Raw genomic sequence first — 104,337 nt, forward strand, 5'->3', positions numbered from 1 at the left:
GCCGCGTTTGTTTTCCTCGTTTAAGTTGAAATCGGACACCACCGATGTTTCTGTGTCCATGTCCTCCCCCGGGCTGCCGCTGCGGAGGAATACTTCTTTGGAACCGACAATGTGGAGGCTGTTAAGATGTCTACTCGGGGAATGAAATGGTTACAATTTCAACAATATTGCAGACGCGTAGCGACGCTGGAGTTATGATTCGTGTGAGAGACGAATTCACAGTTTCGTGACGAAGACAACGAACGCTACGAGGCGGCAGGCTGGGCAACACAGCCTTTCCTCATCTTCACCAACCCACGGTCCGGACCACGGGGGGGGGGAAAGGACCCTGTCCCCAACTTTGTTTTTCCCTCTTCTCTCTTTACCCGTTTATTCCCCCGTTGGATGCCACATTGCTATTCCCAGGTAAATGTCTGCTTAAACGCACCGCCGTGACAAAGCCGTGCACATTGGACGTCGGTCGCCTGTCAACCCCGTCACCGGAGTCATTTTCAAGTTTTAAGCGCATTCGCCCCCTCCTTCACCCCCCCCCCAAGTTCTATTAGAGTTTCCCCCCGCCGGGAAAAGCAGGGGTCTTGGATTTTAGTTCCCCTTTGGCCTGTGCGGACACGCAGTGTTACCACGGGCTGTTAGGAGCCGAAGTGTGGTGGAAAAGTCGTCTTTGTTCACTTCAATAGGCTATAACGTTACGGTACATTAGCATATTATCAGACCGAGGTAGCCCTCCTCCGGATTCTGATGTCTGCGGTCCTTGGATGAAGGTTTTTTGGAAACAAACATTGACATTAGCCGAGAATCTGGTGCGTGGTTGTTTATTTGTTTTTTGTTGTTATCAAGATAACCGCATTAAAATGAGATTACAAATCCACCTGTTGTCCGAATGCCCAACGATGTTTTTAACCCATTCATATGAGCCATAAATGTGCGCACTTGAAATTTGGAAGTTACGTGTTTAAATGCGGTTATTATTTGTTATAACCCTCCGCCCCGGTCAAGAAGCACCTCGTATGTACAACAACAAACAGCAAGAAAAGCAGTCAGAATTTGGATTTTTTTCCTTCAGAGCCCAGTGAGGAAAACTCGGTATTTTACTTTTGTTTTGGAAAGACTACTTTTTATTCAACATTCACCGCGTTTTCACTACTCAGCAGAAACTTGCTGCCCGAGTCTTTGTGTTCATCCGAAGTCCTGTTCGACGTGAAAGCAGGCAACAGGTTTTTTTTTTTTGGTCCTTTTAAACATCTCGCCGGATGTTAAGCTGTAGATGAGCCATGGGAACACCGAACGTAGATAATACACTAGGTTTTCCCATTTTACAAGCGTTATATTGGATTCCCCTCCACCCCCCATTCACTTTTTTCCCGATGGAAAGATAAAATGTGGGGGTAGCTCAAGACAGGCTAGTGCAACTTCCATTTGTTAGGAGGGGCTAAACACTTCGACCCCCATTTTGACCTCAGTCCATTAAAACTTACAATTTAGTCTTTACAGGACATTTTTTATCTAAACAAATTGATCATTTAGAGTTAATTATATATTTTTGTCACAAATTTGTTTTTATTCATCTTTGGTGAGGTGGTGGGTACTTTTGTCTATTTTTATGTCTTTCTATCTGAAGTTAATGTAATATTCATATGAATAGCATCGACAAGTGTAACTACTCATGCAGGCCACACTGAATTCAAAATTACAAACGTAGTCAGAAAGACTGCTGCCAAGACTTAATGTACAAATGTCTATGAAATGCAAATCTTCAACTGAAATCATATCTCTATGGATGTATTTTTCATGGAATATGTTGATTACATTTCGGGGGACATAAATTTAAATCAGCAAGGTATCTTTGACAAAAATATCAAACTGTATCAATTTTAAAGTCATCACTGTCGTCCTCATATCCATGTTAATCTGAGATTGTAATGGGCTAAGATATAGTAGTTTTTTTTTTTGAAAACCCATGTGTAGAATTTTGCCAACATAAGGATAGACAAAGCAAATCAATGGCATAGCCTGCTTTTTGTGGTAAATAATGTTGTGGATATTGCATTTTTAAAGAGTATGATTGTCCAGACAGCCACTGAAAGTCTTTGGCTTTAGTAGTTGTTTTTTGGTAATTAATTTTAGAGTAGAACTAAATGTAGATCCCAGTTCTGAATTGCTTGATTTCTTTTTTTCTGTGTGACACATGTCACCTTTCCTTTTCATTAACTTGCAACAAAATAATTGGTACAAAGTTACAAGAATTCAGTATCTCATAGAATCTTGTTCATATTAGGCAGCTTCATTTTAGACTGTCCAAGTGAAAGGAATAAATTGATCTTGATTATAATTTAGTTGTTAATAGGGTGTAATGCTACTAATTATCCCCTTAAATGGCCTCTGAGTGGTCGTGACAGGTCCATCCACCCACCAGTTCCTTTTGTGCATTATTCATGACTGATGCATAAGAAATTCAGACGGTTATTCTCATTCAATAATTTTATGTCGCAAATCTGCTGTCATTGATGGATGGGATTTTTTTTAGATGTTACCAATCCTCAACTTGAAATACTAAAGATGCGTATTTTCTACCATTCAGATTTGGGGACCTTCTTACCCAGTTGGTGATAATAGGAATGTGCCCCCATTTTGTCAGACTGTTTGCATTATTGGGTATAATGAAACAAATTACCATCTAAAATGACTATGAGTATTTGTATTGTGCAGCCAATCACAAATATATGGGTAATTGAATTTGACAATAGTTTATTTCTAAAGAATTGTAAAAATTTCTGGTTTGGTATAATTATATCTGTAGTTTTTTTAACACTTTGTGTTTAATTCAATAAGTAATTCACTACCACATTTACATGTGCCCAGACAATTATAACTCTGTAGGATTCATTGATAAAGATCATTTGTTTGTTTTGGAGGTAGGAGAAGCGGCCTGACCTCAGTGGCTACAAGAGTGCAGATGGCCTGTGGCTGAACCACAGTTGCCCCTGTTTGATGTGGTGTTCCAGGGAAAGACAGGTTACAAATGTAACTCCAGATTGTAGGAGTATAGGCGTAGCCTGCTTAAGTGCTTAAACAGGGGGTTCATCTTTCGCATGCATGTGCAATAGGGAATATTTTCTTTTGCTCCCTTGTGTTGAGCACAGGATTTCTTAGGTCCACATCTGTAGTATCTAACTATTGTGCGATCTTTTTGGCGACATCAGAATTCTACATAAGCTGAAAAAATGTGACAGTGACTTCAGGAACTCAGGACTATATTTTTTTCCACGCTAGGTTATTGATTAGAAAATATGATATAAGGGATGCATGTGCTATATATGATGTTATTTGGTCGAAACAGTGCAGCGAGTGGAGCAGACAGTTTACGAATAGCACAGTTTGTTGGAGAGGAGTGCATAAATGACATTGAACATTAAGAGCCCATATAAGCGATCTCTTCTCAAATAGTGCTTGTATCTCTTGTAGTTTGTACTTTTAAAAAAAACATACTATTGAAATCCTTTTAAAATAGTGCTTCATGAGCTTGCACATTCATAGCCTCTGTGTGCCATTGCCTATCAGAATAGTGAACTATCACACAAATGGTGAAAATACTTATATTTTCCTTACCTCTGCCTGTAGCTGAGACTGAAAGGGCCAAAGGAACAGCAGCAGAGAATGGCTGCAGTGGGAACAGACAAGGAGCTCAGCGACTTGCTGGATTTTAGTGCGGTAAGATTTCATTGAGGATTACTTGAATTTGTCAGAAATGCATCCTTTACAAAATTTGAATGAATGTCAGGGCAACCAGGGGTTGGTCAGTTGCTTAGAGTTTGAAGGACTGTTGTCTTTACTTGCTGAAATGGTAGCTAAATGGCTAACAAAAGGCAGATATAGAATCATCTCATCACCTGTTGGGTTATTAAGACATACTGTAACTCAACAAGTAGTTAGATAGACTTAAGGTGATTTTGCTCATGATTTCCTCCCTATCCTTTTAGATGTTTGAGCTTCCAGTTTCAAATGGCAAGAATCGCCCTACTACTCTCGCCAGCAGTCAGTTTGGAGGTTCAGGTAAGTCAAAAACAATCCCCTTTGTTTTTATATCCTTGAAGACCTCAGTTTAAGTGAGATATCATTTTAAATTTTCTTTTGAGTCTCTTCATAATTTGGATACAAAATATTAAACATGAACTCAACTGTCATTTTAAAAGGGGAAGTAAAATTCTGTTACTAAAATAACATTCATTTCTTTCACCTGTAGCAAAAAGGCAGTGCTCTGCTTCAATGTAGTAATGCATTTCAGAATTTCTTCCAGTCTCACCACTCTATCCCCACTGCCGTTAGTAGACTTTTAAATGGTAATGAAAAAGTTATCGTCCTGGTTCAGCAAATATTGTGTTGCATTGCTTTTCTAGAGTACCAATTACTAGACAGAGCTTCAGAGAGTTTTTGTACTGTATTATATGTGAAGCAATAGATAAAGGGTCATGTCCTTCCTCATCCACGCCTTGTAAGTGTCCCATCCCTCACCTTCTCAGCTGTTGCCATTCAATCACAAATGACAAAAGCAGTGACAAGGAGATTGATGGGGATAAGATAATTAACCTCCTTTGCTTCCTCTGTGAAAAAGGGATCCCAGTACTCCTGCACTCCCTGTATTAATCTTAGTAACTATCTAGTGTTGTCATGAACATGTCCAATGAAAAACCAGTGTCAGTTTTAAGATATCCATGAAGCTTAACGTAAACTCACACTATCATATAAAAGACTACATTTTGTCTATTCAATTAGCTAGTCCATATTTATCTAAAATGGCTGGTGCTGATGCATTGCTATTAATTTGCAGTAAAGCAATATCCGTAATTAAAGTCAAGAGAGGGATACACCAGAACCAACCAAGTTCTAAACCAAATAGTCCAGGATATTTTTTAGGTTGTTAGGTTTTTAAAAAAATCAGCAAATGTAGTTAAATAATCATAATTCAATTGATCTTTCCCAGTGGCCATCAATAAAGTATTGTCTTTTAAAGTTTCTTGCGTCACAATTCATACATGTTTGTACTCATATAGACAACAGAAGTTGATTTTTTTGTTTGTTTTTTAAATTTAATGTGGCCTTGGTTACATTTTTGGTCACAATGATTAAAGTATGTGGCAAAGTGTGGACAACCCCTTGAAAATATGTGAACAATGTGAAAGTTTGTTCTCAGAGCATATTAGTTAATGTATTTCCTGATTAAGATAAAACCTTACTAATCTTTACATTTGTCCTTTTAATGACAAAGTTACTGAAAAGTTAATGCAGATTGAGCACCACATTTGATCTGGACCTGTTACTGCTGATTTATTGGTGATGTTCGCCTTGAATGTACCATTGTGATGGATGAACAACATTGTTGGGGATTGGCTGTATTAACAGTTTTTATACATTTCTTGGTGAATTTTTTCATCTTTTCAGAATTCATGTCATAGCACAGTAGCATGCACTTAGCATGGTAAAAAGGCTTGATTTTAAAGGCCATCAAAAATTAGCATTGATTTCATTACAATTTTATATTGCTTTAATTTGACAATAGAGATAGCTTACTGAAATGCCTCAAATGAGTCACATGCAAAGCATAGACCAGTACAGCATTTTTCACTAGCCCCCACACATCTGAAACAGTGGTGGGTGATGGTTACCATCTGCAGCTCTAAATGTCCAGGCATCGCAGCAAAGGGCCATTGTCATCCCAGAATTTAAGGATAAAGGTTCTTACAGAAAAATCATAGCAGAAGACCCGGGTTTTTACACAGTGCATGCACAGAGCTTAATTGTAACTCTGAAGAAAAGAGATTGGATGAATTACATATATTTTGTATCTGCCAAATTTTTATTTGCTGCAGGCTGCAAAACATCCATGTGGTATCTAGTCAAGTGACTACAAAGATGGTCTCAAGTCAGAGTCCGTCAGTGGCTTTGAGACTACCACCCTTTTACAAGGCTATGTGGTGTTACTGTTCTTGAATAAATTTAATCTGGTCAAGTGGCGGTGTCTGTAAACTGTGAAATGTTCCTATGGTGGCTCTGACAGAAGCACCATAATTGGTAAATCTTTAATTAAATCATGTCTATTCAAGGCTTATAAAGTACTGCGGTTACTGATTACTGCGGGTGTTTGTAAATAGATGTTAAAGTTAGGAAAACAACATTTCATTGTAATGATTTAAAAAGAAATGTTGAATTTTATCAATTTCTGACAGAGTAGAATTATTGAATACATCTTTTAATAAATACCCTCACACTCAAAAGTTGAAAATCTTCTTGACTTATCTGAGGCTCCTCAGCTCTCTCTTGAAGCACATCTTTTGGCTAGCAATACAAATTAAACAGGATATTGAAACTGAGATGAAAGGTAAGGCAAGCTGAGATTGGGTGGGGTATAAGGGGCTCTTATTCAGTCACAGCTAAGAGCATGTCCTTTTGTGACAGCAAGATACATGCTTACAAATGCGATAAATAGATGCTATCAATTTAACGGCTGCCTATGGTATTATCCTAAAATCTTAAAACCATTACTGACCCTGAAATATCTCTTATGTGTTCATCAGTCAATCTCTGTAGACTCAGAGGTTCACTTTCAAAATGTTTTTGTCAGCTTCTTTAAAGGTTAAGACATTATTTCAAATTGTTTCCAAATATATTTATGTCACTGGAGCTTTCTCATCATTATTAGAAATTTGACTCAGAGATACGGTTATAATAATAACATGATTGTAAAAAAAACTTTTATGGAATATTTAATGATAATTTTCTGTGCTGATGCTATTGAAACTGTTTTCCTGAGTTTGACTACCTGTTGTATTGTCTGTACCGATGTACTAATCTGTTGAAACCGTGGACAATGCTATTTTCTTTTTCTTTTGTTCAAGCATATTTGGTTGAGGTTTAATTGTTGAACCAGTGTTTTACCACATTTTACCCACAAGCTGCTTTTCTTTGAAAAAGTTGACAAGTGTTAGTTGGAAAAGATAAAGGCACAAGTCTGTGAACATGAAATTGCATTAGCAATATAAAGTGGTTCAAGATATCGAGATTCTAAATCTATGTTTTAAGGTTTATTCTACAACACTTTTTAGAAGCACTGTTTCCTCATGAACATAAACATATCTATCCATTTTCATTCTTGTTGTATTCCATTGTGTTTAGTCATTCTTTTGTCAGACAGTGACAATTTAGAACACCAAGCATATGGACCAACAGTTGAGATTTGTAATGTGATACAGAGTCAGAGAAGGCATTTGTTTGGACTTTTCTTTCTTCTATTGTCAAAATGAATCACGATCAGAAGCCATTGTAACTTTCAGGACTAAACATTAACCTCACTGGTCATCTATGTAAAATAAGCTGATCTGACGCTGCTTTTTCACTACATGGTTTCGACTTGACTGTTTAGGTAGTTTTCCATTACTTTATATTACCTCCCCAATTGGTTGGGGTCATCATTGCATGGCGGTGCAAAATTACCATTATGCTGTTTTGTGAGTAACCCCAAACACGCAAACAATAGAGTACACGGAGACAATAGTGTATTTGCTGCTCGGTTTGTGGCTTTTTGTCACACGTAAAGCAAGAGAAGAGAGACAGAAGACTTTTGGTGGCAAGATGAAGCAGCTGTGCTAAGATGCAGCGCTCTTACATGTTTTAAAAAAAGTGGAAGGCTTGATTCTTGTGTCAACTGCTGCGCTCAGTGAGAACATTCTCTGACCAATCAGTGGCTGGCAGTCTGTTGATGTCACGTTTGATTATCAACTTGGCTTACTGGGAATCTCACTAGATCAGGTACAAAGGAAAGCACTGGGTGCCAGGTACTATCCCTAATGGAAATGCAAAAACAACTGAGTTGACTCATGCTTGAGCTGTATCGTGGAATACTGTTGTGCCACAAGACAACCATTCTTTTATATACACAGGTTGGATCTGTCATCTTTTTAATGTACAACCAGCACTCATTATCTCAGTGTCTCAACACTGAATGTAAAAAACTATCATCTAGTTTGACTGTCTAAATGAAATATTCCCAACCAATATATAACTCATTAGAATATACTGTTCTTGCTATATTTCATCTGAAAACGTTAAGGCAGTCTAGACCTTAGTTATTGTATATTTTAACTATGATAAACACAGGTCACTGCCAAGCCTGCTGTTTCTGGGGACCTTTTCTAAAAGCTCAGCCCACCAGTAAAACGAGAAATTTTTCAACATATAAGAGATTTCATGGCCATGGATTTGTTCAAGCCTTAATTCCCCTCTTAAACAACAGGGCTATTTGTTTACAGAAATCATTGAAGTTTTTGAAAGAAAGGAAAACAAATAGTCAAAATGATCAACCATATCTCTCAGCATATACTTCTGCAGAGAGAAATACTTAGGCAGAGAAATAAGTAAGAGCAAGAATCAGCTAGTACCTGAATACAATTGGCTACTATTTCACTCTCTAACTAATTATACTGTAGTCCTTCTCTGGTAGAATCAAACTATATTGTTGTAATCGTGGCCTGTTTCCTTTTGGGATCAAATGTTGCTTTTTTTCCCAAATATGGTTAAGGTTTATGGTTTATGGTGATTCAAATTGAGGAAACCTCCCTCATAGAGGCTTCCTCTTAGATGTAGGGTCTTGTCTCTTTTTCCTTGTAAGTATTGTCAAATTCTTCAAATTACTCAGTAAGTTCATGTTCACTTTCAATTTTTTGACACTGGAAAGTGAGAATTCTGAAGTTTATATTTAACAGTGGATGCAGAAGAAAAGGAGATTCAGATTTGCATAAAAGGTTCCAGTTTTCAGTTGTGTAAGTGAAACAAAGAAAAGACGATACAAGTCACAAGTAGGTTTTGTTACCTACCATAACATTATATCTTAAGTATATGTCAATACCAGCATATAAAAACATACAACTTTTTCATGCATTTAGTATTTAGAGAATACTGCATTATGTTTGTGTAATCATCAGTAACTCACAGGTTAAAAAAGCCAAGTTCATGTCATTGTATTTCGTTCACTTTTTCATTAACAGCGTTCAGTCTCTTGAGATCTCCCATGACATCAGGCTTTGTGTCTGTGTGACTCATTTTGCCATGGAAGGAAGAAGGTGTATGTAGACTAAACGACACATTTAGTGTTCGATGCCGTGGGCAGTGTTCCTATAAAAACTAAGACATGTCTGCAAGTCTGGTCAATGTATGTCCTGTAGTTTTAACCATGAAGCTTATGACTCAGGCTGAATGTCTGTTTCCAGTATCTCTTCCTGTGTAATTATCGACTAGCCGTGCTTAAAGGGGCGTTGCATGCTGAGAGAAGAAGCGTGTCTGGGTAGAGAATATGTCTGGTGTGCTCACCATTTTCTCCTTTTTCGCAGTACTAATAGTCTGAGTGGTGCATTACATGGGCATCTCATGAATCTGGAATGAATCAAGACTGTAATTTATGACAAAAAACAAATATAATTTTTTTCAGAAGCTGAATTGATCTAAATCATCATAAGACTGGTAATATTTTGTATCTAGGCTAATCCCAATTTAAGTCTGAATGGAACTTAAGTATGAATGGATTTTTTTTTTTCATAATTGAGGAAAAATATTCATTTGTATCACAGTGTGATTTTTGGACCATCTTTTATAAGAAAACATTCTCAAATTAAGAAAAACAAATGCACTGTTTTGAGACAAGACAGTTGTATGTATTAGACCTACCATCTGCAATCTGCAACCTACAATCTGCATTCATTGATGGGATTGTGGATATTTTTCACTTCTTTCGATGTGACTGCTATCTCCCCACCCAATTATTCTCTTAGAAGCGGAATTATAAGCACTGACATCAGTGGACAGCTTTGTAAAATCACTGCTTCTGGGGAACTTCCAGTTGTCTGTGGCACTGCTGGAAAACTCTTGAACACCACTAACTCAATGTAATTGTTCCAATCCTCGTGCTAGTCTTTTAGCAGTCCAGCTTAAATCCTAAATGCTGTCCCTCCCTCCAAGGTAAGTGTATGCCTGTGCAACAGAGAGATGCAGTAATTGTCTTTTCTACACCAAAGTGCACTGCAGAGGCTCCCTTGATGGCTCAACCTTTTCTTTGGGACAAGCTTTCCAGTGTCATTATGATGTGCACTCAGAGCCCCCGGTCTGTAGTCACTGAATATGGCTACTTTCCATTGTGAACAGGAACAAGGCAGAATGTCTTTCCAGGCTCAACTTGAAGATGAACATGTATTAAATCCATGTATAGTTATAGTCAAAATATGTCAAGGTTCCACAATTTTAGCAAACCAAGCGAAACCATTCTAATGTGAGTAAACCTTGGGTAATTTCAAAGATGTCCTTTTTCAAATATGTGGATTTCAACTATGTATGTCTGTGGAAAACAATAAATGGATAGATATCAAGGCCTTTCTTATTAAATTTTTAGAACATATGGATGTGCATGACAAGTTGGTCATGCACAAAGATTTACCTTTTCTAAACTCATTCATATTTTCCTTATGGACCACTCTGTCCTTGATTTCAGGATTCACCGTATAAAGTCTAAAATACAGTCAGACTAATAATAGAATCTATAGTCTCTTAGTTATTTTGCCTTTTGACTATTAATTTGTCTGTGAGTAAAAAAAGAGTGGAGTTTAATGTGCATTCAAGTTATCAACTGTTTTTGTGAGCTGAATACGTTTTTTTTTTTTTTTTTACCCGTAATACACATTGTTTTGTAACAACTGCTTAACCACATTGTCTGAATAAGAAGCTCCATTATAAGAGTAATTATTGAAACACTATCATTATACATTGAAGTAATATGATGTGAACGCATGGTGACAGTTAGCTGTTTTTTTTTGTACTGTTACTGAGTATTAGTCTTGAATGCAATGCATATTTCTGCCAAGGCCTGTGTGTAGGCATCTGTGGAAAATATCTGCAGTTTCTATTGCAGGGAATGAGTGTCAGTTTTAGAGTTACCCATCAAATTGTTACCCTTGCAACAGGTCTTGAGTGCATTAAATCTATTTGAATTATACAGCTGTAAAACCTACCATCATGTATAGGATATACATTCTAAATTGGATTTTTTTAACAGTAATATATGCCCACTTGAAGTAATTGTTACTTGCTTGCAAGTTACAGAAAACTTTACATTTGTCAAGTTGTCAGAAATTAAATCATCTTTGTTTACAACTTTCTCCCAACTGTTGATGCCATGTCATTATGTTATCAGTGACACACTTTTAGTCTTTGCACTTATCTAAATGACAGTGAGATGTTCAGTATTTCTAATCTCTCTGTATGGATAAATTCAAAATGACTTTTTCAGAGAGGCTTTGGAGTGTCTGCTTGATTTCTGTAACTGTCTTAGCTATGAATTGAAAAGTACAAATATTTTACTTTGTGTCTTTTGTTGACAACTCTGTCTCATGTTGTTAACGTAAAAGCTGTAGTACAAGATAAAGTAGCGCCCTCAAGGTTAGGTTACACATGAAATACAGCTCTTGTGGCACTTGATATTAATGTCAAGGATGGGGTTACAAATTCCCTGATACTGACCTTATTCTTCAAGAAGCACAAGTTTTGACTGAATACCTTTTTATATCTTAGTGTACCGGGGTGGGGGTTGGGGTAGAATCAGTGCCAATAACATAAAATTATACAAATGTTATTGGCATTTAAAGTTTTAATGGCTGACTGGGCAATAGTCAAAGTATTCAGCTTTAAAAGGGGGTATGTTTAAAGTGTACTGCAATAGAGTTTGGTTTATTTTGAGATGTAATTGATACCTAATGTATAGCAACATTTAATTGAAAGGATTAAGAGTTTTTGTTATCTTTCACTTGTCTACTTGCAGAAAAATTGAGGGGCTTGTCTTTGCCATCTTTGATTGACATGGAGACTAACTGTCAGAAAAGGGACAAACAATTGTCTCCTTCATCTCTTATTCTGCTGGTGTCGTGTGTATAGATCACAGTTGTCACGGCAATCTAGCAGATCTCGGTGCTGTGGACCCATCATTCTGTTAAACTGCTGATCCTGTCAGGATTCTAGCCTGTTTCAGCCCCCCATCTTCTCCCCGCTCAGCTTTTTAATTAGACAACAAAACAAAAAATATGAATATTCATAGAGCTTAGCTTCATTAATATGCACAAGTATGTAAATCAGGATGCAATTAAGCTTCAGCTTTCCCCTAGAGATGCTTTGTTGCAGTAGTAGAGGAGATTGAGAGAAAAGCGATGGCAAGAATTTCTGCTTCACCAATCTTTGGAATCACAGCTTTCCAACACATTTAACTTTCTGAGAGCTGAAGTCTTCTGGCCAGGGATAACGTGTCAGTTATGTTAGATTGAGACCTTGCGTTTGTATTTAGGCAAAGGTGTTGTCGAATGTGGGAGATTACATGGGCTATGAATGACTGTTGCCATGGAAAATGTAAAGGACTAGAGTGGGAGAATGGAAAAATGTCGAGAATGGCTCTGGGAGTCTCATATGAGGTGTTAATTATTCAAACTTCCCACAGCTCATATCTACAGTATGTGACAGTGCTGTCACTATCCTGTCTGTGGTAATGTTCAAGCTGTGAAGTGTAGCCTTCACTGGATGTTATTTTCCGGGGCCTGAACAACCTGTACATATTCAAGTCAAATTCTAAGTCCATCAAAATAAGACATAATTTTTCAAAGCTAAGATGCTGACTCCTCTAATTCATTCTACCATTTAGTGTGTAACACATTTCTTTGTATTTCAGGTGTGGATGAGAGGAGTGGGTCCAGTCCTTGGGGGCCAGGTGAACAGAACAGCCCATCTTTCAGCCAGGGGAGGGTACAGTAAAATTTTATTCAACGCATTGATATAGAGCTCGTATATACTGTTCGCTTTCAAGACTGCAGTGAAACATTGAGTGGAGTTGATATACTTAAAATATTTCTTATGCTTGCACACAAACAACCATTTAAACAGTTATTCACTTGTCATACCATGATTTCACTGTTCGCACAAATTAAAGCTCTGAGCATACACTTTGAGGAACCTGCCCCAGATATGAGTTATTTGAAAAATTTGCTTGCATCAAATATGAGGTGGCATTTCTGAGATCATCAAATCCAGTGGCTCTGAAGGTTAAAGAAAATGTCTTTTCAGAAGACTATTCACAATTGCTAAATTAGGCACACAATTCTCTTCCTCTCTATGGCTCATTGGATTTTTAGCAATGTTCTTTGTTCGATTAAAGTACCTAGTATTCATACAGGTCTGCAATAATTCTAAGCAGCCCAGACTAATTTCCATCACAATTTAAAAGGATTACAATTTTATCAGTTCTGTAGTTAAACTATCATACTGTATATTCACAGTTGAACCCGTGAGCCCACAGAGGCAAACTGTTCCCTAGTTTATCACAAAAGAAGATATACTGGTGATTAAATGAGTAGAAAAGGCACTGTCAATCATGCAGCTTAGAAAAATTCTCCAGAAACATTCTCTTACACCCAAGGGGAAATACATTATAGAAAATACACCATTTAATAAGATGCAAGACAATTTTTATCAAACTAAAGTAGAAATCTGATATAATCTAGTAATAATAGTCTATAAAAAAAAACACTCTGTAGCAAAATAGCTATTACATGAGTTAATATGGTAATGCCATTCAAGCTAGCTCTTGAATGCCATAATATGCCACTTAAAACAGTACCTCCTGAAAGACCTTTGAAAGCAAAATATCAAGTCCTCGAAAAAGGTAATATCGAGTCCATCTTAAATATTAGGGCTGTTAAAATGATCTAAGTGTCCTGTGTTGTGCTCTAATGTCTCATCGTATCATATCATATTTTTGGATTTTTAACAATACTGCTTTTATAGATTTCTTTATATACCTCAAGTCTTATCCTGTTCTCTCCAGGGTTATGGTGAAGATGTTATATACAGTGAGCAAGAACGCATTGCTTCTGGCCCTTTGTTTGGACCAGGGATCGTCGGTAAGAGGGTTAAAATTGAATTTAACTGTCAAACTACAGTTGCTGTTTTTTAAGTCCTCGTTTGGTTATGGGTCATTGAAATACATATCAGCACACTTATATTTATGGTAGGCATTTTGATTTTTTTTTTTTTTTTGGAAAGTTGACAGGCAGGTAAGATACTAATGTTCTATTTTAGTCCCCCACAGATTAAGCCTTGGAGAGCAAACACAGCAGAGTAATCAGGAAGGATGTGGAGAAGGAGTTTGTTTGTGTGTTTTATTCTGTGTGTTCAAAGTGGGGGTGGGGATGGGTGTTGTAAAGAGCACCCATGCACAAACAGGGCTCTCCCTTGGGATTTTGTTGGCCTACAGCTCTCCTCTGTTAAACTGTCAGGGGAGGGATGCAAGAATGGGCACAATTGCCCCTCAACCATTTATAATGGGGCAATTTGTTGTTGTTTTGTTGTCCAGAGCCATAAATAAACCACATCATATATACATACACAGCAGATGGGAGGCACCCAAATTATGAGAAGGGAATTGCTGGATTGGGATTTAAACACCCTAAATTTCACGATCACGGCTTAATTTCATTTTCTCTTTTTCCTAACAGGCAAGGCTGAGCGGGGACCATACTCATCATTTGCATCACAAGTAATTTGTAACACCCCTTCTCATGCTATTTTTGTGAAATTCTTGTCCAGCATATTTTTTTCTATATCCGTCACCATACTGAATTGAATTCCTTTATTATCACAATTCATTTATTCTTCTATCAAACCATCTGTAGCCCGGCTTTATGCCCAGTGAGATACCCATGCCTAGCCCTGATGGCCTTTCTCCGTCTGGCCTGAAATCCAACACTCAGTTTTATTCCTCCTATGAAGGCAGCAACCCACGCAGGCGACCCTCACAAGACCGCATTGGTAAGATTTTAGGGACTTTGTGTAGGATGCAAGATTGTACTTTGACTTCATTGACATTATTATTGGCATCACCATGGCCCTATTGAATTTAATTATGTATTTAAAATTATGTGTTTGAAATCCTGACCTGCATAAGAATAGTTTTGGATTTTTAGCATAACAATAAGCAGTCTTTGACTTGAATCAAACAAAAAATTATAAAAAAAAAATCCTCATGTCTCGTCCTCAACTGATCTTGTATTTGCTTTCCATCAACCCAGTTGCTATGTTGGTGACTGCCTACAACTTCTGTAAAATCCTTTGAAAGTTAAACATTCTGCCATGTTGGTCCAAATGTACATGGTTTCTTTTTTTATTCTCAATATTTGAAGGTCAGTACATGTCAGCACATTTTTTGAAAAATCTTACTTCTGTTTTTGGGAAGTCACTGAATAACACTCGATTAGAATGCCTTTTGATCATGCATTAATGACTAGTCAGGAGTCACAAGTGGAAATGTGTTTTAGTGATCAAGAACATGCTGTTTCACTCTAAATGTGACTTTCATTCTTTACCATCAGAACCACAGCCTAAAAAGATAAGGAAGGTTCCCCCTGGACTACCCTCCTCTGTAAGTACTTATATCCAGAAATACTGCAACTTAAAACTGTTTCTAAGGCCTCAGTCCGTCCACAGAAGCCAGTGTTCTCAGAATACATCCCTTTTTACATTTCATGTGGCATCTCCTCATGGTTTGCTGGGGAATAGCTGCATTACAGGACATTCAGCTCATACAGCTGTGTAGCTGCTGCACGAGTATAAAAAAAGGAAAACAGGGAAAAAAGCCACTCATTCATCCAGTCACTCATTTGTAGTGTATTTATAGTGTGTTGTATTTGAAGGCCCTTTGCTTCATGGCCACATTTCTTCCCTTCTGCCAAGTATACTCGTTAGCTCACTGAAGGGAATTCATACTGGGGTTTGATGGTTCCTACGCCACCTCATTTTTTCCTTCTCAGCCTCACTCTCTAAGCACCCTGTTTCCTTCTCTTCTGGTTTCTTCCTTTCTCCCCCTCCCATCTAACCCCACAACCCCTCCCGTACGCCACCACAAACAACAGCTCTCCCCTTTCTCTCTCCCTCCCCCATCCCTCTATCCCAGCTGCCAGTGGAGTTGGCAGCCATCCAGGATTCGGCAGATGGTTCAGTAATTAGGAGTGCATCTCTCCATTCCCTCCTCTCTTCTCCCCTCTTGCTTCTCTCCCTTTTCTTTCTATTTAATCAAATTACAGAAGAAAACTTAAGTCTGTTTGGATTTGAGTTTTCGAGGCATAGTTTGATACTAGATTTTTGTCTACAATAGTCTTGATTTAGAAGGATATGGTGGCTAAGAACACTAGACCCCTTATAACCAGCATAATGTGCATTCAGTCCAACTGCATCCCCCATTCTTTGTCACATTGTGTGTGATTTTAACTATTCAAACTATTCAGAGTTTATAGGATATTTAATGCACAGTGCCCAGTTCACCAGTTTGCAGAAATACTGAAACTTTTTAACAAATCAAACACAAAAGAAGTATTAGATTAAATTAGAAAAAAGAACACATTATACAAGATTTTTTTAACTGTTAAAAGTACTGTAAAGATTTTTTTGGTTTTTGTTTCTTCAGCTAAACAAAACATTATTTTTAAATAAAAATCATGCCTTTTAATCAATCCACTTGAAATTCAAAGTACAGTTGTAACAATGCCTTTAACAAACAATGCATTATGAGTTACACAAATTACACAAGTTATGTGTAACACTTGTTCATATTTATTACAGAAAGAATGAGAGCAACTATTCTTAGAAATGTAACTATTATTACGTGTATCAACATCTTTAAAAAGTTTCCTTTGTTTCTTTTGTTGGTTTTTCTTTGTACTAAATTCTTGTGGAAAATAAAAAAAAATCTGGGCCAGCAGTTTGCCCATTGATACAGACCAGTGGACCTTAGTCAACAATTTAATTATCTTTGAACTAGGAACTATTTTTAATGGCTGCACTATAGATTTTTTTTAAATGTAGTGCTTTGCTATATGCCTATATGCCTAGAATACAATGCCACACAAATGCAAGATAAAACAAGTTGAGTGTATCATATTGCTACTTTATAATTATATACTGCAATGTGTTTTAAAGGATTGAGCTCCAAAGTCTTTTTTTTGTTCACTTTTATGTAGGTATATGCATCAGCCTCAGGCGAAGATTTTAACAGGGACAATGCTGGCTACCCGGCTTCTAAGGCAGGAAACGTCTATCCACCTCCATTCTACATGCAAGGTCAGTTGACAAAAGAGTTGGAGACGTTCACATTTTGTACTGAAATTTTTAATCTCTCTCTGGTTATGTTTATTGCTCAGTGTATTTCACATCTACATGCATAAAGCCCTGTAAATCTCTACTTCTGGCAATTTGACTGTGGACATTTTTATGGAAGTCGGGGTGAACTGTGATGTGAGCTGCATGCAAGTGAACACCCTGTGGTGCCTTGGTGTTGAATGGTGTATCACGGTTGAATGAAGTCATCACAGTAATGTGACATGTCTCATATGTGGCCTTCATTGTCTTTTCATCTCCTGTGGCTGGTTATCCCTCAACCCTATTGCTCCTCCCTCCTTCTGGATTCCCCCTGACAGAAGGCCTCCACCCGCCCTCTGATCCATGGGGTTCTGCTGGGTCGATGGTTCAGCCTAGTTATCCTGCTATGCTTGGCAACCCACCTCATCTGAACCAGCATGGTCCCTTCACTGCCATAAACCCACAAGATAGACTGGTAAGCGCTGTCTTCATATATGGTCATCTTTTTTTTTTTCTTTCTTCAAGCCTTTACAAATAAATTTGGGGGGAATATTGTCTTTGATTGTGCATTAAATTATTGGGCCTCCTTGCATTCAAGAAACGGCAGCCACTACCCCTCTCTCCGCAAAATTATCCCCTGCCTGGCAGTGAAGTAAACGGGGCTCATCCTGCCAGCTTCCACTCTGGCTCTAACAGCTTCGGACCCTCTAGCCACACACCCCCTATGGCTGGCACTGACACAGTTATGGGTATGCCCTCTGAACCTTTGAAGTGTTTAGTTTCCGTCTTATGTTTTGTTGCAATACTATCACATAGCAAAATTATCAATAAGAACTGGTTGCAGTTAAATCTTTACTATCATTCTTTTAAGCCAATCGGGGAGCAGTACCTGGAAGTTCGGGTGATGAAATTGGAAAAGCTCTGGCGTCTGTAAGTTTAACTAAAATCCAAAACAATAATCCTCACATGTTTTATTGAAGTTTCTTGAGTGTACACATTTATTTGAAGCTTGTTTTAAAAATACTCCTTCCATTCAGTTAAAAAACAGTCACCTCTGTCCGCTCAGATCTATCCTTCAGATCCAAACAGTAATGGCTACTCCTCATCACCTTCAACCCCCTCTGGTTCTCCTCAGGCTGCATCAGGTCAGTAAAAAACTTTTTCTCACATCTATAGCCAGGTTTCATGTCTCCAGCAACACACTAGAAAGCCTGTCTTGAAGTAATCAACCCTTTGAAAAGTGTTGTGATCAAAATTGATGTCTACAATTTAGTTTAATTTATTTAGGAAAAGCGGGGTGACAGACTTTGGATAAGTAGAAGTTAATGAATGAATGAATGAATCAATCTTCTTTATCAACATTATCAACATTTGCCTTCAATACATCAATCAACCCATTCATTATCTATCGCTTGTTCTGCACTTTGGGTTGAAGGAATGCTGGAGCCTATCCCAACTGTCATTGGGCAAGAGGCAGGGTACAACCGAGACCAGTCGTCAGTTGATCAGTCTATCCATCTATCCATTTGTCTTAAATTTGTAATTTTTGATTCAAAGTTAAAACAACATCAAAATGTATGCTGTTTAAGACAAATGACTTAACAGAAAATGAAAGTTGATTTGCTTCCAATGTATTTATTAAAAATGAATTTCATTTCAAACAAAAAATTCGAAAAACGTATCTAAACAAATGCTATACTCTGGACTTCCTCCAGGCTCTGCATCTCAGTGGACTCGCTCTTCTAGCCAGGGAACACCTTCCCCTAACTTTCAAGGTGGAATTCAGTCCATGGTATGACAGTCTATAATAATTTGTTTTTGTCAATGAAATGAAAGCCACTGAGATTACACTCTATTTCAACATCTTCCTTGATGTAATTGTGTTTCCCACTTCATAAGGCAAATAAACTGGAGGACCGTCTTGATGAAGCCATCAATGTTCTTCAACGCCATGCCAGTGGACAGGGTGGAGCAGGATTGGCTGAAATGCACAGTCTGCTCTCATCTGGCTTAGGGTTACCGCAAACCTTCAGTAGTTCAGCCATTGGGCTAACAAGTCGTCTGCCTGGACTGGTGAGATTTATTTATTCATAGTAGCACAGGGTAGCACTCCCTGTCTTTTTTTACCTTAACATTCACATTTTGGTTCACTTCAATATACATCACCTTGAAGCACTGTTGAAAATATTTTCTTGAAGGTCTCAAGTCACCATGAGGACTCTGTTGGTATGCCCTCTAGTGGAGTACTTGGGCACAGTCACCATGGTTCCACATCTGTGCTACCCAGTTCTCAGCCAGAAAGTTTCACAGGTGAGACTTGTCACTCTTTTCATCAGTGAAGTTTAATGTTAGAATTAGACTGTGTATTAAAATGTAATCTACAAATCACTGATTATTCATGGTCAGTGACTTAATGTTTTCATTTCTTGTCAGGCCCAGCTGGTGGCTTAACTCGTTGCAGTGGTGTCGATATCAAACGAGAGAAAAAAGAGGAGGATGAAAACTGCTCTGTCACTGATAAGTCAGAGGATGAGAACAAAGACATGAAGAACCACCTTCGAACAAGGTGTCTTTACTGTCAGCCGTTGTAATGCAATGCCTACTGTCATTTACTCTATTGGCTACTATTTCAACATGTGCAATACAGTAATGGTTCAAGTATGACATCAGATTTCACGATACAAAATGTGACAGAGATTGATCATGTTTTTTTTATTCAAACAAATTACTTAATGTTTCATTTTGCACTTTATTGAAAAGCTAGATTTTCCTGCATTATTTTTAAATCAAGATTACTGGACGAGTTTGAAAACACTGCCCGCATTATTCTAATGCTTAGATTTACCCCATTGCTTTCCTAATATCCTTAATTTTTCTGTTTTCTCAGAGGTAAAACAAATGTTTTAGAACTATGCTGTCTTTTTGTGCTTCTGGCCTAAGTTGCCATGGATCTATTGTGGTATTACTTTAAAAAGGGGTGCTTTTAAAATTATTTGAGTTCCCCTTACTCTCCAGTTGTAGCACCTTTGAAGTGTAGACATTTTCAAGGGCATTTAGTGCACATCACAATCAGTACAAGTAAAAGAATTGCATACATACTGTTGTGTCCCTCCCTCCTCATCTGCCATTGGTTTTCCACTAGTCTGAATGATGATGATGATGACGATGACGATCTACCAGTGGAGATTAAGGCTGGGCGAGAGAAAGTGCGCAGGTTGGCAAACAACGCCCGCGAACGTCTACGTGTGCGGGACATCAACGAGGCTTTTAAGGAGCTGGGCCGCATGTGTCAGCTCCATCTGAACTATGAGAAACCACAGACCAAATTGAACGTACTACAACAGGCTGTTAACGTAATACTCAACCTGGAGCAGCAAGTCCGAGGTCAGTGGGTGTCCAGGGAGGAAGGAAGAGGAGGGGATAGTTCGCTTGAAAAGCTCAAACTCTCACATGGCTTCACTTCACAGATTCTAACACATCCTGCTAGTCCTAATCATCCATTTCTTGTGATGGAATTCATTTTAGTTTAACTACCTCAAATAATGCCCAGTACATGCCTGATGGTATATTGTGTTTTGATAAGCTTCTAAAATATAATCTGAAGAGAGTAGTGGGAATGAGGAAATGAAGCTGTGTGGTTGTTTTTAAAAATCCCCAGTCATTGCTTTGTCTTTTAATATTTTAGTTTTCTGCTAACACATACTGGATAAACATTCTTTGGGATTTGTTGAATTGCAGTATGTGTGACCTTGTCTTCCAATTCTCACCTAAAATACTTATACCTATCTTTGCTTCACCATTTGACTGGATTAACAAATCTATTGTTGACTTGTCCGTGAAGGTTCTAGATCATCCAGGTCATTATCAATTGTTGTCAAATCATATTATGGTAAATGGACTTAGTTTCTCACAAAGCAGCTAAGTCCAGTTACCATGATAAGATTTGACAGCTATTGTGGACTTGCATTTTTCACCTTTGAGTTTTCTTTTTTCAAGAGACATTTCAGCTTATTGCTTCCCCGATACATTATTGTCTTCATTCTTTTCTAACCCTCTGCTCATGTTTGCTCACCAACATGCACACCACCTTTCCTTACTACCTAAACTCACCATTTAGTGATTAAAAAACAAGCAGGCATGAAACCAATTAGTCAATTTCATGTGTTGACAGAGACTGTGCAGCATGTCTCAGTCTTCTCAGTCTTTAAATGTTAACACATTCATAATGCTGTTTTGTTTCTGCAGTATATCCATGTTTCTATTCACTCCCCTGCCATTATTAATTTTTCTTTTCACAGATGACAACAGTGAACTACTCTTCCTCATGTGAAAATAAATACATCTGCTGCTGATGTATTTAACATGATACCTCCAGTCTCTGTCCTTGCCTCTATCTCTGTGGCCTTTTCTATGTGCTCCACTTGGCAGAGGATGTTGCTTCCTCTCTCCCTTTCTTTCTCTCTTTGCACAACTTTTGTCATTGTGCTGGACAGTCACCATAGCCCCTTAGATTCCATCCTGGACCCCAGCGACCAATTATATCTGTTTATTAATTATGATGACAGGTGATTCAGCCCTTTTCACAGCAGTTAACTTCTTTGATACAACCTTTGCTTGAATTATGTGTCTTAGCTTTATGAACTTGAAACCTTTCATATTTGAGTGAAGAATCTATAATCTTTGTAATGTATAAACTTTAGATCCACCTCTGCTCACTTGCCTGCAACACAGCCCAACTCCACTGGGAAGAATCTTCACCAATTTCATTAATCTTATCCTGGCTGCAGAACTCTAAGCTTACGTCATACTTAGTTATTTGGCTGTAACAGGGCAAAAATATCCTGAGGAAAAAGATATCGCTCAAGAGTTGTAGCAGCTTTAACAAGAACACCACTATTGGCAGAGTGAGGTTTGGGATTTGGGGTTTTAAACATACCCTCCAACTCCACCCACCTTTTCCTACTGGCTGCAGTGTTGTCACGGTGACCGATGAGAACCTAACTGCTGAGGAGAAGGAGCAGAGGGAGCGTGAGCGCCGCCTAGCTAACAACGCAAGGGAGAGAGTGCGTGTCCGTGACATAAACGAAGCCTTCAGAGAGCTGGGCAGAATGTGTCAGGTTCATCTGCAGAGCGACAAAGCCCAGACGAAACTTGTCATCCTGCAGCAGGCCGTTCAGGTCATATTGGGCTTGGAGAAACAGGTCAGAGGTAGGTTGGCCAAAACTACAAGTGTTGCCAGCCATCTTTTATCATGGCTGGAAAAGCCACCTGATCATAAGGAACCTGGTTCTCTGGAAGCGTGCTCTCACTTCACATAAAGTGTCTTTTTTTTTTTTTTTTTTTTTTTTGCTTTCTCGTTGCTTTTAGTCTGTTTAAACTGGACAATCAAACTACGAGGAGAAAGGGAGAAAATGGGAGAGATATCTCTGCTTTTCTGTCAAACACTTAAACTCATCTCTTTTCATTTTTCTATCTCACCTTTCCCTTTTCTTCTTACGCCCTTCTTGGTTTCTCAATGTGCTGTATGTTCAAAATGGTAATTTCAGGCTATGAAGAATTTCGTAATGAAAAAAATGCTTTTTTTTTCCCCATGCGTTTTAATATTTATATATGTATATGTCTTGTGTCTATTTTCAAAGAACGCAATTTGAACCCAAAAGCTGCCTGCCTGAAGAGAAGAGAGGAAGAGAAAGGTGTAGACACCCAGATGCAGCTTGGAGGGGGCCACACTGGTCTTGGAGGAGATGGACACAACTCTGTAAGCCATATGTAATTCCCAGGTGAGTCATGCTTTTTTAAATTTGGTAATGTTTACCTGTTTATGTATATGAAAGGTAGTTGATGAATTTTTCATCTCTTTTTCCCCTCTAGTACCTGGTGATTGTACAGCCGTTTGAACACGTGGCCTTAATCTATCACTGTCATATTTCTCGGTGTGTGTTAATCAACTTGTAAAGCACACACTTCATTGCTGACTGAGGAGGTGGCCACATTCCTGACAATGGACACACAAATAACAAACATACTCACTCAGAAAAAGACAAGCGGATCTTTACTTTGCATCCCTTTGACCCGAGGACACCATTGCGGAGACAGATTTGGACATGAGGATGTTCTTCTGACCGTTTCTATACAAAATTCTGAAAAGTTGCTTTGCAAGTTGGGAGCAAACCTTCCGGCTCAAATGAACCTTCCGGCTCATTTGCTCACGGAGCAAAGCCAGGATTTTTATTATTGGATAATAATTTGGCATTCCCATCAGAAAATGTAGTCTTACATTCATGAATAAGAACGCCTAGATTTGTACTCTTCTAGTTGCTGTTAAACATGTGCCTGAAACAGGCCTAACGCATAGTGTTGGATAATATAAATCTCTTATATGATGACTGAAAGCCTTCCAGCCATGTTTGCGTTTGAAAGACTCAACAGTCAGAGAGCTCACTCCTCTTTCTGGTATGGCAGTAATTCTGACTTGTATCATAATCGTCTCGCTTTTGCTGAAAAGGTAACACTGACTCACACTTGGCCGGTCTATTATTGTCACTGCCATGCAAGTGGAATGGAAAGACTGCCGGGGGGAGGAGACCCACCACTGGGAAAGACACAAGCAAAAGATGGCAGGATTCACCGTGATTCCGAAACAGATGTGCCCATCACTTTTGTCAAGAAAAGAGGTTTCATCTTCACATGTCACACAGTCAGTATCAGCCTCCTGACTCATCAGTCTGCCCTATCAAACCCTGACATGGTTACTTTGTGTAAGTTTGAGAAAGTTTTTTTATTGTGTTAAATAGCATTTTTTGCTACTAGACAAAAAAAAAGAGCATTGAAAGGGATTATAAGTTTTAATGCTACCTTCTGGACAATTAACTCAGTTGTCATCAACTGAATTGTTTTGGTTGTTCTGTGTTGATCATTGATTGTTTTTGTTCATAATTTCCACTTTTGAACAACTGCAAAGTTCGTTAAAAGGATCTTCCTTGTGTAGTTTTTTTTTTTTTTTACTTGTAAAATAGTTTTACTGTTAGATTTTTTTTCCATTTGCGATGCTTTTTTTTCTTTCTTTTTTTTTTACACTGTTGAATTTTTAAAAGAACCTCACTTTAGATTCCAGGAACAAAGTGGTGTATTCTTGTGTGCCAGGTTTCTCAAATGTTAGAAATGACAAAACTATCTGGCTGTAGTGTCACATGTTGTGATTTCTTTTTTTAATTATTATTTTTTTTATGAATACATTTTTCAAACTGAACCTAGGAGGCCACTCTGATTGGATATATTTGGTGCTTTGGATAATTATGTTAAAAGATTATTTTTTCTTAATTTCAAATCCTCTCCTGTAATTAATGTGCAACCCTTTGACAAACTTAACTAATTTGAGTTTTGGGTTGACAGAGTGCACAATCTGCAACATATAGTAATAAATATCTGGTTTCTTTATTGTATAGATAATTAAAATTAATCCAAGAGAGTGGCCTTTGTCATTTTCGTGACTTTGGGGGTTTTGTCATTGTTATGCAACAGTGCCTGAACATTTCTCTGCTACATAGTGGATGATATGAATTTTGGGGATTTACAGATTGTACTTTTTTGTAGAAAACATATTGACTTCATTCCACATATGACAATGTCTCAGAACATCTAAATGACAAATAAAACTATGACACTGACCCCCTCAGTGGCCTTGTCATTAGATGTCATCTGACTAACAACTATGCTAAGCTGTTCTTCAACTCTCATTTTCACACACACACACAAACACACACACACACACACACACACACACACACACACACACACACACACACACACACACACACACTTTGTCCTTGACTGGCATCTGCATTGACATGTATGTACAGCTGTATGATATGTCCTTATCAACTTTATCATCAATAGCCGATAATGATGTTACAAGATTTGTTTAACCTCTATCGGTCATTCTGTCTTATCAATGCCCCATTGACCTGCCACAGCCTATTTTGTCATCCTTCTTGAGAAGGGATGTTCTCATGTGGTGATTTGTCATATCAAGACTTTATTTCATTAAGCAAAAGATTTGTCTGAAGTATCAAAATATAAGCGTAATACTATTGTTTGCTGATGCATTTTGTCATCCACAGCAAATGACCTGCTACAGATCTCTCTGTCTTCATACGTGTTTGAGGACGATATTGATGTAGAGAACGTCCTCAAAGTGCCTCCAGTTTCCTATTTTTATATAAAAAGTAGATATGAAATCTCTTGTGTACATAACAGTAATGTAGCAATAAATGTGCCATTTTTAATAACAACTCACCGTCATTCAGTGTTTTTAGCTCCAATTTTGAAAAATATTCTTATTTTCAACTGATATGTTTTTGATTTTTTTTTTTTTTTGACATCAGACTGCATTCTGTCTTACTAACAGCTTAATTCATTGGATAATACCGGTAAAGAAAGAGGTTTGATGTCACAGGTGAAGCAGTAACTCCATGCTAATTTAGTTTGTGTTTACATTTGTAAATTCAATCCTGAAAAAATGTTGGGATCATTTAACATTTTTCAGTGTTTCAACCTGTGTAATGTGTCCAAAACCGACACTGCAAAATCAATCAAAGCCTGTCACAACCTTTTTATACTAATTGCATGCTTAGTAAAATGTAGCATGTAATTATGGTGAAAAGAATAAGTACACTCTATTAAGTGACCTTTGTGATAAGAAACAGTCCTAGAAGTGTGGACAACACCTTCTTCTTCTTTCGGCTTTTCCCGTCAGGGGTCGCCACAGCGAGTCAACTTTCTCCATCTAACCCTATTAAGTGTGGACAACACCGAAACAATTTATCTGAAAAAGATGTTACTATTTTAGGATACACAAAAGCCAGTTGAGACTGTTGTAATGAAATGGCAGTTTTCCAAAAAAAAAAAAAAACCAACAAAACTTTTAGTCAGGTTGTTCATATAGGGCTGTACTTAATTTCAGCTCAAGGGAATCAGTGTAAGAATTGAGGTGAAAGTGAATCCTATATTAGAAAAGGACAATGATTTAATATAGTTCAAAGAGAGAATTGCGGCATGTGACGTCTTGGACAGAGGACGCTGTTGTGGATGCGAAAACTAAAGATAAAGTTGTTTTTATGTCAGTAATTAGAGGAAGAAATAGATGAGTTGCACATAATTGGGAAATATGACGCATGTTCATACGAATTCGGGGGAACCCATTGCTGCTCGCCCTCCATACCGAGTGGCGGCGGTAATTCGCCGCTATCATTTTGACCAAACATCATTACACGTAATAGAAGAAAAGAGGGCGGTTCTTTGCTACCAAACACCACTGCAAGCCGTTTGACTGTCATAAGTCAGGCTACAATGCTTAGTAAAGTTATCGGTGCGAAGTACGTGGCCATTGCCAAGTCATGGTAAGATGTGTGTTTCGTCCCTGTTGTTATAAAATAATGTTAATAGCGACTATTTAAACACTCAACTGAAAGAAGTCCAGTATGTCCTTAGCCAATATTAGCAATTAGCTTTGCCGAGGTCATTGTCCCTCTGCCCATAGCATGTTAAAATAGCGCTAATATACGTTTCAAGTGGTCAAAAAGACTTATTCTGTTTAAACTCTTCAGCATCGTGATTTTGTCCGAATATTTTATATGAGATGGCTCTGGTTTTGAATGGATTCCTCAATTGTAAGTGTCATGTTTTACTGTGAAAAAGATAGTTTTTGAATGTAGATGTACTCTTGACTTATCAAAGTACACACGTTAACAACTCATCTTTATACGGATGTTGTTAAAACTGCGAAATGTAATTAAAGAAATCAAATCAATGAAATCTCCACATGATGATATGACTATGGGGCTATCTTTTTTCCCCATCCTCTTATTTATCAGTGAAGCATCTTTTAAACCTCTGTCAGTGATGTAGTCTTGATCACAAAGTAAACATTAGGTGAAAGAAAAGACTTTCTGGTACAATTAAGAATTTAGCATCTGGAAGTTACTGTTATCTAGATAGTGACTTTCAGTAAAGACTAAGTGTTGAATCTGTTAAGTTTTCTCCTCCACAGGATCCCAACCCTGGCCGTGTGGGGCACAGTGGGAGGTGTAGCTCTGGTCCATTTCACTGACTGGCGATTGGTATTGGATTATGTTCCATACGTCAGTGGCAAATTCAAAAAGGACGAGTAGTGACTGAAAGGTTTGTTCTACGTCGGATGATTTCAATGTTGTAGTTTTGCCCCGGGAAGGGATTAACACAAAGAAAAGGATATGATTTGATCATCATCCATTTTCATCTTAAGTGTTTAAAGTGACTTCTCTAACTTTTAAACAACTACAAAACATTAAGACTCCAGTGTCATCCCATAGTATAAAATTGCACAAGTTGATCAAAAGAATATTTTATTTGTGGTCAAATCATATTATTCGGAGTTGAACATGGAAACAAGTACACAGTTGGCCCAAGTTTTTTTTTTTTTATGCACATTCAAATCAGTCATTTTAACAGAGCTTGGTGAGTGGTGTATTTAAGTCGCTTTACATAGCAATGCTGCTTTTATCCTTTGTAACTCTACAAAAATATGCAATATTTTTTTTAGTTTTACATAATCTGCCACACTCTTCATAATTTACTTTGACAAATGTCAAAAAATATTTCTCCATAATGCAAAATGTGAATGTTTGGACCAGTTGTTGATTCATTTATTCACCGCCTGTCAATATGCCTATAAATAATAATAATAATAATAATAACGTATCCTTTATTAATCCCTTATTGGGAAATTCATTCTCTGCAATTAACCCATCATGTGTGAACCATGAGCAGTAGGCTGCCGTCCACCAGCGCAAGGGGAGCAGTTAGGGGTTCAGTGTCTTGCTCAACAACACTTTTGCAAAACACATCTAACCAACAGACAGACAGATAAACAAGGGATTTATTCATAGCACATTCATTCAATGCAGATTTCAAACTAGAATAAATTAAATATTTCAGGTTTCCAGGTTTATGTAGGTAGAGAAGGCTGTTGGCAGAGAGGGCTTGAGCCTTTCACTCCCCAGGTGAAGAATTTAGACCACCATTCAGGGTAAACCAATCTTCCTTTATAATGTAATACAAACAACCTCTGAATGCATTACAGGCACCGTCTGTATTTTTCAGTATTAGTTTCAACTACCTGTGAGAAAGATTTAACCTTGTTTATTCATAGTCGTTCCTATGTCTGCTGAAATTAGTTAAGAGAGGAATTTGCGGTTGTCTCTATTGTTGCAAACGAAAAACTAAAAGATGGAGATGAACACAACCATAAAAGAATTTTAGTTACCATCCTAGACCATGTACAAATTTAATTTGATTCCTAAATGCCTCTCCATACTTCACTGTACTAACATCAAGAAGGTAAAGCAGTTTGGGAGTAAATGAGCAACACAGTCTTCATAAGCCAGAATGTCATCTGCCATTTTCTGCCACTTATCCTGGACTCAGGGTTGCGGGGGAGGCTGTCATTGGGCGAGAGGCAGGGTCAATAGTGGGCAATATTCACTGACTCATTCGGGGCAATTTTCCCAATTAATCTGCTGCATGTTTTTGGAATGTGTGAGAAAACCGGAGAACCGAGAGGAAATCCACGCAGAGAACATGCAAACTCCACACAGAAAGGTCCCCTTGCCAGAATTGAACCAGCACTAACCACTGGACCACCGTGCTGCCCCCCAGAATGGCATGTGTCCTGAAATTGACTTAGCTATAGAAACCTATTCCAAATACAACCCCAAATTATTTTTCTCCAGCATTAGGATTGGATTGGTCACACGTTTCTTCAAATGCTTGCAAAAGGTTTCTTAATGAAGCCAAACATTTAAGATCCTGCCTTTTGAAATAGTGTTTCAGGAAGTTGAAATTGAAAATAGAATGTGTACCATCTTAAGTTTCATGATACACTGGTGATTTCTTTTAACTTTTCAGATAACTGCCCTAGAGATTGATAGATAACTTTATTTTTGCTAATTTTAAGTATTTTTGTGAATTTTGAACATACTGAAGTAATCTGGATATAGAACTGTTTAAACACAGTATATCAACATGGTTTTTGGAGGCACTAATGTCAAAAATGTTTTAAAGCTCCCTTTTTTGGGGTTATCTTGAAATACTCATACACAAAGGACTTAATTATGTACTGTCAGTCAAAAGTGAGATCCAAACATGTCTTGTGCTCCCTTTGAGAAAAACATTTTTGATACAAAGTAAAGGCCATGGTTAAATAAAGGATGTACTTGAACAGTGCCACTCTTTTTAAGGATGACGATAATTACAGGATTCTTCACTATTGCAGAGATGAGGAAACTGTCTGGACCGGGGGAAGAATAAACAGAGAAATAGAGACAATAAGCCAGGCAGTTTAGAGGTATCAGGGGACTAGATTCCAGGACACTGGTTTATTTTAACACTCTTTGTTGCAGCCTGTAATAAAAGAGAAATGCTTGAAAAGGCTTGGATCACAGCAGTTATTTGACTTGAGATAACTGATATTATGTTGAGACTTTTGTGTCAGACACAAAGAATTTGTACATTTCATTTTGCTATTAGATAATAAAAGTTAATACATTTTCATGATTAAAATTTTAGACAAATACTGCAGAGGAAATACATGCTCACCTCAGCTGTGTCACATGAGTGCTGTGTTTCACACAATATGATAGACCTTTTTTTTCTTGCCTGGCAGGTTGGTGTTGGGTTGTTTTTGCGCAGACACTGAAATTATTTACAAGAACTGCTGCAGGGGCAACTGTGGACCAGCTGCATTTCAGTCGCCTGGAGCCTGTCATCTTCATCCTGCAACTCAGTCAAATGTTCATCATCAACACCCTGTGAAGTGTGCTCAGCTTTGGCATTGAAGAGGTCTCCTGTCAGCAAGAAAACGAACGAATGGAACAGAAAAACAAATGAATTGACTTGTTTCTTTTCCTACTTTGAAGTCGAATATTTAATTGTCGGTTTGTTGTGAGCTGTGGGTCAAGCCTCAGCCTCAAAACGAAAGCTCTGTCAGTGTAAATTAACTGTTTAAATGACAAGTAAAGTATGAGATGCAAACTGAGTCGTATTTGTTTTTTCACCTTACCTAGCTCTGTCCCTGCTTTATCGATACATTTAATTGCATCTGCATTAAATATCATCCAAAATACATCGGTTTTTCGACGTACGCGCGGATTCAGCGAATCTGGAGATATCGTGATGCTTTTTAACAATATTAAAATTTGCATTTTTTTCCTGCCCATCCGATGACTATTTGTTAAAGTTTAAACTTAAATACACCTCACTGATGTCATTTGCCACGCCACCAAGAAAGTTCGTTTCGTACCTTACTATCATTTTCTGCACTAGTTTACATAAGCGGATGGATTACAGTGCTCGTTATGCGATTGGGAGGGCGGAGTGATCTGTAGTTGTAAAGGTCTTGACGGGAGACCTCGGGGATCGATAACAAACCAGCCACGGTGGGAATTCATGACAGCGATATTAGGCAGCTCGCTGGCTTTATAAAATCTCAAAAGCCAAATTCAAAGCCGAATCGCCAAGTTAACCTGGACCATGGAAAGGAAAAGGTAGGAGTAAAAACAGATATACAGTCGGAGTTTGTACATTGAAAGTTTCTCTGCAGGAAATGCACGCGTGAATAACGTTACACGCGTCTTTGCAGTTGAGAAAACATCGGCAAACCAGCAGCTCTTCGCTAATGCAGCACTCGTAGTATATTTAGCTAAAGTAGATCGTTCGTTGTTAGAACTTCACCATATTAATATTGAAATTAGCGTAACTTTAAGCGCTACTAATTATTACTCTAGTCTACTGACGTTAACGTAGCTGCTAGCTTGATTAGCTAGCTAAGTTTCATTGTTTACACACGCTTGACTTGCGGAGCGTCGGGCCCTGCACTGTATTTGAAGCTCTGTTTGAAAATATCACATTTATACCTTTAGTTTTACACCCAATAAACAAGAACCTTTGTCATAGACTTCGATTCTATCAGATTTATCTTGTGGGAGTTTTGACAAGACATTTTGTCAGTGGTAATTTGTGACGAAATCGTGTTACGGTAGTTAAGACTTGTGACACGAAGCTCCTCCTGCGCTCCGGGAACAATCAGTGTAAATGCTTTTCTCTGATTAGCACCAAGCAGTTTGAAAGGAGTGTGTGGGCGTGTTTGTGAGTGTTGATTGACAACCTGACCCCCCCCTCACACGCTTATGGTCACCATCCTTGCACATTTAATTATATTTGAACGTACACGCCGGGGTATGTGTTGACTAAGTTTCCCAACTGATGATTTTGTGTGCTTGTCTTTCTAGTGTACCTGTAAGGCGCTTCTTGAATAAACCCCAGATTGTTCGCAGTGAAGGCACCAGTCTATACACTGATGCTGCAAGCCAGTCCCGAGCTGCACGTTTGCTTCTAACCAAAGTCCAGAGGAGTGGACACAAGCATCACGGGGACATCAACCATCAAATCAGGGTAACACTATGGTTTGGTTTGATGTGGGACACTCTGTAATACCTTACAGGTTTTAAAAAACTGGAGCACAGTGCCTTTTGGAATTAGTGCAGGCAGTCTGGGCAATATTTACATAAAGTTGCAATGGACTTTTCAGATTTAAGTGGACTGTGAGTGTTGGATAATTTTAGGTGTTTTAGGATTTCATATATGTTTGGTCCAGAGATCAATTTTCCTACAATATGGCAAAAATTAAGGCTGTGTAAACTATGTAGCAACATGAAAGTTGACACAAGTATCGTGCAGCTCCTTCAGAGCTGCCAAACTCTCTTCCCATGTATTTGTATAATTCAAAACATTCACATTGAGTGAAATGCAGCGTTTTACCTCAGCTGTTCATGATACTTTTTTGCCCCGGATAATTGAACAAAGTTAATTTATTTCGGCCATCACATCAAGAACCAGCTCTGTAAATTTTGGAGGAATGTTTTATAATAAAAAATGTATCCCATTTTTTCCTTCCCAAGGCCAAGCCTGACTTAAACACAACGCTACCAGTTCGACAAACAGCATCTATCTTCAAGCAACCAGTGACCAAGGTTACAAATCATCCCAACAACAAAGTGAAGACAGACCCACAGAGGGCTGTAGACCAACCAAAACAGGTGAGTCACAGGGCTCATGAAGCTCAGTATCTATAATCTTTATTAGCACCCAAGGGAAAGAGAAAATCTGAAGGCCACACAAAAAAAATACTTTGGAAGAAGTTAATAGGAGTTCTCTATTGTGAACGTGATCCATAATGTATTTCGTGCTTTGTAAAACTTAGTTTATAATTATGCATATTATCTTTTTATTATGAGCTGAAACACATTTGTTTTCTTCATTTTCAAGCTCTATAGCACTCTACCAATGAGCAACAGCTTTACTTTCAATCCCCGCCTAGTGATTATGTCTGTCATTGCTTGCAAGGAAACTAACCTCTTAGCATTTATTATTGTTGTCCAGAACAATGAAATGAATATATCTGCAAGTTATGCAACTGACAACCTCCCATTCCATACCAGTTTCCTTTTTGATTTGTCTGGCACCATTATGTTGATAATGCCATGGAGTCTCTTCAAGCCCCGCTCAGCGTGTATGCATGCTGTGCGTGCGTGCGTGTGTGTGTGCGTGCGTGCGAGCGTGTGCTCAGAATGTAAGTGAATGAGTGAGATGAAGTAGTGCATACACAATTTGCAAAATCAAGTTAAATATTTGAAAACAATCTTTACTATTTTGTTTTTGGTCTCCACAGCTTTTCTGGGAGAGGAAGCTGAGTGGTTTAAGTGCATTTGATATTGCAGAGGAGTTGGTGAAAACCATGGATCTTCCTAAAGGCCTACAGAGTGAGTGTTACTGACGAAAAATAACAATGGAGAGGAGCGGGGGTCTGATAATCAGACTAGCCAAAAATATTACATTAGGTAGTATTCTAATAAGCTAAGTTTTAGCCCAAATCTGAGGGTGTGCTATATCTGTAAACCTTAATGTTAATCTTATAGTACATTGTACATTGCCATGTATTCAAAAATCATTGAGACGGTATCTTGAACAGTCTAGTTTTTTTTTTGTTTTGTTTTTTACTAAGCTAAATTATTATTTCCTAATGGCTAGCTAACTACTTTCTCAGACCAGTATGGAGCAAAGGAAACATTTAAAAAAAGGATGATCGATATTGGTATGGATCTGTAAGAGACTATTTACAGTCCCTGAGTGGTGAGTTTGGGGTGATTTTTCTAGCTCACAAGAAGTTATCTGGGTTCAACTAAGTTCCATGAATGTGTGCAAAGTCTATAAAAGGCTTTTCTTTTGGATTTTCATGTGAGTGACCCCTGTTGTTTTCTTACTCAGGTGTTGGGCCTGCATCTTCAGACAAGACATTGCTTTCTGCCATAGCCAGTGCCCTGCACACCAGCCCTGCACCTGTTACTGGACAACTTACTGCTGCAGTTGAGAAAAATCCTGGAGTGTGGCTCAATACGTCACAACCTCTCTGCAAGGCTTTCATGGTAACAGATGATGATATCAGGTGAGTTGTTTCACCCAAGTACTTCTACAGTTGCTAACAAGGTCAATTTGTTTTTTGTTTGTTTGGTTTTTTTTTCCCCCCAATGTAATCATTTTACATTTAACTGATTAGTGAAAAATATGCATAGTGACATAACATGATCACATTGTTGTAAACCAATTTTTTTGTGTGTGATATTTGTGCTTGAGTAAACTGAGGTAGCAGCCGTGATTGCATTTGGTTTTTAGCTGAGGAAGGGGTTAAATTTTCTGCCACCAGCTGAATGTTTTTAAGCAGCATATCTAGTATTGAGCGCCATCATGCAAACAACGTAGAATGGGGCTGAGATGTCACCATCACTATCGCAACATTCTATATATTTACAGATACTGTGGATATGTTGTCTGTGTGACATCATAGGTGTGATGATGTTTGATAGTGCTACAACTTTGTGATGTAATTTTGCTTTGTTTGTGACATGGGAGGTGTGAATGGAATACATATTTCCAATTTTTTTTTCCTTTGTGTATCAAGTTGAAAGAGTCTGATACTAAATTGATATATGAAGAGTAATGATTAGAAACACCTAATTTATTTCCTTATATTTACACAACCACAATATGTAGCTGCAGTTAATGAACGTGAGTTCACCATCTGTACCCCTCTTTTAGACAATGAAATCCAAGTGTTTACTTTCCTCACAGTGTTTCCTAAATAACTACTGACAATCTGTTTACAGTGTTTCTCAATTACCTAAACGTTTTATACATGGTTCATCAAATACCTTGAAACACAGTCTTAACCTTTTTCTTTTGTGACCATTAGGAAGCAGGAGGACCTGGTGCAAAATGTGAGGCGGCGGCTGGAGGAAGCCCTCATGGCTGACATGTTGGCTCATATAGAGGACACGGCTGCGGAAGTAGCTGCCAGCAAAGCAGAGAAAGTTGAGCAGGTGGACGAGGAAGAGTTATAGCGGACGCACACAAAAGTCCAAGAATGGACTTTCTATCAGCACATCAAGTCCTATCATTTTATTATGCTTTGAACCCCAACATGCCTATTCCACGTCTTCTTTCTCTCCCTGTTTTTCACATCTCTTCAATTCTATTGATTGACTCAACTTTTACAGAACAGGTTTGATAAACATTGTGAAATAAGCTTCATGAATATTTTTGAAGCTTTTAAATGAAATGCAGATTTACAGATTTTCCAAACAGGCCATTTCCATGTTTATTTATTTGTTTGTTTGTTTTTTTATTTTTCTACACACAACAATATAATCCTGACACTGTTTTTTGAGTTTTAGTTTTTACCTTCACTAATTTACGGCAGTTTTGCCTGGTGCTGTCTACAACACAGTGTTGCCTGTTGTCAGCTGTTACAACTAACCTGATGTTGACTGTGTACATGTGTGTCCATATCAGTTTGTGGTTGCTGTGGGATTTTTTTTTTCTGTTTTTTTTAATTTGTTTTTTTTTTCTAAACTTCTGATTTTCTAAGTGCCCATCAGCCTAAAGAAAGTTGTAAAATGGTTGCATGCATTCAGTAATTATTATGCTTTGAGTAGTCAAAAGGTTTGATAATTAAGATAAAATTTAACAATTCAAAGTACAGTAACCACAGTCTACATTTTTCAGTTCTTGATTTTTGAACTAACAAATGAATTTTCTATGCTCTTTTACCACGGGATATTGGAGGGACCTCAGTAAAAAAAGCTACAAAAGCTGTGTATACTCTGAAACGTAAAAATAAAAATCCGATGTTCATTTGTACCTTACAAAGTTATCTGTCAAGTACATGCCAGATTTATCTTAATAACTTTTGGTGTTATAACTGGTTAGCCAACACCCTTTAATATCTGTAACAAAGGATATCCATGCATGTGATATTTTTAGATTCAAACACTCGTAGTGAATTCTCCCTTTAATAAAGTTTTAAAAGACTGGATTTTTTTTTTGTATTTGTGTCAGTACCCGTCAATACAGTTATACATACACACACCAAAATAGCCGTAATGAAACCCCATGTACAAAAGAGCACATTTGAATTTTGAGATCGACGAAAGAATGGTTCTTGGAATGTAAAAAAAAAAAAATGGAACAAACGTCTCATTGGTGTCCATGATGTAACACCTTTTAACACAGTTTACATGCATCACAGTTTTCTCCCTCAGAATATTCAAAATGGGCTTTCCTTGGGGAAGATCTTGCCCCAACAGACACAATGCCTCTGACAGTAGCAGCGGCGTTGCGTTGATGCTCTTCCCCAATGCTGCATGTGGCCTTTGAACCCATTGTTGTGTCGCGGGTGACGTCAGTGCCGTGTGCGGGAGACGGAGCGGCGTGCGCTTGGCGAGACAAAGGCGGTGGACCGACCGGGGTCAGGCAGCAGCACAGAGCCCAGATCACTGATTTTTTTTAACTAAAAGATAATTACTCATTTCGCTTTACTGCTCCGCTCTTAGGACGACGCGAACAATGAAGACCCAGTGACACCGGGACATGCGGTGTGTCACCCAGGCAGAAAAAAACAACATTGTCCTCTTTTCGGTTTTAAACGTTTTTTTTTCCTATCCTACGCCCCCCCTTTTGGTGTGCTAGGCGGCTAGCCTAGCTAGCTCCGAAAGACTGCTCGGCACAGCACTGGTCGCCTCCCGGCTGCTTCACATCTTTTCCCCTCGAGAACTGGGTGGCGAGACAAGAGAGGAACTCGGCGACAAAGATCGGATAAAGTAAGTTCATGCGGTTCTACTGTTGTTTAACTTTAGAAATGACCATCACTGTATTTTGAGAGAAAGCACAAGTTCCACTGTCAGAGCGGAGCTAAGCGGCTAGCCGCGGTGCTCCCAAACAAAGGGGTCGGCAACGTGACTGAGAGCCCACTATGTTGAGCTAGCCTGCTAGCTTGATGGTAAAGCTAACAACAGCCTGTATCTCACTTTCCCCCCTCAATAATAACCCAATTCACTCACTACACACCTTATCGACTTGAGTTGTCGGAACACGCGTTCTTTTCGTACGCCCGGAGAAAGACTTGTTTCGCTCGTTTTTTAAACAAGCAGTCTTTATCCCGACTAAAACAACCAGCTAACCTAGATGATTTCAGTTGTCAGTCAAGAAGCAACAACAGACAAAGCAAGGCGCCCAAATCAACAGTCTTCATGTGTAGTGTTGCCAATTCATGATCGCTGTCTCCACCGTGCTCCCTTTCATTCTGTTTAATTTCGACCACTATCGATTAAGTGTTTTCAGTTTGTTTTTTCTTTATTTGATTTATTTTAGAGAAGTGTGAGATCACTTCCAACAAACAGGCATCGCGATCTGATGTGAGATCAACAGAGAGACTATGCCTAGCCCTTTATTCCACCCCGAGATTATGGATCACGACGTGGTGATCAGCAGCCAGCACAACGGGGTCGGTCTGCCCCGAGAGACGGACCAGGAGTCCCGCGAAGAGGACCACCAAGACGCGCTCCGCTTCGCTTTGGACCAGCTGTCACTCATGGCATTGGAGAAGGTGGACTGTGGGGGCGGTGGTGGCAGCGGAGGTGGCGGGCTTGTCGACACTCTGGACGGGACCCAAGGTCCCGGGTCTGAGGGCTGTAACGGTGTGGGTGGAGGCGGTTACGTGGATCTACAGATGCTGGAGCATCCTAGCGGGTCCCGGGACTCGCCATCGTCTTGCTCTCCATCCCCGGAGTACTATGGCTCGGGTGGGTACCACATGGCCGGCTCGCACTCCATGCTCCACGGGGAACAAAGCTCCGTCCTTTGCAACAGGAAAAGAAGTGTCAACATGACCGAATGCGTGCCTGTGCCGAGCTCCGAACATGTGGCCGAAATCGTGGGGAGACAAGGTAAGAGCACAGTGGCGTATCGCTACCATGGGATGGGGAATTATTGCTTGTTTATGTTTTTGGACAGCCTGCTAAGGCAGACATGCATCCTGCCTGTTCTTTGTTTGGGTGGGGGGCTGTTGAGCAGAGGGTCCCAGAACTTTTCCAGCCATGGCGTCTTTCTGTGGGCAAATCGGATTCGCCGTTTTAGTTCTTTCCAAAATACAGCTGTACGGATCATTTCTTGAAAATTGACACCGCTTCTCTATTTCGATCCGGTGTTTTTTAGCGCTATTTGGACAATAGCTTGACATAGAGGGAGTGTGGTAGATGAGTAGCTGGGAGGGGGAGGGGTGGGAGAGGGTCAGACAAAGCGGCAGATTGTCGGGAGTCTGGACATGTCTAGCAGCCTGCACCAAACAAAGGAAACGAACCGAAATCTGCCCCCCCAGATATCGTGGATCTATAATGGCCGCTCGACACACGGGATGCACAATCGCAACTTGCAGATGTGCTCGCGGCGGCTTATTACGGACTCCGGCGAAGGTTTTCGGTTGAAATGGGGCAGTAGGCGCACAAACACGGGACTGGGCGGTGTTACGCCCTGCACCCAGCTCCCGTCTGCCGCCGCTGATGCTCGCATCCGCACCGCGTCCTTTTGCTCTCGCATCATTCATTTCTGTTACATTTTTTTTATTCGTGAATCCGCCTCACATCAGCACCGAGTCGAGATCGAGTCGTGCTGCTCGCCTCGTCGGGCCGTCGCCGCCGCGGTAGCGCTGTAGCATTGTTCTCTTTGTTTGAAAAAGCCATGCTTTCTGCTTCCCAGAATGACATCACGCTCCGCGCTTCCCATTGGTCGCCGACGACCGAGCGTCCATATTTAAAGACACAGAGCACCTGCTCGGCGCAAACCGGCAGGAGCACAAGCTGTGCAGCTGCCAGCCGTCACACGTCCTGCACACCTCGCATGCTACTTCCAGCATGTGCATATAAAAACATTTATTCACATGCTCAGAGTAGCGGAATTATTTGTTCTGCGCGATATGTAAATCACGCACCTTCAGTGATTCTATATTCACTGGGGACTCCCGATTTGCGAAAAGGAGCTTTTCGAATCACCCCCTCTCCATAATGGAGACTAGTCAGTGGTTTTATTTCACTTGTTTTGTCTTAATCACTCGTTTCATGGAAAATCACCCAAAACTGATGCAGCAAGAGAAAGCGACATGACCACAATATGAGTGGCAATCCTCAGAGATTGTGAACCTGGTATGGCAAATTGTTTTCATTGTCATATTGCCAACGGCTCTGTTTTTGGATCACGTTGTATTGCATCCCTATAAGTAGTTTCCAGATCTCAAAGATTTGTTTTCAGTAATGTGAGTAGACTAAAAACATCGCCACAACTACACCATGTTCACCTCAGCTCATGGTGTTACTGACTTTAATAATTGACTTAAAATGAACAAGGTGATTTGAAACAGTGATTTATATTATTATGCTAATTGTACCCATCAGATAAATAATGAAAGTGACTATCTAGAGTTTTTGCCAATTTTTTTCCAACCTGTATAACTCTGCTTACACCTTTGGCAGTTGTGTTTAAATGTATGCCGTTGCTTTTTTTTTTTTAAATATTACAATACTGATGTCGATGCATTTTCAAATATTCCAGGCTGTAAGATTAAGGCATTGCGTGCCAAGACAAACACCTATATAAAGACTCCAGTTCGAGGTGAGGAACCAGTCTTCATAGTGACTGGACGGCGGGAGGACGTGGAGATGGCCAAACGGGAAATAGTCTCTGCAGCGGAGCACTTCTCTATGATACGGGCTTCCAGATGTAAAGCTGGAGGACCTGGTGGAGGAGGCTCACTGCCTGGACCACCACACCTCCCTGGTCAGACAACTATTCAGGTATTGAAACCTCCTTTTTTGCGTTTTTTTCTAATTTTAATTAATTGAATGCACATGTTACCTGTGTGTTGTTAAAAACTTTGATGCTGAACATTGTGTCTCGTCGCTGCTGCAGGTGAGGGTCCCTTACAGAGTAGTTGGTTTAGTTGTCGGACCGAAGGGAGCGACCATCAAGCGCATCCAGCAGCAGACTCACACCTACATCGTAACACCCAGTCGAGAGAAAGACCCCGTTTTCGAGGTGACCGGTATGCCAGAGAATGTCGATCGGGCGAGGGAGGAGATAGAGACCCACATCACCTTGAGAACTGGAACCTTTGTGGACCTCCAAGGAGACAATGACTTCCACACCAACGGCACCGACGTCAGTCTAGAAGGCATGGGCTCCCTGAGCGGAGGCCTGGGGGCATCTCTGTGGTCAAGAGCAACCAGCCACCATTCTGCGCCTCCTCCGCCTCCACCCTCTCCACCACCTTCTCTTCCCATGACCATGCACCACTCCTCGAGCCGCAAGATGTCTTCCTCGGTCGCCTATCACACGCACAACGGCGGCATGAGCTCAGACAGCTTTAGCAATGCACGTAAGGTGAACGAGGGAGGCAGCCCCACCAGTCCTTTTAGTACAGGCTCCAGCAGCGCTGGAGGAGGATTTACATTCGGGGGCGACTCCACCCCGGGGCTCCCCTCCTCAGACGAAATGGGCTTTGAGTTCAGTGCTTCCAACATCTGGGCACCTTTCGTCAACGGCGGAGCAGGAAACAAGACATCAAGCTCATCTCAGCAGCAGCAGCAGCCACTACGTCGCAACAGCAGTGGCCTAAGCGGTGGCGCCATCACTCCACGATTGTCTCCAACTCTGCCTCAGGACACAGGCGTGGGCCCCTTGGATCACCCCTTAGCCCGTCGCGCCCAGAGCGACCCTCTTAGCACACTCTCTTGGCTACAGTCTGGCAGCACAGGAGGTGGCTCTTTCTCTGGAGGGTCCAGCTCCAGCTCTGGCGGCTCCTCAACCGGGTACTCGTCCTGCTCGGCCTCTTCCCTGCCCGGCGGCTCACCCACTGACTCGGAGGGAGGGGGCAGCGGCGTCAGCCTCAGCTCCGGGATGCTGAGCCGACTGAAAGGCAGCTCTGGGCCAGGGGTCACAGGTCTGGTCGGAGTCAACCCGGGGGTCAACAGGGACTGCTTTGTGTGTTTTGAGAGCGAGGTGACAGCAGCCCTGGTGCCTTGCGGCCACAACCTGTTCTGCATGGAATGCGCCGGGCAGATCTGCCAGTCGGCCGAGCCCGAGTGCCCCGTCTGCCACACCCCCACCACACAGTGCATCCGCATTTTCTCCTAATGGCAGTGGAAATGGGATTGGAGGGTAGAGTGTTGGGGACAGAAAGAATATTGGAGTTGGGCACCAGCTGTGGCAGAAAACGAAGGAAGGATTCACACTAATAACCTTGACACACATGATGGACCATAATAAATGCATTACTAGAGATGATGATGATACTATACGGAATTTTTATTTTATTTTTATTTTTATTTTTTGCTGATAACTGTCAAGATAAGTAATAATAATAGTAACGGCAATGACTTATTTTCAGAGTGACATCAATTGAAACTGGTCTGCAGACAGTTGGGACTCAGTCTTTCGGAGGTGAACGTACAGAAGGAAACTAGTGTCTTATCGCTCTTCAGGCCTTCATTTTTGACCCACAGCAGCTGGTGCAGCTCCACACAGCTGTGGCTGCTGGCAGCAGGTCCGTCTCGACATCTCTTCATTCTGGCTTTTTCAGATCTCTGCCTGCTTTCTCTCTCACAGCCTTTCCTTTTGACACTTTTGTACTTAACAGATATTTTTCGATGAAGCTGTCAGCGAGGCCTGCACTTTTCTACTTGTTATTTTAAATGTTCTTGACAGGACACCGACTGTCTCAACGATCCCTTGCTTTCCTCTCCCTGCTCACTCATGCTGTTGTTTGTGACATTATGCGGCAGGGTTGCTGTTTTTCTGTGAGCCTGTAATTTCTTTTTTTTTTAATATTCTATTCTTTATGGTTTTTGTCTGTTCCTTTTTTGCCACATGTAGTCAGGCACCGAGGAGAAAAATATACCCGAGAGACCTCTCTGTAAGGATGAATTCCTATTTCTCATTGAAATCAGCCATTAGAAATGCCAGACAAAGGTGTGCTCGTACCAGACAAACATTTGTCTCTTAATTCCTAAACAAATTCAATAACATTTTTCAATTTGGTTGAGTCTGCCCCACATTTGAAATGTGGCTGCCGCAACGATTCACATTAATTACCCTTTCGAAAGGTATCTTTCGCGATAGCATAGGAAACTGTCAGAGGGTTTTTTTTTTTTGGGAGGTTTGGGCTGCCTGACAGTCCTTTTATATCCTTCTCCCTTGTGTGTCTGTCCGTCTGTCTGCGTTATTTGTGTGTGCGTGTCTTAATGCCCGTCGACATCACCATGTTTTTCCATGAGAGGGTCTGCTTTCTGTCCCACCACCCTTCGCTCCATCCCCGGTCTTGTTGAAACGCGACGCTCCGATTGTCCTTCCACTGAGTTTTCATCCCGTTACACCCCAGATAGGCTCGTCTTAATGTTTTATACCAGTTTCTTTTTTTTTTTTTGACTCTTGACTGTCAAGTGTGTGGCTAACAGAATTATTTTGAGGATAAGATAGGGCTTCTCTGATGTCACACGTGAATGTTTTGTCCAATAAGGGGTCTTGTTCAAGGAGAGACGGCTACTCCTTCCCCATGAAATGTCGATAAGGGGGTCATTCGAATAATTTCATTCATGCACTGTAACTCCTAGCCCCTCTAAAAAAAAAAAAAAAGACAAAGAAACAGCTCTTACTGTTTTTGTTAAGTTTTGGTCTTCCACCCCACTCTCGCAGCGTAGCTGTACGGCACTCTCAAACGGAACGCTATTGGACCCATATAGCGCTGTTCTCCTGGCCAAATCTTGTGCACTACATGGGTAGTTGTTTGAGACGTGTCCTGTGTTTGTGAACATTACTAAGTAACTCCTAATGAGGCGGTTGCATCCTGTGTTTTTTTTTTTTTTTTTTGTCTTTTTGTTTTTAAATCCAGTGTGAGTTTGCAGTTACTGCCTCCTTTTTATAGTGTTAATACTGTGTGTATGACTCGGGTGATGTTGGCGTGATGGTACATGGTTGACGTTTACTGGCCCTTTTCAACATACTGGGAATCAGCTCATAGAATGAGATAAGCCATGATAAACTGGATTAAAATGACACACCTAATTCTTAAGGGCTTCCTCTGACTGCACAGACATTGTTTTCAGACTCACACAGTAGGAAGAATTAACGTATCCTTTTATGGCAGCTAGTAGCTAGGTCATCCAGGGCTTCCAGACACGCTCCGTGTTCAAATCCCAGCAGCTGCAGAATGTTTTGCTTCTTATCTTTCTTACAATTGGGTCTGTCACCACACACAGTCATCACCTGCACACCTCCCACCCCCACCAAACCACACACACACACACACACAGGCGCTCTTAAGTCTAGCATTCCGGACTGCAGTCTCAATGTGTCTGTCCCCCTGGGCAGCACACAAGTTGCAGATCAGGAATGGTTGCGGGATTTTAATGAGTTTAGGGAAGGTAATCCTGCTCAAGTCAATAATTGGCAAAAACCAGCCATGAAACAGGCGGTTATCACCGTGCTTTGGTGCTCCGACCAGTCCAGTGATACTTATCCACTGTCTGACTGTTTTATTTGAGACACAAGGTGATGCGGGCTGTGGCCCAGCAGAGGAAATCAAATGACCAGCTCTGGTTTGAGTGCCGCCACTCAGTGACTCACGCGCCCGCCGCTGAAGAGCTGGTCTTTGTGAAGACGGGCTGACGCTGCCTAGGTGCAACTCTATACTTAAAGCATCATGATGAACAAAGACGGAGCGATAGTGGGAGGCCAGCATGTTCTCAGACATCACCCCCCCCCCCTTCCCATGCTGTGTTGATACTTGAGAGTCACCCCTCGCCGGGCTCTGATTAAGTCTCCTTTCGCATGCACGGAACAGACGCAGGGCTGCGAATATGTCTAAGCGGAACAGATCGGTGACTGTTGTGAGTCTGATGTGGCCAGTCCACCAGCCCTTGGTTAAACTGTCCAATAGGGGAAAAAGTTGTTTTTTGCCAGATGTGTCTAATGGGAATTCTGGTGTCGCACTAGGAAGTTTCTGGCCAATAAGAGAATGTTAGGGTTAATGTACAGTAGTTTCATTATTAAAAAAAAAAAAGGTACAAGTTTTTCAGATCAACTGCTGATTTTTATTTTTTTTAGCCAAATGTATCCCCTCCCCCATTTCCTTCCTAAAGGTTTGAAAACAGGGTTTCCTGAGGCATGCTAGCCAGTGACCTCTGACCTTTTTTTGTGATTAGAGGGGGGAGGCAAAGAGAGCCTCGCCAATAAGGGGTGACAGATGCCTCTCAAGCCTCCGCTCTCCTATTTTTGCTTTAATTCTCTTTGTATGCAGAACCAAAATGTAAATGTCAGCAAACCTAGGTTTCAGGCCTGACCTGTATGTAAATATATCCTGAAAAACAATCATTGGGAGCTTGTTTTCGAAAGCAAAACAACTTAATTGAAGATAAGTGTAGTTTCTAAAAAACATGTATCATTATTTGTAAGTTAACCATCTGCATGTCTTCAAGCCACCTGGCTTTAGCTAATAATTTTTAAGATTAAAAATAAAAAAAAAAAATTTTTTACACATTTTATTTTTTACAATTTATTTGCTTACCTAAATATCCCAGACAATAATGTGACCCTTTTTATTACTTCAAATTTATTTTTGTTTTCCATTTTTTATTTTCCTTATTTCCTGTGTACTACATATAGGCAATTTATAACAAAATGAAAAATTATTGAATAAATTTTAAAATTGAAATATATTTTATTTGAAAGTTTATGGACCTTTTAACCGTGAGCCGGAAAAAATTATATGATCGTATAATTTGTGCTGACTTGACGGTTATGAGAAATGTATCAAGAGTTTTATTTTTTATGCTTCTTTAATAAAGTCTTGTTTTTGGTTTCATTTTTTTACTGTAAAATTATAACAGACTTGTCTTGTGTTTTATTTCCGTGCCGTGAAGAGAAGGCCACATGGTGGCAGGAGAGAGAGGCATCTCACTAAGCTGCAGATGAACCTAGGCCCTGTCCCTCCCTGTTTTTTTTCTCCTGAGAACTTAGTCCTCAATAGGCTTCATTTTGTTGTCAGCAGCCAAATAGAGACACTCAGATCTTTATTGCTGAACAAATAAGATGCGCTTGATGTTAGCATTTCCAATTTTGCTCTGCGGGTTAAAAGTCTGAGGTTCCATCACACTGAATAACTATGAATTTAGCTGGAATCTAAATGGTGGAGTAGCACATTCATTTGAATGGAAAGATTATATTCTGATAAACTGATCTCCTCTTCATACAGATCCAATCATCAGTACGTTTCTATTGTCGAATATAAGATTCTCAATTCCATTTTAGATTAAATATGAGCTCAGTAACGCAGAGAATGTGTCCATAATCTCATCTGGTGTAATACTACTAAAATACGACAGCCTTTAAAGAGAATTTGTCTTGACAGCAATGTTTGAGGATTTTCCACCAGACGTTTCTCTAGATTTTCGTTAATTACGATGTGGTCCGTCTCAGCATCTTTTCCATTCTCGGAAGAATGGTGCTTTCCATGAGCAAGTGTAACCCACAATTTTCCAAGAAATTAGAATGAAATAACCCAAAAACTTACAAGGACACATGATGCAATTATACTTTTTTTTTAATTCAAATGAAATTGGAGAAAGAGTGAGAAATTTCTGAATTTTTCAATAATTATAAAATAGTCAAAATATAATACATTAAGGTCAACTGTATCTCATACAATGCATCTCATGCATTTGTGTGTTTACAGTTTTACATGCTTTGACCACTTTCTGGATGAACCTCACTTTTATTTCAAGGATTAGGATGTGAGAAGTTTTGGGACCATGCACGCAGAGAGGAATGTTCGAATTCACTTTGAGACCTTGAAGTGAAAGGTTGTTCCAGCTGAGTGTTTGCTGCCTCCATCTGAAAGGCTGCAGCATCTCGAGAATTTTTCTCTTTTTTTCTGTCATAATGAAGCCTACTGTCAAATACAGGAAACTACAAATAAAAATAATAAAACAGACAGATTGTGACACAAAAGTCCTTTTAATAGGAAGCAGATCACAGTTGGGCTGCATTTCAGTTCCACTTCATCCCCAAACAAGAACAATAACGATAGGAAAGTAATTAGAAACTTCCTTGGTAGAAAATAATTTTGTCATGCGAATTCTGTGTTCACATTACATTCATGTTGGTTACAGGTGGCATTTTTACAAGCCTTTTTGAAAACATGATTCACCGTCACATGTCGGTTTTGAAATTATAAATCACAAAACTAATACAGTCAAGAAACATCGAAGAGACGTGTTAGTGCGAGAGGGCCTCCCATCATGCAACTGGATTTGATTCTATTCACAAGTTGGGCATCATTGGTCTCCATGGAGCTGTCAGCGTGCATGCATGCGTGTGTGTGTCATCTTACATGTGCTCCTTTGTGCTTGAGCAGACTAGTGTGTGTGTCTGTGTGCATGTCCCTGTTGTGAATCTGTGTACATACATGAAACAGGCAAACCAAAAAACTTCAAAGTAGATGATCATCAAGTGAGTTGTCGCTCTCTACACATCTGCATGTGTAGGATTTGTTGCGCGTTTCAAGTCCTGCCATTGCTAAGATGCGCTGCAAAGTTCTAATAAAAATTCACCTGAAATTGAGATGTGATTTGCCTGCATGACCCTTTTTTCAGGAGAAAAAAAAAAGACCGAAACAAAAGGCATGGACTGGTGTCACAGAGCACGCTGTGGCTCTGGATTAGATTAAACTATCCCTCTGTTTGTGGGAGGAAGGCTCTAGAGGAGAAATAAAAACAACATTCAGATTTGTTTTTTGGTTAAATTCAACAGTTTTTCCATTAAAGACACGTGACGGGCCAGCAGTGATATCTGGTGTAGCTCCTTGTCACTGACATCATCACGATAAACAGACAAGACGGAACTACGACTCAGTATTCACTCACCTTTTTGAAGTGAGCTGATAAAAGATCCACATGACAGGACTATAACTAATGTACAATAACGCTTGGCGGTGACTATGATGGCTTTTCTCTCTCTTTTTTGATTTAAAAAAACAAGCTCTTGTTCGTGCAAATTTGGTCCTACTGAAGGCAAATAGTACTTCAAGGCCAAAAACACATTCCGTCCCCTTTTTCTAAAAAATAGTCAGTATTTCTGACACAAAGCTCTGAGCAGCGCAAAAACAATCAAAACAGAAAATCATTCATTGGATGTGATATTGCAGTTTGTTCTCCTGTGGTTATATTGACAGCTCATACAAGTTTGGTACGTAGGTATGTTATATTGCTCAAAATCTCTGAGCCTGTTTTGCAGGTATGACAATCAGCCCACACCCTTACTCACACATCCCTTCACGCACACATGCGAGCACAATATCAAAAGAAAGCAGTGTTCACAGGAGGTTTGTTCCTCATGAGAACTGTGAGACTCAGTTGAATAAACAAACCACTATTGCCTTAAAGAGATGGGTTTGGATAGTGTTCCTTTGAGGTGAGTCCTTCAGGCTTGATATGGATTCATTGAAAGTTCTCCCACAGTGTCTCTCACTCATCAAAGACACTGGATCTGAGTCTCTACATTGTGGTGGTGTTTGGGGGGGAGGGGGGGGGGGCTATTTGTCGATGGACGGCATGTACTGGTGCGTAAACTGGCTTCCCCATCCACCGATCCTGTAGCCCTTTGTGGATTTATCATGCACTGCAGGGGTGTAGAAGTGTCCGACACTGGGGTATTGCTCCTTTGTCATGATGTAAAAGCGAGAAATATGGCCACGGATTCTGCTTCTTTCATCACAACACATAACAGACTCAAGTTATTTTAAAGTATTTTCTTTAGTCAAATCATAATCTTAAATCCTTATTGTACCAGGGTTATTTGCACCATGCTCACACATTTAAAATATTAGAGGCACCCATTTTTAATGGGAAGAGGTGAAGAGGTGCCGGTAACAACATATGATTCACAGTGTTCCTGGGGTCAACATGCAGGACATTAGCACATGACAGGACAGACTAGCAGGGATGTTGCCCCTGAACACTGATCTAAGGGAAGTGTGACAGATTTTCCTTATCAACTCCACCTTTCACAAAACATCACACCGTGGGAGGAACACGCAGAGCAAACAACGTTGGGAGAACTGACTGGAAGAACGACACACAGGCAGGCAAGCGGAAAGACGGAGCATAGCGAGGCAAAGACTGCTTTCCTGAAGACAGAGAAGCAAAAGTGCAAAGTGGTCGTTCTCAAACTATTCACACGGTTTTGTTGTTCCTCATCTTATCATTTAACGTCTAACTGTACAGCATATAAAAGGTGGGATGTGTTATAGGAAAGGTTGAGCGAGGCTTCTTTCCAGTGTGTGGCAAACCAGAAACCAAAGAGGTTTGGTGAAATATTCAAAATTAAATATGATTTTTTTGGGGGAAAAAAACATATACCTCCAGGGTTGCATTAATAACATTGCCATGTAAATGTTGCATAATGTATGCAGACAAATTTGCAATAGAGCATTTTCATGTGTGCTTGTTTATTGCACATGGTTGCTTATCAATTGGGGTGTGAGTATTATATGTGTGCATAATCATGTCTATAAGGTATGTCTCTGCTGTGTTTTTGTGCGTGTGTGTTTCCTCAGCTGCGACCCTCCTCAGCCGAGCGCTGGTCCGACTTGAGCTTGACGAACTCTTTTGCCACATCGTCATTGTTGCGCTGCGAAAGGATGCGGAGCACGGTCAGGCCCGTCTCATCCATGTGGACTCGCCTTCCTAGCGGCAGCCAGCAGGTGACGCTGCCCTTGTTGGCTATGTCCTTGACCTGCAGCACAGCCATGCCCACGGTGCGGTCCTCCCGGGCGAAGCAGTAGTCCTTCACACACACTTGCAACTCGTAGCTCTCTGGACCCACCTCAGTACCGAGGGAGCTGAAATACACGGCACATATTTTAGGTCTGGGTGACACCATGGCAACCGCTGTGCAACAATACAGCTCTGTGCCTGCAGAGATTTGATAGTGCTGGTTCTAGTGAAAGAAATGATCTGGGCCACCATATTCAGGGTCAAAGCTTTGTGTGAGCTACATCACTGAATCCAGGCATTTTAGGACATTTCCCACTTATTTAGTTTTTTTACTAATTATTGAAAGGAAACTAAATGACACATTTACTTCGCATTTGCATTTGCGAAGCATTTGACCATGATTGCAAAAACAATGAAGTGAATTTACTAATAATAGATTTTAGCAAAAGTAAAACGCACTAAATAAAAATCATTAAAAAAATATTTTTTTAAACACGCACAGATTTATGACAGGTGGTAGGCATTAAAATTAGTTTTTGCAATTTTTTCATCTCAAAAAGGTAACAATTTAATGGCAAATTGTGCCAAGAGCTATTTGACATAATTTTTAATTGAATTAGTCTTAGGAGCTCATTAACAGAGGTTTTATGGGAGAAATTACCATCATCAGCACAAATTCAAATTTTGCATTCGGGATTGCCTAAGTTGCCCAAGCTGTTTGAAAAAAGCCATGACAATTAAAAAAACATTTAAAAGACCCGTAACAATTTTGTGCTGATCACTCTTGACTTTCAATATCACTTCACTGGTTTTTATGTCTCACTGCAAAGCCACAAACAGCAGGTCACTCAGTTCACTCACAGAATTGGAGGCCTTTGCTCCCCGCTGAACTGTAAGAACATAAATTTCCTTAAAACCCTGGAGGCGGGGAGTTAAAATTTCCTTGTTTCTGTCTACAGAGGTGGAGACCCCAGCTGTGTGGTTATCCACCGCCACTGTTCATTTGGTTTGTGAAATATAGCACGCTCTCTTGTTCAGGTCAGACTCATATTGTGACTTTAAATTACATGGATACTCACTACTGGAAGCTCTCATTGAATTTAGGTGACCAGCTGTTGTTCTTGGATTTGGTTGCAAACTTTCTTTTCTTGTCACTGAGGTGGGGGCCAATGATATAGACCTCCACGAAGGGCCGGAAACCCTGCGCCTTCCATTTCAGGTCATTAGCAGCGACCACTGGTTGATTAAGGCAGAGGCAGTTAACCAATGACATAAGCATGATTAATACTTTAAGTATTTTTAGAGATAGGGACAATTATACAGCTGAAGATCCTTTTTACCTTTGACACTGATCTTGTGTTCTCCATTTGGCTGGGGTAAGATATCCACGTGCATGACTACCTCTCCAACTGCATCAACTCCCGATGCTGAAAAAAAACAAACATGCAGTTAAAACCTGATTGACTGCGGCTGGGTTTTACGCTGTTTTAAGCCATAAAGAGTTTTATGGCTCCCAACAGAAGACTTGGAGAATTGGGACATATGGAAGCAATGTAAACAGAAATCAAACATGATTAGTCTTTACTCGAACAGGTTCTTCGGTATAGTCAGTCAGGCTGGCAGAAGTGCAACTTTAATTCCAGTTCTGATTCTGGGAAAACAGACTAACAGTAAAAGCCTGTGTTTTCCACAGCGTGGTACTGACTTAAAAGGAAAAGAATGCACATTTCTAAAGAGATGCTCTATTTTATAAGTGGCCATTTTGATCGATCACCTGAATACCCACACAAGCTGCTGCCTGCTCTGCTTTTCACTGTGGTTCTGGAGATCCACTCTAAATATAGTGCGCACATCTATTACATCTATTTATAATAGAACTTATCATACTTGGAAAACAATAGGAAAAGATGTGGGAAGGAGGAGGGAGAGTGTCAGGGAAAGTTTGATTACAGAACACAATGTTGCTGACATGTACCTTTCTCTGGCGGTGCATCTTCACTCGCTGTGTGCCGGATCCCTTTTCCTCCGTGAACTGAGATAAAATAGAGGAAGATCAGAATAAGGTCATTAAAATGGCTATTTGTTCAAATTGCAGGAGGTACACCACAAAAACTGGGGTAAAGTCGAATTTGTGTTTGTAAATGGATCTGAAAGTAATACTTCCTTTGAAACTATCTATTCAGCAACAGGATGATAAAAGAGATCAGGGAAATTTTATTGCTGTGACATTTCATAATCTCCACATGTGAGGATGATCTAAATATATGTCATTCACACCAGATTTTGCTAATGAATTGTAACACTCTCACAATCACACAATCAAGGTTAAAGTTAGGCTCAAACAACAAGGTTTTTAGCTTACATGGCTACAAGCATGTTCCTTTTTAGTCAATTTAGCCCACTGGGGCTAAGATTTATGTTTTTTTTTTTCTTTTCTATAGTATGCAGTACATACAAGTCATTTATTCAGTTGCAGGCCTTTTAGAGACATGATTATGCTTTTGTTGCCTGGTAGAGAAATAAAGGCTTCCACCCCTGCTTCCTTTCAGGGGTCCATGGGAAAGATTTCATTTTATAATTATAATTATATTCATATTTTCTGTTCAAAATAAACTAGCAAACGCCAGGAACTATAACTGTAGAAGCTATACATGCAACAACTTCCTTGGGACATGTCAGGAAAGTTTTTCTATTTGATCCAATAATACTATCTAAATCCATAAAATGCAGTGAAAAGTAAGAAATGTCAGTGAAGCACTTTTGAGTAAATTTGTTTGAGTACTTTGTAACAGTGTTTTTTTTACAGTTTGAAATTGTACCCTGAGCGTGCTGTGAGAGGACAAATTTCCTGATGAGTTTGTCTGTGGCCTGCGTGTACAGAGACAAGGCATATCGCAAAGACTGCAGGTCTGGGCTCTTTTCCAAAAAGGTCTTCTTGAGGCCCACGCCGCCAGCATGGAAGTATTGCTGCACAAAGGACATAAAATATATTGTTGAGCAGTTGATTGGAAAATACATACCAGTGAGAAACAGTGAGGATAGCATGCTGCGGGCCTTATAGCTCCGAATAATAGTAGAATTATTTGAATATTCATCGTGTTTTACAATGTAAACGGTAAATACTGTATGTGCTGACAGAAGAGTTCAGCAGTCAAAGTCGGGGGTGTCAATTGGATAGAATTTAAGAATAATGAGTCACAGAAAATTATTTTCACACTGTAGATTCAGCTGTTAAAGCTACCACAGTGCAGGTTCTCTGAGTAGAGACTGGTGATTTGGCAAATAAATCACTTGGTGGCCAATGACTGAATACATTTAAGAGGGTACTGAGATAATCATCCAGCCAAAGGGTGTTGCTGTCATGCTGGGAACTGGGGAGTGACCAAGTTTTGGTTGAACAGTAGATCAAATTGCTAAATTTTTTGGTACGTACAAGAAAGCTTGGTACTGTGTGGCCTGTGAATCCTGCGGGGGTCTTAGACTTGAAGTTATGTAGTGATAGGACTACAGATGTAGCCAGTGCGTATAACAGATGTAAAGATTCTATGTGCAAATATATTGAAACAGAGGCCACAGAGGCAACAGTTGCTCTTTATTATGATGAGGTGTTTATAAAAGGAACATTTCATTGTCTGTGTGTGCAGTTGAATTATTAGCTATATTGATAGCATTCAAACAGATCAATGATCTGCGAAATTGACGTGATCTAGTATCAGCACTTAATTAAATAAAAAACTATGAGGAGTTGTTTACTAACTCCAGAGGTGTTTTCAGTGTTGAAAATTAAAGGGTAGGTGAATTTGCAAGCAAAGCAGGCAGAAAGGGAGCAAGATTAAATAAACCTAGGATTATTGAAGTCAGAGGGGTCAGCAAAGCATATAGACTTTTCTGAGGAGATTTTTTTTTCATTTTGTTAACAAGACAGGGTTGAAAAAAATAGCATTGATTGGAGAATATGACTTGACAATGGTGGAAATGCAACTCAGGTACTATGTGTGAAATGACATAAAAATGGTTTGAGGTACTCTGGTGTGCAGAATGCAGCATATTGAAAAGTCAGCAATAATATCAGGACAGCATTTTTTGGTTTGGCTAGTTTTAAGCTAGTTTTAAGAAGCTAGTTTTAAGTTAGTTTTAAGAAAGCAGAAAATAGAATCTAAATCATTTTTGAGTCATTTTTTGCAGAGGATTTTCATGTTCAGTAATACTGGTTAAAAAGAGAAAATCGAAATATGGTGAAGCAGTAATTGTTCCATTGTGTACATACCTTAATAGTGTCCAGTGCCAACTCAATTACAGCACACTGTTTAGGAGTGAGTGCTTTGGCTTCTTCTCGGCCCATGTGTTCCTGCACCACAAACAAGCACAACATTAACCTTGTACCATTGTCATTTTTCAACAAAGAAACATTTTGTTATTGTTCTAATCTTTTTTTCTTTTTCCTCTATTTCCTCACCTTGAGCTTGGAAAGTTGGCCTAATTCCTTAGCAGCATTGAAGATCATCTGGGTGCCCTGTCAGTTTGGGACAAGCAAAGAATGAAGGTCAGTCTAAACATATGGAATGGGAGGGGTACAGTTCTGAAGAGTCACATTTGAATTATGAAGATCTTGGTGCTACATGAACTTTGCCTCAGTAGTGAAGGGAAGAGGGGTGAAATAAGAAGACCCTGTCACACTGTCATCATGTCTATCATTAAAATTTTGTGAAATCTATGGTAGCTATTATAATGAGCAAGCTAAATTTGTGGAATTGGTTTTAGAAAGGGAGAAAAAGAATTGTGTATTCAGTAAGTCAGGTGGACAGATTTTGTTGCCTCATATGCTGCCATTAAATCTGGTTTCTTCATGCTCTGTGTGTTTGTGTATATATATAGTAAGTATAGGTGTGCGTATGTGTACATATATATACACACATACACATACTTACAATAACCTAAAGAAGGAAGGGGGAGGGTGGTGGCAGGATAGGTGGTCAATGTAAAATCAGAATGAAATAGAAAAGAATGGAAATAAGATATACAAGTTGACATTTGTATTGGTCTGTGTACTTTACCGTTTGGTCAGTAAGAGTTGGAAGCACAATTGTTTTCTCCATAGTGTTCATCACCAGTTTCCACAGCTCTTTCAGCACTCTCTTTAGAACTGTCTTTTCACAGATCTTAGCAAACAGTGATAAGCTAAAACACAAACACATCTAACTTACAAAACTGTAAACTGGGTGCACTTCTCTCGAGGATTTTGAAAGCAGCATATATTAAAAATATAATATATACATTTTCAATATTGAAATATTTGTTCATTTAATCAAGGAATTGATATCCTTCTAAAAAAAGGTGATATCTTACTCAGTGGTACTTACTTGCTGTCCAAAAAGTCCATGATGGGTTGCAGAACATTGTCTGCCTCTTGAACAACACTACCATTGGCTGGTACAGTCTGACCTTTGACTTGGGCCAAGATATCTCCCATTTGCCTCACATTGTCCTCAATCTGTGGCTGAAAACTACAGCAGAACACAGAGACCACCAAGGTGTCAGCATAAAGAATCCTTTAGTATAGGGTGAGGCTTTAAGAGGAGACACACCAACCTGACAGCAAAAATATGGCTGAGGTCATCCATGACACTATTGAGTTTGTTCTGCAACTCCTTCAGGAAATCACTAGCTTCAACATTTAGCTGACAAAAGACATACAGGATAAGTAAAGACCATCTCATTACATCATTATTCCAGCAAAAGGCTTTGAAACTTACATCTTTGCCTCCCATGGCCTCGAACATCTTCTCCAACTGAACTCTTAGTTGCTGGATATTATTGATGATGATGCATGGCTGAGGGATGGGACGAAAGACTTAGAATATTGCACAATGTTTGTCTCATTGCCTCCCTCTTCATACTCTGTGTTTCATACAATAATTGGTCAAGGTTAGTCCAGCTAACTTTTTTATTGCCTGTTTTGCAAAAACACTTGGTGTTGCAGGAAAAGCTGGAGGATTCAGTAATTAATCCTCCTCTGGGGTTCCTAGTCGCTCTGGGAGTGTAGCCCACATTTCCCCCAGCCTACATAGCATTTAGCTAATTACACAGCCCTAATTCACTCTGAAACACTGCACACTGGGCATGGCTATTATACTAAAGAGGGACTTAATGTGCTGACAAGAATTCCCCTACACATATACACAGGACTGTGTGTTTTTGAAAAATAGGTGATGATGGAAAACAAATCAAACCAATATTTTCATATCAATACCTTTTTCCTGTTTGCAGCAAACAACTTCTGTTTCTCAGTAGATGGCAGATGCTTTTAAACATCTCTTAACTTACCCACTCAAAACTTACCACTTTCTCTTTCTTGACATGGTTGGGAAACTCCTTTGCTATGATGTCAGCATAAGACAACAGGACATTACCTATGGTCTAAAGGAGACAAAAAATGATATATGTACAGATATATAAAAGCAGACATGGCACTAAAATACACAAATTATACAGATTATATTGAGATTAAGATTCACCTTCGCAAATCTCTTCATGTAGTTGCCAACAATCTGAGGATCAGGACACTCCAATTTGCGGATGATTTCAAAACTCTGATTGAGCTGAGAGAACACATCCACCACTGAGCAAGAAAACAAAGCATGCTCCGAAGTGACCTGGAACTGGAAATCGAAAAAGGAAGCACAGAATTGGAAGGTGAAAATATGTAAGGCTGGCACCTATGTTAGGGTGAAATCATGAGTTGTTGAACCCCCAGGATCTACATGTCTGTCTGCGTGTGCCTGCATGTAGATGAGCACTATTTGGATTCCTCTGAAGTAGTTGTATAAGTCATGAATATGATCAGGGTCTCATGATGGGGAGAAGGAACCTTATTAACAGTACAGCCATTATCCCAGACCTGAACACAGTTTTGGTATGTGACTGGGCCTGAGGACCCACAATTTGCTGACACAGGAAAAGAGAGACAGCCCTGGGCAACAGTAATTGGACCCAAAGGATTCCTGACATATGAGATGAGACTATCTTCAGCTGCTTTATAGTCCACCTTTGTACTGTGTGGGTATGTAGGCATAAACAAAATGAAGAGTTAATGTATGTGTATGTGTATGTGTATGTGTATGTGTATGTGTATGTGTATGTGTATGTGTATGTGTATGTGTATGTGTATGTGTATGTGTATGTGTATGTGTATGTGTATGTGTATGTGTGTGAATGTGTCTGTATGCACACTGCCTTGTGCTGAAGCATCTTCACATATCTGGAGTAAGGGATTTTTCATTTGCCTCTGGTACTCAGTGATTATTGATTGCCTTAAGCTCTTCAACCTGCTCTTTTAGTCTGAAATGTGCAAAGTCAGCAGGGCTCATATGAACTACCTGACTTTGCATGACAAATGCAGAGATTCATTTTTGAGAGGACAAATTTTCATTTTTTTTTGCCTCCTCAATAGAATGCAATTGTTTAACTTCAGTGGAACTTCAGTCTTATGGTAGCAGTTTCCCAAACTTTTTCAGCATGCTTTGCTTTTATATAATCTATCCATCCATCCATCCATCCATCCATCCATCCATCCATCCATCCATCCATCCATCCATCCATCCATCCATCCATCCATCCATCCATCCATCCATCCACCCATCTCCTTATCCTACTCAGGGTTGCAGGGAATGCAGGAGCCTATCCCTGCTGCCATCGGGCGAGAGGTGGGGTACACCCTGGACTGGTCGCCATCAATTGCAGGGCCACATAAACAGACAGACAACCATTCACTCTCTCATTTGCACATCTGGGCAATTTTCCCAATTTTTTCCAATACACCGGCTGCATGTTTTTGGACTGTGGGAGGAAACCGGATAATCTGGAGGAAACCCACACAGACACCATGCAAACTCCTCACAGAAAGGTCCCCTGTTGGAAACAAACCAGGGTCCTTTGTGCTATGAGGCTGAAGTGTTAACAACTCCGCCACCATGCTGACCCTTATTATTATTATTATTATTATTATTATTATCATTATTATTATTATTGTTGTAATTGTTGAAATATTATTGTTAAAATAACATCTAGAATTAGTTGTTTCAGCCTAATTTAGTATATAAAGTGTCTTGATTGGCATCACACCATTCACAGTGATGAGAACAAGAAGCCATTTCATAAGTAAAAAATGCATAATAAATATAATTGGGTCAGGGGTTCTGCAAGAAATGTGAAGCGTGGGGGCTGGGGAATGATTACCCCATCTTTTTTGTCCCTCTCCAAAGCTCCATGTAGAAAATCTCGAGACACTTCCTCATTTTCATCCAACCACATGATGACAAACGGCTCAAACCATCTGCAGAGGAAACAATTCCAATAGAAAACATCAATATCTTTGAAAAATATAGAGAAATAGTGTGGCTGCCTCGAAAAATACTTACGCTGGATATTCAGGGACATGCTTTTGGAAAGTGGGCAGTTCCTTGCAATATTCATTATATAGCCACTTCACCTTGAAGTGCAAGTTCATATAATCTGCGCTCTTACACAGGCGGTGCTTCTCATGCTCTGAATAAAAAAAAAGAAAAAATACTTTTTCATGAAAACTAAAATTCTCTTTCTTCTTAGAACTGCTTTAGAGATATTTTCACTTTCACGGTTAAAATTCTCTTTTAGACTGATGAACCTTCTCACCACCTAAGCCCAATAACACAGAAACCTACCTTCCATGGCATATTTCATGTCTTGTGCAAACATATTCCACATAACCTCTGCACTGATCTTGCCCACATTAAGCTCTTGGGGAAACCTGTGAGAGGAAGTTAACAGATCAGTCTTTCATTCATCAATGTCTTAAAAAAGCAAGAGGAAGGATGGGCTACAAAATAATTCAACAAAACACTGAAGTGTTTTCCTCAGACAACTCCAGTTAGTGGTATAGACACAGCTATTTCCTAATAACTTAGCTTCTTCACAATTCTAGCAAAGAAAACCTTGGCTAAAATTGCACTCACTGATTAAGGCAAGGTGTGTATGAGTTTTTATCCTCTTCTATAATAGACACGATGAGTGTGATGAGTTTCGACCAGAAGTCAAGGTTTTTGACACTTGGACCCTGCTCATCAGGTGGGACGGCCTTTGACTAGAGACAAACAGGAAATTACACATTTTTCTAACTATTAAAGAAAAATAGATTAACAATGTATCAGGGTAGTCTAAAGATTTACCTTTTTGCTATGTAGTTGATTTTATCCTTAAATATTTAAACATAACAGCAAATAACATAACAGCTTAAAGAAATGAAATATATGAAATACATGAAACATAAAATATTTTTTGCCTAAAATACATACAGTATAGAGGACAAAAGCATATATATACATATGCTTACAGGGTCTGTCTGGTATTCCCTGTTGTAGAGGTCGTGGCAGTTGTTGAAAATATATTCATAAGTTGAGTTGAGACAGGCTTTTACACAGTCTTTAACCACTTGGCTTGCCCTGGGGGGGCTCTGCAGCTCCTGGACCTGAACATAGACATTACAAAACATAAGGCTGAATCTAAAGCCACAAGAGAAACAAATGCATTGAGGTGCAGAAACTGCCGGAACATATCACCACACACACACACACACACACACACACACACACACACACACACACACACACACACACTAAAAGTTCAGTTTGAATATGATAATAATTCTAACTGTGTGCTTCAGGTTACTTTGCAGAAAGAACTGGAAATTTGTGTCATCTCTTTCTGTCTCAGAAAAGAGTAGGTAGTAATACAGAGGAATTAAACAAACAGGAATGACACAATTATTTCATATTTCATTACTTCTTACCTTCATCCTGAAGAAAGTGATGCTTGTCAGCAGGTCAACAGTAGACTTGAGGTCTTGGAGTCTTTCAGGACTGCTTGCAGGGAAATTATTCTGTCAGCGCATTTTAAAAAACATGAACAGACAATCAGAAACTGGAAATACTTGAAGGCTGTTAATTATATTTGTGGTTACATCTTTAAAACAAGTGAAGCTTTTTTAAGTATGTGACTTTTATATTAAAGCATGACGGCAACATGAATTTAATTTTAGATTCAGAATGGCAAATAACTATTTCTATATGAGAGCAGATTAAAAAACAAGACTCTGGATCAGAAGCATTTCGGATCATAATGAAATCATACTGAGTCTCTAATTAACAAGCATTTGATATTACAGAGAAACATTCAGTACCCGGTACATTGACAGGTCAATCCTCAGGGAGTTGTGCAGCTGATCCAGTAGTTTGACAAACCTCTCCTTCTAAACAGGAAAGGACACAAACACAGAATAAAAGACACACACCAAAGTCAAATGATTATTTGTGACCGTTTAAATACACAAACCCCTGGTTGAAGCTCAGCTGATTGGCTGTTTGGGGAAGTGGGTTGGGCCAAATGATACAATCTTCCAGCATTACTCCCAGAAAGTTCCTGGTTACCCACATGATCTTGTCAAGAAGAGCAATGGACAATGGTAAATGCTATCTAAACACATTGAAATATACTTTACTTATGTGTTTAGTTTACAACAGCTTAGAAAATACCATGATAATATATTAACATAACATGTTTTTTATAATAATTGTTATTATTACTACTAATATTGTTGGTGTCCTTGTTATGATCTGTAAAGGTACTGCACACCCTCCTTAATCCTCATTGAGAAATTCTGGATTAATAACACCTCTCTCTCCTCAGTGCATCAGCAATGGAGCTAAACTGAAGCTTTTGTTAATCTGCTCTGAACTTGTTCTGGAAGTTGACAGCAAGTTGCTTTTGGATTTGTGGAGCTAAATCAAGTCTACCCAGAAAAGTTTTGATTCACAAGGAGGCATATATATTCTTCTCCAGCAGAGAAATGAGACAATAGCTCTGGCGACAAATCAATAGGGGGTTGGGTTAGACATTTTAAAGCACACATTTATAAATGGAGGACACCACAAAACATTTTTCAGGGACTTACACCGAAATTTGATGCAGCAAATCTGTCTGAGGCAGAAACATTATTGGAGGACTGGGTGGTGTGGGCATAGTAAGCGTTGATATTTGCAAGTAGAGTGCTCATCACAGCTGGCACTCCTGGGCACATGTACTTAGATGACAAGCAAGCAAAGTGGCTGATGGGTTGAAACAGCAAGAAGAACAGTGATTATACTCATTCACTTATTAAATCTTTATAGTGAAATACAAACAATTTATTTTATTAATCTCTTTATTATTGGTTCAAAATCTGAACAATGCAAGTAGAACTAACGTCATGGCCTGGTAGATGGACTCAACGCCGTATCGCATGGCAAACTCATCCACAATCTCCTGAGCTGTCTCCTCAAAATACACCTTCCAGGCATCATCACCTTTGGCATCAGGGATCTTCACCACACCACCATTCTGCTCTTCAGTGGTGTATTGGAACAGATGCTGAATATAGATGAAAAGATAGGGATATTCAAATGTGAGTATATCCTCAGTTAAAGTTACAGCACAGAAACATAGAGAGCAAATGTATAAACTTACAAACATCACTAAACAATGATGCTAAGTGTCACAGATGGTTTATCTAAATTATTTTGTAACGTTGTAACCATGACCAAATGAGGAATACATTTAAACGGAAATAGAAACATCTGTTTTAAAACATGTCAGTTAAAACATTCTAACTAATGGACATATTTCAAACTTTTGTAAAAAAAAAAAAAGGATATATTTGTTCTGCATGTTTAAATGATCCTGACCTCATGCAGACAGGTGTATTGGACATGGTAGGGAGCCACTGTCTCCTCTCCTTTGATCTCCACACTTATGTGCATCCGGATGGCTCCAGACACAGCAGACTTATCTGTTCGCTTGTCTGTCAGATAAAAGTCAGATATACATACCTTCTTAGTTGGCTGAAATCTGATCTATCTATAACTGACCAGGACTTCAATTATCTGCCTCTTTTACTGTTATCTCTGCTGTTATTTGCTGTTCCTTTCATCAATCGCTCCTTTTGCTTCCCTCTTAACATGAAAACGTACCAAGGTTGTACCAAACATCCATCTCCCCACTCAGGGTACGGACTTCAATGATGGTTTGACCCAGAAAGTCATCACTCTCCCTTTTGAACCTTTGTTTCACACGAGATTTGATGTCATCATCCTCATCCCACACGCGAACTTTGATGCGATCAGAAGAATTGTGGCATTCACTAGATGGGACACAAACCAACAGTATGAGCAAAAATTACATGTTATCATCCGTGGGGAGAAGGAACATATCTTAATACAATGTACATCAACATACACCCAGTTGGTATGGAAAAGTACAGGCGATTTTGGCCAATGGGATCAGTTTTGAAAAAGTAAAAAGAGAAAAATAGGATGGCTTATATCAAATTATTAATATGAGACAACTACATTCCATTGTGATAATATGGTTTAAAACGTAAAATAGAAAAAAAAAATCATAGTTTTACTAACAAGTGAAAATTCTCTTCCCAGACAGGGTTGAGGTTGCCATAGATGGTCTTAGTTCTCTTCTTGGTTTTTCCAACTTGAACCGTGACATACGGGTCACTGGATCCGGTTTTGTCTTTAGCCTGCAACCCCTGGGCGCACACCACTGATGAAAGGAGAGGAATGGTAGGCTTATCACAGCTTTCTTTGAGACTCTTTTGTGTACTTGGTGGGTGTTAATCTCACCGGTGATGCTGATCTTTGCTGACCATTTTGAGGTCCCATCAAGCACACTCTGCTTTATCTGTTTCATGTGTGTTGCATGTGTCGATTTGTCGAGGCCAAACACTTCCTGGATTAATTCAAAGATCTCTGGTTTGTTCCTCTCTCTGATCTTCATGCGGTCCTTTAGAACCATGATGATGTTCTGGGTTCTGTCCTCTGCTCCATGCTTAGAGCTCTTTTCTGCAGCCCCTTGAGAAACAAACAGGTGAGGGGAGGCATGTAAGAAAAATAGCAAACAGTGTAAAACATTCAAGGCAATGGGGCCCTTGGGTCCAAAAGCTTATTGTCTGTTTTCCTGCAGCTCTAAAATAATGCCAGCCTATTTGAAATCACATCAAATTCATTTTCAAAGTATATAATTCATATGTACTAATATATAAAGTCAAACTGCCAATCTGCAAGTACAATGATCACTGTAAACAGTTAGTGATTTATAGTCAGAAAACACAGACAATCATATTACAAGATTATTTTCAGACATATGAGACAGATGAACCAATGCATTGCTTAGACTGAGTTCAAAATCAGTATGGGAACTGGATAAGGCACCCTTCGGGAACTTGACAATGCTGTATGAATGCAAGGGACTGTGTATAAGTCAGAGAGGAGAGGTATGACAGCACATTAGTTAGGAGATGAATTGAAAAAGAAGAGGAGATGGAATGCGAGAGTGGACTGAGGACAAGAATAATGGGATGTCAAATGGGCAAAAAGATAGAGGATGAACTTAAATGGCTATATGTTTGCGTGGAGGGTAAGGTATACCTTAGTGAAAATAAATACATATTCATTTAATAGCGTGTTCTTTTGCTCATTGGTGTAAATCTGTTTTTCCAGATGCCTCATGTGAGCATCAAACTATCAAGACACTGCTCCTTACTCTGCAAACAGTCAGCATTCAGAAGATCCTGGCACTTTTCATGGCATTTCACACCGCACTCAGAGCAGCGCATGCCTTGTCGGGCGATACCCCACAGCAACCCCTCACATTCATAGCAGTAGGTGGGGGTGGTTGCTGTCCACACCTCAAAATTGTGTGGGGTAGTGGAGGAGATGGGATAGATCAAAGCCTGCAGGGTCTTTTTATAAACATGGCTCTTCTGCAAAAGACATTTGAAAAATACATTTCCGTTGTCACACAGAGACTGAATAGGTGTAAAAGAATCCAAAACAGATCAAGTGAAATCAATGCAAAAGGAAGAGACCAACCAGCTCTTCATTGCCAAGAGTGGTGGAAGCCATGGCTGAGGTGATTCCAGCTTTTCGAGAGTTTTGCACTAAAGACTTAGAAGAAGATAAAAAGAAGGTAAAAACCGAGCAAGCATGAAAACGATTCAACATGTGTCTTGTCATTTGTAATAAAAAGATGGGTCTTTACCATTGCCTGATGTCGGAAAGCAGTAATTTATCCGAGAAAAAGAAGGGAAAAAAGGGAAAATTAAGGTTTGTGACTAATTTCTAAGAAGAGAACGCATAGGTATGCACTTAAGCTGCTATAGCAGAATCAAATAGCCTATAGAAAGAAATGCCGCTTACCTCAGTGCTTAACAATTGCAACTACTTCAATAGTATATAGAAATGAAAGCTTATAATTTGTCAAGAATGCTAGTGAATAATCCGGGGGTAAGCATGAGAAGCAATAACCTGAAAAAACTTTTTAAGTTTACTACAGGTACTACACTTACTATTTATAATACTATATGTCTTGCATAAGAAAAAGAGTTTTCAGAGAGAGGCCATATAAACACTTTTTAAAGGGAATCATTCATTTTTCTGGGATGATCATATATTCAGGAACTAAAAAATTCTTTACACAGTAACAATATACTGTAAATGTCTGTAGCACAAACTGTGTGTGTGTGTTCAAACTCATGCATATGCTTGAGTAACTCACCAGATCTCTGACAAGAGGAATGGCTTTTCTCTTGCGAAGATCTGGCATGCTGTCAATACTGTAGAGTGCACCTCCCATCCTAGACATAAAAAGGAAAGAATTATATTTTCATAAAATAAGTGCACCGAGAACACAGTGTTTCACTTAGTTTTGTGTAAAAAAATTGATTCCCCCAATTAAACGATGGCTCTTTCAAGTTCCATGGTACCCTGCTTTTCACTCCTATTGATGGAAGATAGACAACCACCTCAGTGGAGGAAAACATTTGTTCATCACTATATAAAATGTGTCAATTCCATGACTTTCTTGTCGATAATGAAGGGAATATTTATTTTCTTTGTCAACAGAAGGATTTAATTTGGCAGGGTACATAATATAGTAATGAAAATGGTTGTAAAATCAATAGGAAAAAAGATAATTGGAGTAAGTAAACTTTCATCTTCATGACCACCCAGATCTCTGCCTCATTTACAAATGACTGCCTACATAACTTACGGCTGCCTACTGCCCATTTATCTTTGGCCAAATACCACAAGGTGATCTGATGGTGTCATATTTTTTTGTTAAATTCAAACATGCATATGCCATATCCATTTTCATGTATGTTAAATGGTACAGATAACTAAACACTCACCCTCCTTTACCAAACCACAGAGAGCTGGAGGTCTCTCCTCGAGCCTGAAAAAGTGAAACATGTAAAATTAAACCAACAGAACTCCTGTTTGACCCTCTTGTCCTCTCTCCGACTTCTATATGGTGTTCAATTATCTGTATCGCAATTCCATTTTGAGCTTCATGAAGCCTATGGTCATATATTCAAAATGCAAACTATTTTGTCACAGTGAATTGCTTTAGCAGTATTATATTGAGCTGTTATTGGTACAAACATATGGTACAGTAATATGTTTAAATCTTTGGGTTAACTCTCACTATTATTGATTAAATGTTGAATAATTTAATAGCAAAGATGTTTCCAAACTTTGAATGTGTTTGGAGGTTCAGAAATAAAGTAGCAGACTAGGTACCTGCTCCTGAAAGTTTCAATAGAAAGTAGATAAAACGGTTGATAAATGAAAGTCAAGATTTCTGTTTCAGCAGTGGAATAAAAGAACATCCCGAGATAGAACATGTGCTGCATGTAATATCATTGGAAATTATTTCCTTAAAACCTTTACACAGCTTGCAGCCTCTACCTACCTGCTAACAAGCTCCAATGATGGCCAAGCAAAGTGCATGCGAGTGTCACTATGGCAATGACATGAAACTGGAACGAAAAAATTGGGTCGACACAAACGTATAAAAGAAACAGACATAAAAAAGACATAGGAGGCAAGGCCCAGTGTAATAAAAAATAAAAAAGTGACATACATAAAGATTGAAGCAAGTGATTAATGATCTGCATAACTGAATTAAAAAATAATTATTAGCAACAAAACATGTATAAAATAAGCAAGTGAAAACTGATAAAGCGAACTTAACAGATCAAAAATCACCCAAGCCACTATGTCAGGCAGTCAATATTGTGGCACAGTATTGTGTTGTTGCATTTTGCTAGATTTTCTGTTAAGCCTTCAGGAATTTTATTTTAGGAAAAACAAAACCTATCAATTATGGAATATGAAACACATTAAGTGCACTCTCTTGTGACAAGCTAAAAAAAAACACATACTAAAAAAACACACTCAAAATAGAATCCAAAGACCTTAGTGTATGTGTCCTGTCTTTGCATATAAATAATGTACAGCTCATACATATTTCAGAGAGTTGGTAGATGGGTTTATAGTCCTTTAAACTTGGGAATATCTGTGAAAACTCTGAGGGTGGAGCTGAATCCTTCAGCACTGGAAATGGACAGAACTTTAAACCCAGGTAATCATGATAATGTTATATATTTACCTCCCTAAGCTGGTCTAAGACTTTGTTGTAAAGTCTAAGCCAGTTCTCTTTGGCTCTTACTGCTGGATCCACAGGCTCTTTGGGCTCTTCAGTGACTGTAAGACTGAAATAAAAGTATTTACAGATATGACACATTTCTAGAATTTGTGATGAAATGGTCATGTTCAACCAATATTAAATACATTTATATTGTGTAATTCATATGAACGATGATCTGATGATTGATTCAGTTAAACCTTCAATCCTACCTCTCAGGTGGCATCTCTTTTTCTTCTACTGGAGTTGGTGGTTTGCTCCCTTCAATGTGCTCCTCCTGCTCTTCCATGCTAAGCTTCTCCTCTGGAAGGGCAGGGGATGTCCTGGCATCCTCCAAAATGTTTTCCTTTTCTTTTAACCAAGGGTCTTCTTCTACTTGGGGAGTCTGATCTATGAGGGCAGCTGACTGTGTGGAAGCAGAACAATTAGTTTTGGACTGAGGCTGTGCAGAATTTGGTGTTTGTTGGGAGGAAAGATCTGTAGTTGTGGAGACTGGTGGGGAGGCAGAGGAAGCCATAGTAGTTGGTTGGGATGGTGTGACAGCACTGGCTGCAGCAAGCTGATGTTGCTGAGATACAGTTGAAGCTGGGGAATGAGACTGGGGAGGCTGGGTGGTTGGAACAGAAGACAGGAAAGTGGAGGCCAAACCAGTGACTGCAGCTGTTAAAGGTTTGGCCATTGAGAAGAAAGAAGCTGCAGACGGAGTTGGTTGCGGTTGTGTTTGGGGCTGAGGCTGTTTAGGGGGCTGGGTGGTTTGTTGACCAGAAGAGGGCTGTGCAGCTGGTGCCATGCCAGGAGGATGAGCCTGTGTGGAGGTTTGGTTACAGGGTTGTAATGCAGGTTGCTGTTGATGCAAAGAAGGCTGTTTCTCTAATGGCGGTCTGGAATTTGGCACATCAAGAATGGGTGGAGCAGTTGATGTTGGGGTGGGTGTAAATGGAGGTTCCATCTCCTCACTGAGAGTTCCATCTAAATTGTACAGATCTTCGTCATCATACATCATCTCTTCATCTTCATATAGGCCCTCCTCTTCTCCCTCATAAAGTTCTCCTTCCCCTTCCTCATACAATGCAGCCTCTTCACCGCCATCTTTGCTGTAATCACCTTCATCACTGTAGGCTCCCTGAGTCTCATCAGGGTCCCAGTCTGGAGAGCCTTTGCTGTAGCTAACCGAAGAGTGGCAGGAGTGGTAAGAGTCATTTTCATCATAAGGATCCCTCTCTTCGTATTCGCCACCATAGTCTTCTTCACTAAGCTGACTGCTGCATCGACTCAACTCTGCAGAAGATGCATAACTCCCTGTGGGACTGAGAAGAGAAGAGAAGAGAAGAGAAGAGAAGAGAAGAGAAGAGAAGAGAAGAGAAGAGAAGAGAAGAGAAGAGAAGAGAAGAGAAGAGAAGAGAAGAGAAGAGAAGAGAAGAGGAGAGGAGAGGAGAGGAGAGGAGAGGAGAGGAGAGGAGAGGAGAGGAGAGGAGAGGAGAGGAGAGGGGAGGGGAGGGGAGGAGAAGAGAAGAGAAGAGAAGAGAAGAGAAGAGAAGAGAAGAGAAGAGAAGAGAAGAGAAGAGAAGAGAAGAGAAGAGAAGAGAAGAGGAAAGGAGAGGAGAAAATTGACAAGACTGTGTTGAGATTCCAATCAATAACATGCACAAGAGGTTAATTATTGTAATAATTGAGCTACTTGTTTTGCATGTATCACATGGGCATGCGTATGGAACACATTGTTTTTACTTCTCTTGTCAACTCTGATGTTAAAAAAAAAGGTCTATGGAAAAAGCTTGCACATTTTTATTGTCACAAATAGCAAAACTATTTCCTTATGTCTTATGGTGAAATGCAAAACCACAAAAGCATTGGAGATGTGTACAAGATCAGTATGGAGAACCAGAGAACAAGATACAGAAGAAATGCTTTGGAAATCCCAAACTAAAATTAATCATTCAGAAATCCAGCACGTGAAATGTATTTGTACCCTAATAAATGATAGCCATTGAACTGAATAAAGACACAAAGAAAAGTGACTGAGTGAGTGAGGGTAGGGAAGTTGGGGTGAGGTTATGTGTGTGGGGGTGGGGTCGGCAAATACAAAGGCAAATAGGAGAGGAGGAGATGAAGAAAAATGGGCCAGGGTGTGGGGAGGATACCCTGTCCATTGCACTCTCACAGGCAGCTAATCTTATGAGCAGTATTGACCATTAGATTGCATTATGAATTATTCATAAAGCAGGAGGTAGAGGGCTGCATAGTTTCATTCCCTGTCTGTGCAAAATATGTCAATAAACACTGAGAAATGCAACAGTAAACAACTATGAAAGATAAATCACATTTGGTCTATACAACCCTCTGCAAACCTTCCGTCTGAAGGTTTGCATGGGGACATATTTCATGGAAGAGACTCTTCCTATATTAACTCATTAATAGATTAGTTAACAGTGAGAAAAACCTTGTATTAAAGATAGTCCCAATTGTCACATCTAGTGCTTACATGATGAATATATTAATTAATTAATTCATATTTGTGATGAACAAAGAAAATACATTGATTGTAGCAAATTTACATCACAAATTGATAATGTTTTGGCATCATACCCAAAGTTGAAATATTGTACCAAGTGAAAGATTGGCTGAACAGCTTGCTATTCAAACTCATATTTTGCTGTGGGAATTTTGATCACAAGTCTTACAAACTCTCCGATAATCTGTTGGCAAGATTTTTGGTCTGTAACTGAAGAATCTTATAAACTGTTGAGAAACATTTTCAGTCCTTTAAGGCCTCTTATTATTAACAGTAAAAAGCTTTTACCTGACAGTCCTCTGATGGTGATAGTCATCGTGACCATCGCCCGATCTTGTATAAGAGAAGCTCCTGGAGTTACGATATTGTTGACTGATGGGATATTGGTGGACAGAGGCGTTGGGCTGAGATGTGCTGTAGTATGGAGGGGGTATGCTGTTACTGGTTTCACTGCGATAGTCACTATCCCGGTCGTCCACAGCACTGTCTGGGTCTTCATCTATGCAAAGGTGCAATGGCATAAAAAGTGGTTGTCTACATCTACTTGAAGTATAGAAATGGAAAAGAGTGGGCATTTAAGGTTTTCATCACAAAAGGAATGTGGCATGTATGTGTGTGTGTGTGTGTGTGTGTGTGTGTGTGTGTGTGTGTGTGTGTGTGTGTGTGTGTGTGTGTGTGTCTGAGTGTGCATGTGTGTCTTTGATATACATATATATATGTATATATATATATGTATATATGTATATATATATATATATATATACACATACACACAGTATATAAATATATATATATATGGTAAAATAGAAATGCAATAATGATATATATAGAGTTCTTGCATTTCTATTATATTCTAACATGGTATTTGCAATGCAGGGGCTGAAGTGTTTAATTGTGTGTGGTTTCCAAACACCAGAGGGAAGCAATGAGACTCTGATATTGCTGAATCTGTCAAAAGTAAAACCAGCATCTATGAATCATTCATCATTATCCATCATCATCTTTCACACTCTGATGAAAGCAGCTTCATACTTCCAAACACCTTCATATTCATCTGTCAGTTCATTTTAAACCAAATTAAAACCATCAAACTCTGTTTCTAAATTTAACTATTGCTCTCTCCCTTGCGTGTTGTCATTCGCTAAAACAGCTTTTTTCAATTTTCAAAGAAAAGACTGAGTTGTATAAGAACATATCTACATTACAGCAGGAAAGAAAAATAAACCACAGAGGGAAAAAACGGAGCTCTGGAAAAATGAGACATGTAAAATGGTCTTCTCAGTATACTTGCACTTTCTAAATGTGAATTATTGCTTTGAGAGTATGTAATGCATTGGGGAATGTATATATACACATATATATAGATAATGTATGTATGTATGTATGTATGTATGTATGTATGTATGTATGTATGTATGTATGTGTGTATGTTTGTAAGTATGTGTATATATATAAATATTCTTATAAACACTATACACTTAAAGCTGAATATCACCTCTTATCCCCATCTTAAAAGCTGTATTTAAAATGGGCTTTGGTCCAAAATTTTCAGTCAGTTGTGTATGAGCAGAGTGTACAGTAGATTCACTTACTTTGTTGGTCGCCCCATAGACTCCAATTACCTGCAATGAAAAAGAATGTGGTCAGAATTCATTATAGATTTTGCTGGTGTCCAGATATCTGTGCATTTATGCCATTTGCACTTAGAATATCACAGATGAAGATGAATGGCAAAAGGAAGGAGACATAGAGGAAGTGTTGAGGCTCAAAGTCTCTTCACTTTTTTTTCATTTCAGCAGACTCAGCAGGCACTGACAATCACTGCAACACAGTAGCATCATTAACTATGGTTCTGGATATCTGATCCTACTATCGATCCCAGACCCTTTTAACACACAACAACCCATGTGTGGTTATACAAATAATATACAAATAGCACTGACCAAGTCTAATTACATCTCAGAGGCTTTACACCTAATTCTATTGTTCAGCAAAAGCTAATAATAGATTTGAACAAATGTTTTTTGCTCACTTACAGCACTGTGTTCCTGATACATGAAGGGGGCGCTCCTGTTCCTCCTCCAGTGAGTACTTGAGGAAAATAAGTAATGGGTAAAGTATTACATATTTAGTCCCCATAGTACTCATATTCCTGTTCCTAAAATGTAAAGCTATGCTGTGGGATATGGTTCATTTAGTGGTGTATAAACTTACATCCTGGTCTCTCATAGCATTGAGTTGTTCCAGTTTCTTGGCCCAGTACCGTGCCTCGTCCTCCGGGATATCTGCAAACGATACAACAAACTAACTCTCGGGAATTAAAGAACTAGGATGCAGCTTCCTGTAGATCATTTACACTACTATTATAATAAAAATGTAACCACAAAAGTTAATAGCATTGTTTTGTTTCAGAAACTCCAACAATGCTTATGTACAGTTAGGCAATGCATTACAAAACATTATTAGAATGGATGCACACAAAAATGTAGATGACTGTGATGATTAAGTATCAGTAAAAGCAGTGGTCCTCAACCCTTGGTCCGTGGACCTGCTCCGCGGATCATTTGGTTCTGGTCTGCAAAGAAAATCTTTCTTGGCACAAATTTAATTTTTTTATTAGACCTTCTGGATTGCATATTTAAAAACGACTGTTTCCACCTTCACCTTACTGTCGCACTAAATATTGTAATTGCCTAATATAAAGTGTAATTGTTGCTTTCAGATTAAATACTGTGAACTGACAAAAGTTTTTATTATTTGAACCCTTGCACCTCTAACCAGTCAACGGAAACATTTTCATGCATAAAACCAGTTCCTGGTACAAAAAAAGGTTGGGGACCACCGAGTTAAAGTGAGAATAACCATGCAAGGGTAATTTTACAGAAGTTGAAATATGTCACCAATAATGGTCATTTAATTTAATATATTTGGTAGGTATATTTTATGGTCATGTTTGGTCGGCCAAATACAACTTGATCACAATCAAAAATAAGCTAGTTTTCTCTGCAGTCTTTGGCCTGAACACAATCAAATTGAAACTTGGTCTTTTTATTAAGAACCCCAAAGCAAAAACCCTGTGGAGCTGACCTATTTATAGGGCCAGCTCCACAAACAGAGGAGTCAAATGTACAATATTGACTAAGGGAAGAGGAAACAGTATGAAAATGACACCCAATCAATGTCAAGAGGAGCACGGCTTGAGCAGTGAGGAGGAAAGGACACAAACTCTCCTCTATTTAACACAAGCATCTACACAATTAGCCTTGCAAACACAATGAAAAGTAGGCTATGCATATTATTCAGTCAAAGATTGATTAGCTTCTTGTTTGTATAACAGCTATAAAATCTAGGGAGAGAAAAAAAATCCATGTCAAATTCTCCTTACCTTGAGGTTTTTGTAATTTCCTTTTAGTTGAATGTTACACATAATTTACACAGTATTATTTTTCATTGTGATGAAAACAACAATATTTTGAAATGTGAATAGATACATCCTCTCACCAAGAGGTAGCTCAAATCGAGTGTCAAGCAGCACCAGATGAAGCGTGGGGTCTTTGGTGCCGCAGATCTCATTATCTGTCATGATGACCTGAGAGTCGAGTGTGAGCCACTCGCCTGGTCCCTCCTATGTTCAAAAAGAATGCATGTAGCTGATACAATTGTAATACTAGCGAGGAGAATGTCATGAAAAGTCCTGAAGAACAATTGAGGGAAGCGTTTTGAACTATAGCATGCGTTGGTTGTAATTGGCAAACCTCATTTGACTGTTGGATGCTATGGAGGGGGATCCACACAGTGCCGACCATGGTGTCCCAGATTAACCCTTTATTCCACACCTCCACTGTCAGACCAAGGTCTAAGCGGTTAATTTCACTGGACAGAGAGGAATATCAACAAAAAAATGACGTTAAAATAAGCCACATAATGAGCATTGGCCCTTAGATTCCTGCTATCTGTATAGTAATTACTTGAGGGCTTCAGTGGGAGCAAGCTTAGGAGAACATAATGTAATGCATTTTGTAGACAGAACAGGCGCTGGAAGGACAGAGAGAGAAGGCGTGCATGATAGATGAGGTGAGGAGAAATGGAGTCAGTGGAGGACAAGACAATTTCCCATCACAGTGACTTCTTTTGGGCAAAGTAGAAGGGGCACAGTCATATTGATGCAGTTGGAAGATGGGGATAAGGTTGTCTCTGCAACCCAAACATTACATAACACAGCTTCACTGATACAACCCCTGCACAGTACACCACCCTTTCCAACAGCACACGAATGCACAGGACTCTGCAGTAATCCTGCTTGCTGCAGTACACGTTACAATAGTCTCATCATTAATCATTATGCATATGATCATCATCACGCCGATCATATGCCAATAAGGTGCTACACTGTCTGATTATTGCTACCTTGCTCACCAGTCTTAAATGAGGGGATATTCCATCATTTATTTGAACACAACACGAAACTGATTCAAAAGCTGCTCATAATGCCCGAGGAGCTAAATTAGAGAGAAAGATAGAGTTTAATATCAGGCTGAATGGGAGATTGAGGCAGTGTTGAACAGATGAATATCAAGAGGCTGTTTTCAGAAGAAATGAATAGAACTATAGTTTACTAAGAATGTGAGAAGTAGAAGGGCCAAGGGAAAGCAGATGAGAAAGGAGCTGATTCACTGGAGATGGTGGCTGCGGATGTGAAAAGGAAAACCCATGAGAAACAATGCAGGGATAAAAAGAGCAGTTGACACTGAGTGATAAGGAGTAAAAATTGATAGAAAGCACAAGATAAAAAAATCAGTGGAACTTGACAAAAATGGGGACGAAATGAGAAAACTGAAGAGAATGACATAAGGTGAAAGAGAGGGACACACACAAATGGTGTGTGTGTCGGGGGGGGGGGGGGGGGGGTCATGCAACGGTGAAGAACTCACAACATGAAGTCTTGTTCCCAGCTGGGCAGGTTGCCCCTGACAGCTATGGTTGTGCTCTTCACATTTTGTACCTTTAGAGTTACGTAAGTGTTGAACTTTTCTGTTAAAGATAATGGGAAGGAAAATTTGGTGAGTTACATGACAACACTGCCATTAAAAAACAATTTAGAATACTTGCAACCAACAAATGAAATGTCCACCTTCCTTCATTTCAAATCGTGGCTCCACCATGTAATGCGCCCCCTGTAAGTTTTTTTTTTAGCATGCTAAGACATCACCTTCTTTTTTGTGAAAGTGATGTCTAAATGTTCTATTTCCAGGATCCCAAGTCTTACCTTGGGGTCCATCCAGCTTGGCTTTCTTCACTGTGGAACCACAGAGAGAGACAAAGTCACACACGGGAACGCCATCTGTTCACTTCTGAATGCTCAAGAGTCTTCTGCTCTGCCTTTTACACAGAGAATAAGCTACAAAAGGATGGTTGCTTGCTTTACATTATAAGACATTAGGTGTTATTAATTTAGCCAACCCACCCTAAGTGCATGAGAATAAATACAAATCTATCGACTAATTAAACAAGGAGTAAATATTCTGACATTTTCTCTTAACATCCAGTCATGTAGCCGAACACAGACATGCACTGGAGTGGATAAAACAGAAGACTATACCGTTTGATTGTTTAGTTAAGTTACATAGAAGTACCATTCAGATGATTTAGAAGAACACAGATTAAAGACATAACCAAATTGTCAGTTTTTGCAATAACATTTATAAAAACAAATCTTTAGTCACTGTACCTATGAGTATATCATTAATTAAATGTCTCAAATGTCTTTATTGACCATGCATTATTTGATTTTTTTCATACCAAATATTGGTCTTCCTGTGTAGGGTTATGGCCCATGCCGTGACTGCAGCAACTCTTAACCAGCTTTGACATAGCTCATACATACATTTTTAATGCTCTATTAACCATTGCTCTTCACAATGCATGTTCCCTATGATCTTATAATAACACAGTAAGTATTCACACTTACACATACTTTGAAATGGCATGTACAGGTATTGAGAAAATGCAAATGCAAGCAAAACCCTTTGTCTTACATAAGCAACCCTGCACTTTTATTCCCTCCCCGTAATTATGTGAATTCTAATAACAATACTTCATAATACTCTCGAAGGACAATCCAGACCATATATGTTCAACATAGTAGCCAAATTAAAGGTTTATATAGAAGGGTTCTAAGTTGGGCGGGCAGTGGTTTGCTTCCATTTTTCTATCATTTATCTTTCTTCATCTTTTTTTCATGGAACACACACAAACTCTAAATCTGTAGCTTTGCATTAGTACCAGGCTGCTGCAGCAGCATGGAAAAGGAGTCCAGACACATTGACATCACTGCAATTCATTCATGCATTCATCTGCAACCCTTGGCCCCTGGCCTAACTCCACAGCTGAACCGTTGACAATTACCGCATTATAAACTTAAATCTTATTGGTATAAGATTTTTAATAATTTAAAAGACAGAAGCAAAGCAAAAGAAATAAAGGCGTCTTAACTCTCACCATTGTAAATTACATTAATAAATCACCACCATCTATGGGACAGATGTAAAATAGCACCATGGTTAGTAAACAGCGAAGCACTTTAATTTGAAAATAAGAACAGTGATGATAACATAGAGAAAATTAATGCATAAAATTTGGTACTTAGTTGAGATTGCACTGATGCACACTACAAACTCTAGACAAACTATTACTATATTCCTACTGCCCAGGGTGTTAAGATATATTACAGTATTACTGTTTTGCCATAAATTCATTCGGACAGTCATGCATCTAGTCAAACTTTAGAGGGTTATAAGACTAAATGGATGTAATCCATTGTTCCATCTCCTCTCCAAAAAAAAAAATTCAAAATCACTAGGCACTGACTTATAAGAAGCTGCCAAATATTGATGAAGCTGCTCTCACTATCTTTTATCTTGGCAACAAGTCTTTTCATGGGAAGGACTCTATAGATTTCTGTATACCATTATGTTATTGTAGCTTTTTCCCCAAGGATCCAATCAAATATGATGCCGTTTTTTCTCAAGGAAAAGTAATTTGTTCAGCAGCCCCAATCTAAGAGAATGTAAGACTTCTATTTTTGCGAGTAGCCCCAATATAAACTACACCAACATTACATTTCAATATTGAACTCAGTTCCTTTGTTACATTGACCAGATTGTTTTAGGTTTTTTGGCAAACCCAAATGTAAATTTCATGGCTTTAAGTAAATACGACACAGTTATACATAAACATGACTATATTTTGTTTAATATTTGATTAGTTTACTATTGCTTAAGCAGTAGTCAGTAATAAACGTCCTTATATCCAAAGCCATGAAGGCAACAGCAAACCAGAGCAAAATAATACCACAATACTTTCAACCTGCCTTTTTGTAAATGGCAAAATTGTATTTTAACTATCGTTCCATCACTTCACAACATAAAAAAGGACAAATAGTAAAAAAGTTGATAATAGCATTCTCCTTTGGCCAAGGAAGAATCTTGTCCTTGTGTATAATAATATCTTGATTAATAATATATCAAGTCTTTTTGTTTCTTTTCTGCTGGCCAAGGGCAATTAGTGGTTAGCCCAACTGGTAGCAGAAAGGAGCACATTCTGATACATAAAATGGCTCATGGCCACCATTCAGGTAGCAGTAAGCCATTTTTGCAAACATTCAACAGAGATACCTGTATATCTGAATGGGAGATCTGCTCGATCGAACCCTTAAGTCAAAATCATCAAACAGACCTTTCGAGTTTAGACGTTTCTGCGAATAAAAAGTGAGCTCCCTGAAATTTTGATTCCATTAATAAACAGATATGTACACACACACCTGCAATTTGCATGATGCAAAATTGTTGTCATATTCATATTCACATCTGCATAATGCATATATGCATATCCATTATGAAAGTGCTTGAATAATTTAAATTACAATATACTCACTGGCCATTTCATTGTACTTTTTAAGTATCTATTGACTCTACCATAACAATAATCTTTCTATATAAGGACAAATGAGGTCAGCGTGGATGGTGCAAGTCCACTGAATTGTCAGGTAATTTTGATATTCTACTCATATCAGATATAAATACTGGGTGGCAAAAAATAACAGCCGTATCTAAATATAAAGTAATCTTAATTAAACCCAGCGCACAACACTATAAGGTAATCTCTTCGATAAATACAAATGCAGATAATTGTCATTATTAGTATTGTTATTTTCATTGGATATACTATTTTTAAACATCAAATTTAATTGATGTGAAAAACAAAAACATGTCTCAAAGTTTTCAGCCCTCCGTTTCTAGTCTTGGTTTGAAAGTAGCCTGGAAATAAATCTGTGCATGATAAAGATCAATGTAAAAAAAAAGGGATCGGATTTTTGACTTGGAAAGCTGAAGCTTAATTATTGCCCACAATCATAAGTCACTCTGACAGGGAGAGCTACAGTGACAAATGTCTACAAGACCTGAACAAACAGTATTTTGTCACAATTGCATGTATCCAAGCAGAAAAAAAGACCAAAGACCAAACACACATATATAGAAACATGCACACAGAGAGCAAAAAAACACTCCTATAACCATAATTTCATTGTCTATGAAGATTGAAACAAAAGATCAATCAACTCAAATGTAGGTTATGTGTTCATAGCTTTGATTATAAAAATAGCTCATTTCAGGCTGTAGAAGTATCCAACCAATCTTATAAACAATTACAGTACATATTTTGTACTGAGAGTCCATTCAAGAAAAGCCCAAGACATAGCAGAGTTAACAGAGCAGTATATAGAAACAACAGGCCCAACAGGGAATCAAGAAAACCCGTCGACTGTAACTGTCGGTGAATGTAAAATAGAGGATGAAGACGGAGGCTGATGGGATTAAGACACACTGCCTTATTCCTAGATTCCTATATATATGCAGTCCTGCAGCGGCAGTCATTGCAAGGTTCTGCTGACAGAGACATTACAACTCCTAAATTAATGCCCACATCAAGCCATTGCAAACTGGTTCTGAGAGCCACATTAAACATCTGCAGGATAAAAATCACAATTTTTATTGTTAATCTGTATCTGTCTCTAAATTCTGCATTGTCAACAGCTACTCATAAGAACTGAAGCCTGTTCAAGAAGCTCAAGTGCTGTTGAGGCCTGAAATAGCTCCATTCAGGTAGTATGAATGATGTAACGGAAACAGAAAGACGGCCCTTTGCCAAATCTTGCAGTCTCCAACACTGATAGTTTTAGCCAGTGTTTATGAATGGATGACGCTCAGGGTCTTAGTATCACCTGGGACTGACTCAGTGTGTAGGCAGTGGAGTGGTTGGCTGAGATGAGGCATTATTAATAATGGGCCTGACGCATGAAGGCAATTTTATTCCATGTTTCACCACAATGCAACTGCTACACATATGAAAAAAGTCAAGAACTCAGACAGTCATTTCAGTGATGTTTTAGATATAAAGCTGAAGGATTAGTAAATCAGCACAAAGTCTATGATTCTTACCATCTGTAAGTTGTATCCATTATCCAAGCAAAAATAAAAAAATAAAAATCTGGCATAACGATTTTGTATCAATTATGATTATGTGCTTGAACACAAACCTCAGCGGCTGCTATTTTCTTATCCGATCTATAGTTTTTGTTTTTTTTTCTGTTCAAGATATACATTTATAGCACTTTAGGTCCACATTAACCATTTTTCTGATCTCTGTGCCCAGGATGAGCATTCAGGGAAGATGCTTATTCATGATCGTGAGGGGAAACGGTGACAGCATCAGGTGTTTTTTGAGGAAGTCGGGTAGGACGAGATGACGCATCGCTTCAGGAGGGGAGAAAAAAAAAGCCGGTGTAAAGTGACGTGCGCCTCCGGCAGCCGGCGAGTATTCCCTCACGACCACGGCGGCGCGGCACAGCGCAGGCGGTAACTGTGCGGCAGGGGCTTTTCCTTCCCACCCTCCTCCTCCTCTTTCTCCATCCCACCCCCTCTCCTCCTCTGGCTGCCCACGCATGAATGAACCGAGTGGAGGAAAACGCACGGCGACGCACACTCACACACTTACCGCAACAGTACTTAGCTAGCCTCGTTCATGAGGTTAACAGTCAACAGTTAACAGTCACTTATAGCACATAAGCCTCACCTAACGCTTTTTTCGACCTGTATTCAACATTGAAATATGAAAAAACGACAATATTGAGTGACGGCGCGGTTAGACGTAGCCCTCTTTTTTTATTTATTCTTTTCAAAAATCGCGTGTTTCTGTTCGGACGAGCGCAGCTGCTGTACGGAACGACTAATGAGTACTAGTCCTCCCGGTGAGGCGCGGAGTTTTCCACGGAGCCGAAAGCCAACGGGATGTGTCGGGCACGACCAGCGGATTCCTCTCAGGCAGCAGAAAACATGATGGGTTTAGTCACAAATCGTGTCGTCGCCACCCTTACCTCCCACACATAGCAGGGACATCTCTGTAGGCGGCTTGAGGGTCCCCGGCTGTCTTCCGCTGGGGGGCTACCTGGCTGCTCCGTGATTCCTTCGCTCAGTGTTTAGTCAGAAAAAGAGCCGGAAACTATCCACCTGGGCGTTAGAGGCGCGTCAACATGTTCTCACAAGCGCTAGTCGCTCTCCTCTATGAAGCCACTATCTTTTTTTTTGGCAGGACAACCCACGCAGGAGTGATATCCGCGCCGCCCCCCCCCCTCCTCTCCTCCTCTGCATTGCCTCAGCTCTCCTCCGCTCCTCCTGCGCGCACAGCCATCTTGTTTCAGCAGCGGCAGCACCCCGCGCGAGAGGACAGCTCCCGCGCCGCTGTGACGTCACGGCCGATGAGTAGCGGGCGGTGCCGCTGAGGTGAGCGGAGGACCGGACGCCGCTGATTAACTACGACTTGAATGAACGACGCCACTCATTCACTGTTTCCCGGTCGAAGCGCAGCGGTTTTGAAATCGTTCAAATCGAATCCTTTCGAGCGACTGAACACTTTTAAACACCGAGAGCTATTGAGCATAACCGTCACCGATTATTTGATATTATTTACACATAAATAAACAATATCGTGTAGCTTAAAAAACTAATAAAAATAGCTCATTCGGTGTTGAATTTAATTTCTAAATTCCTTATAACCTCATGATTCAGATGAAATCTTCAATTTTAACACAAAATAAGCATATTTTATATAAAATATGTGTTTATAACACATTCCTTAACAACGGTAAAAAAGTATTATATTATATTATATGTATGAATGATTATGTAACAATTTTGTCAACCGACGTTTCAATGATCTTTTGGAACACAAACATGCTCAATAACTGGTTTGTAATCGATTTGAAACTTTATTGAACAATAGTAAATTCATCTTTAATAGAGCATCATGAATCAAGCACAAGACCAGGTCATGAAGCGAGAATAGAATATTTAACCTCGTGCAATTTACCTATGAATGTTAATGAATGGAGGAATAACCTCCACACAAGTGGGGTTAATATTTATTTTGGTTGGGGGGAAAGGGTTGCTGTTGGGGTTCTTTTGTTTTGATTTGTTGACCTAGGTTGATTCATTTTGCATTTGGGGGATATGACAACGATAAACCTATATCAGCTGACTCCGGCTGGGTCTGTGCTCTGGTGAAGGAGCAGCGTGTTAACTTTCATATGTTCTTACAAAACGAGGTGAGACTAATGAAACCTTGCTGCACACATCTGAGCTGCTGTCGGCCTGAGAGTTAAAAAATTTAGTGAAACAAGGGACAACTTTCTCCACTCCTCCAATCAGAAACAAGATGGAGTGAGTGATGAACTTTGTCTGCACATGCTCAGTGTAACTCTGTTGTTGCCTTTCGAAAAGATGCTCAGTCATTTCACCTCAGCAGTTTTCAAGTAAAAACTATTATTAAGGTAAGTTATTTTTAGATGAACAGCCTTTTTTTCCTGCTGCATATAGATTTCTGTGACATTCAACTTACATTCATTCAATCCCTAGGTCACTGGTTAAAAAATAATCTAAGCTAATATGGGCTTGCAGCTTTCATACATTTACCATAGCTTTAATTCATAGTAGTACTTGCTTTTTCAGTTTAACCCACAGCTGTGTATCAGTAAGACAAAACATTTTCATGGAGAGCACATTTTTTTCTATGATAATATATAAGATATAAGAGGTGTCAATTCAACTTAGGGTAACAGAGAAACTGATTTTTTTCCTGTCCTTAAACAGGTGAAATGCTGTGCACTTTCACCTATTCAATTATGTAAAAACTAAGAAAACAATCTTCAAAAAAGAAAAAGATATTAAATTACACCGGCCTTGAATGGAATTTTCAGTTTAATCTGTACAGTACAAGATCACAACCAAGATATTTGTCTATTTTCCCTAAATATTGACTATTTATGCATGGAGGTCAGTATTTGGCAAAAATGAATAAATACATAAATAGTTTTGCGAACTACAAACATTAATTATTAACGGTATATGGTTATTTATATGTTTATGGTTCTTTCCAAAAAAAAAATACAATTCATTTATGTACAATGTGTTGACTTGGGAGTTATTATAAGTTCATCATTTCAAGTGTGTGTTTCTATTTGTGGTTTGGCAAGCCAAGTATGTTCCGTAAAATCTCTTACATGATACTAATTCCCTGCTGATCAAACTCACAAGCTGTTTATTTAATTGGATATGCAACATAAGGATTTAAAGCAGAATGTAGAACAGTTTCAAAAGCATAGCCTCTATTATTGTGGCAAGAATAACTCTTGAAATGGGAGCATTGCTGGATTGTACTCCAATTTACCAGTCCAAATGTTGTATACTTATGCCAATATGTCCCACATGGCTATTTTGAGAGTCAGTATTCTGGCAATAAGGTTGAAATATCTTGGTCAGACAGACAAAAGCAAGACTTGTGATAAAAAAAAAAAATCTCCTGAGGGATATGAGGTAGAGCGCGTGAGTCCTGTAAATGCTGAGTCTCTCAGAGGATTACATGCAAGAGGAGATACGGTGAAGGATCAGACACCACAGGGGATGCTATTAAGGTATAGCTTAGAGTCAAAGCTTTATCGGTCGCAATGCAAAGTGACGAATTAAAAAAAAAAATGTTCTTGACCCAGTTTATTTTATTTTTTTGTACTTTGAGCTCTCATGGATGTAGATTGTATTGAACTATGTTGAGATTGATAAACCAATAGTAATTGATGAATTGCTTTACGAGTTTACAAAAAGTTGTTACTCACTTTTCAGTGATCCTATTATGATGTTCTGTTTTTCACATTTTTGCTGTCAACCACACAATGCTTTTATCTTTTGCTGTGATGTTGTGACAATGTAATAGATGTTGCTGTCAAATTTGTCCTTCAAAACTGGCTGTCCTTCCTGTTTTGTAAGACAGCAGTGATGTCACCATGGGATTCTTTCTGTGGTGGAAATCCCACAATTTGAAATGCCCAATTCATAAAATTGGACTCCATTCTGGTGTAGTCCTAGTTTCAGATGTGCTTTTCAAGACTCACTGTTTCTTTTAGAAGAAATAACTTTATTGTCTCATTCAGTTATACATACAGCACATCAGTGAAATTTGACCGCTGCATTTAATCCATCATGGATGAACCAGGAGCAGAAGGCAGCTACTGAACAGCACCAAAGGGGCAGTTGTGGTTCAGAGTCTTGCTCAACAACATTTTGACTGGCTGCTAGAGGCATAGGAATCGAACCAGAAGTGTTCAGTTCCAAGGACGCCGCCCCACTTTTCTTTGTGAAGAAACACCCAGAATCACAAGTAGGGCCACATCTTTATGGAATTCTACTTCAAGCAGCTCTGACTATGCCACTGGAGCAGCTGCAGGGTATTCAGCCAGGAGCTCCCCTTCATTGATGATTCACTCCTTAAATTTTGGAAATTCTCAGTGCGTTGGAGTAGTGTGATGGACTGCTTCCAGCCGTCACCCCCAGTCAGTCCTTGGATCCTGGTTCACCCCACGCTCAGTCCTCTCTGTTGAGCCACAGCCAGAAACTCCCTCTTTCCGCCTCCTTTGCCAGGTCTTTCAGAGCCCTCTTCTTCTTGCGGCCAGTTATGCCAAGAGATCTCAGCAGTCGCTGGGTGGACACCCCAAAACACCCTCTGCAGCCAATATCAACTGGGTAAGTAAAAAGCCTCTACACTGCTGGGGAGCACACAGCTGCCAGTCTTGTGTGTACCAGTGACTACACTTGACAACATGTATCAATATGAATGTTCAGTACCTTCACAACTATCATAAGGCCGTGCCTCACATTACACTAAACATCATTAGTGTGTCTTTCTCACGTGCATACACACTTCCTTATTTTAAAGCCCCATTATATTGCATACTCCTTTTTTAGTTGGTCCATCCACCAGGATCTACAAACAGCGTAACCTACTCAGCTGATGCATCTTCCAATTTCACAGTGCATCTAGCTTTTATTCCTGTGATGCTGTAACCATGCTCTTTATTGTCAGAGTCATAGAAATATGAGTCTTAGAAAAGTCTTCAACCATTGCATCTGAAACAGAATAAAAAAAAATGTGCTCAAGCTACCCTCGACATATAACAGTTAATATTACTGGTGAGAATGAATAGGCAGTTTTAATGTGATTCATTGTCTTTCTTTGGTCTCCTCAGCTGTGCTGGTGTTTGCTGCCACTTTATCTCTTTTGTCATAGTCCATCATTCACGAGTCTATATTTAAGATTATTTCCTAGTGCCTTTGTTATAATTACATTTTTTCATCAGTTTTCCACAGACACTTCATTTCTCCCGTCTAGGCTTTGAACCACAAACGATCATGGTTGCTTACGTTTGTGCAGAACTATGGCTAGTTGCCATGTGTCTCCTGTTTCCATTCTGATATTTTCTCCTTCTTGTACATCAGCCAGTCTCTTTATTCGCCCACCATAATAAATCTTTTGCTCCTCCTGCCCTTTTCTCTGCTGCTCCACACTTGAGTGTTTCCATTCAATGGAAGCAGCAGGGTTGACAGTGGAAATATTCCTGTCAATTGTCACCCCATGAGCAGTTGTGATGGTGAGAGCCCTACATCCTGAAATGGTATATTGTCACTCACAGTGATCAGCAGGTAATGAGCACGCTTTTTAATTGTCTGTACTGTTCCTCTGATGGCATGATCAAGACTAGAAGTGAGGTGCCTGAATCCTTTAGTAAGTCAACTCTAGCATACTTAGGACCGCTATTTGAAAAAAATCACAACAGGAATTCCCACTTTAAATATTACTGATTTTAGTGGAGTTAGGACGCTGCTGCTGTGTGTATCCCACCATTCGGTGAGAAGAATCTCAGCGGATTTGGAACAATACGCTCTACTGCTTTAAACATCAGACTAGATGTGTATGTTCCAGAATTTGGATTCACTTTCAACCGAATTTATTTCCCATACACACTGATGATAATTATGAAATCCATTACTATTGTGCAGGATGACTCACCAGGTGCCTTGGTTTGCTTCTACTGAAAGTGTGAGCAGTTTGTTGACATTGAAAACTTCAAAGTTAGTGCACTGGTGACGAGCTGTTTCAGTTTTTCAGAAAACTGTCTTGTGTTTCCCCAAATTCCCGCACTGACTCATCTCCAAGAAGGATTCTGTAGGGAGCACTGTCTGACAAGCTTGGGAGTAAAACTTGGCAAGATATTGAATCATGCTCATACACCTCATCAGCTCCTGCTTGTTCTGTGACGTTGGGAGCTGTGTCACTATTCATACTTTATCCTCAGCTGGTCTCAGCTGAGTGTGTGCCCAATGTATTCATTTTCTTTTAACCTGATCATGCATTTGTCTTTGTTAAATTTCAGACTTTGCTCTTTTGCCCTCCATAATAACATCCTCAGCCTGTGGTCATATACTTCCAGAGTGCCCAAATGCAAGCAAGTCATCATTGATATTCACAAATCCATTTCAACCTTCAATCATCTGTGCGATAGTCCACAAGAACACTAGGTGTTAATGAAAACCTGGCAAACTTGAAAATTTGTATCTCCAAATTGTGGTGTTTTTGGTAAACAGCTTGAAGCTTTTACCATCAAGCCTCATTCACCACACAATACCTTGTTGAGCATCAAGCACTGAAAATCAATTTGCATTTAGCAAATGGGAAATAACATCCTCCTTGAATAGCATTCCTTTTTATAGCTTTGTTCACATCTTTTGGGTCCATGCAGATGCAGAGTTTCTTGGGTGTGATCAGTTACGATTCTGCAAACCCCTCTCTGTTAGCTTATCCGTCTTACAGTTCCTCTTGATGTATCCAGTTCCTCAAATCTAGGCCCTTGAGGGCCAAAAGAATTCATCCAAAAGAATGCACAGGCCTAACATTGTATTTAATTTATATGTGATGCTGATTAGGTAAACAATCTAGTACACTGAAGACATCCCAACGGGTTTAAAAAGATTATCCTTTACTAATCCATATTTGACACAAATATGCCGAGTACCAAAGCAACATTTGGTTGTGCAGTTTTTAACTTTGATGCTTTCAGCCCTGTCAGATGTCAGATGTTGGCGCCATGTTGCCAAGTGGCTCCATCCTTTGGCAAAAAAAGAAACTAGTTTACTTTCACCTCAGCCAAGCCTGCCCCTGACAATGGATGCCTCCAGTTTCCATTGACATTGCAGTGTGCCAGGATGCATCTGTGTACAAGATGGATGTAACTGTTTGGTTTTTTTTGTACGTAACTTCTTTCAAGTTTTGACTATTTTGCATTATTGGAGGCCATCTCTGTGGACTCGTATTTTCTAAAATTGCTCCTCATGGTTGTAATTAACAAGCCACTTTCATGGTCCCTTTGGTCATTTGCATTAAGTATATGTCTGCAGCTGCGACTTGAGACTTTTTACTCTTGATACCCTGAATTAAAAGTCGCATTTTTGTTTGATTAATATCAACTTCTCCTGTCGGAGCTTCAACCTCACTTTGTTTCATTTGCACAGCTAATCAGCTTATTTTAATATTCAGTCTTTCAGCCTGCCGTTAGATATTCCATACGTAATTCTGTCATGTGTTAGTGAGTCCAAGCAGTTGTCCAAATTGAGCTTTTGGTTTTGATCGTCCGTTCTGATTCATGAATGAACATGTTCTATCTGTTGCTGATACGTTTGTTTCTTTTCCTGTGCTCACAATAGACTTCTTGTTCAGCATGTCTATTCTTTTTCTGTCTTGTCCTTAAGCGACATGAGGAAACGTTGCACACCTTTTTTAAAATTCTCCTTGATGCCGCAATAGCAGTTAAGACGACTTTTGAAGCCTTGATTCCAGCTCCTCCCAACTTTCGGCACAATAGCATCGCAGACTCGAACTCAGCGGAGGGCTTTAACTGTGTCATTGGCTTCTGCGATTTCCCATATAACCCCAAATAATAACGTGTACAGATATAAACCTGACTTTTTTTTTGCGCGCTCATGTTCCACCATTACAATCAACAACACACAACTTTTTTTGAAATTTCTTATTAACAAATCTAAACATACAAATCACACAGCCATAAAAAGAGTGTAACTAAAATACTTTCAATGCTGATACACATACACATTTTAAGACATTTTTCCATAATAAAATTCTATTTGTGCTGGTCTCTGATTCTGAAGGCAATTAGTGGTGGTGTAGTGCTCCACTTCCTGAAGAAAGACTGAAGTGTGGTTTGCTGTTCATCCATTTCCTTGTATGAATATGAAATTTTCCCAAGAGCAAGACAAGTTGTACAAAGACACGACTTCCTTGTGTGGGCATTCACATCCTTATATTATTACGGGTACCTGTAAAGGATAAAAACCTCCATAAATCACACATTTAAGTTCACCCATGACGACTTATTTTGGTCAGGGGTCAACTAGGGGAAGATATCAGCAGGCTGCTTTGGAATGTCAAAGGTCAGATGAAGAATCTCCCCAGCATTGCCGCTAATCCTCCCAACTTACCTGCGATTGTTACGATCATCTTTTAAAATTCCTCCTTTCTATCAGTTACAACTATTCGGGAAATCGGTGTATCCATGCTTGGACGGTGGCGTTACTAGGTGATGTCACACAGATGGAGAAGTTTGGTGAAATGGACCATCTGTGATGTCACTTTGGGAAGAACGGCTGAAAATAATGTAATAACATGTTTTGCAATTGATTCAGCTGGGAGAGTAACAGCAAACAGACGGGTCCGAGTGTCGCGATCGGGAAAAGTGTACCTATTTTGTGCCGATTGAGGCGCCAGGCGGCAGCAGACGTCTTTCCGATCGCCGAGACTACTAGAAATAGAGGCAGCGACCGAGTGTGTTGTTTACGCCTACGCTGGATTCAAGATGGCTGCTGGAGACAACAGCGGCAGGCCTCCTTGCCTTAATTTTTCGGCTCCGGGTCCTTTGGGAAACAGTCAGCCCAGCAACAGCGTTTTCTCGATGCCGGCGTCCAACGGCGGAGGGATCGGTTCGACTGGAGGAGCTCAGGGGCCCGCCAGGCGTCCGAACCCGCAACTAGGGCCTGGAGGAGGTGACGGTAACTGCGTTTCGACCGGAGCTCCGCCGACTGCGCAGAGCTCCCTGCAGCAGCAGCCCGCTGCAGGTGCCGCAGCGCCGGGAGCGATGGCCACACCGGCGTCCAACATGGCAACGATCGCGGCGTCGAACACGACTCAGGCGGCGGCGGCGGCTGCGGCTGCGGCTGCGGCGGCAGCACCGACCGCCACGCCGGCGGCCGTGCTGGTGTACCGGGAGCCCGTGTACAACTGGCAGGCGACGAAGAGCACCGTGAAGGAGAGGTTCGCGTTCCTCTTCAACAATGAGGTGCTCAGTGACGTTCATTTCTTAGTGGGCAAAGGAATGGGGGTTCAGAGGATACCTGCGCACAGGTAAGCGGGGTTGTTAGCGATCGCACCGGCACCTCGAAATCCGATCGACAAGCAAATATCTATACACATATACATCCCCGTTTGTTGTCACCCGCTGCCCGCATTGTCAGGTTCGTTCTCGCCGTTGGAAGCGCCGTATTTGACGCGATGTTTAACGGCGGGATGGCGACTACCTCGACCGAAATTGAGCTTCCCGACGTGGAGCCAGCTGCTTTCCTGGCGCTGCTGAAGTAAGGGGCGCTGTGCATGTCCCCGACCCCTGATCTTTGCATTTCACATCACAAAATACATGTTTTCTTCTTTTTATTTTTATTCATAATAGTTGTGTTGTGTTCAAAAACCAACTTCATAAGGGTAATGTTGCAATTCATGAATCTGCAATTACAATGTACTCAATTGCCATTCATCCAGGTGAATATGCCAACTCTAGGATGCACTTGTGGTGCTGACACAGTCAAGTTGTGATAACTTTTTGTTACTTGTGGAACCCTGCAGGTTTCTTTACTCCGATGAAGTCCAGATAGGACCAGAGACAGTGATGACCACGTTGTACACAGCCAAAAAATATGCAGTACCCGCACTTGAGGCCCACTGTGTGGAGTTTCTCAAGAAGAATCTAAGAGCGGACAACGCATTCATGCTATTAACACAGGTCGGCCTCTTCTGAAGAAGGAATAACCATTTGTCTTCATTCAAAATCATTTTTCGATATTTTTTGTAAAGTACGTTTGCACGCAATGATATATTTCTCAGCTTTTCTCATTTCTGCTGCTGTTGCTGTGAGACAGCTTATTTTCATCTGCAAACTTGTGCAGGAGCTCTGTACTTTAGTGAGCTGTTAAAAAAACAATAATCAAAATTGTGTTTCTCTACTACTCGTTACACTGTTCAAGTTGCTATGGTTAAGGATTTCTTTTTAAAAAATGGGAAACAGTAACTTTTTTTGCCGTAGTAGTGAGTTAATTTTTATATTATTAAGCGTTGGGAATTTTCATTTATTCTAATCAATTGTATACATATACTTGCTCAATTGCTGGTTTAGAATATTTTAATTTTATCCAGACATATATTTTATTCCAGCAAAGAATGCCATAAACTGTGATTAAAGTATATGATAGCTATGTCATCATCCAGTGTATAGCAATAAGAGACCTAGACGAGATAATGTGAAACTTTGATTCGTTTGTCTTAGTTTATTTAAAATGTTTTATGTTCTCTTGCTTAAGGCACGATTGTTTGATGAGCCTCAGCTTGCCAGCCTCTGTCTTGAAAACATTGATAAGAACACAGGAGACGCTCTCGCTGCTGAGGGGTTTACGGACATAGACCTGGGTAATGTATTCTTAATAGTCAAGTGGGGATGCATGTTTAATTCATGGAATGACCATACATGTCTGATTTTTTATGTTTGTTTGTTTTGGTCTGTGGCTTCTTTAGACACACTTGTGGCGGTTTTGGAGAGAGACACTTTAGGTGTTAGGGAGGTACGTCTGTTTGGAGCTGCAGTTCGTTGGGCAGAAGCAGAAGCGCACAGACAACAGCTGCAACCCACTCCCGAAAACAAGCGCAAGGTCCTGGGCAAGGCGCTCACACTGATCCGCTTCCCCCTCATGACCATAGAAGAGTTTGCTGCAGGTGAACAGAACTGAGTAAAGGTGCTCTGCATGTGATCACATGTTCTTTGCTACAGACTTCAATATATGCTCTGTTTTGGTTGTTCATTTATGTGTTCAGGTCCAGCCCAGTCCAGTATTCTGACTGACAGAGAGGTGGTCAGTCTGTTTCTCCATTTCACCGTCAACCCCAAGCCACGTGTAGAATTTATTGACAGGCCTCGCTGTTGCCTCCGTGGTAAGGAGTGCAGCATCACACGTTTCGGCCAGGTGGAAAGTCGCTGGGGGTACAGTGGGACAAGTGACCGTATACGGTGAGTGAAAAGTAAGGTGTTTAAAATTCTATCAGTTGCCTAAAATAACACTTTAATTTTGAGAATTGTAATGACTAATGATAATTAAAACATTTATTCTGGTTTACCTGTCAGTATTTTCAGTTAAGTCCATACCCAGTCATTGAAAATATAACACAGTTTTTAAGTGTTTCCAAACAAGAAAAGACAAAACAGGTGAAATAACATGATAATGCTTCCAATAAAATACAACTTGAGAACATAAATTGACTTTGAGTGGTTAAGCTTATTCCTAGAATTGCACACTTGAAACCAACAAATAAAATATTAGGATGTCTTCCCCTGTCGAAGTAAAAAAAGAAATACGAACCTTTTTAGCACGATCTGTTCAGCATGGCTTTCAGTTTACCAGTTGATTTCTCTTAAAATCCCTCATGTCAAGTCACAAATTTTTGGAGAAAGGACCAACATGTCTTCCTCCGCAGTGGAGCTTGTTGTTTTTTGCGACTTAAAATCAAAAGCGGCATTAGTCAGGGCATCCAGCAGCTGGCTCCTTCAGATTTTCTACCATTTGTAGGTTTTTAGTGTCGTTCAAACCTATAGATGTGACAATGCATTTACTGTGCAAATACAATTAAACAACATAAAATAAACAATACTGACTCAGTTATAAAAAGCACCGATAAGCCCTTTAGTCACATACTAGTACTTTGCAACAACAAAGAGTATCCTTGCACCATTTACCAACTGCTTTAATCTGCACGCTGGATTCTTTGCACCGACCCATTGCTCAAAGTTTGTTGTCCCTCCTAGATTCTCTGTGAACAGAAGGATATTTGTGGTTGGCTTTGGGCTGTATGGTTCTATACACGGGCCCACTGACTACCAAGTCAATATTCAGGTATAATCCCAGGCCTTTTCCTCATCTCATTTTCTAAGTTTTAAAATCTGCCAACTTCTGGTTTCCCTGTGTGATGGTTAATGGTCTTGTTGTATTTGCCTTGTCTACATGTAGATTATCCACACGGACAGTAATACTGTGCTGGGCCAGAATGACACGGGCTTCAGCTGTGACGGGTCTGCCAACACATTCAGAGTCATGTTCAAAGAGCCAGTGGAAATACTACCCAATGTTAACTACACTGCCTGCGCTACACTCAAGGTGATTCATGTTGTTTACTACTGATGCATGTCATGTGTTCTGTTAATGTAAATATAAATAGAGGGCAGTCTATATTATCAAGTAGTAGATTATTGACCTTATGGACCTTAAATAGAATTGACAACAACTAACAAAATAATTGCACGTGTCTGGAATTCAATGAATTGATACAAGTTTTTAGATTGAATAAAATGATTGTCATTTTGTCATTCTGTTAAATTTTTGAAAGTATTAAATCCCTCACAAGGCAGTATTCCACCAAGGATATTCACCCTTCCCTAATTTTTATTGTAGGGTCCTGACTCTCATTATGGGACTAAGGGAATGCGAAAAGTAACGCATGAGTCATCATCCACTGGCACAAAGACCTGTTTCACCTTCTGCTACGCAGCAGGAAACAACAATGGCACTTCAGTAGAGGACGGACAGATTCCCGAGGTAATTTTCTACACATAGTCACCTCGGACATCGCAGTGCTCTTCCATCAAATGTGACAGCTCGACAGCAGCGTGGGATCACATCTCAGCGGCTGTACGCCGGGCTCATCTGACGTCATACTGTTTCCTCCATATAGTGCACTACCGTCGACCATATTGGAATACAAATTGCCATGGGGCGATGTCGATCACTAAATGGGGTGTAATAGGTCATTCGGGGTGCAGTCACTCTTTCTCAGCAGCTTCCTTTTCCTTTGTGTTGTAGTAATGCCAATCCCCAAAACAAACATGACTGTAACCTAACTCCCCCATAGAAGGGGAGAGAGAGAGGGAAGGCGAGAGGGAAGGAGAGAGAGAGGGTTTGTCCTCTGAGAATATTCACAGTAAAGTCACTACTGTGATTTGCCAGCATAAAGCTTGACACTGAATTTTATTTAAACTACTTTTCCTTTACAGAACGTTACAGCCTTTGTGCAGAGAAGATATGTAACCATATAAATGTACTGGTTTGTCACACTTGCCAAGTAAAGAAGAAAAAAAATATTCTGTTCATTACAGACCAGCATTTCATGATTACACATCAGCTGTAACTCTCACTCACAGATTGCATAGGGTTTTCCCAGTTTGTGGCAAATCTGAGCCAACTTCATATTAATCTTCACAATATATAATTAAGCAATTTTGAGATTTTTAAATTCCATACAATCTGTTATCTTGTGTCCTTGCTTGGTAGTTGCCTATACCCAAGAGACCATGCACTTCTGGGCCTTGGATGTTTATTGGGTTGTTATTTGAATGCACACTAACTCTTCTGATGTTGTTTGTTTTAATAAAAAAAAAGTGTGGGCCCTTTTGGTGCAAACATTAATGGATTGTATTTTAAAGTGGCATTTATTAACATTATATATGTAAACTGAGAAAATCATGGATTAAAGATTGAAGAAAATTGTTTGCCTTTTTTTTAAAAAGAAGACAAAAAAAACACGAGTGTGTGTGTGTATATATACTTTTTTGTTTCCTTTGGCAGGAAAAAACTCTCAGCTCTCAGTCAGGTCAGCCAGGTGTCTTGGTAAATAAAATTGCAATTACAGTCATTTTGCCATGAGTTTTTTATTTACCACATCTAACGGATAAAGGTTCAGTCCGGAGAAATTGTGAACACTTCTAACACTTTTCGTTGATGTCACAGTTTCATCTGACTGTTAGCCATTTACATATGCATTATTGCAGCAGTATCACTGTGCGCTGTGCATAACCGTCCTTGCAGATGAATGAAACAAAAAGAAAGAGGAAAAAGAGAATTGATACTATAACTTCTCTACTCTGAATATTTCCCCAAAATCTTGCCCCAGGCACTTGGTGTACGAAGCTGTGAAATGAAACAGGAAGCATTCATTGCTTCCACTAGCCTACGTTGCGATCTTGATTGAATTTGGTTCCTGACTTTATTTGTGCAATGGGTTATTAAAGCCTGTGCAAAGATTTTTAAAGTGCCCGCAGGGTAAGGTTTAGAGATCAACTTGGTATGTAATCCTGGGTCAGTGTTTACAGTTTGTCCAAGTAGTTGTCAAGCAGAGGGAGGCCCTCCTTAAGACCTTTACGTTTCCTAATTTCAGCCACCACATTGTAAGGTTTGCTGGCCGGGTCGTGTGGGTCTCCCTGGAGAATCTGCCAGTGGTCGAACACACACTGAGGAAAGGCCTGGCCCCCAGTGTTACTGCGTAGATCAGCTGTAAACCCTAGAGGAAATGAATAAATGAGTTTCAAAACTTTTTTAACCAAAAAAAAAGCTATTTTTGTTGATAGAAAGCTGACAGCATTGTCGTAAAAGTTATTTCAAATGTAAAAAAAATTCAGGGGAAACTTCCTGAAATAAAGGTAAATTAACTTGTTAATATTGTAGCTCAAAAAGCATATCCTTTCATAATCCTGTAGTAATGGCATTCAGTTTTTCATGAAATTAAGTGAATCCACCTTTTCTTTCCTGATACATGACCCTTTGTTCTTCAATTGTTTAATTCTACATCTAAATGTGAATAATGCAGGCTGAAATTTGCTGTCTGTGTACAGCTCTCAAAATAGAAGCATAAAATATAACTTCATGTTTTAAAAAGTGTTTTACTGAAAGGGTTAGACGCCAGAATGTAAAAAGATGTACAGTGACACTTCAAGATCAACAGCACTGAAATTGCCTCAGTTACTCTAAAACAGTCATCGTACATTTAAAAATTAGTGAAGTTCTGATATATTATTTACAGGATATTGAAAAATAGAAAAAAAAAACAATACAATGACATTTGAGTTTGACCATTTGTTAATTAGCTTGCCAGGAGTTCTTCAGTAATATAATCACTTTGTTTAGGTCAGTAACAAGTAACTTTACACTGTATAGAGTTTTAGACACACACTCACCAAAGGATTCATTGACAGGCAGATAGGCTTTCACCACAAACATGGGCGTTCCCATCACCTGGGATTCCTCGAGCACATGCCCCCGTTTCCTGTTCAACACGCCGTAGATCCCCCCAACTACCTGCTCTGGGCACTGAGTAAGAAACAGGTGAGCATGTTTCCACTGTAGATTTTCTTTGAAGTTATGCCTAAACTCTACTCATGGTTCACAATGTGGTGACATTTCAAACCCATAAGGGTAAAACACAAAAAAAATGAAGAGGACCGCAAATTGTACAGATTGTCGGTACCACATGATGCACGAATGCAGAATGTGAAAACAATGACCACAGGCATTTATAAACAGCACTTTGCATAGTTAATTACAGATAAATAAACTAAAAGAGCAAGACTAGTTTCTGTAGTTAAAAAACAAATGATATGAATGATTTTCATGACACAATGAATGTATAACTTCAATGACTTTAGTAATGTGTCTTCCATTCATGAACTGGAGTTAATTTGAAGACACCAACACAATTTGTTGACTATAAATAATCATTTTTGTTTCGCTGGCAATTTAAACAACTCGCCTGTTGTAGAGCTGTTCTTGAACTTGAAAAAGCAATGTGATGATGATCAAAAGCCTTTGGACTAGTTTTACAGCATAGACATGCCAATACTTTTGCCCAGTTTAGCCAGTTTCAATGATTTCAAAGTAGTATTTCGTATAATGTTTACATTTCTATAGTTGCTGATATACACCTACCTGTATCTCAACAAGATACACGGGCTCCATGAGTCTCGGCTGAGCGGTGAGCTGGCAGGCATACAGGACCCTGCGAGCTGTAGGAATAATCTGTCCTCCACCACGATGGATGGCATCTGCGTGCAATGTCACATCGTGAATGTCAAAGCGAATTGCACGCATGTTCTCCTCACACAGAGCACCCTGTGAGAACAGGATGTACAACATTACAAAAATGTTCAAAGAAATCCAAGCGTACCACCAGGAAAAGTACATGACAAATGTAATTCTGTCAGGTTTATTTTTCATCTACCTCTTTGGTCGCCCACTGGAAACCAGCCACGACGCTGTCCTTAATCTCATTTAGGTATTGAACCCCCTTTGTCATGTCTATCAAGAGGTTGGGCCCACTTCCATCTGGACCGAAGCACCAGATCTTCCTGGCTTCTGTCACCTCCCACTCATACTTGTCTGCCAGGTAACGTGCACGGGCCTTGAGCTCCTGTCGTGCGGTTACCTCCCCCTTCTCAATATCTTCAGCTAGGCCGTCTGGGAAAGGGCGGGACTTCATGAAGAGACGATTGTGCTTGTTGGGGGACTTGGATAGGCACATCTGATCTGACTCTTCTGACACTGTCTCTCTATAAGACACGACGGGATCCGATTTCTGGAGAAAAAAACAGGAGGATATGGAGATGAGGCAAGTTTTCTCACACCTTTGGTATGTTTGACTCACTCAAGTAAAAGTAACTTTCTCATTAGCCTTATATTCTCCATTAACTGCTAAGTATTGTGTGAATATTTAAAAAAAAATAATGGTTTTATGGTGAGATCTGTGGCGATACAGTGACGCAGTAGTTTGCGTTTCAGTCTCAAAACACGAAGGACCCCAGTCTGATTCAGACGAGAGGGCCTTTCTGTGTGGAGTTTGCATGTTCTCCCCGTTTCTGTGTGAGTTTTCTCCGGGTTCTCCAGTTTCCTCCCACATTCTAAAAACATGCAGCTGGTTAATTAGAAGAATTGGGAAAATTGCTCCGAATGAGTGAGTGAATGCTGTCTGTCTTTTCATCAAACAAGCTTGAAACCTGGCCTTAGATACTTGTTACATTTTAATGAAGCGATGTTCTGACATTTTAAAAACATTTTGAAATGAATATATTAAACTAGTTTGGTTTGGGTTTTTTTTTGCATCAAGAAAAATTATTCCTAAAAAGCTCATATGCTCTCTATGTTTCTATTCAGTAAGTTTGCCGGTCCGCCTGCCTCTATGTCACACTTCAACAATGCAAATAGCTTATGTAATTGGCGTGAAATTAAGAAGATGGAAAAACATGACAATGATATACAGAAGCCATTCTCAGGCCAGGCAAGTTCAGTGTTGGCATAACAGCATCACAGAATTCCTACATTAAGCGGAATGCCGGCATGATCCTCCTCCAGGTCCTTCAGGCAGATCTCCAGGTGTAGCTCTCCAGCTCCAGCGATGATATGCTCTGCAGACTCCTCGATAATGCACTGCACCATGGGGTCAGACTTGGCGAGGCGCTTCAGGCCTTCCACCAGCTTGGGGAGATCAGCTGGGTTCTTGGGCTCCACAGCAACTCTGACGACAGGACTCACACTGAACTTCATCACTCTCATATTGTGGGCCTGCAGATACAGCCAGATTCAGTAAGCTGAAAAACCAACTTGTTCACTTTGTGTGCCTTTATTAAATTAAAAAGGGGGGAAAAAAATATTGCATTACTTGTTCATACGTGGTAATGGTCCCTGTCTTCACCAGAAACTGATCTACTCCAACAAGACCCACAATGTTACCACATGGCACATCTTCAATTGGCTCAACATACCGACCCATCATGAGGATGGTCCTGGTTAGAAAAGGAGAAAGATAAAAATAAAAAAAAAAACCTCTTTCCTGTATTTCCATCTCCTTACAGGCTGTTTCTACATAAACACTCACCTTTGGATGGCTTTTATGTAGAGATCTTCTTTCTTGCCTGGGGTGAAGTTTGGCCCCATGATCCGCACTTTCAGGCCCGTGGACACACAACCAGAGAAAACACGACCAAATGCATAGAAACGACCCTTGTCGGTTGTTGGGACCATCTTAGAAATATACATCATGAGAGGTGCTTTGGGGTCACAGTTCCTAATACCTGTGGCAAAACACGTGGTTACAATTGTAGATTAGTACAAACTAAGGTGATCTGATGACAGAGTTGTGACATCAAGTCCCTAATTTATTCTTCCCCCTCTCTTGCAAATGTAATTTTTCAAAAATTTCAAGCCAATTTTTGAATATCCTCTATGACTGACACTAATTTATTTATTTCTTCCTGTCCCCCACTTTTTTCACATTTTCAGCTAATTTCTTGATTAAAAATAGATTCTAATTTATCTTTGAAATTATGTATTTAGTGATCATCACTTAAGTTAGCATTTACTTATCTCTAACAAATATCCTGCAACTTTAAGTGAAAGGTCTTCACTAATTTCAAGTAAATATTAATGTATTTCAATGGAATTTTAAAATCAACTCTTAATTTCTATCATATTTTTACATCACTCAAAAAAAAATTAAGGAAACTTTTCTTCTTATTATCAGATATGCTTTGACTAGCACACAAGGTACTATTACATTATCAGGATTTTCAATTTTCTGGTTGTGACTTCCTTATTTTTGCGTACTTTCTTTTTTTTCCCAACTACTTTAAAGGTAGTTTGTAATTAATCAATAATAGGATTTAATTATATTTCCAAACAACTTGAGACTTTTCAGGACTTTCAGAAATGAATTGCTTTCTTTCCATTTTTTTTTCTTGAGCTGGAAAATTAATCAACAGTTTTCCAGGTTTGCACAGTATGTTGGGGGAAAATCCTACAGACCCATAGCAGCTTCATCGTCTCCTGGCCCCTCATAGAGCAGCTCGCAGCGGTACTTCTGTGCAGTGACAGGGGAAGGGAGGTGAATTGTGATCATCTGTAGCAGAGCCTCTCCAGCAGGTAGCCAGCGACGCATCACGGCCTTTAGCAGGGGCTTTCCCTCCTTCTCCCTGTCCTCGGCATCAAGTTTGACGTCTAGCTTATCAATGAGTTTGGCCGTCTCCTCCTTCTTGAAATTCATGATAGCGTCAAACACCTTAAGAGAAGAGAACATGGGGGTATAAAGATACTGAGGGGATTTACTGGACTTTTTCTTTTATTTTCATCTTCAACTCAATGTAGTGTCACTGTGGCGTCATCTCGATAAAATGAGTTATCATCTGACAAAAACCAAAGATATCAGTTACTTCAGACTTTGTCCAACAAACTTGTTGATCCATTTTAAATGTTTAAATTCTATTGCAAGAAAAATAAATTGAATGAATTTACCCAACACACACAGAAAACTTTAAATGTACATTTATGACAGTATATTCATTTTCACCTTATAAATGGGGTCCAATACAAGTTGACAAAAGGTGGGAAGAAGTTTCTGACCATCAGGACCTGTAGAAGACTTACTGAACTTGCCAGCATTTGGATCAAAATATCTGTGGGAAACACAAAATGTTGAAATGACAGACTGACACCGAGCTCAGCATTCTGTTGTGACGACAGTCCAAAAAAGACTAAATGACAAAAATGTTCATCTTCTGAACATGCATGCAAGATAACCTGTTTCCCCACAGTTTCTTCATCATGTCTTCCACCTTCTTACACCTCTCTGCAGGAGCCAGCTGAGAGTCTCCTTTGGTGAATTTAGCCACATACATCTCAGCAAACTGTTTCAACGTGAAAGCCCAGCCATGAAGGCCAGAGCCAAACCCAACTGTACCAACAACAGGGTCAACCTGGGGAGCAAAAATAGCGGTGGCTGTGTCAGGTCGCAGTTCGGTTGAACAGACCATTAGAGCTCAGTACATTCAAAACATCTATAGTGGGAAGAAATGAAACAAAAGTGGAATTTAATTTTTATTTCCACGTGATTTCCAAATGATTCATTCAAAAAAAAAACTATTGGCCTTGGATCCATATTCTTATTTTTTCATTTACTATTTTTTAATTTTGTGTTTTCAGTTTACTCAGTATTGTATATTTACAGGCCATTTTTCTCCATCGCTATTATGATTTTTTTTTTATAAGTAATTTCATTTTCATTTTTAGATCATTTTCATTATTAAGACTAGTTTTTAATTAGTTTTCACCACTTTTCAAGTAGCATTCTTTTCCTGGTTTTCTTTAGATTTTTTATTTTTTTTTGTATAATTTTTTCACTTACTTTTCCAAAATGTTTTTAGGTTTTAGTTAAATCTATTCTTCTATATTTTCCTTTTTAATCCAGACCAGTGAACCTTCAGGTAAATAAAAACTCACTGTGAGACTGTGGGAGCTCTGTAACACCCCTATTTTCAAGCCAAATATTCACACGTGATGACCATCTGCCTCACCATGATATTGCCCATGGGTCCCCCCTCATCCTCTCCGTAGGTGGATATGATGACATTGACATTCTCGACAATGCGCTGGAATGTCTGGAAGAGCTCCTCTGTGTCCAGCTGTAGTTCGAGCAAAGCCCGGTCCATTTTGTTCATCATTAGAACCGGCTTGATGCGCTCTGCGATGGCCTGTCGCAAGACGGTCTCGGTCTGCACACACACACCTGCCAGAGGAAATGAAAAAGTGAGTAGGGCTGGAAAGTGGAGGACAGTATTACTTAGAAGTTTTACATTACTACCTGAGACACAGTCCACCACCACCAGAGCACCATCAGTAACTCTGAGGGCAGCGGTGACCTCGGAGGAAAAGTCAACGTGACCCGGAGAGTCGATGAGGTTTATGAGGAAGTCATTTCCATCTTTACTGTGCTTGATAAATGCCAGATCATTCTCGCCAAGCTCATAGTACAGGGAGATGGCCCTGAGAGAAGGAACAGGAGAAGCCAGAGTCTATTTGTCACTTTTCAACAAGGTCTCAATAAATGCAAAGTATCAGTTGGTTTTGAATACGACCGCCTTCTCTGCATGGGTTGCGCTAGCTCTCAACAGGCTCATCACATCCCACAGCGTTTTGATGAGCCAAGGTCTGGTTGGAAACTACCAACTGCCTTGGCTGCGGTTGAAGCCAAAATGTTGCATAACAATACACTTTGCAAAAAAAGGGCCAGAATATGTCGACTTTAGAAAAGCCCTATGAAGACTGAACCCTTCACCTGCTGTCTTCCACAAATTTGGTTTATTGTTATTGTTGCTATTGCTGGGCTGTGACTGAGAACTGTTGCTACAGTGTCAGAAGAACCTGAAAGCCTCGAATCCAGATCTAAAGAAGCTGTCAATAAATGCAGTAAATTAAAAGTTTAAAATGAGGTATTCTTTAAGTATACTCTCTAATTTTGCTTTAAAAGTTACCTGATGAGTAAAACTGGATAAGAAGAAAATTAGACCAGCCTTTTCCATATTTTTAGCACACTGGATCAACAACAACATCCTACACAGGTCAAATTTGGACTTCATCATCCAAGAGAATGAACACATTCATATTTGAAAATGATTTATTCTGTATGTAAATCAAACGGATAATTCAGCTGGATCTCTTGGTTGAATCTAGATCAAATCTTCATTACCTTTCCACTTCTTAAAGTTCAATGTCAGCACTGTGGTGAAAGTCAGGTCATGTGATTATGACAAAAAAGTCCAGTTTTTGATAAGGGCAACCTTATCATGAGCTACAATGAATACTGCAACATGCAAAAGTAAAAAAATAACTTATGAACAATACAAGGCAACAGGGGATGTGTATAACATTACACAAGTACTGCATCCCCCTTTTCTAATTGAGTTTTGATGTGTTTTAGGACTTTTAATGAGCCACCCTGCACGGAGCTGAGACACAGTCGTGTGCAACAAACCGACTCGTACGAATCACCTACGTGGATTTGATGGTGATGCAGCGCTCCTGCTCGTCTTTGCGCGTGTCAGTAAAGCGTGTCTCTCCTGCCCGGGAGGAAGCGATGATCCCGGCTTTGGACACCAGCGAGTCGGTCAGGGTGGACTTCCCGTGATCCACATGGGCAATCACAGACATATTCCTGATGTTGGCCTTCTTGTCCATGATGGCACGGATCTGATCCACAGTAAAGTTGACCTGGTCGGGAGCGGGAGGGGGCGCATCGTGGAGAGAGGCGTTACATGGATGTATTTACCTCCGGCAAATGTTCAATTTATTTAGGATATTAGTCTGCTTATTCAAGTCCACCACAGGACCATTTCTGCCTCGGTTCCAAGTCCAGTTATAAAAGGAAAGTCATGTTTGAAACCGAATCCGACAGCCTGACCAGAAGAAATACAAACACTTGACCCCTCTGTATTCTGGTGCAGCTTAGGAGCTACTGGGTCACCACTCACAGATTTAAACAAAATATGGGGAGCCGGAGATCAACAGTTACAGGGATATTAACATGGTATCTACAGAAAAGCAATAATTATGTACTCATCCAGCAAAGTCTTTCCAAATCATATGTATTATGTGATGTAGCACAGTTTAAAAAATACCCAGTGGTTTAAATACTTTCTGTCTTGCTCTGCATCTCTGCGCGTAGATGACGTGGTTTTATATAAAAAAAAAAAAAAATCTTGTCTACTTAGACCTCTGAGAAGATCCGTGGTGTGTGTGTGACACATGTCAGAGCCCTGCGTTTTCTCTCTGACACAAAATAACACACACTATGTTGTGACGCCCCTGATATTGAAGGAATTACAATGAACGTCACAGACAGGCCGCAGTCCTCTCAGCTGCGTATTTGGTTGCAGGATTGCCATGCAGAGGGACTCTGCGGGTCCCGTAACACCCGCAAATGTCCCATACCCCCCCACCACCACCACCACACACACGCACACACACACACGCACAGGCACAGACACCAGCCTATCTGAACTTCTGCTTGTTGCGCATCCTAAGAACACACGAAGGTTATCCGATTAAATCAACTGCGGCGACAAATATGAAAATGCAGTGTCATCGGATTCGCTTATCCATAGGATGAACTCACCATTTTGCGCGCAGGTCGTGCGTCTGGGTGCGTGTCGGGATATTGAAAACGCCTCGTAGGACGAGATGTCCCGCTGGAGACGCCGATATCTCTGCTGCTGCTGTTTCGTCCGACGTCAAGTTGTGGCGCCGCAGGAGCGCAAGGACAGCAGGGGGCGCTGTTGAATTGCGCGCCTTTGGCGCGTCAGCGACCTCAGTGCAGCATCGCATCACTAAAATCCCAAACTGGACATCATACACTCTTAACAATTGTTAATTTAGACTACATTTGGAATCAAACCGCGCATTTCAAAGGCTTAAAGCTCCATTCCAGCTGAGGCTCTATTTTCTGCATGGAGTTTGTATGTTCTTCCCCGTCTGCATGGGCTCTCTCTGCATACTTGTTTTTCTCCAAAAGTCCAAAACATGCAGTTGGTTCATTGAAGGCTTTTCTGAGTTCTGCGAGTTCATTGAAGACTTTTCATTTTGCACCATCCATTTTATTTACAAAGCACTTCTAGCTGCTGGAACAAGTGCTATACACCGAATAAAATCTGTGTAGAAGGGCACAAAAAACATCAACAATCAGTAACACTGTGCAGAATAAGCACTTCAGGCATTGACCAAATGACTGAATACATGAATGAAAACATTATATTTAACCCTCTTATTATGTTAAGGGTCAATTTGACCCATTTCACCCATTGACCCAATGGGTCAAATTGACCCTTAACATAATAAGAGGGTTAAGGGCTCATGAGGCCTTATACCCACTGTCACTGTGCTGATCCCAACTACATTTGAGCCACAGTAGATATTGACCCAATGTTATTTCTTTATTATTATTCTATTGTTGTCCCATGATGAATAGTGATTCACTGGGAAAATGCTGTCATTGATGGTGTAATGGTCATGTCAGCCAGCAGAAGGCAGAATCAAATCAAATATCTCAGGGATTTGGTTGAGAAGAGAAATCAATAGGCAAAAACTCTTATTTTGATGGGTATTTCTGGGCCGCAACACAGAAAGAATCAAGATTGTCTTGTTGCAACAGCGGACGCTCCCTGAGTCAGTCATGCATTGATAGATTCACATAATGGGCTCACAAGGGAGTAGCTGTGCACTTTACATTGTGGAGGAAGAACCCTTTATTAAGAGTGCGCCTCCGTGTGTGTGTGTGCGTGTGTGTGTGTGTGTGTGTGTGTGTGTCCGGGGGATAATTGCAAAGGTGTCAAATTCTTAAAGATAAAAATATAGATAAATAAATAGATAGATAGATAGATAGATAGATAGATAGATAGATAGATAGATAGATAGATAGATAGATAGATAGATAGATAGATAGATAGATAGATAGATAAAAATAAAAATATTAATAATACTAATAATCCAAGTGTTAGTGTACCATTTCAAGTCATGTTGTCGGTCCGTTTCTGCAGAATTAACCATTTTGCTTCCAGTGTCCCGAGTCATCATTTAAAAGGATGTTCTTTATGGCTGGATGCAAATTCAAAGTTTTTATCGCACTGTATGATTGACATCCGTAACAGATATAATCAGTCACATAAACGTAGTGAAGTAAATTAGAAAAAGGATTGTTGTTGCTTTTTTTTCCCCAAATTTACAAATTTTTACCCACTTGAAATTCCATAATTATACTTGCTCAAAGCTTGTGAAAGGCTTTTGAATGCAGCTATTTTTACAACTAGTTTTGGCAGTGTCATGTGATCTCACAAAATTGCAGATGTGACATTTAAATGTATGAACTTCTTTGCTGGCAATGTTCACTGTCAGCTCCAGCATTCTTCTTCCTAGACTGATCAACACTTCAATTGGCACAGGTCTGTATCTTATCCACTAAATCTCTGTAGGAAATATGACAATCTTGATAGAGGTGTCTGCACACCTAGTCTCGAAGTTCCAAAAAACACTCGAAAATGTCATTTCCCTCCCTTACTGAATCAGGAGCAGTTAGGTTTGGGTGTCCATCTTGAGATATCAGATCAAACCAAAAATCTACCAGATGGCCACTCCACTTTCTGAGATGTGCAGCCCCAAATAAGAGGGGCTCATACAGCCCGCTTTAAAGGGATGGCAATCATTCAAGGAGATGTGCGGAGATGACTTCACAGCAGATGTAATACACATTTGATGGCAAAACATAGCCAAACCGCATTTTTATCACAGATGGTATCTCCCTGAGGGGTCTCCACCCGGCTGTTGAAAGTCCGATTGCTATTTTCTGATAGATGCTCTTTCAGCTCCATGGAGCAATATGATTCATTGTAAAACACACTGAATATCGGCCCAATTTGCCAAAGAAAACAAGAAATAATTGGTGGTATCAAGTCAAAGTCAACTCAGGGGATTTCATTGTCAAATATATACTATGAATGGGAAATTGTATGGGTAAGTATTGAAAAGTAGGTAGTGGATTAGAAATACTTTCAGTTGTAACAAATTGTAATCAATGTGATTATAAAAATCTCGGGAACACAGTAAAACAAACCTAACTTTGGTTAAGAGGGAAGTGATTTGGGGAAAATATAGAAAAGTTTCTCTTCAGACAAAGATTTGTTGCAGCTGAATTAATTTAACTTGTAGCATTATGTTTGTTTTTTAACAAGAAGCAATCATGCCGTAATCCATTATTCAAAATGTAATCATTGTGAAACAAGCAGAGGAAAATATGATTTTAAAACCCCCAAACCACTGCGCCTTGGCAGATCCAACCGGGGTATCATGTCCCAACAAGACAGCTTCTAGGACCACAGGGACATTCAAACTCCTCCACTCAAAAACCCATTTTCACATCCACTTTTATACAGACATAGATTTTGGCTATCAGACAGAATGGACAAGGAATGATACGATATGATATTCAATGGCTATTGGTCTTTTCCTCAGATGAAAGGGCTTGAGATCACCAACTATATTTAGCTGAAACAAGCTGTTTTTTTAAAATGGTATATTTCGTAGGTTACTATACATGCATGGATGAGACTATTTTCACCTTAAAAATTGATCCAACCTTTTTTTCAAGGAGCACTCATGGGCCGCACGCAGCAATGAGGTTTTTAAGGAACTTTTGGACAAGAGATCTTAATTCCTTCTTTCCAAGCCATAAGAAATATAGAACTAGAGCAGACGCTGTATTCCTTTCACATTGTTCTAGTATGTGTTTGATCATCTCTCTGAAAAAGTTAAATTGAGGGTGTTTGTTTGTTTGAAATGGTTCCAGAACTACGTAAGCAGCAGTAGTTAAACACATGCAATAATTCTGTCATCTGTGTCTCTCAAGCTGGGTACAAGTGTGCACAGAATTTTGAGCACATTCCAGCTATCACTGCGCCATAGATAAGAGCCACCCAACATGCATTTCACGTCTGTTGCCGTGATAACTGTGATTGCTGAGAGCACACACTGTGCTTCTCACCTGTCCCTTGGATGTTGAAAAAAGAAAAACACAGCCAAGCCGGTTCATCTCACCAATCAACTGGAGTTTTCCTCGTGAGGAAATCCAAACCTGACATTTTCAACCAGTGCGTTTTCCATTTCACAAGTCATTGCCGAGAAAATTAAATGTGAGCTGTGAGGAAACCAATGTACGAATGGAATAATAACACTGGGAAAGTTTGCAGCTTGAAACTGGTTTGTGGAACTATTTAATTAGGTATGGCAAATAAGTTGCATAGAAGTAGAATTCAAGAGTTCTTCACTCAATGTCAAACATGGCCAAAGGGTGGACTGATCCCAGCATTTCCCAGATTGACCGCATATTTCCTCAGTAACATGCACCCAAAGGGAAAGGACAAATTATTTTTCCAGGTTACAGATACCTGCAGGAAAACAGCAGTTATCAATTTTGAGCTGCAATCTATTCTTGGTATCCAGAGATGTACAAGAGATGTCCCATTTAAATCATATCTGTATGTACTTTGAAACCGTCAAATCTGAAGATAAAACAGCAATAAAGATTGCTGAGCACTGCTGCAATATAATTAGGCTTATTACTGATTATACTGAGATCTAGATGTCTATTTCATTGCAATGGATACACATTAGAAGTGAAGGCAGAAAAGAATGGCTTGACGGGGGTCACACAGTGGCCACAACATATGAATTATTTTTCTTTCATGAAATAAAAATGACTTCATTGGACTTATTTCACTGTGCCAGTGAAACCACAAAAGACATATTTCAGTAAGATGAACCCATTTTAACATCTGTAAACTTCTGTTCTTTAGAAACTCTTGAATTGATTTTTTTTGGTACTGTAAAGTCCACATAAATCCCTCACAAACTGTAA

The 104,337-nt window shown here is 39.7% G+C and overlaps 7 protein-coding genes and 1 long non-coding RNA gene across 11 annotated transcripts; 5 read left to right on the plus strand and 3 right to left on the minus strand.

Moving 5' to 3' along the window:
- Positions 1-237: 237 nt before the first annotated feature.
- On the plus strand, positions 238-24,869 carry tcf3a (transcription factor 3a). Of its 4 annotated transcripts, XM_086172713.1 has the most exons (21): positions 238-405; positions 3,619-3,708; positions 3,978-4,050; positions 12,746-12,819; positions 13,898-13,973; positions 14,568-14,608; positions 14,745-14,880; positions 15,441-15,490; positions 17,085-17,184; positions 17,541-17,677; positions 17,801-17,951; positions 18,074-18,132; positions 18,269-18,347; positions 18,918-18,994; positions 19,102-19,275; positions 19,401-19,512; positions 19,636-19,768; positions 20,345-20,416; positions 22,175-22,410; positions 22,842-22,982; positions 23,074-24,869. In XM_086172713.1, the coding sequence occupies exons 1-20, from the start codon at positions 385-387 to the stop codon at positions 22,973-22,975; spliced, it is 2,025 nt and encodes a 674-aa protein (XP_086028839.1). In that variant the 5' UTR covers positions 238-384; the 3' UTR covers positions 22,976-22,982; positions 23,074-24,869. The 4 variants fall into 4 exon arrangements, with proteins under 4 accessions (XP_086028839.1, XP_086028840.1, XP_086028842.1 ...); XM_086172714.1 differs by lacking the exon at positions 22,175-22,410 and having other exon boundaries at positions 20,345-20,586; XM_086172716.1 differs by lacking the exon at positions 22,175-22,410.
- Positions 24,870-26,472: 1,603 nt separating this feature from the next.
- uqcr11 (ubiquinol-cytochrome c reductase, complex III subunit XI) lies at positions 26,473-30,270 on the plus strand. The gene is made up of 3 exons (XM_086172612.1): positions 26,473-26,600; positions 27,251-27,381; positions 29,903-30,270. The coding sequence occupies exons 1-2, from the start codon at positions 26,551-26,553 to the stop codon at positions 27,369-27,371; spliced, it is 171 nt and encodes a 56-aa protein (XP_086028738.1). The 5' UTR covers positions 26,473-26,550; the 3' UTR covers positions 27,372-27,381; positions 29,903-30,270.
- Positions 30,271-30,624: 354 nt separating this feature from the next.
- mbd3a (methyl-CpG binding domain protein 3a) lies at positions 30,625-35,665 on the plus strand. Its single transcript, XM_086172011.1, has 6 exons — positions 30,625-30,782; positions 31,527-31,689; positions 32,196-32,333; positions 32,966-33,056; positions 33,562-33,739; positions 34,544-35,665. The coding sequence occupies exons 1-6, from the start codon at positions 30,769-30,771 to the stop codon at positions 34,689-34,691; spliced, it is 732 nt and encodes a 243-aa protein (XP_086028137.1). The 5' UTR covers positions 30,625-30,768; the 3' UTR covers positions 34,692-35,665.
- Positions 35,666-36,055: 390 nt separating this feature from the next.
- On the plus strand, positions 36,056-44,558 carry LOC147218988 (RNA-binding protein MEX3B). Its single transcript, XM_086172010.1, has 4 exons — positions 36,056-36,449; positions 37,000-37,574; positions 39,232-39,473; positions 39,589-44,558. Exons 2-4 carry the CDS (start codon positions 37,064-37,066, stop codon positions 40,810-40,812), a joined length of 1,977 nt encoding a protein of 658 aa, XP_086028136.1. The 5' UTR covers positions 36,056-36,449; positions 37,000-37,063; the 3' UTR covers positions 40,813-44,558.
- Positions 44,559-45,668: 1,110 nt separating this feature from the next.
- On the minus strand, positions 45,669-78,282 carry LOC147218989 (protein unc-13 homolog A). The gene is made up of 42 exons (XM_086172680.1): positions 77,957-78,282; positions 72,791-72,820; positions 72,456-72,555; positions 71,280-71,397; positions 71,026-71,149; positions 69,739-69,809; positions 69,561-69,615; positions 69,117-69,146; positions 67,813-68,023; positions 65,225-66,319; positions 64,977-65,079; positions 63,715-63,758; positions 63,081-63,159; positions 62,565-62,570; positions 62,396-62,470; positions 62,067-62,286; positions 61,148-61,375; positions 60,926-61,067; positions 60,485-60,654; positions 60,200-60,315; positions 59,722-59,885; positions 59,431-59,584; positions 58,660-58,728; positions 58,270-58,359; positions 57,814-57,948; positions 57,437-57,564; positions 57,146-57,231; positions 56,864-56,990; positions 56,682-56,778; positions 54,962-55,105; positions 54,786-54,863; positions 54,200-54,277; positions 54,036-54,124; positions 53,807-53,950; positions 53,501-53,624; positions 52,903-52,959; positions 52,714-52,794; positions 51,266-51,413; positions 50,422-50,478; positions 49,787-49,873; positions 49,526-49,682; positions 45,669-48,571 (listed from the first exon to the last, which is right to left on the minus strand). The coding sequence occupies exons 1-42, from the start codon at positions 77,976-77,978 to the stop codon at positions 48,283-48,285; spliced, it is 5,622 nt and encodes a 1,873-aa protein (XP_086028806.1). The 5' UTR covers positions 77,979-78,282; the 3' UTR covers positions 45,669-48,282.
- A 6,084-nt stretch (positions 78,283-84,366) lies between these two features.
- Positions 84,367-86,040, minus strand: LOC147218990 (uncharacterized). The gene is made up of 3 exons (XR_015108679.1): positions 85,718-86,040; positions 85,458-85,622; positions 84,367-85,295 (listed from the first exon to the last, which is right to left on the minus strand). It is a non-coding gene; the product is annotated as an uncharacterized LOC147218990 (long non-coding RNA).
- On the plus strand, positions 85,826-90,818 carry LOC147218991 (BTB/POZ domain-containing protein 2-like). The gene is made up of 9 exons (XM_086172088.1): positions 85,826-86,376; positions 86,487-86,606; positions 86,872-87,028; positions 87,603-87,708; positions 87,814-88,011; positions 88,111-88,303; positions 89,096-89,183; positions 89,298-89,444; positions 89,739-90,818. Exons 1-9 carry the CDS (start codon positions 85,832-85,834, stop codon positions 89,898-89,900), a joined length of 1,716 nt encoding a protein of 571 aa, XP_086028214.1. The 5' UTR covers positions 85,826-85,831; the 3' UTR covers positions 89,901-90,818.
- Positions 90,819-90,972: 154 nt separating this feature from the next.
- Positions 90,973-100,274, minus strand: LOC147218992 (elongation factor 2b). The gene is made up of 14 exons (XM_086172087.1): positions 100,051-100,274; positions 98,932-99,146; positions 97,741-97,922; positions 97,454-97,665; positions 96,681-96,856; positions 96,451-96,556; positions 95,910-96,162; positions 94,984-95,179; positions 94,768-94,891; positions 94,428-94,670; positions 93,334-93,687; positions 93,042-93,224; positions 92,294-92,426; positions 90,973-91,620 (listed from the first exon to the last, which is right to left on the minus strand). Exons 1-14 carry the CDS (start codon positions 100,051-100,053, stop codon positions 91,427-91,429), a joined length of 2,574 nt encoding a protein of 857 aa, XP_086028213.1. The 5' UTR covers positions 100,054-100,274; the 3' UTR covers positions 90,973-91,426.
- Positions 100,275-104,337: the final 4,063 nt, after the last annotated feature.

This window comes from Fistularia commersonii, chromosome 25, assembly GCF_037954325.1.
Source record: "Fistularia commersonii isolate RoL2024-O1a breed Wild chromosome 25, RoL_Fcom_v1.0, whole genome shotgun sequence".
In the NCBI taxonomy this organism is placed as follows: Eukaryota; Metazoa; Chordata; class Actinopteri; order Syngnathiformes; family Fistulariidae; genus Fistularia; species Fistularia commersonii.

Bases quoted from the DNA above. Each gene is read 5' to 3' on its own strand.
- tcf3a (XM_086172713.1), top strand. From the start codon at position 385: ATGCCACATTGCTATTCCCAG. The intron at 14,609-14,744 runs GTAATTTGTAAC...AACCATCTGTAG, and splicing joins ACTCATCATTTGCATCACAA to CCCGGCTTTATGCCCAGTGA. The intron at 19,769-20,344 runs GTGTCTTTACTG...GTTTTCCACTAG, and splicing joins AAGAACCACCTTCGAACAAG to TCTGAATGATGATGATGATG.
- uqcr11 (XM_086172612.1), top strand. From the start codon at position 26,551: ATGCTTAGTAAAGTTATCGGTGCGAAGTACGTGGCCATTGCCAAGTCA. The intron at 26,601-27,250 runs GTAAGATGTGTG...TCTCCTCCACAG, and splicing joins GTGGCCATTGCCAAGTCATG to GATCCCAACCCTGGCCGTGT.
- mbd3a (XM_086172011.1), top strand. The intron at 31,690-32,195 runs GTAACACTATGG...TTCCTTCCCAAG, and splicing joins ACATCAACCATCAAATCAGG to GCCAAGCCTGACTTAAACAC. The intron at 33,740-34,543 runs GTGAGTTGTTTC...TGTGACCATTAG, and splicing joins GTAACAGATGATGATATCAG to GAAGCAGGAGGACCTGGTGC.
- LOC147218988 (XM_086172010.1), top strand. From the start codon at position 37,064: ATGCCTAGCCCTTTATTCCACCCCGAGATTATGGATCACGACGTGGTG. The intron at 37,575-39,231 runs GTAAGAGCACAG...CAAATATTCCAG, and splicing joins CGAAATCGTGGGGAGACAAG to GCTGTAAGATTAAGGCATTG. The intron at 39,474-39,588 runs GTATTGAAACCT...TCGCTGCTGCAG, and splicing joins CTGGTCAGACAACTATTCAG to GTGAGGGTCCCTTACAGAGT.
- LOC147218989 (XM_086172680.1), bottom strand. From the start codon at position 77,978: ATGTCCCTGCTATGTGTGGGAG. The intron at 71,398-72,455 runs GTGAGTTCTTCA...CTCTCTGTCCAG, and splicing joins TGGGAACAAGACTTCATGTT to TGAAATTAACCGCTTAGACC. The intron at 60,316-60,484 runs GTACGTTTTCAT...TTTATCTGACAG, and splicing joins GGATGTTTGGTACAACCTTG to ACAAGCGAACAGATAAGTCT.
- LOC147218991 (XM_086172088.1), top strand. From the start codon at position 85,832: ATGGCTGCTGGAGACAACAGCGGCAGGCCTCCTTGCCTTAATTTTTCG. The intron at 87,029-87,602 runs GTCGGCCTCTTC...CTCTTGCTTAAG, and splicing joins CATTCATGCTATTAACACAG to GCACGATTGTTTGATGAGCC. The intron at 89,184-89,297 runs GTATAATCCCAG...GTCTACATGTAG, and splicing joins ACTACCAAGTCAATATTCAG to ATTATCCACACGGACAGTAA.
- LOC147218992 (XM_086172087.1), bottom strand. The intron at 95,180-95,909 runs GTCTGTAGGATT...GTTTTGCCACAG, and splicing joins AGACGATGAAGCTGCTATGG to GTATTAGGAACTGTGACCCC. The intron at 94,671-94,767 runs GTAATGCAATAT...CTGTATCTGCAG, and splicing joins CCATTACCACGTATGAACAA to GCCCACAATATGAGAGTGAT.